Source organism: Hippoglossus hippoglossus, chromosome 8 (assembly GCF_009819705.1).
Source record: "Hippoglossus hippoglossus isolate fHipHip1 chromosome 8, fHipHip1.pri, whole genome shotgun sequence".
NCBI lineage: Eukaryota > Metazoa > Chordata > Actinopteri > Pleuronectiformes > Pleuronectidae > Hippoglossus > Hippoglossus hippoglossus.
Window position 1 is genome coordinate 4439927 of NC_047158.1, and position 121896 is coordinate 4561822.

The window sequence follows — 121896 nt, forward strand, 5'->3', positions numbered from 1 at the left end:
TGTGTCGGTGAGATGAGGAAAGTGTGGTGTTGGTACCAGGCAGGTGATGAATCGATGAGTCTTTTCATCCCTCAGCCGTGTCAGAAGCCTCGTCATCCATCAAGAACCAGTGCTGCAGTGTGTGTTACCTGCACGACTCACTCCTCCAAACACACATGTAACAAATGTCTATTTATTATCCAATAACATAAATTGCTATTTATTTTACCTCATAATCTATATCTTGATGTCCTTCATCGACCTCTGTTTGTTGACCTGTGCTTTTTGACATGTATCATATTGGATGTTGTTTGTGTGATTGTAAACGGGGTAAGCTGCAAATTCATTTTCCCTCCTTGGGATCAATAAAGTTGTCTGAATCTGAACACTAACACACAGCAGAACACATGAGGTGTCTCCACCTCACGTGTTTCAACTGTAAAATCTAAAAAGTTAAATTGTCTTAAATTCAATGTTACAATGTCACTGAGTAGAATTCATACCTCAGCCAGGGCCCGACAGTCCCCTTATGAAACCACATTTAAATTCACTAGAACCTGATTCATATTTGAATGTGCACCAAATTGCAATGTCTGTTGGTCGACAGAATTACTTTACTGGAAGGGGGCAGTTTTTTTTCTATCCTTTTTTCCCCGGGGGCTTAAACAAACTGAAGCCAGACTCAACAACAACAACACAACACACAATATGCCAATCCTGTAGCCTTCATCGAAAATGTAGCCTCATTGTGACTGTGGCAACTTTCATGCCGCATTTTTCAAAGAGATGTTTTAGGTCTCGCAAGACAGCAAACAGGGGAAACAGTAAAATGCATTACTTACACCACGTCCAGTTGGTCACCTCTGTTTCTCATAACAAGAGCAGGAGGAGCCCTGGGTGTAAACTCGTCCACATCAATTGCTGCTGAATCTGTAAATCGGGTCGGTCCGGACCAAGCTCCTTTATTTTTTCCATGTTGTAGTTTTTGTAAAGAAATCACCTGATTATCTTCGCCGGTCGGCTCACAGAAGTAACTCAGTGATGGCAGACATACCTGAGACAGCGTCGAGGGTCGACCAATCACATTAGATTAAAAAAAATGTAAATCAATACCTATTAGCTGTAAATAAAAGTTGGAGTGACCTGGAAAATCTGCAACAACCAATTAAAGAGCAGCCTCAGGTCACGTGGTCCGCAAAAGTATAAGGACCCACGTTCAAATCCATTTGGTCGGTGTCCCACACCAGGAAGTATATGTATTTCGGCCGAAATTACCCAATAACCAACTGATATGTATATGTGTGTGTGTGTGTGTGTGTGTAATTTGATTGGATTTAAGGGGACTGTTGGGCCTTGGCAAAGGTATGTGCTCTACTGCGAATTCTAGTGAGTCCAAAGGTGCTGCATCGCCAGTCTGTTTCTCAATGACCTTCTATCCAGCCTGCTTGCTTGTTTATTAACATCAGGGAAAGCCTGTTTAACGTGAGGACGAGTTCTCATGGTGGTGAAAGAAAGTGCTCATGAAGTAAACGTGGGCGAATGGGGATCAGGACGGTGTCTCACGGACATTAATGCATTTACTTGGAGCAAGTATCTTTTCACTTTTGGTGTTTATTTTCATCACAAATTTAGTCTTAATTTGAATTTCAAGTAGAATTAAAAAGGTCGTAAACAGTTTGAAATTTAATTTGTTCATAGCAGCAAACACCTGCATGCATCAGCGAACATAAGATCTAAAGTCTATCCCTTAAAACCAGCTTAAATATTTCTCATATTAAGCTGAAATGTGTGCTGAGTATCTGCTCTTCGGTTACATTTTTTTTTGCTGAACATGAATGAAAAGTCATAATTTTATTTTATTATTCATTTGCAATAAATAACCTTTAAAATGTCAAATCCACTCGTGTCAGGTTTAAAAAGTCATTGATTAAAAATGCATGACATTCTCACAAGGTTTAAAAAGATTTACAGGCACCAGGACTGAAGAATGTATTGATATTTGATGGTGAACAAGAAAAACGTTTGTCTCTGTGTGCCCATAAATCCTCAGCGAATCAGAATGAGGATGCAGTTAGCGCTGAAGTGTCGTTAATAATTACTGTAAACACGGGGAAGTCGTTGCTGTTCATCAACCTCGTCGCCCCTCCCACACACCTCTGTTGTTTCTCTGCAGACGCGACGGTGCCACACGTCTGAGAGTCCAGGTCTGTTTCTGCCATCAAGCGATTTGAATTTTATTAAAATTCTTGTCCACGTCTCAGTCCACTCACCGGGGTGAAAGCAGTGCTGCACCTGTAGGAAACCCCGGGTTCGATAATTGAATTATTTAGCCTTAAAACTGGCCCCAGAGTGCAACAGAGGCCGCTGCTGATCATCATTCAAAGTGTCTGGTTCTCCGCTCATTATCTATGAGCCTGAAGTCATGACACACTCAGAGCATGAAATCACTGAAATCTAATATTCTGCTCACAAAGCTGTGCAGACGATTGTGTCTTTATTCTAAACATGAACAGAGCTTTGAAAATAAATGACTTGACGTGAAATAATCCTTTGAGGAATGTTGAGTTTCAACTTTGCATCAACAACTTTTCTCAATTTATGACAATGTTTTCAGTGTAACTGTATTTTTATTTGATTTCAGAATTTTTTTCTTAAGTAGTTGTCTTAGGGCGGCCCGATGGAACAGTGGTTATCACTGTCGCCTCACAGCAAGACGCTTCTGGGTTTGAACCTGATCAGTGTGATCTTTTTACATTTATCATACAAAGAACTATTTACATCATTATAACTAACACTGTCAATTCACAGACAACAAAATTCTCCTCACAGATTTAAAACATTTATAGTTTTCTTTCATCAACTGTTTGTTTATGTATATATTTTTAGTTGTGAGTCTTATATTATTCTTGTTTGCAATGCAGCTATGTAAATTGAATTACTGTACTTAAGTTCATTTTGAAGGTTCATTTTCCTATGTTTGACAAAAATACAATACTTTTTTTCCATGAAAACACACGATATACTAAGAGAATTAATTTGTTAGCGATTTAACTGTCCAATATTGAACACATGTTTAAATGGATCTTAACAACAGCAATGAAATGCTTCTTAATGTGCTAGTGTTGTTGATCCAGTAAAGTTATGCAGTAGCTAAATGCACATGGTCTTAGTCTCCATACTGACATCTGGGTGTATTTAATTTAGTCCTTGTGCAAACGTCTTCTAATTCATATACAGTGTTAAAATGATTATGATTATGTTGTGTTTGGCACACAATGTCTCGTATTTGAATATCACTGTAATAATCCATTCTGAGTGACCATTTCTGGAAGCCAGTCACGATCACTGTTTCACTTAATTATTCCTGGCAGCAATTTCCATCTTTGTAGCTCCCTCTGTAAAATGAAGGTCAAAGGTGCTGCTGCATTTTTTGCGCGGCCGTCGTCTTTGCCGGAGCGTCCTTCAGGATGTGAGGCCTGGCTTTGGAGCCTGTCCGCAGAGAGTTAGAGTGTCAAAGTTTAGATTGATGTGGTCAGACAGTGGGGGCGAGAGGGTCACCTCCGCGCTCCTCACTGAAACACGCCTTCAGAATGCAAAACTGTGAAACTGACAGATGCTTAAACCCCATAGAGTGATGGCGCTAAAAAAAGCCCCATGAAGCAGGTTGGACGTGAGGCCACTGTGGTCCCTGGTTGTGTCCCAATGGCTGGTTTGGCAACGGTGTCATTTACACTGTTGTCCAATATGACGTACCACCTGTTTGTCTGCAAAAACTTAATTTCTCTCTTTGCTAAAACTGTGGTGCTGCAGTGTATATGCTCAGCTTTCACGAAGGTGTTATTCCGATGGCGACACCCAGTTGCTGGAGGCATGACGTTTTCCATCCTTGCGTTTATCCCATTGTTGTGAATATGATATCTCAGTTGAACTCAACATGACCTAAGATTTTGGTGGTCAAACGTCAAAGTCGCTATGAATGGTAAATGGTAAGTTTATATAGCTTTTGTAGTCTTGATGACCACTCACACATGACCACAGCCATTTATGAAGTGCACCTATGGGCAGCACTTTTTTTCTATGAGGAGCAATTTGGGGTTCAGTATCTTGCCCAGGGACACTTCGGCATGCAGATGGGGAAGACTGGGATCAAACCGCTGACTTTCTGGTGACAGGACGACTGCTCTACCCCCTCACCCACAGCTGACCTAATGACCACCAATGACCTCAAATGTCGAATTTTTTCGTTGTGAAAGCGAAATCTTATCACCTCAAAGAATCCTTTCAAATCAAACAGATTAACTGATTATAGTTTAGTGGTCAAAGGTCATGGTGACCTCTTATGAGTGTGGATAGAAAACCGTATGCAGACTGACACTGTGCTGGTTAGCGGAGGAGATATACAACCACAGGGCAGTACTTCTATTTTTTCCTCACTTGCCAATACTCCTTTCAATCATGTGACCTTTTCTGTTGCACCAAGGGGAAAGTAGGATTTGTACCTGTACAACTGGTAATTCTTTGCAGAACACTGTCCAACACTCAAACACTGCGAACTGCAATGAACCTGACAGCCTCCAGGGGCCACTACAGCAGACCTTTTGTCCTGCAAAGTGTATTTTCCTATTGTACACCTCCACAACACTTTACCTGATTTAAATTGTTCATTTATACTCTGATTCACACTATCCCTGCAGCCCCGACCCACTTACCCACCAGTCTCATCCTCCCTCATGCTGTCCCTCTCTGACGATTGTGTGTGTGTGTGTGTGTGTGTGTGTGTGTGTGTGTGTGTTTTATGCATGTTTTATGTGGATTTATGCATGAGTGGGGTGACATGCTTGACTGCGCAGCCTATCCCGGCGTCTTGCTGTTCTCGGAGCAGATTAAGATTTTCAGTACTGTATCCGTCACACATGTTTTGACTTTCCTGCATCCCCCCCCTCTGCAAATTCATAACCTCAGGTCATCAATTGACTCTCAATCTCAATCTTTGCACTGATAAGATCAGCAGTACGTAGTCGAGACTTCTTCTGCATGTGTGTCACTTACTTAAACATTAAATCAAAGGTCTGTCTGTTGCTGTGATGTCGGCCAGTGGTCAGATTTGCCTTTTACTCACAAAGTGTAGAGCATCTCTTGCAGCGATGCACAACAGATTGTCTGAATGGACAAGTTTGTAGTAATTGCAGTCACCTTTGATGCCGCGATGGATTTGCATGTCTCTGCTCCCAAATAAATTCTTGTTGCCTGTGATTTTTCTCACAGGATGGAGGTTCAATCTGTTGCTGCGTCTTTGAAATATTACAGGAGCTTCATCTGGGATTCAAGCTGCAGTTCAAATGAAATGATGACATACTGGAGCTCTCCCCCTTCCTCTTTGGTCTGGAGCCATCTGTCCTACCCGCCTCCGCCCTCCACTGCTGCTTCCTGCGTTGTCGGGAGCGATGCAGATGTGTAGCAATGCTGCTGTTTGTTGTTGTAAATAACAGCGCCACAGCTTTGGTTACAAGTGGATTCTGAGCTGGATTCTGGATTTGATGGGAAGTCAGTGAAAGTGATGAGGACTGGAGTAAGAGCCCTTACAGGACAGACGCTTGGCTGAAATATTTTTAATCAGTTGTGGTTCAGTGAAGTCGTACAGATTTATTTTATTTTGACCATTTTTATGACCAGTGAGAGTCACCCTTTGACCCTTTGTTCTTACTTTGACTTAGTAGGCACATTTTCTTTTCTTGGTCATGTCCACATGAGCGATATACATCACTCTTGAAGAGACATCTATCGTTATTGACATGTTGCTGCTCTGTGGAAGATGATTTAATGCTTCATGTCGAGAGGTCACTGACGCATATATCCCAGTATGCTGTTTTGTAGAAACTGAATACTTTCCTTTCCTTCTATGTAAATGTAAGGGAAGAAATAAGTCTATAATGGCTCACGCGTTATGTCCCATGTGTAGTTCACGTTACCCCACAGAGGACTATGTTCTGCAAATTGGATTTTTTTCTCAAATGCATGCTGAGAACAAACATTTACCCAGCGCCTCAACTTAGAGGCATCGTCTGATTTGAAGCTTCCTCACTTAAAAGAACCTTTTCCCAACACTCACATCAAAAAACTCTGAATATCACACAAAAAAAGGATTCATTGTTGTCTACAACTCTTGTGACGTTGACAATTTTGTCAAGCTGCAGGTTTGGTAATGTACCAGTGATCCTGAGGTTGGCGTGGGAAAAGTAATTTAAAGACACATCTCTACCGACTTCACCTTGGTTAAAATTTTTTTATAAAATTGTATAAAATAATAATAATAATTCAGTTTAGTTGCACTTATATTGCACTTACATATTGCACTTTGTAGTTTGGCCTTTTTGAAGCAAATTGTACTTACTTCATTCTTGTTGTTATGGGTTTGTTCCCTCATGGTTGATTGCACTTATTGAAAGTCGCTTTGGATAAAAGCGTCAGCTAAATGAAATGTTATGTAATGTAAAAAGAATGAAAGGTTCATCCTCTGGGAAAAATGAGCTGCTACTTTTGCCTGAGGGTGGTGAAGTATTGGAATGCTTAAGGATGTTCCCAAACGAAAACAGAATAAAACTGGCACACAGTAGAGCACATACCTCTACCAAGGCCAAACAGTCCCATTCAATTCTGCACCAAAATCCATCATGTTTTTTTTGGGACATAGTTTTATAACTATTGAAGATGCATTTAAACTGTTAATTCCGTACTGAATCTACATTATCTCATATACACATTTGTGATAGTTATAGGTTTCTAACCCTACTTGCTTCCGTACAGTGACTGAAAAAATCTTATCCTCCAATGCAACCAAATTCAAACCCCCTAAATCCAGATTTTTATTTTGGTCGGCACCAACTTTCACACACTCACATAGGTAACATCCTTGGTGTCGGTAACAAAACAAAAAATAAAAATGCCCATCAGTCTTAAAAAACAGCTAAATGAAACATCATACAAGCCTCCAATGTCTTGTTAGTTCGACAAAAGTGTTTAATTTGATATGATTTAAAACAAAATGGACAGCGAATATTTGCCATTTTTGTCGATAGGATGCATCTGTTTATCGATAAATTGCTCTTCTTGAAATTCCTTTGTTGAATGTGCATTGCTGCTGTTTTGAAATTTAACTTACAGAATAATGTAGAGGACTCTTTATCTCACAAGGCTGTAATACCCGTTTCCTCTCTTACCTCACCTTTTTTTTTTTTCTTACCTGGCTGTCTTGCCCTTGAACTAGGTCAGTCCTCTCAAAGCTTCTGTGTGTAGGGTACAAATTGATAGCAGGCTTTGAATGTCATATCTAATTAGTCTCTGGGTGCCTTGTATCTCCCCTCACCCTTTCCATCCCACCCCCATCTCTCAATGACTTTGGTCCATTAATGCCAACCTTGGCCTTCAATTTGTTCTTATCCAAATGACCGGTCAATAAGGCTGCTTAATCATGCCCTACATGTGCGACATGTGCCAAGAATTCACCCGACATGTGCCAAGAATCCACGGTCACTTCCTCCATGATCATGTAGTCACTTGAACATTACATCACACACTGCTCATGGTGGTGCACGTGTGATTTTGGAGAATATCTGTATTGTTTTGTCTATTGTGCTCTAAAGTAACAGCGGATACTGAACTTTCAAACAAATATGTCGTTTACATTGAATCAGGTTCAACTCTTGAATTTCTGTTATAAATCTTGACACATTGGATCATGGTTTCAGACAGAAGCTCACAAAAAGCAGGTGTGTCTGGCAGGCAACCATTGCATGTAGGCCACTAGCTAAAATAACTGTCGCTGGCAGATTTTATACGATGTAAGTAACTAACTGATAAAGCTATTAGCCATTAGCTCATTAATGTTTCAAACTAATCTGTTAGAACTGATTCTTGTAAAATGGGTCTTAGACTTGAGGGCTTCATAAATGATACTGTTTACTTTGGCAAATAAAAAAACTGTATCTTCGTATTTCAATAGGGTACGTCTGATTTAAAGGATGTGGATGGTGTCTCTCTACAGGAAACAACAACCTATAAGCTAGCTACCTGAACAAAGTCACGTCAAAGAGGATTGTCCAGTGATTGGATGCAATGGGTCATTTTCCTTTTTCTTTGCAAAGAATTCCCCAAATAATGCACTAAAGTTGTATTTTAGCTAGGAATAAAAACTCTGTATTTTTTAACGTACAAATGTGAAGACATAAGGATGAGTACCAACTTGTGAATTTGTCAAACAATACAAGAAACTTGGCTGGCGTAAGAGAGCTAACATCCCAAAATCTAATTAAGAGCAGCAACGTGACATTAGCTTGTGTCAGCTAGCATTCAGGGCCCTTTAAAAGATCAGTAAGCAAAGTTCAAAGACAGTTCCTAGTTTGTATATCAGGTTCTACTAATCCCACATAGCTCGCAGAAATTAAGAATGCAAACCAAACAAAAGCTCAAGTCTCAGGAGGTTAATTATTTGCTTTTCGGCCTTGAAAGTACAGCTCACTGTAGATAGTAATCAAGTTAGCTAGGCATGCTAATGATAGCAGCATGCATTAGCGCAGATGGTTAGACATGACTGTGTTGGTCTTGTGCTTTGGAAAGGCTGAAGTAACAATCCTCTAGTCACTATTAATATCTACTCTTAACACGGCCCCGGTAACACCTACTTCAACATGCTGTTCTTGAAGTCGCTAAGCTGTGGTCGAATAATTCGTCTTTGCTTGAGCAGTTTCATGAACAATCAGATGTAAGTCGTTTGTCTGATTGTGATTTACCTCAGTGTTCACACGAGGTAGTCACTCAGCTCTCCATCGCCGTTGCTCACTGTCTGCGGTCGCCACCTGTCAACCACTTTACAGCTCCACATGAAAGACTGCACAAGACTGTAGGTAAATCACATTTACAAGCTGATTCTCGGCTTTGTATTGATGCATAATGTAAAGCTGCAGCTGAAAAGGTCTGAATGGAGCTGCAGCCTTTAAAAATTGGACCAAATTGCTGAAGTGTAATGGATTAACCCTTTTTTTTAGGCCTTATCTGCAAAAAAAAAACTAAACGACAACAAATGGGTTGTTCCTGCATCACAGCCTCCTAAAAGCAGGTTCATTTCCTTCTTTGTATTGATCATCAATGGGTGAAATAGGAGTCTGAAAAGCTGAAGTGAACTCCATCACCTGGAGGAATATGCTACGGGCTATTGGAGGAAAGTGAAATATCGCTTTAATATCACATCCCAACAGCTCGTTGCACTGCCATGATCCACAAGTCTGTCCACTTGATAAACAGCGCTGCCCTTGCTGTCTCAATAATCTGAGCCAGTTCGTCTGAGAGCCCTCCAAGGACCAAAGGATATGTCTGCTTTTATGAACGGTATTTATGTAGACGTGACAAAATATTTGTCCTTCTGAAATGTTGCCCCCTGCCTTTGAAACTGTTTTACAGATTTACACACGTGCTTCTCTTCTTGCTGCAGCTGCCCCCTTCGTTCCTGTCATTAGTGACCAGCATGCCTCTTTGCCTCTCGAGGGAAGCTGGGAACAGGGTGGGTAAATCTCTGCTCCTGCGTCGTGCCCTGTGTGAGACTGGTCATTTCATGGTCGTGGGAACTGTGCTAATATAAGCTGCAGGTTGGTTGTCCCCTGGATTCAAACTGAGCTTTCTTAACTCCTCTTGCTCATGCTTACTCCTAATTGGTATTGGTGCCGTCTTTGCTAATAAATTCAAAGGGAGACTGTGGCACTGAGAGGTGGACTGGTTCACAGGAAAAGTGTGGGAATATTTTCCCACAAATCTCACTTTTCATTTGGAGCAAAACTAAAAAATCCTGACAGTGACGATCCGCTGCTTACATAGATTATCTTCGTCCATGGTAGATTTACAAGTACAGTGAGTAAAGAACAGAAAATAATGTTTTGTTACGCATCTAAACACAAGGATTTTAAGTATCAAACTTTTCATCCTCAGATTAACGGCTTAATCAGGAATATGTGAGCTGTCTAGTCAATTTTTTACACAGAAAAACAAAAAGAAAACAACCTCTAATGTGAAATAACTGAAACTTTCTTTACTGCAGGAAAGGACAAGTCATTCCTCATTGTAAAAATATGTTTTTCTGTTGCTTTCTACAGTACTGCATCATATCTGTTTTTTCTTATATGTCATATTATACATAATAATCTACTCTTACCCAAGTGTCAACCCACTGTGATGTCACCCATTGGTTCGAGAGCTGCTGTTGTGAAGCCTCGAGTTTTGTTCTGCTTAATCTTTGTTTTTTGAAACCAGAAGTAACCATATTGGGGGGTTGAAGCCTGACTGAGAGCTCTGGGACACTGAACACCCAGTGACACCTGTGACCTGCACCCATTGGATGGTACGAGCTGTCAATCACATGGTATCCGGGCCCCAATGTATACAGTCCTTATTTGACTCTAAATGGGACCATAATTTATAACATGAGCATCATGTTGTATCGAAGAAGACTTGAAAGTAGAGATTGAGACCATAAACTCCTCAGGGAAATGTTTACTGACATTACACCAAGTGAGAAGTAGAGTCGTTATCTCATAGACTTCTATAAAGACTGACTTCTTTTAAAGGGCCCATATTGTGTAATATACATTTTCTGGGCTTTTGCTATCGGTAAGTACCCTCAAAGTATGAAAACAGTCACTCTGCTGACTTTTAGACTCAGTCCATTCTAAGAAATATGTTATTGAAACGTCGCGTTTCGTACTTCTTCTCCGTATGATGTCATCTTGCAATCGCACTCTTCTCTCAGCCCCACCCAGCCGGTACCAGTCCAGCCTCTCTGGTATTTGAAGGATCATTGATGTCGACTTTATCGACACCTACCGGCCCGGCATGCTTGTCCAAGCCTTTGTAGTCGTTTGGATGGAGATATTTTGGAAAAAGAAGGTCGAGTAGATGAAGATAAAAAAAAAAAGGGGATAATATCCATTCGAAAGAGGATCTGCAGGACTGTAGACAAGGCCTGAGACATGAAAAACTTTGGCAACAGCTGCTTACCTGCTAACCACCTGTCATCTGTGTGTTTCGTGGTGGATAAAAATAGAATGGTAAACACCTCAGTAAGTTTAACTGGTACTGTATTGTTTTGTGGACTTATGACTTATGTCATTAATGGTTATTGATCTACTGATCCTGTCCTGTAGAACTGCTCACTACCAAAGTACACATGGTGACCTACACAGTTTTTTGTTTCTTCACAAAAAAACCCATTGCTTTTGACTCTGCCTTTAAAAAACAAAATACAATCATTTCACTGACACAATGACAGTCACTCACCATGAGCTGTAACTCCACCGACTTGTTCTTGTAACAGCCGGAGGAGGAAAGTCATTATAGCTGCATGTTACGGCTCATTGCTCCGCTAAGTGACCAAAGTAAAAAAAAATCAACAATTTTTCCATTTACTTTAACCTAAGGGGCATTCTGAGAAACTAGCAGAGCTGAACAGTTTGTATTAACCATGAAAGAGAATTACTTGAAAAGAACAACCTTAAGGTCCCTTTAAGCCGACCATCAGTCGATCACAACAGGAACTCCACCGTCCCCCTGCTGGTTGAACAGGAATACAAAGTATGTGTAGCACCTCTCATTTAGCAGGAGAGTAATGACTCTGGGATAACTAGCTAAGGTGCTAAGTAGGATTCATTTAGACCGTGATTGGTGTCGTCAGTTGGTTCAACCAGGCAGCTTTATGCTGAAATGATCAATGCTCATTCATGTTTGGACCCTGATGCGCTCCGTAATTATGGGATATTTTCCCAGCATGTTATGGATGAGCACATTACTGCTCATCTTGATGGTGTTCCTCATCCATTCTCTCTCAGGCCTTGGCGCATTCACACGTGGAAGAAACCCTGACCACGCTGCCTTGGCTCGGCCTCGGAGGACGAGCTGCCCCTGTCAGGTGGCGTGTCCTCCCAACGAGCCACTTGGCTGAAGTTGACAATGAATAAAGGGCCTTTCAGCTGTGATCCACCATCTATGTTAAGTACATGCTGTGAGAACTACCCCACTGTATAAAGCATTAGGTAGCACTGGTACATCTGAGGACACGGATAGAGGCGTTTCTCTGATCGGACGACCAGCAACATCTTTCACCAAACTGTTTGGCCCCTGAACCATCTGTCAAACCACCCACACTTCCCTTTGTGCCTCCAAACACCTACCCCCTTCCACTTTAAGTAAGGGCTGACACATGCTTTTTGATTATTTTCTTTATTTCAGGGGAGAGAAGAGGATTAACTTCATATTAATGGCTTCTTTACTTTGTTTCATTAGGTGCTTCTTGTTCATGCTTTTTCTTATCATTACCTTTTCTTTCTTTCTATAAACACTTAAAACAGACCCGTGTAATGTAAATAAGGAGACTATTGAAACCTAGCAAATGTTCAAAAAGACTCCATGACTTCTTTGTCCCAAGTTGTTTTTCTACTGTTCTTTAGCTAATCCCCTAACTGTGGGCTTGTGGACCTGTCGAATCAAACCCTCTGATCCTAGAATGAAGACATCACAACCTCGGGCTCCAGTCCTCATTGTCGCCACCACCAGTGTCCCGCTCCAGGGATATTTCCTGAATGTTGGAAAGACCAAAACCAGATACTTCCTGCACAGGTATAAGCACCAAAAACACAAGCAAAAAGTTAACCGGTATGTACTTTCTTTAAAAAAACTGCAGAGATTTCCCTCTTAGTGCAAGAAGAGGCCGGACAGTCAATTGTTCCAGTTTGTTATTGTCTGTGTTTGCATGTATTGGGACTCTTTGGTGGCCCCGGGGCCCTCTGCAGCAGCTTAGTTTGATCACTGCTGGCTTTGGTAACACATTGTCTTGCTGTGTCTTGAGCACAGCAGCAGGAAGCAGAGGGGGAAAAGAAGCGGCTGGGAACGGATGTGTCCTCATCCTGGACGGAGTGGGGAGCAGACAGACGGCAGCTCGGGCGCTGTCGGGCTCTGTCGGGCTCCGCTGGGAACCCTGGCACTAATTGTGTGGGGGGGAAGAAGATTGTTTTGGCTATAATGACGGATCTGTTTGTTAACCCTCTGACCTTGGATTGGGAGTTTGTCCACTCGCTGTGTGCCAGCCAGCCGACTGATGTTAAGCACTGTGCTGGAAGTAATTTGAGGCTTTGATTATGAAGGAAACAGCCTTGAATAAATGTAAACGTTGGCCATGTGATTCACTTCTTAATAATGAAGCCGAAGCAGTTATCATTGTTTGGGATGTTTTTTTCATCACTGCCTCCTAGATTGGATTTGAGATTGACGACAGTCTATGAGGCTCAAATCTCATTAGTCACAATGTCAAGCTTTGACTTCCACGAATCCTTCCTCCACGTATGTAAAACCGGCGGACGCAGAGGATAATTCTTCTTCCAGGTCTGTCGCCTTGCAGGGTAGAGTCGTGATGGAGATGTCTGTCACAGTTGCCAAGATTCAGTGTCAAGGCTGAACAAGAAAGACATAAATAAACCGTATGAGGTTGTGCGATGATGCGTGTTGTGTTTCCCGTCATGCTCGTGTCATGGCTTTAGAATTCTGGGTCAGCAGGTCCATCACGTAGCCCCTCAGTTTGAACTATTGGATGGATTTCTGTGACACGTGCAGCAGATATTCAAGGCCCCCTGTGGATGAGTCCCACTGACTCTGATGACTCTTTAACCTTTTCACCCACTGGCGCTCCAGCAGCAAGTTTTCACATTCACAGTGAAATATTATAATATGAACTTGATGGATTGGTACAAAGTCTAGTACAGAGATTCCCAGTCGCATCCCCTTAACTGTCAAACTGGAGTGGCACTATTCTAGTCTATTCTATTATATTCTGGGTTCTGAGAGGACGTATCCAACCTACTCTAGGGATTCTGTGAGCTTTTCTTTTTGTCTACGGTGGCCCTGAGGGTCCAAACACAATGTTTTACAAAACATTTCAGTAAATGTTGAAAATACAAAGAAAATGTGACTCAAATGTTTTATTTTATAACGTGTTGCTGTGTTTTGACCCTCAGGGCCACTGTACCTGTGCAACCATTAGGTGGAATCTTTAAGTTGAAGAGTGAAAATGTCTCGATGAACGATGTGGATTACACACATTATGATGATGGTGCCAACTTTCTCTAATATTTTGATACAAGATGAACAGACACGTCTCACACTGTCAGATGTGCGCCGAAATGAAAAGCAAGACGTTTAGCGACGCGCCACTCACGCATTCAGTGCAGCCTTGGCACTATATGGTATAATGCACATGATCATTATCCATATATATTTGTATTTCATTTACTGGCTGCCAGTTTAATGAAAATCATCCTGGAGAGCTAACTGGGACTCATTTACATTATTTTGTCCGTTGATTAATGTACTGTCCCTGTCAAATAAATTAGAAACAAACACAATATATAGTGTCATAGACCCATCGCAGGGATGTTGTTCGGTTTGCCTCAGTTGGTCGGTTCTTTAACCCTATAGCCACCAGAGCTGTCGGAATCTGCTGTAATGGAGAATTGACTTGCCCTCAGCAAATGACCAATCTCCAGATGCTTCAGAGTCACCTTCAGAGAGCCCATGACATCTCTTTCTATGTTCTTCAAAACTCCGATTTCATGCCTTAATTCAGGAAACAGATTAACTGAAATGAGCTTGAGTGAGAAAGACTGAATTGTGGAATTAATGCTAAAAAGTGTTTTCATACACGTTTGCGGCCTGCTGTCACATTAAAAGCTTGTGTAATTTGTAAAGCACGTCATGAATCACTTGTATTTTATTTTTGACATGAAGTATAGGTTTTCAAAAATATCCTGCCTACCACGTAACTACAAACCATAACAGCACAACATAATGGGAAAATAACATTACATCGATCCAGAGTGGAATGAACATGCATGGGGTTGAAAGATTTGAAGCAAAGGTGCTGATGCAAGAGGAGGAGGTGCAGGGGGGTGATAGAAGACAAGCAGAGCTCCCAGAGAAATCATCCTTGGATGAGTGAAGAAAAAAGGCCCATAAAAATGGGGCTCTCGCTTCTTTTTGGTAGGTTTTTCTTTACGCGTCGCGATAAACAGGACAGCTGAGAGGGCGCGAGGAGGGATGGCCATTTTATCAGCTGGAAATGAGTCTGTCTCTCCGTGCCCCAAGACACATATTAGTTTTATTCTTGTCACTTCTCTTATGCACTTCCCACAAGCCTCTCGCCATATTTGCCGGTGTGCTCGTTCAGTCTCTCTGCTCAGATTTACACACTCAGTTTCCCTCCCCGCTCCTTCTCGTCTCCTTGTTTATTTCATGTCTTACCTGCAGATGAAACAGTCGGAGAGATGTTGCTGACAGACTCACTTTTTCCCCCCCTCTTTTTCAATTTGCAATAAGAGAGGAATTTGTGGCTTCAAATATTCACCTTCTTTGCAGAAGTAGACAACTGCACTGTGAACTGTGAGACTGGCTTGGGAAAGAACAGAAAGGTCCTTGAAACGTATGGCAGAGTAGGGATAGATAGTTGACTCACCGAAATTGCAATCCAGGGACCTTTCCTCCTCGTTTTGACTTTGAATCAAAGCAAATGTAATGCCTGGCGAATCACCAGCAGGAGAAAGACCCACAAATGAAGTATTTTAATTTACATTAATAAGGATTTAAAAATTATGATAAAGATTATAATGCCTTAGTTTAATATCATTTAAATGTATTATGTTTTTTTTGTTTTTTTTGTGTTTTTGCATGATAATCCCGTATTTTCACATAATTTCATATCACAGCCCCCCCCCCTCGAATATACACGGGTGTGTGTATGCTAGCAGGGTTGCATGTAGACCGCTGCTAGCTAACTGAAGCTGTGGGCTTTTGATTCATACGTGAAATAATGCAGAGCATCTAAGCTTTTCAATTTCAGATGTCATTGATTCACCTGCATTAGCACAGATTTTATTTGTATATTATAGGTTTGTCACTTTAGTAACTGCAAACAATAGCATTGGTTTATTTAAGATCTCAACAATGTTATTACAATGACATCCCCGACCAAACTGTCTTGTCTGTTTCCATCTACGACTACTGATGACGTTGTGGGTTTTCACGACTACTGATGATGTAATGGCTTCTTGAAGGGCTCCTTGAAACTGTTTCAAGAGGCAAGATAACCCTCGAAAACAAGGGGTAGGGGTAGGGGTAGGGCCAAGGGGTGAAATAGGATTGGGCCAAAATCTGTGCCATAGTGATTGAGGGATAAAGCCATGGTACCGTGTTCCCACCAATACACACGCCTGATCAATCGCAAGTCAGTCTCAGCTGTCAATTACGAAATCTCAGCCCGTTTTTTATTTCATCGTCTCAGCTCGTTTTTTATTTCCTCAAATAACTAATTAAAACCAAGCTTGTCAGAAACATGGACATGTGAACATACATTGGCGTGATAAGAACAACCTAAAACAGTGGTAACCAACCTTTTTAAGCTCAAGATCCCCGACCTTGGCCTTGGTGAAAGGCAAGATCTACCTATTGAACCACTGAGAGAAAAAGATGGCCAGTTTGAACTTCCAACTTGAAGACTTTTATTTAGGCTAATTGTATTTGAATTACATGAAATGCTTTGATCCAACTTTCAAATTGATGCAACAAAGAAAACAATGTAGCTAGCATATCAAGCAGAATTGTCTTGCTTTAAGACACCAAAAAAAGCCATGTGGCCTATTTTGTACAAGGAAATTATTTTAACAAAGAAAAAAAATCAACACACTTGCAGTGAGTAGATCATATAAGTTGCCAGTGTTAACTGTAAATGTTTATCCTCTGAAGCCTCATGCAAGTTGCTACGTTAAAATTTGTATTTTAGAAAGTAGAACTGTAATATGCACAACACAATTACAACAAATAACGAAATTCGCATCACTTTTCACAATGCCACAATGCCATCAGAAGGCAAAACTGTTGCAGTAATGTTACTCACTCAAGTCAATGTGATGGCTGTGACTGAATATTGTCTGTGAGTGCTTTGTAGTTTGGCTCATAGTTACAGACAGCCATACTGAGGCAGTCTGTGAGGTGTCTGTCAGTAAGCAGGCTCCTGTACTTTGATTTGATTATTTTCATTCGTGAAAACCCCCTTTCACACAGGTAGGTGGATCCGAAGTAGGCACTCACTCTTAGTGCACATGCAGTGAGGAATGGAAACTTCTCTCTGCTGACAAGTCCCCAAAAGTCACTGTCCCTTGATCTGGCTTTCAGCTCCATGTCATTTTGCAAATCAACCATCTCCATGTCAACTCCACATGGAAAAGCAAATACTTGCTGGAATTTGTCTGCTACCTTTTCTATTTCATGGGCAGAAATGGATTTGAGACAAATGCAGCAATATCTTCCATGACATCTAACTCACCAAAACACCGATTGAACTCGGTTGCCACTTTGTCCAGGTGAGCACAGTACTGCTCAGGGTAAAACGCATCCTTGTCTTCGATGGCCTGTGACATTTTCTCCAGGTTGGGAAAGTGTGTCATCCTTCCATTCTTTACATGTGTGGTCCAAACTCCGAGCTTGGCCTTGAACGCGTTTACTGTGCTTATCATGTGGGGCAGGTGTCAGCCTTTTCCCTGGAGCGCTTTGTTGAGTGCGTTCAGTTTTGCTGTGAGGTCTCTCAGAAACCCCAGGTCCAATAGCCTTGCATAATCTGACAGTTCCCGGTGCTCCTCGTTCCTTCTCGACAGAAAAGTCTTTATCTCGGGCAGCAAGTCAACCACTTTTCCACGACTCAACCACCGGACGCATAGAGAAGGAGAAGGAGGTCTCCGTAAGCGGCATCGAGCTCATCCGATAACGCCTTGAACAAGCAGTGCTGAAGTGCTTTTGCTCGAATCGAGTTTATTAGTTTGACCACCAGTGTCATTACATGAGAAAAGTCCACGACCTTCCCAGCCAAGGCCTGCTGATGAATCACACAGTTATAATTTACAAAGTCTGGAAAATCAGGGTCATTACAGCACAGTGCTATAAAACCAGAGCTTGTTCTCTCCTTTAAGTGCAAAAGAGTGAGGAAGTCCTCCTTTGTTGTAGAAATCTGGAAAGCCATTCTGACAAATACAACAAGCTGAGCTGTGTCCATTACATCCAGAGATTCATCAGTTGTTGATCCATGTCCTCTGATAGTGACTCGACCCTCCTTGTAACTGTCGCAGGGCCAAGCGATATATGACGGAGTGCGGTTTTGATGACGTCTTTGTTTTTGAAGTCGTTGAAAACAGTCTCTTCGGTAATGGCCATTGCTTCCTTGAATAAATCGCCATCTGTAAAAGGCTTCTTGTGTTTAGCCAAAAGGTGACTAACACCAAATGATGCTTCAGTGGCAGCCTTAGTGTTTGCTGAGCATTCAACTCTGATTTTAGCTCTTCAACTTTCCTTGTACGGATTTCGCTCATCGCCGGGTAGCGGTCTTTAAATTTCTGGTGGTTGGTGTTCTGGTGCCGCTCCAGATTTCCTCTTTTAAACAGTGCTTGTGTTTGGTGGCACAACATGCATAGACACCAAGTATTTGTCTTTCACCAAGGTAAAAATAAATTCCTCTTCCCATTCTGAATGGTAATTGTATGTTTTCATCTTATTTCGTGGAGCCTCAGCCATGCTAGCTAACTTTTAGCTACCTATCACCAGTGGGTACCGTATATTGACGGTTACGACATTTGACGTACTGGCACTTCTCTCTTATCTCATTGGTCAAGGCAGCACCTGTTACTCTCAGCAGCTGGATCGAGAGACAGGGAGATAGAGGGAGGGAGAGAGGGAGAGAGAGAGAGAGAGCGATGGAGAGAGCGAGGGAGAGGGAGAGAGCAAGGGAGAGATAGAGGGAGAGGGAGAGAAGGAGAGGGAGAGAGCAAGGGAGAGATAGAAGGAGAGGGAGAGAGTGATGGAGAGAGGGAGAGAGAGCGAGAGAGAAGGAGAGGGAGAGGGAGAGGAAGGGAGAGGTGATGCTCTTATAAAACGGAACATTTACTTTTTTCTATTAATTTTGGGAGCTACAGGGAAGTGTCAAAGATCTCAGCCATGCCACCTATCACCGGTGAGTGCAGTATATTGACATTTGCGACAGTTAATGTACCGGCAACTTATCTCTTATCTCATTGGTCAAGGCAGCACCTGTTACTCTTTAAAAAAAAATCAGCTGGATCGAGAGATGGAGGGAGGGACAAAGAAGAAGAGGGAGAGAAAGAGGGAGGGAGAGGTAATGCTCTTGCATTACCTCTCATTTCGGGAGCTACTGGAAAGTCTCAAAGATCGACCGGTCCATCGCAATCGACGGGTTGGCGACCACTGACCTAAAATGAGAGAAACCATCGATAAGAACATTTTATTTGAGATGTACTTGAATTTTTTTTATTTGGTTCATGTCCAATCAGCTAACATGGAGGAGGCGGGCTTCATGACCTCAACTGCAGCCAGCCACCAGGGGGCAATTAAGATGACTTGGCTTACATTACATTATATTACATTACATTTCATTTAACTGACGCTTTTATCCAAAGCGACTTACAATAAGTGCATTCAACCATGAGGGTACAAACCGAGAACAACAAGAATCAAGAAAGTACAATTTGCTTTAAAAAAGCCAAAGTACAAGAACTACATGTAAGTGCCATATAAGTGAAAAAAAATTAAATAAATAAAACATATATATATATATATATTATTTTAATTTTTTTTACATACATAACAATAATACATAACAATAATCTCCATTCGTATCCATCTGTTTTCTCCGATGACATAAGACAATAGTCAACAAACTGCACCACTCTGACGTCCAGTCTCTTCACGTCAGTGCATACTTGCAAAATATAGTAATTTAATTTATTCCAATCAATAAAATAAATAACTATTAAAGTTCCATCCTATAGTGTCTGCACAGGACAATGATGAATCTCCACTGCAATGCATTGATAATTTAATTCAGGGACACATCAATATTTAGTCATCATCATAATTACATTCGGAGCATGTGGTGCTTGAAAAATGCAGTGGACCTATTCAGAAATGTACAAGTTCACAAAATGCATGTTCTCATTTGAATCAACACAAAGCCGAACAAAAGGCTAAAAGTGCTGACTCATCCAGATGTCAGAGTCAGTTTAGGAAAATTTGTCGAGATCTGTTTCATTGCCTCCATTCCCGTCTCATAAAGAACTTATCCTGATTAATCGAATTTATCCTGGAGGAAATTTAATTCCTCCTTTGATTTTCAAATCCCATGAGTGTGGACGTCCTCATGGTATCGTCTACTGCTCGAGTAATAACAACTTAATGAAAGATAGTGATTTTGTCTGATAATTGAAAATGAAATGGAAAGTTATTTGTCATGCGTTCAGTACTTCATGTTTTATTGTGACATTATGCTAACACTAGCTGTCTTTGCCGTTCCTATTTGCCTTTAACTTTATTACTCAACTGGGGCACGTTCAATCTGTGGGACCCATAGTAATGTTGGGCATATTAATGGACAATAGACCCCCCCCCCCCATATTATTTTGATTACGTTTGGTTATTTGGATATTGATATGCGAGAAATTTACATACGAGAATTATATTGGAGTTTGCAAGGTAAACACATGTAAAAGTGCTTCAACTAGCTAATGGCGAAATCAGTAGTGGAACCACGTGTTGTTTACTGGAAGTAATGTGTGTGTGCAGAATATTGTGTTTTTGGAGTTGTAGTGGAAGTAGAGATTGTGTTTGATGCAATTTTAAAAGCGATTGTGAATTTTGTTCTGTGCTACTCAGTAGACACAGACATCCTGCAGTGTGTAGCCTTATACCAGTGAAAACCTGCCAAAATAAAACCTGACACTGCTCATTAGGCTGAGGAGGGAGGCGTCGTCTTGATGTCCGATAGGCTGCTGATGTCGGGCTCCAGAGATGTAAGAAACTATAGGAGACTCAAGGTTCAATTCGTGTTTCCGCTGGAAGTGGCTGAGGTAATTATCTATCGGCAAAAGGAACCCATATTGAGGTTCTTCTCATTGCAAACTTCTGCTCCTTAGGGGTTTAATGATGCCTGAGGAAAAGTTGTGTACTATCAACAAATGTCATCTGCATGTTTTTTTGTAGGAGCATCAATGTTTAATGTATTAAGGATGCATTTATATGTATGTGCACAATTATGATGTATGTTATGTGTTGCGATGGCTTGGAGCTAAAACAAGTTTCCCTTTGGGACAACAAAGTATCCTTACCTTACCTGCACAAGCGTTCATTAAGGTCGACGCTGGTGTCAATGTGCTGTAAACAAAACACATGATCTCTGCTCTGGAGTTAATACGTTACATCCTGTCTCTACCTACTGCAGCAACCCTCGCTTCAACGTTATGGAGATTTATCTGTTGTTGTGAACACGTCTGAGCAGAGAACCTCCTGCTGCGTGGGTCATGTGTGAGAGACAAACTCCAGAGAATGTCCACAAGATGGGAACTTTCTCTGGAGTTTGTCTTTCACACGTCTGAAAACGAGTCTATACAGACACCTCACAGTAAGCAGGTTCTGAAAATTAATTTGCTGGCAAACCACGGCCTCTCTGCGTGGGCTTCCTCCCACCGCCTGAAGTCTACTTTCATCATAGGTGTGAATGTGAGTTATTGTAATTGCCTCCACAATGACTGTCAGAGTTTTAACTAGAAGATGGAAACACAACCATATAACAACAGTTCTGAGGTTGTTCCATTGGCTTCCAGTAAATTTTAGAAAAGATTTTAAATTTCAATGCTTCCTTTTAAGGCCAAACATGGTCTAGCAGCTCAGCATCACTCTGACTTACTTGTCAACCAGCTTGATCCCTCAGGTCAGATGGAACTGGTCGTCTGGTTAACTTTTATACAAGCTTAAGCTTTTTTGTCTCCAAGCCACAGGAATATGCTGCCTCAACACATTAGATCCGTTGCTATGATCTATTCAAACTACCATTTTATTTTAAATTCCTTATTATTTTATTTTTCCAACTTGTTTATATTTAATCACATCTTATTTCTACTTTTCAATTTGTGTTTTTTTATTTAATCTGTGTCTAATATTTAGCTACACTTTTCACATAGTTTTGTGGTTGAAACTTCCCTGGTATCCTGCTTTGTGCAGCACTTTAGGCTTCCACCTGGGATCAAAGCTGCTATACAATAAAGCTTTGCTGTCTTGAATGGCCATTTGTTATATGCTGCTCTGCGCTCCACTGGCAATCTGCCAAGGATGTACCCTGCCTCTCGCCCAATGTCAGCAGGGATTGGCTCCAGCTTACCTGGATAAACAATATAGATAAAAGATTGATTGATGCATGGATACTACAGCACTACTTCTGCACATAAATAAGAAATTAAATTATCTCTCCATCTTGGTACTAATCGATTTTGTGTCTTTTCTGAAATTCTACTGACAAATAAACAAACAAATTGACATAACCTCCTGAAAATAATCATAAAATACCACACACCTGTCATCAGCCAATCTGTGAGTCCACCGGGACAGTGAAATGAGCCTCTGGGGGCCACAACCAATATTTTGGGGCTTCGGGTGTAGACAGTTGATATCAGATAAATATGCATTTCGTTCAATGCGTTCCTCTTGTTTGCTCTCCACACAGACTTTACATGGGAGACCAAAGCCTGCTCCAACATTATTGGTTATATTAGAAACAGAAACCAGAAATCGTTCGGCATACAATATCTTGTCTTGTTCATATTCACATGCAGATTCAGATATTGGCCACTAGTTGACCTAGCTTGGTCCAGTCAGGCCTGACGCCCAAATTCCAACAATAAACAGCTCAACAGTTCTGACACCCTCTTTTCTTCCTCTATAGATATTATTGGTCAAAGTTGGAAAACAGCGGACCTGCATTCAGCTTTTAATTAAACCAGCAGCTGTGGTGAGTGTGTGATGGGGGGAAGCTCTGTCCTCCGGGTAATCAGTTTGCAGAGGCAGATGCTCTGCAGGGCACGAACGTCTGTGAACCGCTGTTCTCAAGCACATATCAAGGTAAACCCTTTCTTTTCCTTCTGTGGTTTATTTATTCAGCAACATGTCACCATTACTCACACAAAGGTGATCAGTTCTGATCCAAATTTTGGTGAATTAGAATTTAAAACTGAATGACTCAAAGGAAAAGGCACCAGAAAATATCATTTATGATTGCACACTGGATTTCTACAAAATTCACACATTGGTGCCATTGCTCTGTTATAATTTCCAGTTATTTGACTGCACCCTTTTCCTTAGGCCCTATCTCCATTTTTTTGCGGGTGAAGCTTCAGCCCTTGATATTAATTTCTCATGCAGCACCTCCAGCGTAGGACAGGTGGAGACAGATGGCGCCTTGTTGGCGGTCATTCAAAAAAAGTTTCCTGGATCTCGGACACTGATGAATCACAAATAAAGCATCTGCAAGTGAACAGAAGAATCAAAGCAGGAAAAGAAGCAGGAACAAGAAGTGCAGTCATTAGAGTACACAGCCAGATTGAACGTGTCCAAAGATTTATCCACACCTGTCTGCATAACTGTGTGACGCTCTGCTATTTGAAACACTGCCAGATGTCCATTTATGGACATTTATGGAGGAATTATTATAGACAGGGGAAAAAAAGCAAGTAATCGTTGATCAACACCTAAAAAAACATCAGAATTTATATTATTCTCCTAAGTATTTCTGAATCTGCCTTATGTGACATTTGTTTCATTACTTATATGCCCGAGAGGTTATAAGAAAGAACTTAATGTCGCAGTAGATCAGGAATCTTTTATCGATTTGATGATAAATTTGTATAGATTTTTATTTGGATTTGCAACAAACTCCACACACTCATAATCTTAAATTTTTCATCAAGATCCATGATTTATTCTCTAAGAAATCAATGAAATGTGGAAAAACGTCCTCTTTCACGATGATGAATAAAGTGAAAAAAACACATCCTGGATCCGTCCCCTGATCTGTGTCCGCATGAAAATGTAATGAGTTCATGGAAATCTGTTCAGTTTTCCTTGGTTAAGGTAATAAGTTTTATTTAACAAAAAGTAATTTTCATTTATCTAAGGTAACAAATTAAGTGAATTCAACAAATCGTTCGACAGGAATTGGAGCCCCATCAACAAAAGGAAATGCTAAATTAATAAAACAAAAATCAAAACTGAAACAGAACTCAGTGCAAACGAGGAAGGAGTTGACCTGACCTGAGCACTTCTTTTATAATCTATAGGGAGGCAGTGTCCAGCTCCACCCAACTACCAACCTGCAACACAAACACAGAGCACACACATAACACAACAGCACAATGCACACAAGCGCTGGCACAGGCCCTGGGGCCATCACAGTATCCTCAGGGGCTGCGATGTGAAGAAACTTTTGACCTTGTTGTAAGTGACTTTGAGAGTTTTCTACGTGCTTTGCAAAAAAAAAAGAAGAAAAATAATAAATAAAAACTGAGTTTGTGGAAAAGTGTCAGGAGGGCAAGTAAAGTGGGAACAAATTTGTGTAGAAGGAGAGACCTGTGGGACTGAGGGTACCGCAGAGGGCCAAGTGTCAGAACACACTCGACTGCTGTTGTCACGGAGTGCACGCGCAGGCACGCATACACACACACACACACACACACACACACACAAACACACACACACACACACACACACACACACACACACAAACACACACACACACACACACACACAGTGAAGTGGAGACATTTCTCGTTTCCTGATAAAAGACTCTTCTCTCTCATCCTGATGCTTCATGTTGTTCAGTATTTCAGCGTCCACCTCCTCGCTCTGCTGAGAGACGTCTGTTGTTTGACCTCTTATTGCTTTGCTCATTGAGCTGTCTGTTTGTCTTATCTGTGTGTTGAGTGGTCAGAGAGGTGCACAGGAACACTGACTGCAGAGTCTCTCTCTATCAGACCCACACCGGGCCTCAGCCTTTAGCAAACCTATTACTGAAGTTCCAGCTGTAGACACAATGTGAAGATCTGTCGACTGGTAGTATAAATGTCCAAAAACGCAAATTAGCAGCTAACACAAGTTACATACACAGTAAATGTTAATCTTCTGGTTTACCTGGATCTTTACCATCAGTATATTTGATGAATTGCAGGGTACTGACTGTCAAGAACTGACATGTGATCTTTTGTGAAGACCAGAATCTTTGGCCGTGTTAGGTAATGTACAAAGTTTTCTGTTTTTCTTTTTATATATATAAAAACAAGTTTTTATTACTACTCTCACACAAATACATAATAATAATAACCTTATTCATATATCACAATTTATACATAAAATAAAATACATAAAAGCAGTTTGAATATTTATAATGAGAAAGTTAAAACAGTAACATTTAGTATAAAATGCAGGTCTAGTAAAGAATGGGCACAGGAAATAGTCTCAATAGTATAAATGTCTCTAAGACATGCAGCTTATTGCTCTGCACATGTACGCACAACATATGAATTTAGTTATATTATGATTGTTGAGTGATGAGGGTGAATGTGATTTACCTGTTTGGTGGTAAAAAAAAACTTCATATAATTGCCAATATAGGGAGTAGAAAAATCTGTATTAAAAATGCCAATGATGTCTGTATCAAACTCTCCACAAAAATGGACATTTTCTTCATAAAATTTTCATATCAGCAATCATAAATGCAGATATCAATATTTAGAGAAAAGACATATATAGACCAATTCTTATTGGCCAAACACTAACACCCTGCACCATAGCCTGATTTGCATCTAATTGTACTTGTCGACGACAATGATTGTGATTGGTCGATTGGTCGACTTGGTAATAGTTTCTATGTCTCCTGGTCGTTCTCATCATCTCCTCTGACGTCTGCTCTCTTTTGTGCGTTGCAGTAATTTCAGTGTCAATTTCACACAGAGTGGCTTAGATACCTCACTGCCAACAAGTATCTTGGTGGTGTTATTACAGAGCTACTCACACAAACCGGCGCACAAATGTAAATGCTCACAACGGCGAAGACCATTTGTGGACTTAACAGCGCCACCACAGGTTAAGCACCAGCTACTACACTATCACAACCAGTGACGTAAACTATAGGCTGCTCTTATTGGAATTCATGGATATGTCAGTTCAGGTTATTCTCCGATGGTCGAACTCGCTCTGCTTTTTATATCCAGCACAAAATAGGCTGCAAATTGAGAGGCTTTATAACAGGTAGACCGTGGTGAAGGTCAAGGTAGCGCCGCTCCCGCAGATGTGGGGGGTTTGTACAGGATAATTCCTTTGCAGTAGGGAGGAGTGAGCACATACAATAAATGGTCTCTATTTTCTTGCTGATTTCCTCTGGGGATATTTCCACTTCGGAGAGGAGCGGCTGTAAACCTACAACCTTTTACCACCCCCCCCCCCGCCCCCCCCCTCCCCCCCCCCCCCCCTCCCCACACAAACTATTGCTGTCATTATGGTCTTTTTTTATGGTTTTGTTTTTGCTGTATTTGCTCTTTTGGTGTTTTATGTTTATCATCATTTTCTTTCCATATGCTACCTTTTGTCATTCTCACCTTAATTTAAAACACCGTTCATGCGATAAAATGAGTATAAATAAGCTCTTTTGTCTTTGTAGTCTCTTCCATGATTGAGATTAATGTTTGTCCTTGCAGGAGTGGATCTGTTTTTACACTGTAAGAAAGTGTGATAGGATGCCGGTGATATTTTAATCACTTATACATGCAGACCATTGAGAGACAAAACACAAACATGTCAAAAGCAACTACATAGGAGAAAGACCTCAAAACGGAAATCAGCCATGTTGTTTGGAGTAGTTATTTTCTCGCTCTTAGTTTTATGGTCCTTCTCTCCATCGTCTATTATCTGTTTCTTGGTTCATTAATGTCTTTTCATTGTCCTTTTGTGGCTACATCCACACGTCACTGTTGCTATGTTTACGCCTGTCATCCGCAATACTCTAAAGATATTGAGCACCTAAAAACGAGGTGGAATTTTCAGTTGATTTGAAGTGAACGAGCTTAAACCTGAAGTTACTGGAGTGACTGGAGGGCCATCCAGATGTTGAAGTAGTCAAGAAATAACTGAAGTTCCATCTTGAATGGTAAGATTAAGTTAAGTCCTCTTTCTGTTTCATCAGCACCCAAAACTGTCAGACCGACTAGGTACATTTTGCAGAGTGGAACCTCCTGCATGTATCAGATTTATGTGGTCATTTCTCCTTTGCTGTAGCCCTGGTACATTTGGCCTTGTGAGGAAAAATCAATAATAAAAATGATCAGAAGTCAACCATCTGTAATGTCTGTGATGCTGAAATCCATAGGAGAGTATGAGGATGAGTCGATTCCTTGTTGCAGACTGCAGGATCATTAACTGCGGAGCAGAAAACAATTCATGGATCAACCCGAACTGATGGATGTCGTTGTCTGGAGGGAGTGAGGGAGCTGAGGATATGCTTTATGACACTTGTACTGTAACTACATTTCCCGGCCTTGAGGACGGTTTGGAGGTTTTGTGTTGTTGTGTGCGATGTTCACACACAAGGGCTTGATTGATGTCCACTGTTGATTTTCTTCACACTTTATTTATTCAGGAAAGGTTTGCTGAGCGTGAAGGCTCTTTCTCAACAAATAACACAACTCAGACTCACATGGTTACACACAGTTACACCAGAGAACTGCCAAGTATCAGCCTAACTGTGGCTTGTAGAGGGGGTTAAAAAGCACCTCACGGTTACTTGGGCTGACCAGAGGTGCATTTAAATGGAGTAGAACTGAACTTGAGCCAAACAAGTGGACATCTGAGACAGATTCAAGGATATGTGAGCAATAGAGGACACAGTATGATTGCAGTATGACAGTTGCGTATTTATATGAAACAAGGTTCGGCACTTGGACTCACGAGAAAGGAGGCACTTAGATTGATCAAATGGTTTTGGTGTTTCCACACCTGAAAGTCTGGGTCATTGTCTGAACGAAGCTTCATGTATTTGTTACATTATTTACATTTGATCTGGTTCGTTTTGGTTTCACATTGTTAGTTAGGGAGACCACTTAATAATGTTGTATGACCAATGTATGTCCTGTCATCATCACTTATGTGGGGTCTATCTACCTATTAATTGGTGTGTGGCGTGCGTCTGATGTCGGCATGTTGTCAATTTGGCTATTCCATTCACTAACTTTTCTAAAATAAGTGCATAGGAAAGTCTTTCCATAGTCTCTCCATTTTAATGATAAATGGACTTCTTCATTGCCACTGTAATATCATTATGATATTACTACCAGCAGAATGAACCTCCTTGTCGTTCAAACATATCATCGGAGAGGTGAAGACTCCAAGCTTAAGCTTCTTTTTCTTCTATTGTTTAACACAAAACTTAATTTTCTGCATCTGGTCCAAAAGTCTGAAGGATCCAAATAAGTGTTTTCACACTGCAAACAAACCGAACCATGGTTCAGTTTGGTCCAGACCGAGACCCCCTCTTTTGGTCGAACTAAACTTTGGCACCTTTTATTTTGGTTCAGTCTCAAATGTAGTCAAGAAGTCCAGAAGGAGTGAAAGAGCCCTTAAACGTTTTTGACTTCTTGGGCATTTGGACCAAATATACAAAGATGGTTGACAAAGCAGCTCCCCATAAAGGAAACCAAATCATCAGGATTGCCCCCTGGTGGCTGGCTGCAGTATAAGTCATAAATCCCATCTCTCAATGTTAGCAGATGGGACAATGACCAAGCTAAAAGTACAAGTTAATATACATTTTCTCAAAGATTGTTTCTGTCATTTTACATAGCTCTGATCAAAATGATGTGTGGTCATTTATATTACTTATTTTATAAATTTGCTGAGATGTCGTGATTGACAGCTGAGACGGTCTTGCGATTGGTCTGGAGCGTGTATGGCCGGGACCTTACTACTGCGGCTCCCTATCACAATCTCAGCTGCACTCTCACTCCAAATGAAAGAAGCTGGCACCTGTATCTGGGATATTTTAGCTTCATTTTGTACAATGTGAGGAATTGAAGACGCATCATCCATCTTTATTCACAGTCTATGATTTGGTCATAGAAGAGGTGCACTTGAGGTGACCAGAGAGGATTTTGAAATGACAAATGTCATTTGAGCTTGGTAGAAGTTGCAGTCTTGGATTGACCAGAAGGGCTCTTCAGCTGACTCATGGGCTAACCAATGGGGCATTTAGACCAACGAGAAGAGCACTCTGACCAACCTGCAGGAGCTTTTGAATCAAGCAGGAGGATGCTTGCTCTTATTACAAGGGCCACTGGACTGACCAGGTAATTTAGCCTGTCCTGAGGGGCACTTGGGCATTTGGACGCAGTGGAGGACTGCTGGGGTGAAACAAAAAACTATTTAAACCACCTCAAAGGACATCAAGGCATTTGCAGTGACAAGAGGGGCACTCTGAAGGCGTGGTGGGTGCCTTCGGGCAAACACGACAATGGATTTTTCCTTTAAAATGTAGACAATATGTCGGTTGAAATTAAAGTCTTATAAAGTGCAAAAAAGTGAACACCTCTTGCCCCAGTAGCAGCAGCAGCAGCTCATAGTTGAGGACAATGGTCCTCAGTGGTCGTTAAAGAAAAACGGTCAAGTGCTTTTCAAGATTTATCATCCCAGACCATCTATCAGTGTTTAGATAATGGAATGATATATCTGCCATCCTCATCATATTTAAAGATAGAGGGAGAATATCATATCATTAAGTCCCTCCAGTACATTGATTGATAGATTCAGTAAAGTCAGTTTGTACAGCCATAAAAAAGAAGAAATTAAAAAAGGGGGGTACAGGGGTGTTTAAATGGAATAACATGTCGATGGAGTTTCCTCAGGGAACATTAAGCTTATATTGGCTTTACCTTGATTCATCAGCATGCAGATAAACACAGTCTCAACAGTCTTCTTATAAATGAACAAACTGAATAGGAAACAGAATTCTTTTTCATGTTAACCTTGGTTTCTGTCTCATTACCAGAAAGTGAATAGCTCTCGATAATGATCCGGCCTGGCCTCCTTTCCTGTCTCTCTCACAGACACTGGAAATGAAATGGAGGAGGAAGGGAGGACCCCATTAAAGCACTTCCATTGCCCTTGCACCAGCCATAACCAAAGACATGCAATGCCAGAGGATTAAGCTTATGATGAGGGGGGTCGTGCGACTTGATGTGGGATTTTGAAGGTCGATACCTGACGACATCAGAAGTGGATGACGCAGATCGGCGAAATGTCCGGTTCATAGCAAGAAGCCAATTCGTGCTGATGTGCTGTTAACCTGTTAACAAGTTATTCTAATAAATCATTTTACAGCATCAAAATTAAAAACAAAACTTTTTATTCTGTTTTTTAAGGAAATGTCCCCATTTTCATGATGAACATATAAATATTGTGTATTTTTCCTTTTGCTCTTTCAGTCGTCTTCTTGTTCTCGTCCACACGTGTCCTCACACCACCCCACCACAACCCTCACAATATTCTCAAAGTGACTCTTAATTTATGGAGTGTGAGGCATTTTATTTAATGTGTGGACGTCCTGAGAATTCGGTTATGAAACAGCTCTGTGGAGCTCAGGAGGAGGGAGGGACGATGTCAGTGTGTGTGTGTGTGTGTGTGTATCTTTGTGAGGACCATTTTGAATTAATTTACCAAGCGAGGACACTTTGAGAAAGTAAGGACATTTTGGCTGTTTGTGGGTTAAGACTTGCTTTTTAAGGTGTAATGACCCTGAGTCATACTTTTGCTTTAAGCTGTAGATGTCCCTTTACAACTCTCAGTGGGTGTATGAGTGATGAAAGACGTGAGGTCCTGCGATTGGTCCATTTGAAGGATTACTGCCTCTGGATTGGACCAACGGCTGATAGCAAACTCATTCTCACTCACTCATTCTTTCTTCTCTTCAACAAGCACGTTTTCTGTAAGTATTAAAAAGGCAGTGACACACTGGATTGTAAAGTAGTTGCTGCTTGTTGTTCTTATCAATTGAAGATTTTAAGCAGCTATTCCAGGCGATCAAGGCAGAGACTGTAACATCAAGTGTATTTTTGAATTTAAACCCAGGTCATCTACATCTGAGATTTCCTCCACAAGAACGCCAAGAATGGCCATGTCGGCTGCCATAGTTGCAGCACTTGTGTATCACAATAGTGTTCAACGCAGCACTGTTTATGTTTAAATAAACCTTTTGCCATGTTTGTCCGAGTTGAATGCAGCCCAGTTTTCCTTAAAGCAGGAGTATAACTGGGCATAACATAAGGTTCAGGTTGTATTGAACTAGCACAGGTTTTTCCTTTTTGTGATGTTCATTATTTAAACCAATTAAACCCAATGGTTTTAATAGAAGATCTAGAATGATGATTTCATCATTCTAGATATACAGGTTTGGCTTTTATACCTCTATTTACAGAGATGTGGGATTCCAACACTTAATTCCAAGATGTATTCCTTATGGGAACATTATTCATTTCCTATTATGACTAAATATTGTGAAGTAAGGGTTCATCAGCCAAAATAACATTCAACTGAGACATTTCTTTTACAAGTCGAAGCTCAGAGATAAACATTAGTTTTGAACAAGGGGCAACATCCCGGCATTTGTCTGGATCGTTGGGACTGGGAGGCTGCAGCAGCTGCTCGGGCGCGACCGCTCGCTCTCCCATGCGTGAGCTGGAATTTGTGTCAGCGCCACACAGCCAGCAGTGTGGAAGACTTCTGCAGTGTTCAGCACTACTGTAACACTGGCACAAACAGAGCCCCCCCACTCGTTACGCCGGGTTTACACCGGACGCGGAAGCGCCGCTGCGAGGCAGCGCAGCGCCGTTCTCCAGCATGCAGCCGCCTGGGTGTTCACGCGGGACGTGCATTTCTCCGCGCTGGTCAGCCCCATAGACTGTATATATAAGGTCAACCCGCGATTCTGCTTTCTCCGCTTGTTCTCCCCCCCCCCTCTCTTTCTCTCTCTGTCTGTCTGCTTGTGTGCTTGTAGTGGATGGGCAGAGGGGGACATTTAATTATGTGATTGGGAAAATTAAAACTCCAGGACAACAGAAGGGGAATACAAAGTATGGGATGCATATTTGATAATTTATATCATATAAAATATGTAATTTCTATCGTTTAAAAACATGGGGGGAGAGGGGGGAGGGGGAGCTGGCTCATTAGCATTTAAAGGAACAGGCACTCAAAACAGGTCACTCTGTGGAGGGCTGTTTTAGACAGGGTAAAAAGGGTGCTGTTTTAAATGATCCTTGTGGTATTTTGACCAAAGTATGTTACAGACATTTCATTAAGACCCCAAGGAACCATATCAACTTGTGGTAAAATGGGCATGCTATGTCCCCTTTAAGGGAGGAAAACATGAAGTGCTGTACAGATGAAGCTGGTGCAGGTCGTCCTCATGTTGACCAGCCTGAAGCTGCCGATCTCCACCATGTTGCGGCTGCCACAGTGGATGCTGAGGACATCAGGTGCTGCAGTGCTTCATCTAATGAAAAGAAGAAACTCACTATAAAAGGATGTTTTATGTTGTGTATGTTCCAGCAAATACTGGTTCTTACAGTTTATTCTGTGTTCAGCAGGTGGAAGCACCACAGATTTCAGACAGAACCGATGTACTGGGCTCTGGGTTTGTACCCTCATGGTTAAATGCACATATTGTAAGTCGCTTTGGATAAAGCATCAGCTAAAAGAAATGTAATGTACTGAAAGAAATAAAACATTGTACAAATAGATAAAATGTCTTTCTACCTCATCTGTAATATTCAAGGTGATAATCTCTCACAGAGCTGTTGATAACAGTCCACATCAAGTCTCTCCACTTATCTCAGTGTGAAAACATAATTATATAATAAATATGAGAACCAACAGTGGTGTGTGGAGATTATAATCTTACTGTCTAATTCACTGTAAATTCCATAACAGGCTAAATAAACAAGGTGGCAATAGTAATGGTGGTTATACCAGCCTGTATCAGAACATTTGTGAAACATAGTTACTACATATAGGAACTAGGAGGAGTCAGCACCGGCAAGATGGCGCCGGGTGAACACCTACTACTACTAGCCTCATTTTCACTCTTCAGAAACCAACGGGTGACGTCACGGACCCTACGTCCATCTATATATACAGTCTATGGTCTTCATCTGTGATTAAAGTATGACTTTGAAGTTGATCAAAGGAATCCTCCTTTGATAGGAATCCTCCTTTGATAGGAATCCTCCTTTGATCAACTTCAAAGTCATACTAGTGTTGTAGAATGAAACATCATAGCAAATTAGCTCACCTATTTAAGAGAAACATTTGTCAGTGGAACCAGACACGACGACCGTGAGCCAACGTCAGACACACGAGAAACTTCTCTCCAGTGACTTTCGACCATCACAAGACAAGAGAATACTCTACAAAAACTTTTGTACACAGCTACAGAAGAAAGTACTCTACAGAAACCTTCTTCATACACTGCAGCACCTGTTAATCGACATGGAGAGGATCAAAAGCTCAGGAGATGAGCAACACAAGTGCAGCATGAAGAAAAGGCTCCTCCGAGCCCTCCAGGACTTGCAGAGGGAGAACCAGGAGCTGGCGGCTGAAAACGCCCGTCTGAAGGAGCTGGAGGCTGAAAGCGCCCATCTGGAGGAGCTAGAGGCTGAAAACGCCTGGCTGAAGGAGCTGGAGGTACTAAACGGCCGACTGGAGGCTGAAAATGCCTTGCTGAAGGCTGAAAATGCCTTGCTGAAGGCTAAAAATGCCTTGCTGAAGGCTGAAAATGCCTTGCAGAAGGCTAAAAACGCCCGTCTGGAGGAGCTAGAGGCTGAAAACGCCTGGCTGAAGGAGCTGGAGGTACTAAACGGCCGACTGGAGGCTGAAAATGCCTTGCTGAAGGCTGAAAATGCCCGGGTGAAAGACCTGGAGGCTGAAAACCAACGGCTGGAGAAGCTGAGGGCTGAAAACGCTGCTCCCAAAAAGCAGATCACCATGGAAAATAGTTCCTGGGGAGAAGAGAGGAAGAAGATGGTCGAGAAGTTGGAGTCTTCTGCCTCACTTCTGTTGAAGTCCAAAGACGACCTGACCAGCTTGATTCAGCTCGTGGAGTCTGAAAAAGCCAAAAAGAAGGAGCTGGAGAAGGAGCTCAGAAACATGAACATGAGCTTCAAAGTAAAAGAGGAAGAGGTCGTCTCCCTCTTTAAAGTAAAAGAGGAAGAGGTCGTCTCCCCGAATGCAGACCTGAAGCTCCAGCAGGACAAGCTGCGGCACTACATCCTCAAAAATGAGGGCAGGTCCGAGGAAATAGAGGAGCTGCAAAAAAAAATTAGAGACATAGATGAAAGGAGGTCCACCGAGCACGAGGAGTCCCTAGAAAAGGAAATCAAGCTGGAGGACGCCAGAAAACGCCCGATCCAGCAGAAGATTGTGCTTCAGGTACGTTACACCAACTCATTCTGATTGAATAATATTGGATTGTTGATTTGTTTCCGATTCAGACTTTGAAAAAGAAAAGAGTGAAACTTATGTTGTCTCTGTGTTTTCAGGAACAGGCCTTGAAGACTGACAGCTACAAGGAGAGGGTGAAGAAGGAGAAAGAGGAGAAGAAAGAAAGGAAGAAGAGCGAGAAGGAGGAGAAGATGGAGAAGAAAGAAAGGAAGAAGGAGGAGAAGATGAAAAAGAAAGAAAGGAAGAAGGAGGAGAAGATGAAAAAGAAAGAAAGGAAGAAGAGAGAGAAGGAGGAGAATGAGGGGACGACGAGGAGGTTCCCCTGTTTTCTCTTCAACTTCTAACCCTCCTAATCTCCTCTCCCATCCTTTCTCTCCCTCTGCCCTGTCAATCATCCCCTCATCCCAGCTCCCCCCACTACCTTACACCTTAACCCCCTACCCTCCTTACCCTCTTCCCTCCCCTCCCCTCCTCACCCTCCATCTACCTGTATGTGTTAGAAAATAAAAAAGAACAATCTATCAATAACAGCGACCTTTCCTCTGTCTAGTGATTCCAGAAAGCTCTGTCAGTATGTGACTTGTATATCTCAAGAACTGTTCTTCTTATCAGCTACACACATGTTTATTCAAAGGCCGATTGAAGAGCAGTTTTTGTGACTGTTGTGATTTCTTTTTTAATAAACTTTGAATAAACAGACAACCAGCGCTGTGGCTGATGTTTGGTCCACAATCAAAATGATGAAAAACAAACATTTATATGTAAAAAAAACTAAATATCTATTTATATTTTATTCCTTTGTATTTTAGCTGGAAAACACACATTCTCCGCAGCACTATCCTTTTATTAGATTTAATTATATTATTTTGAAAGACACTGACAGACTATGTATCTACTTAACTAAGGTATGTTTACTTAGTTTTTCTGCTTATTATTCTGCATCAAAATATACAGAGGCTGTACATCACGTAATAACTCCGCTGCAGAGATCACATGGTTTTGTTGACACCCCATCGACACTGGTGTCGGCTATCCTCACAACAAACTCTCTTTATGTCTTCACCCTATGGTTTTGAACCTGGAAGAGCTATCCCTAAGAAATGCTGAAATAAATCAGTAACTTTGAAGGTAAGTGCTATTAAAATGTATTTATTTCCATATAAGAGGAAAGAAACCTTTTAGAAAAGGGATAAAACTGTGACAAACACCCGTGTCCTTTACATGTTGTGTGTTTTGTCATTGTACCATCAAGAGGAAAACCCCAGGTCTTTGTCGGACGCCACTGACAGGAACACATTAATCTGAATGCAGGCGCGTGTGCTGCCGAGCAGATAAGTGGAATAACATTAGAAGCATGACTATGGTTTAAGGAGGGGGGGGGAGAACAAGCAGAGGTCAGAAAATCAATTGTTTCCTAACGGCCACGAGTCGCTGCTTTTTCTGTTAATTGATCAGACTGCGGCTTAATTAATGGCGTGCCACTTTAACGGAGAATAGTCACAAGGTCACAAAGTCGTGTCCCCAACAGAAACACGAGGAGGATCAGGTGGATTTCATTAGGATTTAGATTCTGATCGTCCCACCATTTATAAGCTGTTTTCAGACATGTCGGGAAATTCGGTTCGGATATTTTCTAGAGCTTGTCTTTCATATATGAAGTAAACAGCAGTATAAAGTGCTGCAGGTCATACGCGCTCTCAACAAAAGGAAAATGGCCGAAACATTCAGGCGAGGGGTGGCACCTGGGTAGAGCATGCAGGAGGGATAAATTCCACTGCAGACCCTGCAACTTGTATGAGAATTTCAGTGTCCGCCCTTTTCGCCCAAAGCTCTCGAATCTTGTTGACGTCTGCGCTGTGTCTTTTATGTGTTTGTCTCCTATTTTTTCATCTTGAGATATTTGTATTTTTCCAGTTTCACATCTGTCACATATTTGAAAACTCATCAACCACTTGATCGGCATTAATTCTCTGGACATTTTCCTGCTTACTCTGACAATTTCTGAAAAAATTTCACCAAGGGGCTGGCAGGAGAAGTTTCAAACGTTCCAATAGCTCCTTTGGAAAGTTTCAGGAAAATATCCAGAATTCAGCTCATGTCTGAAAGCAGCTGTAGTGAGTTTTCTACAATCCAACAGGGAACACTTGACATGACAGAAATGCAAATACTGAGATGTCCTGAAGTGTGAAACATTTAAAAGAAGGCACTTTAAACCACGTCTCTCCTCCTCTGTCCTTGCTGCTGTCACATCAAAAAATCTGAATGGGTTGGGTTCATTCAGTTTGCATGATCAAGCTGATGGCAAATATATCATCAGCACCCACACTGTGTGGAGAAGTGTGTGTGGGTGAACAGCAGGTCACTGGTTTGAATGCCTGGGCCAGATGGCACACTGTGTTTTGATGCAAGTGAATGATTAAAGGGTAATGGTAACCGGCTTGGGATTTTAGAGGTAAGGTCGTATATTGCGTGGTGGAGTGTCATCAAAATTTCAAGGGTACAAACATCAGGCCGAAAAGGTCAGTGAAGTCTTTTTCGTCTTCCTGCCTGAACGACTATAATGGTCATTTGTCCCCATACTCTGATGTAACGCATTTTATATGGAAAGAGGAGTACTGGACCTTCGTAGTCATGGCTACAGCAATACACACATGTTTGTTGAACAGGTCATGGTTACAAGAAACAATGTTGATCAATTTCAAACACAACATTAACACCACAAGGTCCTGTGTTTTATCAACCCATCCATCCACCCCAATCATCGTCATCACTCGACTACTTCCTTTGCTCCAGTCATAATTACTATGGCCGCTAGAGGGCGCCTAACAATGACACTGTATCACACTTGGCTTCAGCAAGTGTGATACACTTAAGTCAGGAATTGAGAAGTAATTTAAAGGTGGAGACAGAGGATTCAGACCTTATAAGGTAAATCCAAACTACTATCAACATTAAAATGGAAAAATAATTTGCCTGATAAAATGTTTGATCTGTGCATTTTGCACCAGCTACAGGACAAGAAGGCACATTCTCCTGACACCTGCAGGTAGAGGGACCTGGGTTCAGTGCACTGAAGGTACGAATAAATATGTGATGAATGACAAATTATGAAAAAAGAGCAACTTCAAATGTTTTACTGTGACCTGGTTGGGTCAGCACAAATCCTCACAATGGCTTCAGTGATCGTCATCATAGATTCTCTAATCTCGACTCTTCTCTACCAGAAGATATTTCTTTGTTTGGGGTTTTTATGATGGTTGGGAAAAACTTTGTTGAAGACACCACACGGTGATGCACAGTATTGTTAGTCCACTTATTTCTTGGGTTTTTCCTTTAACGTGTCTCCTATATGTGTAACAAGTCAGTCTTGAAAACCAGATCGTTTAATGTTAATGTCTAATATGATTTACCAACTTCAGATAACTGTAACTGGATTCCAGTCTCAACAATCCATGGGACCAACATACAGCAGAATCTTCCAGTAAAAATTAAACACCTATTAATTTACACAAACTCTTTCAGTTTGCATCATCCCATTCCCCTGCTGTCCTGGCACGCACAGCCCCTCGCATGTGGCCCACCATCTTTTCCTGAGAGTGCAGTTCAGAAGAAGGCCCCTGCGGGAGCCTGACTTATCTGCAGGCCCTGGATAATGGATGATGAAAATCAGACTCCATCATGGCCACCAATCTGCTCCACTGAGAGCTCCTGGCCCCGCGCACTGGCAGGCCCAGCACAGCGCAGAGTTCGCTCGGAGCCAGCACACACTGATGGTTACTTACTAACCCTGGGCCCAGATGCCATGGCATCTGCCCACAAATACAACGTAATGCTGATGCCCTGTGGGGCCTGGTCGACTGGCTGGCTGCCCAAAGACTGGAACCAGCCTGTCTCCCAGGCTTATGGATCCTTCCTCAACAAACTTCAGGATCTGTTGACATTTGTGAATGACGTGAAAAGAGGTATTTGTTGACTGATAAGACGGAAGAACAAACATTGGAATTAATTCATACATCAAGATTTGATTTGTTTTCTGCTGTCATACATTTTTTACCTTAAATACGCTGACAATGTGTTGCATTTTTTTTTATCCTCGAACAAAACTCCAGCAACACTTTAAACGACATGAGTACTCTTAATGTTCCATAACCCTAAACCTTTTCATCAAAACTCATGAATTATTCTTTGAGAAATCAATGGAAATGTCAAAAAAACATCAAACAATGTTAAAGAAAGAGATAAAAAATTCCTGGATGCACCCCTTTTCACTGATCTGCGCCAGAATTAAATGATTTCTCTCTTGACCCAAGCCCCATCCTTCCAAGTTTTGTGGAAATCCGTTCAGTAGTTTTTGCATAAAAGTGAAAGGGGGTGAGAATTTCTAGTTCTGATTAGTTTGTTTTTAAAAATGAACGACGGCCTTTGTGAAAGTTTAATCTGTGATGATGCACATGTGTAGTTCGAGGCGTTTTGGACTTTGGAAAGTAGATGAAGCTCTCTTGGCTCTAATGCATGTTTGGGATGTGGCCAATTTCTACCACTCAAACTGATAAAGTTAATTAATCCTTATTTTCACATCAGGCAAAACATTTGGCCCATCCCACATGGAATTACATAACACTTTGTTTATCCTACTAAACAAAATGGGTTTGTGGTTCCAAGAGTAAAATAGACAATAGAAAACTGAATACAACTTTTGTTTATCATGTTAATTTTCAATACCACAACTATAAAAGTACAAACTTCCCATTGTTATATATATAATGTATGATGATTATCAAGATAAAAGCAGCTGTCATTTTTGTTTCCATTAGATTACGTGATGAAATGAAAATAGATATTGACAGCTTTGAAAAATGATCATATATAGATTTGGAATATTGATGTCCCTTTTATAATATGCAGCATCTCGGGGTCAACGCTGTTACTTTAATCCATAGCAGTGCTTTACAGGTTTATTTTATACTTCCATTAGACTAATCTAATGCCCCCCCCCCCCGATCTCTCATGTCAACAGCCCCCCCCCCCCCCCCCCCCCGATGGCTTCATACAGTTAATAACAGCCTGATGAAATGGATCCAGTTCATTCATCAAAACTACACTGACATGGCGGCGCTAATACCACACACATACATTTAACTCTTCAGTCCTGGAGGCCTGACACAAATAAATATGTTCATTTAAAGACAAAGACTTGAGCCTTTTTCAGACATAAACTCTGGGAAGTGACCTGACTTGTGGGTGTTTTGCAGAGTTTACCTTTCAAATATGAAGAGTGAGGCTGGAAATTTTCTGAAACAGATGCGCTCAGAACAACAGGGAAATGTCCGGAACTTTCAGGCGAGGAGGAGGTCTGGGTGGAGCATGAATCTGGCAGGAGGACATGATGTATAAATTCCGCTGTGGAAAGCACAGTCCACTGACGCTGGTGTTCTAGAATCTCGTTGTCGCTGTCTCCTACGTGATATTTGTATTCCTCCAATTTCACGTCCGCCGCGTGTTAGACGTGTTATCAACATGTTCACTCGCTCGCTGTGAATTTTTCACAGACATTTTCCTCCTGCATTCTCACATGGGCTCATTCTGACATTTCACCAGGGAGCTCGCAGGAAAAGTTGCTGAATATGTCCAGAGAAACTGAATTGGACAGTCGCATCCTTACATATAGCAACCCGCAAATTTTTTCAAGAAGCTAGCTTTTGTTTTGCATTGCACGTTTGACTGATCCGACTGGACTGTGGCTCTCGGTTGCATGATCTTACTTTGACAACTCACGGTAAAGGTGCTGATTGTGAGTCATCTTCAGAATGTGACTCATTTGACTTTGTATCTGCGATGTATAAGCTGTATCTGTTTCCATAATTTTGTCGACCCCCCCTGCAGCTGCGAGTCTCCCTCCCTCTGTCATGCCTGCAGTGGAAGAGGAGTTGAAGGATCCATCAAGCAAACAGCGGCTGGCCTCGGTCTCTGCAGAAACCTGCTCCGGTGGTCAGCACCGGTCTATTCACATCATGACTGAGCTAATGAGAAGGGCCCTGTGTGTTTGTGTGTGTGTGTGTGTGTGTGTGTGTGTGTGTGTGTGTGTGTGTGTGTGTGTGTGTGTGTGTGTGTGTGTGTGTGTGTGTGTGTGTGTGTGTGTGTTTGTGTGTGTATGTGTGTGGCTCTCGTCCAGCTCTTCTCCATCCAGGTGGTTTGATTAAACACATCACTAACACATTGTCTGTGGGTTAAGTGGGGGGGTCTAAGAGAAAAAGTGAGGGGTGGAACCACACAGAGTGGAGGTGAAGCATTGTCAGGGAGTTGGTTTTGTGTTTTCAGATACACTATGAACAGATCAGTATCCAGAGAAACATACACTCTGCACTTTTCTTTTCTCTCAATGATAAGAAGAAGAATCTGATGTTCTCCTGCAAGAAAAGCAATAACCTTTGGTAATGTCACTTGCTTTTGAGTCTGAGTTAGTGTCAACTGTCGGTGATGTTTGGGTGTAACCTTTGAGATGACATCCATAGATGTTTTCAGATATGACATATCCAGAAAATTGGGTCTGGACCTTTTTCTAGAGTTTGTCTTTCACATATGAAGAACGAAGCAGGAGAAGGTCCATGTCAAACACGTTCACTACAACAGGAACATTTCCGGATCAGAGCACGCAGGAGGCAGGACAGGTTTTGGTGGCAGCACATCAACAGCGGAATCGGCCTATATCACCAAAAGTGATAGATGTGAAGAAGATGTGTTGTGGACTTTTTTCTTTCGTTTTGTCGTATTTTCGGCTCATTTGTGAAGCACCATGAACAGCACTAACCTGTTTGAAAAACGCTTTACAAATAAAGTTTAAATGAACATCACTCTAAAGTGCCACGACCTTGGCATTATGACTGTATAGCCGATGTTGGCAGTCAGACAAGGAAACCTGGTTCATAAATTTCCTGGCACTTTCCCAGCCTGATAATCACACTAAATGACCACTTTGCTTTACTTTGTTATCAGTCACAGAACACTGTGTTCCTGTTAATACTATTCTCAAGTGATTGTTGTTTTGACCTAATGAATCCGATTTGAGTGACACCTGTCATGTTAATTCAATGTACTTGTCCTACTCATTGCTGATTTGAGGAATTTTATTAATTTATCGACAACCTTAACAGCAGCAGCATTGATCCTATGCAGACTGGAAATTAATATATTCCTATAAAAAATGTGAAAATTGAATCTAAGCTGACTGTGACAATTGCATCCAAATAGGGGATGTAAATTACCTGGATTAAAGAATGAAATATTTCAATAGGGAATATAAATATGTAATATACAGTATTTTATATGAATCAGCATATTTGTGTGGTGAATCGGTCGATAGGTCGTGGACCAAGCATCTGAAAAACAGCTTAGAGCTGTTGAACCTGAACATGAAGCGCAATAAACTGTGCAATGCATTTTAGTGAAATATATATATTTATTCATAGTATTCATTATATTATACTTGATTTATTTGTGTTTTGATATACAATTACAATGATACTTTGATCATTTTACTGGCTCTGCAAAGGAAAATGTAGTCCCCCTTCGTAATCCTGCATACAGAGACCTAGTTGGTTTTGTTATTTTTCCAGCAGGGACTTGGTTTGACAACTAAGCAGCACGCCAGCATGATGAAAGAGAGCCTGTCTCTCTTTCCAAGGACCACTAGGTGTTTCCTTTTACCTGTGATCTTTACAAGTCCAGCCCTTCAGGAGACAATGGGAACAGGGGTCCTACCCTCAGCAGGTACGTCCTCTAGGATAGGACCTGACTTTGTGACCTTTGAGGTTCAGGGAGGGGGTGGAGTCTGTTCGGGGGGGAAAAACTCTGACGGATTTCTCCGCTGATGAGAAGAAAGTAAATACTGTAGATCGACCACTTTAAGGGCAGCAGCATTGAAATGAAAAGCATGCTGTATATACCCCAATAACGAAATGCTAACTTTTTCAAATTGAAATCTCATGAGACGTTACTATCCTACCATATGATCCTTGATCATTTTTGATCAAAATAAGCTTTAAGTTGTGTCTATAGTTCTAAAGGTGCAGAGATACCTGGAAAAAAGCATTTTCGATCTATGCTTCATGACATCACTTATACGACATCGTATTATGGGGAATAATTTTCTGATCAATATCAGCTCTATTATTTGTGGATGTATCTTGGAAAATGTGTATTTTGCACCTTCATTTTGTTGACATTGACCCTTGACCTTTAACTGTTCAGCTCCAAATCTAATCATCTGGAGATAAACTCCCAAGTAATATTCACACCAAGTTAATTGGAGATCTGTCCATGCATTGTTGAGTTATTTTGTACATACACACACTCAGGGGCAAAAACGATATCCAGGGTGATGAGTTTAGAAGGCTTCTTCTCAAAAATGTAAAGTGAATTCCTGAGGCCTGTGGTCGACTTGACTCTGGCTACACTTACACATTAGCAACCCAGATGTGCCTCTGACTATATTTAATTTTAATATTTGTCTGTGTGTGCTGAGGGAGTCAAGGGTCAAATCATATTCATAAATTATTCCCAGAGTCTATCTGGAAAATCCTGCCTAGTATTTATGTGGTACAACTGGGAAAATGAAATGTCTTGCATGGCTCATCTCTGTGTGCTCACCCTCTATGAATGCATAGAGGAGTGTGAGAGAATGAATTTGTCACGTTACAAAGCACACAGATCGCAGAATTACTCATTAATTACTGTGTGAAATTATTGAGTATTGCTGCGGCCGGCGAGCGCAGTGAAAGACTTCATATATTCATCTGCAGACATTTACTTTAGGGCTCCACAAATTGGTTTATTCAGCCGAGAGTAAGTTCTCACACTTATTAAGTGCTTGTGGCATTAATCTCTCTTTGTCCAATTAGGAGTCACGTTTCTATACGGTACTGAGCTCCAGTGAAGATCAGTATCAGTTAGAGGCTCCAGCTGGCGAGTGCACCCTGCTGTGATGGAGCTACGCAAAGCTTTTAACCCAGAAACACCTTCAAATGACATCAAAAGTCAGCTTGTCCTCACAAAAGAATTGATAGAGGCGAACACAGAATGTATATTACACAGATATATACATTAACTGTATTGTCTAATTGAGCATCCAATTAGCCATGACAGTGTCCATGTTGTTAAAGTTACTGAAGGTCCTGTAGAGAAGCAAATGTGCGTTGGCAACGACAATATCTCTCATGCTGCTGTTTTAGATATTTGTGCGGTATTTGCTCTAATTTTATTTGTGATTTCACGTCTCCACGCATCTCCGCTTCCTCCCATTGTACAAAAAAGCTCACATCAAACGCTGGCTTTTTCCACATTCGCAGCATCAAGATATGGAGCCGGGGTATCAATGTCCTGCTGATAAATTTGCTCGACCAATCACGAGTCATTCTCAGCTGTCAATCGTGACATCTTAGCCCATTTTAAAATAATTAAATAACCAAGCTTTTCAGAAAAATGAACACTTGAACATACACCAGTGGAACTGAATCCATCTTTGAGAACAATTTATTTAACACGTACTGATTTTTCATGGTTTGGTCCATGTCCCATCTGTTAACATGAGTTAGAAACTCAAGGTAATATTGTAAGATGGCTTTAATATTACTTTTCTTGCATGCAGCCTGTGGACATAATTGTTTTCTACAATATTACATCACTCATAACCACCATACACTTCCTGTCCTTGCAGCCTGGACCTGTGATAGTTCTTTACAAAAACAACAGTGTCAGCTCTCTTCCTGAAGACTTCACCTTACTTCAGCAGGGGTAAGTGTCGGCTGCAGTCGACTTAAATGAGAAATGTCCGAATTTCAGTTGATTTTCTGTCAGTGTAAAACAGTAAAGTTAGATATAATTATCAGCATATAGTCTATACTGTATACAGTCATTGTTTAATGTGGAACTGGGACACGATCTTGGCTCTGTTCACGCAGTGTTTATGTGCTTGTAAACTTGGCTGCTGACACTGCTGCTTGTTTTTGCAGAACCTGTTAGAGACGCTACAGTGTGGTAATTGTCCCTTTGGATAATAAATGTGACAACACCAGTGTTCCTGATTACACAAGGTATTTTACAAGAACAGGCGTGTGTCGGCTCAGTATCTGTACAGCTCTTAACTTTAGATTTAGCTGAGGGCAGACTTAATCTTGTGGTTGTGTGCACTGCTTCCCCTTGATTACCTAGACAGTGGTGGTCCAGCATAGTCCTGACCAAAGACTGTAAATAAAGATAGATTGTTCAGAAATGAAGCCAGAATGACCCGCATACGAACGCTGCCATCTTGCACCAATGGTGTCTTCACTCTTCACCCTTCACAAAACTGGACTGTAAAGATGGACGACGTGAAGGCTCCTGAAAAAAGTAAGCACCTTGATCGTCCCCCTGGTGACTGATCATGTCAGAATCATGTCAGATGTCATGGAGGTGACTCCTCCATGTTAGCAGATGGGTGACGGACCAAACTAAAAAGTAAAATAACAGTTCAATAAAAGTTTCTCAAAGATGGTGGCTGGCATTTTGGGTTGTTCTTATCACATTAATTTGATGTGTATCGGCGGTACCTCAAAACTGCAGCTCCATCCCCTGATCAATACTGTGCAAATGACGTAATCAACGTAAGATGCGCTTGTATCTGAGATATTTTGGCTTCATTTCTGAATAGCGGGAGGAAGTGGAGATGTGTCGTCCATATTTATATAGTCTATGTTTGGCAATAAATTGTGTGTACAACAGAGCATGAGAAAAGCAGAGTCAGATTCATTTATCACTGCACAAAGTGAGAGCATGTTTTACGTACAGATTGAGAGGACTGATGATTCCAAAAGGTCCTTGTGATGACCTTGTTCTTTATTATTAAAGGGTAGCGTAACAATGGAAATACACGTGATACTCTTTTACAATGGTTTTCCCTTTTTTTAAATCCCACTCAAATTACATTAATGACCAATGAAGCCCCAGAAGCAACTTTGCACCTAAGGTCAAGGAGCTAGAAAATTCACAGAAAATAAGTGAGTAGTTTGATGACTAAATTATTTGAATAATTTATCTCTGTTGAAATGGTGGGTACTGAAAAAAGAAAAAGTCTCAAGTTGTACTCAGACTGAGAGGCTACAGTATAATGTCTCCCAGAATTCTTCACACAGCAACACAGTTTAAAAATCCTTTAAATAACAATCAATAGATTAAATTCTTATTTATTAAATACTTTCCAACATTGCCTTTTCTTTTTTAACTATTATAAGTTTGGCTAACAAAGTCCCAGGATTAATTTGCTTGTCAGTGTCTTCTCCTTTACATTTCGCTGCCTAGGATATTATTGCACTCATAATTGGGAGTCATCACTCTCAAATACACTGTTGGTGTAGAGTTAGATTTTTGCTTTAACCAGAGGCTGAGGGGAGAAGCCCCAGGCATACCCCTCCTCACAGGGGCTCAGTATGAGAGCTGAGTGGAAGTCCAGTGGGGATGGTGGCTCAGACCTCCGACTCCAGGCTGGATACCCTGCCCCAGGGCTTTGGCACATAGGGACTGTTAACTCTCCGCGCCACCAGCACCTGCCTCCGCTCTCTGCTCCCAATACCTGGGTCCTCTCTCTTTCCTGTGCCATCATAGGCCCCAAACATATTGTTGTGGTAAACCACCTGTCTGTCACTCATACGAGGCAGCATTGCTGCATTTTCAGGGCAGTGGCTTGTACAAGGAAACATGTGGCACATGTCCTTGGAACCATCATACAACTGGGATGGTCCCTGGGCCAGTGGCCCCACATACACTGGTAAGTCTGTGTATGAGTTCAGGTAGGTTGAGTAGTGTCTGTGCACCACTGTGGAGGAGGAGCGGCGCAGGGCAGCGGCATTCTGCAAGATGGCTTCCCTGTACGAGGGCAGCCGAGTGGAGTCAGCGTACTTGAGCTTTTGCTTGTAGGGATAGGACCCCATGTGGGCAGGGTCCAAGTACGCAGGCTCAGCAGCCAAGGGGTAGCAGGACAGGTTGTGCCCGAGACTGCTGTATAGCTTGTGGGGTTTTGGGTTGGCCACAACCACCCGTGGAAACAGGTCAGGCATGTCTACGCGGGTGGAGGGAGATGTGGATGTTGAGGGCTTTGTTTCATCCACCTGATGGATCCTGTCGTTGCCCCATGTGGCTCTGAGAAATGAGGCGCGGCGGTTGAGTTTGTCCTTCCCCAGGAGTGGGACATCATCCATTTCGGGCTCCAGATAAGACTTCATACAGGAGTTGCAGCTGGTGCTGCTGCCAGGATAGTGTCTTGCAGTGCAGGAAATGGCAGCAGCATCAGGGGCATGGTTGTTCAGGAGGTGATTGGCCCTTAATTCAGCAAGGCAGGGACGAGGTTCATCATAGTCACCTCTCACTCTGGGGTCTGCAGCATCAAACACGTAGCTATGGGACCTCCTCCTGCGGCTCACACAGTCAGGAGGGTAGCTAAACTTCCTCCTCAGTGGCCCTTTGTGCTCCACGTAGATATCGGGGACCTGAAACTCCCTGTAAGGAACAAAAGGGGACGTTGGGTAGCGGGGCTGGTTCTCCACATACAGCCTGCTGCTGTGGTAGGGGTTAGCTGTACCGGAGGGAGCAGGGTCCCTCATTGCGATGTGAGGACTGCTGAGGCTGGAGATGGGCAGAGTCCTCTCTAAGACGTGCTGACTGCTGCGCGCAGGTAGTGTGTAGCGGAGTGGGGTGGGCCGAGTCACCACGCGGGGCTTTTCGAGTAGGGCTGGGTGGAGCTGTCCCCATAATGAATTGGGAACGTGGGTGTGAGGGCCCTCTGGGGGTATGGTGAGTGGTTGTCAGTGATGCTGGAGATGTAGGGTAGACGGCTGCAGGTCATGTCGGTGGCTGTCACTCTGGGTGGAAGGCCAGCCCGCACATTGTCGGCCCCCCGCCTGCTCCAGTTCTCTATTGTTTTGGTAGCGTTGTCTAGAGAGTTCTCCACTCTGGCAGAGGACACCATGTCCTTCGCTGTCTGTAGCATCTTTAGCATATTGGCTTGTGAATAGTTGGTGGTGATGTCGGGACTCTGCATGCTTCCATTGTGGTCAGTGTGCTCTACTCCACTGAAGCAGCTGTAGATGCCCTGCAGACAGACGGAACAGTGACTTTTAAAACCTTGGAGTGAATGATACCAGAGTCAACCCAAACAATCTGCGAAACTCCCAAATGCTTTCAGTCTTGTTTTGCTTGTTTTGATTTATCTTGGTCTGTTTCTTTAAAATGTCTATTGAAACAGCAGAACAGAAAACCGTTATTGCAGATATAGATTTATTGTTGTTTGTGGTAATTGTATGTTTGATTTGGAAAAGGTTGTTTGCACACATCTTGATCTTAGAAAAATGATCATGTAAGTTTCTCCTTTTTTATCCCACCGCCTTTATTTTACTTTCAAATACTGTATTGGTTCGGAATACTTAATCTGACTTCTGACTACTGTTGACATACAGATGAAGGTGTTTTAATGGGGCAATTTAAATTAAATTTCTAAGGCATCACGACCATCACAATATTTCAGCAACTATCCATGAATTCCTTTTATTGCTTTCAACTCCTTTTATTTTATTATATTCTTTTATACCGCTGTCCCTCAGTGGTAACAATTATATACTGATATTTCTGAAGCTGCGTTTTGAAGGATACCTGAAAGAGACAGTGAGCTTTATACCTGCATTTGCTCATGCAGCAAGGCCGTCACCTATGTTACTTTTACATTATCCGACACAAAGTGCTTTGTTGCTCGTGTGGCATTTAGATTACTTTAATTTGAAAATATCTATAGAGCATGCAGGATTGAGTTGGTGCTATAAATGGAGCTCTAATCCACACATGTTGTATTGTCCATGTTGCTGCAGTTACCATTTAGTTATCATGCAGGAATCATTTAGATTTTGCATAATATTTGCTAATATGAAAGCATTCAATTAACAGAATAAACATTGCAGAAAAGATGTGCATTTATGTTTATATTTTAGAAAATAACGTTTTGTTCGTATTTTCTCAGTTATTAAAATGTTGTTATGTATACAGTTTGTATGTATACAGTTTGTATGTTATGTTTATGGTTAAACTGTAAAATACCTAGTCTCAATTAAATGATTGTCAGAAGAGTTCGATACGACAGCTTAGGAATCATTGCCAAATTTTCTTTATATGCATATTGGCCAATATATCGGTATAGGAATTCTTTCCTTCCTGAAATAAGTACCGACTCCCCAAAACCAATACTAATCTTTGCAGTCTGCAGTTTTTCTCATGTGAATGTTACTTACTCTGCTGATAGCCAGGAGGAAGTCGAGCCGTTCGGATTGGCGGACTGAATGACGTAGTTTCCAGTACAGCAGGTGTTCCCACGCAAAAACCAGCAGACTCAGGCCCATGGCCACCAGGAGCATGTAGAAGACCCCCGCCATGTTGTCAATGTCCAGCTTACTGCTCATCACCTCTTTCTTCTCATTGCGGCAGATGCCTGTGAGCCAGACGGTCTGGAGCTTCTGTGTGTCACCTGAGAGCGAGGAGCACAGAAATACAGGCTTAAGTCTTATTTGCATAACAGTTTTATTCTTGGACTTTTAAGTGAATAATGAAACACTTTCCAACCCGAGATAATGGAATTTTCTCAAATATTCAGCACCCATAAAACAACTATGCAAAAGTTTAGTCTGTTTGTGATTTAGCCAAATGGATCCTGACAGATCTGTGTGATGCTAAAAATAAATATAAATTGAATTTTCAATTTTTTTGAAACGTTGTCTGAAAATGTTTGATGGGCAGTACAGGCAGACCCCCAACAACCAATGAGATGTAAGGTGAGTTGGATGCATAGATCCCGCCCTTTCAGGCAGCCCATTACACAAATAGAAATTAAAAATTTCTGATTTTATATTTCTCATTTCTATCCAACATTAAAAAAATGGAAAATTGGAAAAAAACTGTTCCACAACCCTAATTTTACATTGTTCAAACAAACGAAACATAGAACATTTGAAAATCGAATTCAGTGTTGAACTGATTAGCATTACACAGACCCTGACAACCTTTTTATCTTATTCTAAGTCAACAGCAGTTTCTTACCAGTAACACGCTTTTTAAGATAGTTTAAGATTATTATAAATTAAATACCTCACAAGCTAAAAAAGTAAAGGTAAGCAGAAATTTGGAAAAAAATGTTGTTATTGCTGTTTTCAATTATGTTGTAAATCTTCAAAAATTTGCCATATTCCCTTTTAAGGCTCCCACCTCAGGTTATCAGGGCACTAATGCCACCAGAACCCAAGAGATCATTTTTACTTTGCCAATAACAAACATGGCAGTTGGGCACAGGATAGAATTTATAATCTGCTAATTTATCCAATTACTTCATATCTCAGGTAACACTATAGGCGCCATAATTAAGATAAAAGATTCGATTTCACAGCACTTAGTGTTCGCACTTGAGTCTGACATATCTGTATAATCCCTCTTCCAATTTATTGCATATTGCTGCAGCAGATGATCAGGCTTCTGCTAGAGGCTTCAAAACAACCTGCCGGAGGAGCTCAGGTTAACAGAATAATGGCCACATCTTAAACCACCTCTGGAAACTATAAGTTTTATGGACACACATTTATGATACGTTTGTCATTTATATAAATTTGACTATAATAACATTTTGTACCTTGTATTCACATCCATTTCCACCTTATGTTCTCTTTCCTAATGGCAGTAAAATGTCTCCTCATATTCGTTTATACTATTAAGGTTTATGTAGAAGGAGCTAAAGCTATTATTCTCGAGTTATTGGTAATAATCTTTGAAATTCAACATGCGCACTTTGTGTAGACACATATAAGAAATTACCATCAGCCAAGAACTGGAGCAGAGCCAGGTCGATGGGTCGTTTCCAGCGGGAATCCTTCTGCAGGGCGATGCCGTAACCAGTAGTAGCAAACACTTTGCCACTGCCAATGGTCACCAGCTTGCAGCCCTCATCTTTGCCAGCCATGTAATTCAGCACCGCAGCGTCATAGATAAAGGCATCCAGTTTCCTAGAACAGTCAAGAAACAAACCTTCACTCAACCTTCACTGGCCTTGATTTAACCATTTGGCTCTGCTTCGCTTTTTCAGTTCTGCTGTATGTACAGTATATAATATATGTTACATCGCTTGGCAGACACCTACCCTGTTTTGAGACTGTTAAGGGCATCCTCTACTCCCTTCTGGTTGTATTTGACCATGTGGGAGTGCATCTCGGGGTAGTTACTCCTTATGTTACGCTCTGTGCTGCCATTTGGGACCGTACCAAAGCGGAATGGAGGGTACTGCTCCTGGGGCTTTTGAAACTGTCAAGAGAGGAAGAGTAAGGATTGATGAAGACAAAATTATCTGTGATATTGATTCTTTGCACACTGGAGAATAGAAATTGTATTTTATTTCCTTCTAAAATGAATGAACGATATAGTTTTTATCCTTTTAGAGACCTTGGCATGAGCATATGATCAAATTCAGTTTCTCCTATTACCCTGATTGTTTGTTCTGTCATTTAGATGTGTCATCCTCTTGGCCCAGTAGAAAAGCGCTGAGCTTCTAATACAATGACATTCACCTCATTGGTGTGTTTTGTGATTTCTGCCTCAGCTCTCAAGTGCTTTCATGCTAGTTATCGTGCCGCCCTCTTGCTCTGTTAATTTACACATCTAATAAGACGATTCAAAGACCTGACAATCAGTAATGAACTCTGTGTCCAAAGGGATCCGAGTTCCCTTCATCCTTGTTCTTGTCTGCAATACTAAATGAACTCCTCATTTTATAATTGTGCTTTTGGCAGCACTATATGAATTTAATTAGCTGTGGGGACAGGAAATGGGAAAGGGAGGAAGTACCGACACAATTGCACTTTTTCATTAACCTTAGGCAGGCACTTTGTTATCAAACTGTGAGCAATCTATCAAGGTCAAGTGTATATGTATAGACCTAAAATCACAAGTTTGTCCTTTCACAATCTGAGGAAACAGGCGACTTCCTCCTCCATGACGTAAAATCGTGGGTTCTTCTAAAGAACAGACAGAAGTAGCAGCCAAGGACTACAAAGGAAAAACACTACAAAGAACTGGGGAACAGAATGACAAAAATACAGAATACAATCAGGGTTTTCCTCATAGTCATTATAGTCATTATAAGACTATGGCACAGTGCCTAGACCGAACGAAAGGAAAAATCAATGCTGAGAATTCTCCACTGCTCTGCAGAGAGAGGATACCGTACTCTGAAATTATGACTAATGACTAGATTTAGACAATTAACATGATTTGTGTTGGTGAAAGAATAGAGTGGGGTCATGGTTGAAAGAAATGCTTATTATTGGATGCATATCTGTGGTGTCAAGACACTTTGAGTGTGTGCTACCACCTCACATCTGAAAGATTGTGCAGTGCTAAAGACATCCTGCAATTTTAACCTTGGTGTCTTACAAGGAACGGCGACTATTTGCAAGACAACAAGAGGTCCCTCGCAAGGAAGATGTCAACATCGGTTGTTTGAGCGAATGGCCTATGCTGTTGTTTTCCTGGTGAGGACAGTGAGGTAGATTGAGCTACCTGGTTTAATTTTGACAGCGTGTCACTAAAACATTTCCTCCACACAGCTTACTGATAGACAGAGATGGAGTGTGTTGCTGACAAATGTTGGGCGATGTCAGAGTCCAAATGATGTGTTACCCCGTCACAAGGACTTTCTTGATAAGTGTCTGTTCTGTGGGTATGAGGCAATCATCTGCCTTAACACAGCGCAGCGTCCTAAGAGTCGTTTCCATCACTCTCTCCTCTGATACAAGGTCACTTTCTATGGCTTCATCTTGTTCCTCATTTACATTTGCTTAACCTGAGGGGTTCAGCACAGTTGGACAAACTGCAATCCAACCCTCCATTCCCAGCAGGCTGCCACGCAGGATTCTCCTCAATAATCTATGGACTTACTGTTGAAACAGCTCTGTTTCTTTTTCCTCATACCGGGTTAATGTACAATGAGACGAGAAGTGTAAATGGCTGCCAGAATCAAAATGAGCTTGGTCTTTTCCTCAAATGCCTCCCTAATCCTTTTAGTCGCCTGCAGAGCAAAGAGTCTACAAATCATTTCTTGTGCTGACGGTTTAACTTGGATTTACTTGTCAATATTCGTATAAAACATGTCCTCAGGCCAGAAAAATATGCAAAAGATACCAGAAATTATAATCACTGTCTGCCCCAGAAAATCCTCTTGTGTGTTACATTCATAGTCTTTTCACAGACATCCCTATCTTAAGAGTCTGGGGATGTAATTTAATTTCAACACTGAACTCTTTTGTATTTGTTCCTAAAAGCAGGGTCCAACAGAACCGATAGCTCCACGGCCCAATCGTTTGATGGAACAGATGGCTTGGTCCAGTAAAAGTCTACAAATGTTAACTGACCAGTTGTGGACTAGGTATCCAAATTCATAACTAATGTGGTATGTTGAAGGTCAATTAATGGTCAGATTTACTGATAATCTGCTTTTTATAGTGTTGAGACCCAAAACATGACTTTAATGGAGTGTTCATCTCATATAGCGGCACTATTAATACTAATTTACTAAACTAATAATGACATTCCTACAATGTATTTTATATGTAATCTTTGATTATGTACATATTTAGCTAATGCATTATAGTGTAAGGGAATAAGCAAAATAGCAAAAAGTGTTGCAGTATAATGGCGCTATAATTATTCAATTTTTTGGGGGGCTGCCGGGGCCGGACAATTATGATCTAATTGGAGAAAGAGAAAAGTCATAGCTGACACATTACCATTTCTGGATCTTTGCCATCCATAGCCCATCTAGAAAAGACACCTCCATGTTTTTCCTGAACTGTACATCACAAGCTACGCACACACACACGCAACAGAATGTTGACGGCCGTGACAAAACTCTGTACCTTTTTGTCACTCAGTCCAGAGACAGTGTCGATGTATTGCTCTTGGATCATGAAGGCTGCCAGGTTGGCTGTGTAGGAAGCCAGGAAGATTACGGCAAAGAAAGCCCAGACCAGGACCATGATCTTACTGGTGGTGCCCTTTGGATTCTCAATTGGCACCGAGTTGTTGAAGACGATTCCCCACAGCAGCCACACTGACTTCCCAATCGTGAAGGTGGGACCTCCGGGTTCTGAGGAGCATGAAGTTCAATTTTGACAGTTAGTGTATGGTAGACAATAATAGAGGAAAAATCCCCATTGTCCAGTTTTTTATTGTCTTCCATGACCGGTTGACTTTTCCAAAGTAGTTTTTTCAACTGCCCCTCAATTAATTCAGTCAAGTAAAACTCTTTGAATGTGTTTTGGGATGCTTACTCTCACATGGGGAAAAACGTGCCTTGATTAACCATCCAGGTTTTTGTGGTACCATTATTTGTCTAATTCCTTTCAGACATGCACTTAAGTCTGAACATTTTCCTGAAATTTTCCAGAGGGATGTATGTGACAACCCTAATGTCTGAGTGAGTTGCTTCGGACATTTGCCATAAGTTTTCCTGCCAGCCCCCGAGTAAAATATCTAGCGATTGTCCAAGTTAGCCCATGTGAGAATACAGCTGGACAAAGACACGCAAAAGGAAAACATGTGATTGGTCTAACAAGTACATCACATATGGTTAACTCATCTTTTCTTGTCGATTTTCCTTTAAACCTGATATATTTAAATTTATGTATAAGACATAAAACATACTATTCTTGTCACCCTGTCTTGCCTTTTGTTTGTATTCTGTACATGTTTTAGTTTAGATATATGACGAAGGTTTGACTGAGCTCAGGCATCTCTGTCACTGCTGTGTCCGTGAGTCGAGCTGCTGTAATTTTGACAAACGATCAATGTGTGCCAGGGCCAGTCGGCACAAGTCGATATGTGGTACAAAATTAGATCCAGATGCAGGTGACCTGGGGTAGATTTTCAGTGCAAATCAGAAAATGTCAGCTTTGCCAACACAGTAAACAGCTCTTGCGTCCTCAGCTTGAAATCAAATGTCAGCAGATTGTCTTATGAAATAACGAATAACACATAATTACAGTGTAGCAGCTGCTGAACGAAATCTCAGTGATAAGTCTAAACCAAATCAGTTGATTTAATGTCCTTGTAATGCAATGAGAACAATGAGTTCAAAGATCGGAGCCATGAGTGTAGCACCCCTCTGGCTTCATCTCATCCATTAAAATATATTTTATAGACCACACTGCTCCAAGATAAACCCGCAGTATCTCAATTTTCCAGGCATTGATCTGATATGTGGCTACTGTAAATAGGTTTAGATTTTCCCATGTTCTGTAAAGCCCCTCCAGTCAAGTGTTTATTGCACCTCTTTGTGTGAAGTCGGGGATGCCAATCTTAAAATGAATAAATTACGTCTAAGTAAAACTTTGATTTGCTACTCTTGTACGGTGGCCCTGAGAGCTCAATGCACTGCAACTTAAGAAAACACATTGAGAATACTCGCATCACTATTTGCAGGCTCATAATAAGAAAGAGGCTAGCGCTAGGTTAATGGCACATGTATCTGCAAAAATATCTGAATCATACTATCACAATGTAAAAGTAAGCAAAAACACTTCATCCCATTTTCCACCAACACTGAGGGACAACCAAATTCAACTTATAACTTTACGAGTCACAAACCATGGCAACGGCAAGCGTGTCCTGTAAACAAATCCACCATACTTGTGTCAGCATTATTGCAAAATTGAAGGGACGAATTGTGATGCATATTCACTGCACTATTCATTCACTATCATGCCAGTGGGATCAAATCACATGTTGTGTCTTGTGTGTTCGGGTCCAATAAGTTGATATGAAAAAATAATTCTTTAAAAAAAATGAATGCCAAACATGGGAAAGGTGAAGGATTAAAATGAAAACCCAAGCTGTGATACTTGGGAGTCCACTTCACCTTCCATTTCATCTTCTGTTTTATATTTATATATATAATATTTATAGTTATTGGTATTCCTTAACTTCCCATGCAAAGCTTCTGTTTGCTTTGCAAAGACAGTTGTCGTTCTGATTTTTGTTTGAGTAATTTTTTGCCTTCTAATTAATCAAAATATGATTAACCAATCCCTTCTTATCACATAAAAGGATTTCTGTACAGCCTCTTCTTCTTCTGTGGTGTTGTGCTTGTAAAGGGAGGATACGCGGATGGACGGAGGAGCGAGGCGAGACTCACCTTTGGCACTGACCAGGCTGCGGTTGTACCCAACTGGACTGCAGTATTCAAACACAAACACTGTGATGGCCACAACGGTGAGACACATGACGAACATCATCACCCAAACCGCCGGACTGTATGGTTCTGCAGGGACGGAGGAGACAGGGGAAAGTTGGGTGAGAAGATCAAGACGCTCAAGATTCAAACGTCAACTCAACTTCAAGAAAAAACGTGCAAACTAGAACAAAGACAAGTTTTACGACAAATATCATGAACTTGTGTCACTGCATCAGCTTTAACAGGAGCCTAATTCCATCCAACAAATCTAAAATATAAGAATTATGTTGATTAAAAAAAGCAAATGGTACAAAAAGACAATAACAAAATAATTATTGCAAAAACATTTTTCATTCATGTCAAGTGCACACGAGTTGCTCACCTAAAAAGGCAGATGGTGAGACCGTCCCATTACTTCTGGCGACCATCACGCTGATTCCTGTCTCCACAAACGGCACTGAGAAGTCGATGATCTCAGAGCGCTCCTCGTTAATGGTCAGCGAGCCGATGGCCATGTCCGCCCGCTTGTAGAACACCTGTGGGGGGAGAAGAGCCAGTAGAGATAGTTTTGGGGTTGAGTGGAACGTGTGACTGTCTGTAGGACATTATACTGGACATCTGCTGCGGACCTGTGAGATAAATCTCATCCATCAGTTAAGTCAACACACTCGGCCTCTGTCCCTGAGGGCGATTTACCGTCAGGACAGACTCACAAAAACCGCCAGACAGACGATTGCTTGTAAAGCATTATCCGCCATCTAATCCATCTTTAATCCATTACACAGCATTGTAGTCTACACCATAATATACTAATATACTGCAGCATAATGGCTGTTGCATAAGGCAGGCTAAAGGTCACTGGTGGTCTAACTGAACAGGAGGTGATGCTATTTTTCGCTGCTGTTTGAGCAGTGATCCACCAGCACAGATCCAACCGCTCTCTGACTCCCTTTCCTTGAATTTTCAGTCCCACCACATCATTGTTTAACATGCTGATGGAGGAGCTGGTAGATTTACAGTCCAGACACTCACAAGCTATAAACTCCCCTATAGAGGCTGATGCCTCATTGAGCCCGATAGCCTTCTGCTGTTTTTGAAAGAAAGTCAGAGAAAAAGGAGATAATGTTGTATTCTCCAACTCCTGAAGAGGAGCAATCTGACAGTGGAGATTATTCACTGGGATGCCTACTCCTCCTTTTTGTACTGTTCGTCCTGCACCCACCACAGTGACCTTACCTTCATGAACTCGTTAATCTTGACTCTACATTGCTTTTCTCTTTTACCTCCACCAGGGAGGTTATGTTTTCACCCCTGTCCATTTGTTTGTTTGTTAGCAGGATTACGCAAAAACTGCTGATCAGATATCCATGACACTATTTCAAACATTGTGTGGTAAAGCATTTTTTTGGCGTTTTCATTAATTTCCAAGGGATTAATTCATGGATTTTGATGAAAATAATCAGGGATATTTAGGGACTGATATTTGAGTATGTGTGATTTGATGCAGCTTGAATTTAAGGGGACTGTTGGGCCTTGCAAGATAAGACTAGTGTTTGAGGTTTTTCTTTTATTTATTATCAAAGTAAAGGTTCCAACTTTTATTTTAATTAATGTTTCTTAAATTTAACACTACAGTTGGTCAAACAATCGGTTGTATTTTAATTACATAAACATATTAAAAAATATATATATCAAAAGATAAAAAGATTTTCATATATACTGTACATTTCAAGGGTTAGGGGCATTAGTGCTTTCTGTCGGGAAGAGGAGCTCGCTTTACCACAGACTTTGGGCTTTTTTAACTTTTATATTTCACAAAAACAACCTACATCTGCACTAGGTGAAAAAAAAACAAAGAAAAACATTGTATGTCTCCCTTAAACTGGCTTGTTCAGCTCAATGAAAATGTCATCATAATTTGACAATTTGTCCTTTTTCCCTCAAGGGAATTAAAGAGGGATTAGAGTTACAATGTCAACAGCTAAAAAAATATGTTTTTGGTGTAAATCTTTCATCAGTGATCTTCTCAATACACTGGCTAAGGGTATAGGTTGAAAGCTGTGGATGTTTATCAGGCAGGGAGGGTCTGTGGTGTCTGTGATTCTGTATGATCAGAAACATCTGATCCAGCATTTTCGGTTTCATGAGTCTCATCCAGATTGTGACCATTCTTCATAAAAAATCATCTCCTGCATCAGACATCGTTATGAAAGTGCAACACTGTATTTCTAACCTATTTTTAACAGGAGCAATGCAATATTAAACACCCTTCAAAAACTCAGATTTCAGAAATTATTAAAAAAATAGTTTTCTACTCTAATGTACTTTATGGAATATTTCCCTTGGTTTGCTAATAAGGAAACTTTCTGTGCAAATTCAGTTCAGCATATTCAGCTTTTCACATGCAAGGCCACTGAAATAGCTGTAATAGAGCTAATTTTAAACTTTCAAATAACCTTCAGACTTTATCACTTGTTACATCACTACAACTACTCTCCTCATTTTCCTTCCCTGATATAGCGGATGTGTGTTTGTCTTGAGAGTGAGTATTTTCACTTTGGGCTGATGAGAACCAGCAGACGGACACTTGACCTAATTCATGCTCTTGTCACCGCTGTGTTCCTCCTGAATGAAGTGGGACTGCTGCCATGTAACCCCCCCCCCCCCCCCAGCCTTACCTCTCCGATCATCCCGTTCCAAATGCCTCGGACCAGTTTGCCGTGCTTGCCGTTGGTGACCAGGTAGAGGTCATAGGAGAACTTTATGGTGCGGGACAGCTTCTTCAGGATGTCTATGCAGAAGCCCTTACAGCACAGTTTTTTGTACGGCTCGGTGTGACCCACAATACTGAAAGACAGAGAGAATAAAACTGAGGATGTGATGTGATGCCATTTCTGCTTTGTCTCTTTAAGAACTGGCCTTTCCTAACACCAGGTTTCTGTTGCTCTAGGCTGCTCAGTTGTCATTGTTATAAATGATGCTATTAAACCCTCATTATATGTTATCAATTTGAGGTAAAATCTATTATATCCAATAAATGATTTGTATTATACAGAAAGGTTTATGCTTGAAATAAGAAAACAGCTCTATGTGGCGCGTATTTAGATGTTTAGGGCTGATATCTGCAGAAAGGAGGAAGAATAACCTTAAACAGACGCCACAAGTTCATAGCAGAACTGTAATAATCGAAAACACATGATATTATCTAATCCAATACAGCAGCACAGCAGTGAGCACTAGCTTAGATGAGCTATAAGTCCGCTTCATTGTGTCTTATTTTCTCAGCCTTGTACATGATTCTATTTTTATACATAATCAATCTATTATAACAATACACTCATTAAGAGATACTGCTAACTAAAATGTGTTTTGAGTTGTAAATTAAATTATTTGACTGTTCTTTGAGGAAAAACATTAGTGCAGAGTTTTGTATTACATATATAATGTGTTACCAAATTCTTAAAAACAAAATCTAGGGTGGTTTGAACATGGCTCATAGTGTTTCAAACCGTCTTAGACCTTGCACGACCAATGCTTATGTAAAGACAGTTGTTTGGGACGTCTCTATGTCATGACAACTATATATATTAGAAAAAGTTAACACTCTGATCAAAGGTGGCACCAGCGACCACCAGCAACCGCTCATGAGTGGGAATTTTGCAAGGGAACTTAAATCTGGATCTGGCAGATTTAAAAGTGGTTTCATAAGGGGACTGTTAGGCCTTTGTGGAGGTATATGCTCTACAAGGTGACATTCTGGTTGCAACTTATTTTTATAAGAATGTTTGGCTGAGAGTTAATGAAAGAATGGTACCTAAACCCTAAAGCATGTAGAGGAGAGGACCAGTCATCTCCACCATATCGAGGCTGGGACTCAGGGTAAGTGTGAGTGTGTGTGTGTGCGTGTGTTTTCTTTTTTGGGGGGGGGGGTGGTTGTTGCAGTTGGGAGAGTAGGAGCTACTCCACAGGCTTGTGCACTATGTCACGGCCCCGACAGATGGACGGACAGCTGGGTGGCACAAAACAAATCTAACATAAATTAATCACAAACAAACAGTGTCACAGGAGTGGAACTCATGCTGGATTTTTATTTGGACAGGATGATGCCTGATTTTCAAACATTACCTGAAGTAATTGAGCAGTTTAAAAACATCAACATGACACGCAAGTTAAACCCAATGATTAAATAGCATTTTCCATTCTGAATCTGTGAAGCTCATTTGATTCTGTTAATTTAACGCAGGAAGACATCTTCACATGTCCTGTGTCCGACCGAGCCCCCAAATTCACGAGCTCAGGGAGGAGATGCCGGGGATGCATGGAGCCAAACGGAGAGCAAGCGGGAGAAAGAATAAACCCTCTTCCTCCTCCTTTCATTGTGTAAAATGTTATGTCACTGCCGAATAGCATGGACGAGCTTGGTGTGTTGACTATGTCACAGTCTGTAATCAGGAGAGCAGTATGGGTTCTTTACTGAGACATGGCTGCACATGCGCGGCACACAGAGTGATGAGAAGAAACGGGCGGGGGGTTTTGATGCTTGTGAACAGCAGATGGTGTAATCCTGGACATGTTACTGTGAAACAGTGTCTGCCTCTCTATAATCGTACCCAAGGAGATTCACACGTGCTGTTTACATTCCGTCATCAGATGCTGCGGACGTAACATGACCTCATCAACTAGTACATCACGACATGGACTGTGCAATACTGTGATAAATCATCAGCATAATTATATTAAGTAAAACATAATTGCTATATCAACCGCAGCCTTCATGCAAGATTCGTGGTAAAAAGGGCGCAGCACAACTGATCAATTAAAGCGTCAAAAGTAAGCGTCTAGACTTAAAGAGACGAGTGGAATGTAGGAACCAGGGGACACAGAGTTGGACACACGGGACAGGAAACCCAGTTCACTCAGTTTTATTATACCATGGAGCACACTACAGAGTCATGCACCAAACTTTTTTTGGTTTGAGCATGTCCAAGTCTGAGAGAAAACTAACCAATCCCAACCTGAGTGGTAGGCTATTCAGTTCTCTTTCCAAACCCAACTGAGTTTGTGTTCCTCTGTCCCTGACATGCATGGCTATTACGTGTTTAAACTCATTGCAGACATGTGCAGGGTAAAAAATCAGGTAGATATCCCAACCAACGCCTCAGAATCATTGAATATGAGGAGGCAACCCGCACCCGGGCCAAAACCAGCGTGGGGACAACTCGGGGAGTTGAGCACGTCGCAAAACACAAAGGCATTGTTTACTGCTGCCACGTCATGTACGACAAGAGCTGGAAAGATATCATGAGACAGGACAGGCTTATCCTTCCAAAACTTAAAAATAAAGTAATACTGTGATATAATACCATCATCATCCAAAAAGTGAAAAATACTGTCATATTAATTTTAGGTCATATTGCCCACCTCTATTTCATGGTCATGTCAGCAGACCTTAACCTCACTTTCTGCCAGAGCTTTCTATCAATCCATCAAATACCTTACCATGTGGAAGTTGCATACACGTGTACTGTCCCCCCATTCCCCAGATGAAAAAAATCACAGCTCCAAGGAAACAAGAACAGAGCCAATGAGTCTCCAGCCACACAGACATCCTCCCTGTCCCCAAAGCTGCTTCCCTCTCACACCTGGCCAGTGATTCATTTCAGCAGCTTACCAACCTTCATCATCGACTGTAGCTAAGGCCTAACCAATCACCTTCTTTGCTTTCATCCATCAAGTCAAGCAACATGTAACCCCCCCCCCCCTCACTCATCTGGCTGGCTGTTTCCAGCAGTGAGGTGAAGAGTTAGCTGGTGAGACTGGACCAGAACATTGCAGCAGGTCTTGTGTCAAAGAAGTCATTTCCATCTGCCCTCAACAGCCTCAGACCAGATGGCCTCAGTCCCAAATCCTGAATAACCTGATGTTAGCCCCTCTCAGACGTCTGGTGAGCAGCTCTCTTTAGCTGCTGCAGTTTACTTATCGCCCTCAGGATGGAGCAAGTGTCAAACCACAGTGATGTCACCCATTGGTTTGTGAGCCTCTATTCTGCAGCCTTGTGTTTGGCATTTTGTCCAGTGCCATCTTGTTTTTTTTTTTCAAACCAGAGGTAACCATATTTGGAGGAGCAGGGGGTGGAGCCAGGGGGTGGGGCCAGGGGGCGGAGCCTGGTTTAGAGCGCAAGGACACTGCATCACACCCACACCTGCAACCTGCAGATCACCTTAAATACCCCAATTTACCAAGTGAACCTCATGCTGTATTGAAGAAGACCTGAAACTAGAGGTTGAAACCATAAACTGATGACTGACGTTATAAATCAAGTGAGAAGTAGAAGCATTTTTTTAATAGACTTCTATAGAAACTGACTTCTTTTAAGACATTGGCTTCACTTTTGTATTTGGAGTCAACTTCCATTGTTATATATAATCTATGGGTTAGAGACAACACCATCATTTACCAGTTTCACCGAACCCTTTCTCACCTGTACAAAGCAAACCGCTCTGAGGATCCCATTCTTTGACTTTCTTTAGTGCCTTTAACAAAACCATCCCTCCACTATCTGCTGGTCAAACAACGGAGCCCTTTCAGTAGGAGACATGGCTTCTTATCACTCAATGAGGGGAGCTACTCATGAGGCTGCTTGGCCAGGGTGCAATATCCCAGGGATCAACCTGTGACCCAATCAGGAAAATATATGTGTTGCTGTGTCAACCGCCATCACAATTATGCTCCTGTGTGTCAGATGAGCGGGTACCTCTGTAAAGAAATATAAAAGGTTTGTGTGGCTTTGGACACATTAACCCCACATTAACTTAACAGTTTGTTGCAGTGTATTATATCACCAACATTGTATATTGATCACACATTATAGCTGTAGGTCTGTCCCTAGTCTCTATTTTTCTTTTTCTATTTTAATTAAAAACAGTGTAGCATTTAATTGCATTGTTTATCTACCCACAACATCATATTTGTGATTAATACTATGTGGCTGCTGCAATACTGTTGATATCATATCCGCCAAGGAGGTAATCTGCCTTTATTTGTCTTTTAGTGAGCAGGATTATGCAAAAACTACAGGACAGGTTACCCTGAAACTTGGTGGAAGGGTGTGGTATCTGTCAGCAAAGAACCCATACAATTTTGGTGAAGATCAGGGGCCGGATCTGGGATATATATTTTTCTTACTTTACCATTTCTCAGAGAATAACTCATGGATCTTGATGAAAAAAACAGGCATGTTTAGGGGACTGTGTAGATGATACATAAATTAACACTTAATATATTAAGTGACTATTGTGTGGGGAGGATCTCTTTCTAAATATGTCAGAGTGGCTCCCTGACGTCAACTTGAAGGGAACATTTTTGTGAAATATGATGATATCCTCCGCCTGTTTTCAAACAGAGGTTGTGGTGCACCATTAAACCTTTATTCTCTGTCGCGGAAACCAAAATGGTCACACCTCCATAGCGCATGACGTGGGCAGTGCAAGGTGATGTGGTAGGGAACTGTTGAGCCATGGAAGTGATGCAGGGAGCACTAATGACATGTCACCCATAACCCTCCCCCGGACCTTCAGTCTAATGGATTCTGCTCCCAAACATCAGGACCAGGAGGCAATGAGTCAAGCAGGCAGGGCGGCAAGCGGGCAGACCTGAGCTACGTCGAACAGAAACAAATGAGAACGAGGCTGCCACAGCAGACGACGAGTAAACACAGTGGTCCCAACATCCCCGGTCACACCATCTGCCACTGTTAAAGGCTAAGCCCTCAGTGGGCTGCCAACTGCATTAAAACGGGTCTTTGGAAATTTGTGTGTTGGGTAATATATTCAAAATGTGGACATTGTTCGAATTATGTTTTTCGAGCTATTTTATGAATGGTGGCAGGCACCAGAATGTACCGGACAGTTATTTCAGTGAGTGTTATTTTTGCTCCGCTATCAGAGGCCATCTGTGTATATGTAGATATCTGTATCTCATCTTAAGAAAACTCCCTCGAAATATTTGCCTCTTAAACAAGTTGTAAAGCTTCACAAAGTGATTTTCCTTGAAAAAATCTATCTGCATCATCAGCTTGAATCAATATACAGCCTGAGAAGTAGACGTCTCGCTCCATTTACCAAATGCTGCAGATCTGAATTTGAACAGAGATCTGATATGCAAACTGTTTACTAAACTGGAAGTTCTCAACTTCATACTCCACAAGGGGGTCGCAAAATAAATTCGAGGGCTTGCAGGATAATTAAAGAAGAGCAGAAAATACATTTGTGCTGCTCACAATTACCCCGGAGTTTGTTTACTCTATCTTCAGACTAAATTTTAATTAAATAATTCAACCTCATTGACCTGAATAAGTTTGAAAAGTACAGATTAAGTCTGGTGCCACAGTTTTTTCTTATTAAAGTTCAGATATGTTTGCTTACGAATCCTTCAATGAGTAAAATTGCAGCTTACCCGAGGCTCCAGGGAACTCTCATTGAACACAAATATGACATCATCTTCCCAGGTCAATACCTCTGAGAGACGACCGGCTGCCTGCAGCTCAAAGACTGTGAGGAGCCGAGCTTGAGATTTTTCTGATCCCACTGGAGAACATGTCTGACTCAAAGGGAAGAGCTTGTGTTAACTGCTTCAGGCCACTTTCGTCAAATGTGAGGCAGACACTGGAGCCTGTTTGTCAGCTCTCTCTGAGGACAAATGAGGGAAGAGCACAGATGGCGTGCCGGGCAAGCTGGACGTATGGCCAAGGCGTTGAAGGATTGAAATGGAAAAACCTGCATGAACGCTGACTCCATCGAGGAAGCAGTGATGAGGAACTGAGGTGTGGGCATGTTGAGGGAAAGCCAGAGGCTGGAGGAGATTCAGAAGAGGAAAGGTGACTCTGCATGGAGCATTTGGGAGCACCATTCTTAGCTTGACTGTAACTATACTGCCTAGGGGTGAATTTGTCGGGCAACACAAAAAAATGACAAATTTGTTCTAAAAATATACACATATTTAGCCAGTATACGTCAAGATATCAGTATCCTCCTCCAGTACCTAAAATATTTAATTTCAAATATTAGGTTGATATTAATCAACAGGAATTTCAATAAGGCTATTAATTGTAATTTTTACTAATCCAGTATAAAGTAACATCATTCATTAGTTCTAATTTCTCAAATGTGAGGGTTTTCTGCTTTGCTTTGTTTATTTCATAGCAAATGGTGTACTGCATTTAAAGATATCAGGTTTGGATCTGCTGGTTTTGAATAGGTATTTTCTTGATGTGAAACCAAAACTAACCAGACCGAATGTAATCAATTGAACAAAGACATGAATCTTGGTTTAGACTTTCAACTGTGGAAATGTCCTTAATCTCACTATACACGAAGACTTATCTTAATTTGACTGTTGGAATTACGTCGTCGTTTATTGTAACCTTCACTGGTCAGATTCTCCTTCAGCTGACCAAAGTGTCAACTGCTTCATTGAACCTTCCATCGACTTATTCTGCTCTTGCCTTGAAAGTTTTTTTTGCAGCTCTGTGAAAATGTTCCATTGTTCGACAAGGGGAATTATGCTCTTCATACACTGGCAGGATGATTTGGTCAGCATGAGCGATAAAGCACTGCAGCGCTCCATAACACTGAAGCAACGCCATCTTCATCTTCCGCTCCCTTCAATCTCGTTAACACCATTGTCAGTAATGGATAATGGCCGGTGTCTCTCCCCCCCACTAATGAACACCCGTATCAGTATGCAGGTGCTCGGGATTGATGACATGGCCTAATCGCCCCATCTAATTGATACCCTACCAAGCAGCACATATATTTTCCTGATTGGGTCACAGGTTGATTCCTGGGATATTGCACCCTGGCCAAGCAGCCTAATGAGTAGCTCACCTCATTGAGTGATAAGAAGCCATGCCTGGGCTAATGGCACGGGAAGAGCCTCTTAATCTCCTACCTAATGGCACTCTCAAGTTGGATAGAAAATCAATTAGGCTGAGCATGTTAACATGTGAGAGTGCATGTGGGACTGTACAGTGACATGAAGAGGGTTTCTTTGAGTTCAGATGATCCATGCACAGTTTGGCAATGGCAGATAATGTGTAATCACAGACAGACTATTCATCAACCACTTAAATTATTTATGACAATATCGCACCTATGAGTGAGATACTATAGTCTGCTGTGTAACAGTTTTATCATTTAAATATGATCATAATTATTGGCTCTACATAGTTTTTATTCTGGAAGTAAAGATGTCGATTCATCAGTCAGAAAGAAGCAGATTTGACTCACTGCTTGATACCAGACTATAAATAAAGATGGATTGACAAGACTACTCCCAAAAGTGAAGCCACAGTGTCTTGATCACCCCTTCTTGTGGCTGGCTGCAGTATAGGTCATGAACCAAACCTCCTCGATGGGACATGTAATCATGGAATTACACTGAATTATTTTAAAGTCTACAACTTTCTGATAAGTTTAGTTAGGGCCCGAGCACAGACATTGCTTTTCGTTTGATTATTCAGGCAAATGAATCACATTTTTGACAACTTGAAGATACTCGAAAATTCACCAAACTTCGTTGGCGCATCAGGCCTGGTGAAAATGTACGTATTCTGGAGTAATTGGAAATGGTTTTGGCAAAATGGCTCAACAGCGCCCCTAAAATGCAGCAATTCCGTCTGGTTTAACCGATCTTCACGAAATCCGGCACACACGTGTAGCATGCCCGGACAGAAAAAAAAATCCCGCCACCAATTTCATTAAAGCATCAGGAAGTCGGCCATTTGGGATTTAGTGGCCATTTTGGCCATTTTACACGTTGTGTATTTTAAAGAACTCCTCCTAGAGCTTTCATCAGATCAACTTCAAATTCAGTGAGTGTCATCTTGACTCCTTGTTAGATAAAACTAACTCAAATTGTGATTTTTCGTCACACAGTGTGACCGTGGCATGGTGTCAAATTTGGATGATTTGCCATCAAAACAGGAGGTTGTTGTATCTCGGACATACATGGTCCAATTGACTCCAAACTGGACATGTAAGACTCCCAGCCTGATGACATATACACAGAAATCACACACAGCACCCCCTGGTGGCAACAGGAGATGTTTTGCACATCTTACACTTTGATGTACTCCTCCTCGTCCATTGACCACAACCATGTCAAACTTTGTCAGAAGGGCCTCAAGACATTGATAATGAAGTTTCATGGAATCTGGGAGTTTTCTTCAAACACCATGTTAGTGGCGTGGAGTCAAGTTTCAACGAGTCTCAAACAGAACACTTCGGTGAATTAATGTTTTCAGTCATAAAATGTTATCATAAGACACATAGGGAAAGTATTAACTCATACCCTAAATATCAATGATTGATTTGATTAAAACCAAAATAAAATGTAAAAAGTCTGTGATTAATCATAGATCATCATTCATCAACGTGTTATTGTATGATTACAATACTGTGCATGTTGCTTCTGTAACTTTTTATCAGATGTGCTCCTTAGAATCATGAGTAGTCAAATAGAGTTTGATAGATAATTTTATTGTACATTAAACTTCTTTAATTCATAATCCAACAACAAATGAAATACAGATGTGGATCAAGTTAAACATGATCTTCACTGTAGGCAGATTAATCTCTACTGCTTAATGTTTAGTGAGTATTATTTACAGTAGAAATGTTAGAATTGAGATAGCACAATAGTAAAGTAGTATTTCATATAAATCTTATGATGCAGTCGCCTGTTTACTGTGAGAGTAAAGTCCAAAGCCTGGAGGAACACAAGCTGCTCATACATTTAAAATGTTTAACAGTGTGTAGTTAGACTGTAATGATGGTGATGGAGAAAAATATGCAAACAGTCCAGGAGCCATTAGTCATCACAGCTCATGTAGCAGCTCACATCTGTTCTGACGTCTCTTCAGCTTCCAGCCACAGTGGTATGTGTTAAAAATATTTTACACAACACTATTTAACATTAGCTCACACACTAACTTCAGCTACAACTCTGAAATATGTGGACATGTGCACCACTGCCTTTTCACATTATCAAACATGGACTTTACCTCAGACTATGGAAGCTAAGGCCCAATCCCATTTCACCCCTTAGCCCTTCTCCAGCCAACAGGCTGTCCCAATACCTGTTGGGATGGCGGGGTAGGACCGAGGGCTAGGGCTTTATACCCCTCCAAACAGAGTTTTTTCAGACCCTCACTTCAAATGGAGGGGTACCCAGAATGCCTTGCGAATCACAGTCAAGTTGAGAGAGAGACCCACAAATGTAGTATTTTATCCATTAATAAGGATTTAAAACTTACGATAATGATTGTAATATCTTAGTTTAATATCATTTCAATGTATTATGGTCACTTGTTTCACAACAACCTTGAAACAAAAGATCGTGACACGCTAGCGTTAGCATACTAGTGTTGGCATTTTCTTTTTTTTTGCATAATAGTCCCGTATTTTCCCATTATTTCATGTCCCCCGGCTTCTTGAAGGGCTGTCCCAATTCATAGGGGAAGATTTAAACCACTACCCCCTTGTGATTCTGTTTCAAGGGGCAAGATAACCCTCGAAAACAAGGGGTAGGGGTAGGGCCAAGGGGTGAAATGGGATTAGGCCTAACTGTGTTAGCAGCTAGTTCTCAGCACAGTCGGGAGCTGTGGTCAGTAGCTGGTGTAGGTGGGGGTGTTTACACTCGAGTTGAGAGGTCAGACCCAGCTCCTCCCTTTTAAAACCTTCAAAACAGCAATTCACAAACCAATGGGTGACGTCATGCTTGGTTGCCACAGATGTGGTGATGCACGTTAACAACATTAATGCTGCGCATGAGTAAGGAAGGTGGTATTGCACAGGCACGTATTTTCCGCGGAGAGGAAGAACATTTCTGAGCACATTTTAGTGAATGAACCCCAATGTCTTCCTTCTACTGAAGGGTTAATTACCATTTAAAGCAGTGGTCTCCAACCTTTTCGAGCCCAAGATCACTTTTTAAATCCAAACTGAGATTCACCCCCCTGTTATCTCCCAAGGAACCCATTTAGGAGGGTCATATTTAGTTTTTTTTGCATTTTCTGTTAAAGGCTGAATGTACGAGCATAAATATACACAGAGGAAGGCAGTTATGCAACTTTATCTATTCAATGAACAATATTCACATTAATATCCATTCATATTTACAGCATCTGTTCAGTGCACAATATTTAGCTTCAGTTCAACACTGCAGCACAATGTTTTTTTTACATGGCCTTTGACTTGAATATGGCCATAAATGTGACTATTTCCTTGTGTGAAAATAAATACAAATACTATACAGTTTGAAGCCGTGCATATTCTGCTCCTGCAAATATTTCACAATAAAATCTCCTAGTTAAACAAAAGAATGGATTCCATCAACAGAAACGCTGGGGTGCTTTTATTTTGAAACGCCTACAGAAAATTCGCAACCACTTATGTTTGTAACATAATTTCAACAGATAAACATTAAAAGATCTTTTCTTCTGTTTATTCTTCTGTAAAACACAATGTTTATCTGTCTATGAAACAAATGTATTTACAACACTTCCCGAACCCGTTTCAAAGTAAAAGCACTCCAGCGTTTCACTTTCTGAATCCATTCATCTGTTCTAAGGTTCTAACGGGGCTTTGATTATTATCGACAGACCGAAAGATGTGCGTCTTCTTTCCTTAGTATACTAGTATTTACTTTAGTACATAAACCGACTTGTTTTGAAGGCAATGCAGTAGATAAACCAGCAGCTCCGCCGCCAGCAGCGGACACGCTGCCGTGTAAACAACCGACACACAGCTGATCTGCGGCGAAACCGCAGCCAGTGAGTCCAGGGAGTTCGGGGATCGACAGTGAAGACTGCAAGATCGACCGGTAGATCGCTATCGACGGGTTGGCGACCACTGTGCTAGACCAAACAAGAAGTCGGCCATTTTGAATTAAGAGGCCAATTTTGACCAATTACACATGTTATATTTGAACGAACTCCTACTAAAGCTTTCATCATTACATGTCATTCGGCAGATGCTTTTATCCAAAGCGACTTACAAAGTGTCAAAGTTTGATGATTCGCCAAAACAGAGGGATATGTTATAACTCCTCTGTGCATTATCCAATCAGCCTCAAACCTCTTTCACACGATCGCAGTCCCGGCTTGATCAGATCCATATGTCAATAAGGAATCATCATCACAGAGCCACCTGCTGGCGACAGGAAGTGACATGTTTTATACTTTGATGCTCTGCTCCTGGCTGGTTTGCAATATACAGCTCAAATGAGCTTAGACAAGTCATACGACCATGGTCAGAACTGTGACATTTCCTCAAACCGTGTAAACATTGATGTGCGGCAAAGGTTGATCTTTCAAGGAGACAATATTATCATAATTCCACTGTGCATTGTCCAATCAGCACCAAAATTCTGTCACATGATCAGATCCCTAGCCTGAACTGTGAAAAGGACGTTTTGTTTAACCCCACTGTGCATTGTCCTATCAGCACCTAAATTGTCACCTATGATCAGAGTCCCAGCCTAAACAGCTCCACATTTCAATATTAACTTAGTGCCACCTACTTTTCAGCGTGAAAATTAAGTTGTTGTAACTCCACTGTGCATTGTCCAATCGGCCCCAAATTTGTCATGCTTCATCAGAGCCATTCACTGTATGAATGTGAGTGGGTGAATGTGTACTGTAAAGCGCTGTAAAATACCGACCATTTACCATTTAGCTCAGTGCCAGCTGACATTGCTTTCAGCAGCCTGTCAGGAGAGACACTTTTAAGGTTCTGTAACCAAGATGCCAACTTTGCTTCCTCTAACTGTGCAGCAGTCCGATGTTTTCAAATCCCAGACGTTCAAACATGAGGTTTTAGGTAAAACATGAGCCATTAAAAGAGCATGGCCTGGGGCCACTGCTGTGCTGTGAGGGTTGGAAATGCAGCTCGATGGTAAATGGAGAGATTTTCCTTCCGGCTCTGCTCCCTCTTCTCCACAATGGTAAGAAACAACCGCTGCATTACAGATTTTTTTTTTTACCTGATGTGTGTTTATAGAAAAGTAGTTCATGAAAGTAAAGATAATAAAAAATATAAGAAAGTAGAAGGTGTCCACCAAGAAACCATGAGTGCCCGACCAATTAATATCATCATATTATATCATATTATTGGCCTTTTGAATGAACAGTGTAGAGAGACAGGAAATGATCCACAACAGAGGACCTGCTGCTTAGGGCATGTATGACCATGTGAGCAAGCTGTAACCATTCAACTAGTTGGTCGCCCACTAGTTTAAACCTTTTAGTTTATTTTTGTCTGCCAAATGTTGAAATCCGATTTGATAAAGGAAAGAAAAGTATTCAGTTCAGATGTCATGCCGTCGACCAATACTAAATTTAGGTGAACTGATCCTTTAAGTGTGTGTGTATATCTTTGTTGTTATGTTGGCGTCAGTGTTGTTGAGGGGCAGCATCACTTACGTCTCCGTTTTGTTGGACTGCCGTCGGCAGGGCACAGTGTTGCTCACACATGTACCAGTCGAAGGGTCCACTGCCTCCACAATGACGAAGGGCCGTTCCTCCAGCGTGGCCACCGTCAGGTGCCTGTAATCCGACACTGGCTCCAGGTAGGAGCCAAACCGCGGCCACACGGGGTATCGCATCTGCAGGATGCCCATCTCGTAGGCCCCCACCTGAAGGAGTCAAAATAGAGGGGGTGGGGGGATCGACGTGAGCCAGTTGAAAAATCTTAGCCAAACTCCAGATGGTTGTGCTGACGAGGTACATAAATAGAACGCAGGAAAACACAGATTCTTCTGACAGGGCTACATAAATATACAACAGAAGAAACTTAAAACCTGCCACAGATATAAATGAATAAAGGTGAGAAACCATGGAAAAATAAACCTTCTCTTCTCATATATCTTATGAAACCACTGAGCATAACCATATCTATTGCCGCCTCCAGTCTTATCATCAACCCTCACACTGATATCGCACATCTTAGATTTGTCTGTCTGGACGTGGAGCAGCGAGTTTTAGTTCATAGACAGTTATAGGAAATAGATTTTTGGTTCACCGGGGAGGTAGAGAGTGCAATTATACATCTAATGCAATTCCACCCTCTGCTATATTGCCAGTCGACTAATTTTAATTGGATGTTGTGGGGAAATGAGCGTTCAAGCAAGCTGAATACATAATCAAGATCTGGATTTAACATTTCAAGCTGACTGATTTGAAGGAGCCATGACCTGTTTAGTGCCACGTTCAGCAAATTTGCCCGTCTAACTCTAAACTGTGTAAATCAGGCTGTGAAATGAAGGAATGAAGGTCGCAGAGGACCAATCGGATCCCATTTAAAACAGAACAATGACACATTCCACTGATTATTTACTTAATGCTGAATCAGATTAAATGCTGCTTTCACGAGAGCCGGTATGGATTTTGGGGACTGATGCTAATAACAATACATTGTGGAACATGTTAATTCAAAACCATGAGCATTCAAATCTCCATTCTTTTGGTTTCAGCATTTTCACAAGTTTTTGAAACCTGGCTGTAGGGATTTGCTCCCATCTAGCCACAACAAACATTAGTGAGGCAACTGATGTTCTGTCTAGTTCACACCTGACGTTCAGCCCAAAGGTGTTGGACAGGGGTTGAGGTTGGGACCTCTGAAGGTCACAACAAAGTGGGAAAAGCTGTTTCATTATTAACTTGGGAAGGAAAGAGTAACTTCCAAACTGTTGCCACGTGGATGGAAAAAATATAATTGTGTATAATATAATAATAAAATTTGCCTTAAAGAGGCAAAACCATGAAAATAGCCTCTTGAAGTACATTGAATGGGGACAGGGATTTCCACTTATTACTGTCCTGTGGCTGTGTGCCTCCTCCAACCAGTACTGTTTCAGTCTACACACATATTTTGTTTTCCAGAATCATTAGGGCAATGTGACCTTTGACCTCTGACCACTGAAATCTAATGAGTTCATCTTTGAATCCATGTGACAACTTAAGATAAAAGTCGAAAGGCAGACTTGACATGTCAGGCAAAAACATGCTGCTAAAGTGACTTTGACCTTTGACCACCCAAATCTAATTAGTTAATCTGCAAGTCTAAAGCCATTTTCAGACTTGAAAACACAGTTGTAACCAGACATTTTTCAAAATTAGTCACATTTGAGGAGTGCAGGAGGAAATTCTCTAGTCTGACACATTCACAACAGCAGGAAAATCTGAATCATCATCAATGTGCCCACTCTCTCGCAGTGACATTTGCCTGGCCAGGAAAAGTTCCAGAACATGTTGATAGTAACTGACTTGGACATTCACGTTCTTATATACAGCCTTGCATTCTAATATCAGGAGATTAGTGACCTTGACCTTTGACCTTCAACCACCTTAATAAAATCAGTTCATCCGTGAGTCAAAGTGAACGTTTGCACCAAATATGAAGAAATTCCCTTAAGGCATTCTTTAGACATAGTGTTCACAAGAATGGGTTAGTCGGCCAACCAGAAAACAATAATGCCTCCAGCCACTGGCTGTCACGGGCGTGGAGGCATAATAATAAAACCTGTAGCAAATAGGATTTTTTTGTATTTGAATGCCAAAATGATTTGTGAATCAATAAACTATAAATTCAGTCCTGCTGTAAGTTATTCCATGTAACCTGTGATACAATAAATCGGTGTAAATATCATCCGTAGAAATATAGCTTTTTCCCAAAATCAATAACCTTGTATCAGTTAAGATATAAAATGATCTATAGGCTCAACAGGAAGTGGTTTTCTTAGCCACATGGGGATGGATGTGTCATGGTAACAGGGCGAGAGAAAGAGATGAGAAGGGAAGTTTTTACATCTTGATCATATTTTCTTTAGATGGATCAATTCCACTTATAATTTACTCTTGACAGTGGAGCAACATTTGAATGCAATTGAATTTCAAAGTCTGTTTATTTGACGCTCGCCTGTGATGCTCCAAATTTTATTAACATTCTGGAGAGCTTAAAAAAACACAGTGTGGACAAAATGTTTCATTTTCCACATAATCTCTGCTGTTCATGCAGGAAGAGGGACAATCCTGTCTGATCACATCCGTCAGTACAGCTTGTCACCATGCAATGAAGTAACTGAAAGTGCAGGTGTGTGTGTGCGTGTGTGTGTGTGTGTGTGTGTGTGTGGGGGGGGGGGAATGATAGGGGAGCAGCAGCAAATATCCTGATTCTCACTGTTCCTGTCAGTTATTCCTCTCTCCTGTCAGTCATATTGATCCGTTCTGCTGTTTACCCTGTGGGCATTTTGCCAAGTCAATCACAATCTCAAATTTCGGGAAAATAAACTGAGATTAAAAAATACATCATATCCCTGTGGCTGCTCAGACAGTGAAGATCATCATCATTCATTCGTCTTTGAAAACACACAACAAACCCCTTTTAGTTTTTCTGTGTACATAGACTGAAATAAAGATGGAAGACACATCTCCACTTTCTTCCATTATCCAGAAATGAAGCCAAAATGCTGAGTGCTTACGAACGCTGCCATCTTGTGACAATGATGTAATTTGGAGCCAATCTGTGCAGCAAAGTTCAGGGGATGGAGCTGCGGTAGCCAAGTCTAGCAGATACTCAGACTTGACCAATCAGTAGCTAGGGCTTTAACTCTTTTCAAAAAATAAAGTTCGAACTAGTCTGACATGAACACAATTCAGTCGAATGTATCCAAATTCCCCCTGCCACACCTCGGTGGAAAGTAAACCGGTAAACTCGCAGTTTTGTTGTCAAAAGAACACAAAGCACTTCAACAGGCTGCTTCTCAGATGCTTTAGTGTCATGATTATCCTCTCAGGATGACTTTGCTTACTAGCTTCCTCAATTTTCGTAGCAAAACAACATAACAGACTTACTGAAAGATCAAAAAAGGAAACGTAATAGGTCACGCTGATAGTAAGAACCCTCTGCTGGATCACAAGTTCACTACTGAAGATGGTCAGATGTGCTTTCTGTCTCGAACGGGATGTAACAGTTCAAATGAATATTCTAATTATGAATAAGAAGTTACTGCTCATGTCTATGCTGTCAATCATGACATCTCATCCTTTTTTATATCCTCAAATAACTAATTAAAACCAATCTGGTCTGTAACACACTCTTGAACAAACATCAATATCATAAGAACTAACAAAAATGTCGAAAGCACATTTGAGAAATATTCTGTGCTAGGTTTTTTTTGTTTTGTCCATGTCCCACCTGCCAACATGGAGGAGGCAGGATTTATGACCTATACTGCAGCCAGTCACCAGGGGGCGACAAGAGTTTTAGGGAAGCGGTCATGTCATTCATATTCATATAAAACCTATAGTTTTATTGAGCATTTTTAGAACGTGGTGTTATTGATTTCTGATTGACAGGAGGAGGAAAGCCTTATTGTAGAGCTAATTCAAACATTGCTCTCGGATGTTAGTTAGTCCTTATTTTAATCAGCACTATTTTAAGGTAAAAGAAATGGTACTGAGAGAATACCTTATTTAGGTGATTTTTTTTTCCAGGTTAAAAAGTCTTTTTTCAGCCGAGGTGACTTTAATTTCAGGGTTCGTGCTCGTTGCAGATATGCAGTGGCTTTTCATTGTCGTATATCACCCTGCCTGATAACAGCCATGACAGGAACATTTCCTTTCCTCCTCCGGGGCTGCTCGTCTCTGTTGCCACTCTCTTCTGTCATGGTCTCCCTCCATTGTCCCAAGCTACCTTGACTTTTAGAACCGGGAGGAAGTCGGACAAGCGGCAGAACATTGACTTTTGGGAAGGAGCAAATTACAGTACAGCAGCTTTGTGTGATATGAGGAATGTAATTTAAGGTGAATAAATACAGAGTGTAATGTGAGGTATCAGTATATACAGGCTGGTAATACATTGGTGATGTATGAACGTGACGGACTAGCTGCCCTGTGATGTGTACAATAAGAAGAGGCATTCAAAAAGTGGAATTGATTTCCAGCTCTCAAAGAGAAGCCAGAGGCGACAGAAACTCAAACACACTTCACACTTCATAGCTGAATTTTTTTGTGGAGTGAGCTCGTTATTGTGCTCTGAGGAAGTGAAAAAAACATTATTTCCTCTCACAATAGGTTTATATAAAGGTCAATATGGTGGAAAATGATATAAGGGGGGAATTGGAGGAAAATAATTACATTCAACTTTAAATGTAAATTAAGTTTTCTCTGTTTATTTGAGTGTTTGAATATAAGCATAACACATAAAAGGCAAATTTATACCTAACGTAAGACACACGGAAACAGACGGAGCCTTCTGTCCGTGCTCTGCGTTAATTTCAGCCATATTTTAGAACAACTTCTGAAGGCTAACAGATATGGATGAAACAGATGAAACGGAGCAGTACCACCAAAAATCGTAAGGGGGCAGTGAAGCCAATAGTCCAAGCAAGACGATCAAAGGACACGAGGAAGACATTTTAACAATGGCAAAACATTTTGAGGAGAGACTTTGCGTTAAGAACCTACGTACCATCATGCTTGATGCTGTCAGGAACTCTCAACTCTGCCCTCTAGTGGATGTGTTGCTCAACAACCATGCTAACATAAAGGACGCATGGGCGTATGTGGGCAGCGCCAGTTACATAATTTACAACGGAAGGATCTCTTTTCGAACATAAAGGAAGCCAAACTGATTAGTCTAAATAAGTAAATCTGATGGACACAGAGGACAGTGACACATCCAATGCATGTTAATGCGATTTAAGTCTTTTTAGAGTCACTTCATTAAATCGGAGGAGTCAGGCCAAATTCTCTTTTATAGCACAGTGAAGAGGATATTTTTAGAACCCTCTGAATATGTCTGTTTTTTTAAGTTGGACAACAAGACAGTTCCAAAAGTTATAGTTATAGTATTTTTAAAGCTCAAAAATATATCAGAGTACACATTGAATAACTGTGTCTGTCATGTTAGGTTAATTCAACGTCGCTGCAGTTCAGGGCAGTTCTTATCACACTGATGTATGTACAAGTTTTAGAGTTTCTGATCAGTTTGATTTGAATTAGTCATTTGGTATAAGAATGTGTTGAACCGTCATGATTGACAGCTAAGACTGACCTCATGAATGGTTGAGTGGGTGTATTGGCGGGATTTGATAACACAGCTCCATCCTCAGATCACTGCTACACACACTCTGGCTCCAAATGATGTCAAAAGTGCAAGATGATCGCATCTTTATTTACAGTCTATGATATTTAAAACCTTTGTCTTGGTGTGTGTGCTAAAAGGAAATTCGGAATGATCACAGCTCTCTGCAAAGTGAAGCTAAAACGGTAACAGCTGTTGAGACAGCTGAGTGAGTGGCATGAGCATGCTCCGACTGTCTGGTGTAAACAAGAAACGGACTCATTAAACACAATTTAACTTCATTCCCAAAACTAGATTTTAATATCAATCACAACTGTGGGGACACTATGTTCAATATGCTTAACAGCTGTCATTCTAAATTCTCAGTTCTTCTATTTATTCAATCTAAACTATTTATATCAATCACATTACAATTTAATGTCCCGTTGTATTTCTTTTCTGCACAGCTGTAATCAAATGCTAATGTCTGATTCAAAATAAATTAATGTTTCACTGGCCAGCCTATATTACTAATTACAGTTACATAACATTGACTGGATATAAATACAGCAAAGTAATTTCTGTTTAAATGAATAAGTGTTTAATTGGACCAGGCTCTGTTATTGATTCACAAACAAAATGGCTGCTGCCTGCTTTCACGTTAAAATTGTTTGTTTGCCTCTTTTACCATCACAGCTCCCCATTAACTCATAGCCTTGATAACAAATTGGAAATTAATAGGAAGCACCCAAAACATCAGCGTAACATAATTAGCTTGGAAATGGCTGCCGGCTGTTTACTTTGAGCGTGATGTTTAACTAAACACCTTCCTCTCAGCCAGTAAAGGAAGTGAACTCCCTCCAGTCTGGTGTCCACATCACATCCGCCCCCTGTGGTAACATTAATGTTTCAATCTCCAAACAAGTCAATGAGGCGGCACGCTGCAGCAAAGTACCCTGACTAAAGTGAGTGTGGGTTTTCTCTTAACCTCTTTTAAGGAGACAGAGGGCAGGAGTACGTGAGAGAGGTGTGTCTGTGATTAAGAGACGACGCTTCATTAAGCGGTTCATTGTAGCAGTGGTGTTCTTACTCGTAGGACTGCCCCCTGAAAGACAACGATTCAAATCATCGGTCAGGGATTTTTTTTCCGCTTGCCAGTGTTCGGGACATTTGGTCCCCGGGCGTGTCACTTCTCGCTTTAATGCTGCTCTCAAAACATCCCACTTGTCAGCAGTTGGCTCGTTGTTAACGTCAGTGACGGGTACAGGCAGCTACTGACCCGGACCCATGAGACTGAAGCTGCGGTCGGAGACACACTGAACTCCGGACGTTCTCCTAGAATTATCTGGAGGGATTGTATTTGAGTCAGTTGCTCCGCACATTTTACAGAACTTTACTTGCCAGCCACCTGTGAAAATGTAGGGGAAATGTCCATGTGAGCCCATGTGAGACAGCCACAATGGAGGCTAAACTTAAAAAACAATTAATAATACAAATATCTCTGGATGATAAAGCTGAGTCAAACATGTAGAAGACGCCAACAAAGATGTCAACTTGCAAAGACAATTACCTGGACTATCTCCCGCTGTGTTCATCATATGTGAAAGACAATGTCTGGAGAATATCCAGACTCAACATTTTCTGGGTTGCACGTTTGAAAACAGCTTGTGTGAGACAGAGGCAGCTGCTTCGTCAGGGTCTGAGAAAAAATCATCTTCTGCCTGCTGCTTAGAAGTCATGAATTTACGGCGTGCAGCATTATTATACGTCCTAGTTAGTATGCATTAGCTCTGAGGGCTAACTCGGCTTGGTAACCATATCACATGAACGCCACTGTCTTCTTGAACCCTCTCCAACCAAACCTCGTTCAAAAATCAGGCAGTTGGTCAAATATTCTTATTGAAAAGCCAAATCTGATTTGACTATTATACTTTTATTTTCTACATATTAATTTGCACAATCAGGATCAACACTGAACAGTGCAGGAAAGCCGATGAGACCTCTACCTAGATAATGTTTAAATGCTCACAAAATACTGAAATATAAAAGGAAAATGCAGAAAATTATTTATTCTTAGTCGGTGCAGCCCTACTGACTAGTCTTTACAAAGAGGACATGATGTATGAGATCACTTAGAGAAAGACGGCGGTGAGACACAGGGTGACACTTACCTTATCCCACTGTCGCTCTCTGTCCAGAGTGATGATGATCATGGCTGGATTCACCAGGTAACCGTTATTGTTGAAGGAGAAGTCATTGTGCTCCCAGGTTACATTCAACATGTGCCTGCAGGGAAACAAAGAGAAAGACAAACATCATCTTTCTCTTTCAATACGCTCTCAATACTTTAAGCTGGATATAATGTATTCATTAAAGTTTTAGCAATTTTCCAAATCCACAGCCCAATATTCATCCTGATCTAATTAAAGTGACTTTCATAGCAGGTCGTGATTTGTCCAAAATAGTCATGTTTCACAAATCATTTGAAGACTAATTTAAGGTGTAATAGCGTGCCCTACATTTAAATCGAGCGAGAGTGGAGGCCGACATTTCCTTCATGCGCTGGAAGCTGCTGACCAATCACAACACAGTGAGCCAGCTGGCCAATCAGAGCAGACTGGGCTTTATCGGGAGGGGGGGCTTAAAGAGAGAGGAGCCAAAGCCAAGTGTTTCAGTTAGAGGCTGAAAAGAGGAGCTGCAGCAATGGACACTATGAGGAAAGTGATGTGTTTTCTGAACATTAGAGCATGAAAACCTTTTCAATACACAAATTCAAATTATGAACCTGAAAATGAGAAGAATGTCTCCTTTAATTGTGAAGTGAAGAGTGTGTGCATTAACAATGAGAGCATCGTACTGCAGCGAGATACGAATTGTGGACGATTGTTTCATGGTTTTCAGACTCTACTTTAAAATCGTTACACCCTTTCAATTCATTTAAATTTTTTACACTGTCATTTCATTACAATTTCCCAAATATGTTACTGCTATTCATTAAGAAAAGTGTCACAAAAGACAAAGAAAAGCAGCAAATCCTGACAGCTGGAACTTTTCAAATCAGAGCGGACAGTAAAGTGTCATTCAGACTTCTTGAAAAGTTACTTGAAGAACAAAATGTTCCAATACTTTTCAATTGTATGAGATATGAAATATGAAATATTATTTTTTTTCTAATCGGGTCACAAATATAGGAAACCAATTTACTGAGTTAAACATCTTTCATTAATCATTATAAAGTTTTTGTTATTCAATTTGCATTCATAATTAGCGCTATTGATTAATTGCTAAAAATAATAATTCTTTCTTTAGAAGTTATAATTTAGTAAAGACACATGAAAAGATAGAAAACCATAGATTTGATTTACTGTTTCTATCATTTGTTGTCTTACTATAAATGTACTTTATTATATAAAGATAGAATATCTCTATCTTTGTTTGGATTGCAACAATTAATTTAAATTGATTTCAATTAATAGATCATTGGTCTAATAAATGTTAAAGAAATTCAAATTCTTGACATTGTGGAGTGTTTCTTTTTTTTCCAATCAAAGCACAAAGAGACAATTTATCAATTATCCAAACAGCTGCAGGTTATTTCCGTCATCCAACTAAGTGAATAATCAACTAGTCATTTCAACCCTGCACCGCTTGTCATGGCACAGTAGCTGCTGTTCCATGTAGGAAAGTGTCATCTGCCTCCTCTGATTCCATCTTAGACCCACAGGTCTGCTCTCTCACCTCAGCCACCACTCCAGCAGAGGTGTGGAAAACCTGCTGGGAGAAGAATAGCCCTCAGCCTGATCTGTGTGAAAAACCTATTTAATCTGGTAATCTGTGATAATCCCATTAACAGGTGAGCTGACTCATGATCAAAAGCATGGGGGGGGTCCTCCAATCAAGTGAGGACAAACCTGAGAACCGACAGGGGGGTGTAAATGTTTGATCTGGCTGACGACTGAATATAAAGCAAATAGAAAGTGCTTTGTTCCGTGGTGCCGACCTTCACGTTAACGTGACGAGAGCCGCTGCTGCTCAAATCATGCCTGCTGGGTTTAGAGAGTCTTAGAGGAGCTGTGTACAGTATCAAAGCGTGAGATAATGTTCACCACTTCTACCTTTTCATGAGCAGTTTGGGTTTACAAAAGGAAAAGTTGTGTCCCCTACGGCACTGCGGACTCTGAAAGAAAAATTACTTCTGACATCAGAGCGAGAGGGTGATGTTTCATAATGCAGGAGGAGTGTCGGATGATGCTTGTGTCCCGTTCGCAGCCCCTTGGTGACCATCTATTACGAAACACACTTTCTCTCGCTCTCTCTCTCTCTCCCTGAATGACCTTGGCTTACAGTATATGAGCCAAAAACTGACGCTGGCTGGAGTAGTTTTTTTTCTGACTCCTCCCTTTGCTGATTAAATTTTTTTTCTAATTATAAAAAACAAGATTTGCTGCATGTCCTGTGGTGCAGATGGCGTCAGGTTGCTCCTCAAAACACGGTTTAAATGAAAAGAAGCTCTGCCCCCAGTATCCAAGAGATACAGGGGGATGCTAGGTGAGAGATAGAGATGGCAGCCTGGCAGAGGAGAGTGACAGCCGCCATTAAATGTGCTCTACAACAACCAAACAGATGGGAAGTCATGAATAAATAAACAACTGTTGACCTCTTTTTGTCAGAGATGATATGATATCATGACATATCAGAGAATGAAGGGAGAGATTATCTCTCAATGTGACCCCTGACAATAAAACACAATTGTTCTTCAGTCATAAACTGAAATTCTAAGGACAGAGAAAGAGACTCCTCTGCAGAAGCAACCGAATTGGTCCTCTGTCCAAACCCTAGGTGTTTCCAGACAATTGACAAATAGTGACTGTCCTCGCAAAGGCAGAAGTCGAGGTGAGGAGGTTTGAGAGCATGTTAAGGTGTAAAACGTGTCAGGGTTTGACTGAGGAAACTGGAGTTCACCTAAATTGCTTTCAAATATTTCAGGATGAAAAAGAGGAGCCATATGCAATATTAACTTGGAAAGATTTTGGTGATAAAGGCCACAGTGTCAATGTGCTGTGGACAAAACCGCAGTAGATTTCACACAACATGCCCTGCCTCCTGGATGCTTTACCCTGGCTCCGGACATTTTCCTGTTGTTGTCTCATCTGCACAATCCTCTGCTGCATTCTTCCTCTGTGAAAGACAAACTGTCAGGGCCCTATTTCCAGACATTTCCCTGAGCTCATGTCTAAAAACAGATCTACAGTCATCATTAATTTCTTTTGTCCCCGATTATGACCCATAACCAAGTGGTTTTAATCATCTAAACCTCACCAGAAATGACGCTTCAGAAAACTATTGCGTGGATATTTTTGCTAGAGGGCAGTGACTTAAAAGCTTATTTTCTCATTTGGACATGGTTACACATGAGAGAATAAAGTCTTGAAGGTTGTTTTTTTTGCAGTGTTGCAGGAACAGTTGATCGCATTGAGTTTTTTTTTTATTATCCTCGGGAGATCATTTTAAATGTTAAGTATTATGTCTTATTTATGATCATACACAACTAACAAGTCACTGTAAAGTACAAACGAGACAGTATCAAGTCACAAGGGTTCATCTCTCATGTCTACCATTAGTATCATTAACAGCCAGCCACTGAAAAGTTATATCCCTATATCCGTAACTCACTCTCATTTATGAGCACTGTCTTCAAGTGGCCCTGGTGGCCATTTTACTAAATGTGACTGCAGTGTTTTGCCAAGAGAGCAATTTATTCCTTTCACATGCTTGGATGCATTGTGCTGTTCCTTCTGCTTATAAATGTATGAATCTGCCATCAACCGTGGGAAATTACTTTTAAAGACGGAGATTTACAAAATGTGAATACTTAAGAGATTCCCACAGAAACTATGTTCTTCACAGTATATTCTTAAATAATGGAGTGTGGCAGAGGAACAAATAAATAAAGGCTCAGTCTCAAAATAGGCAAGGGAGGAAACACAATTACTTCTGGTTTGATTGTTGACGATATAAATTCAGCAGATTGTATATTCACGAGACGAGATCAGCAAGTTACTGTTGCACTAATTTCAGCTATCGTTAGTTCTCGATACTTGTGATAGCTGCAGTTACTGCGGCAGTAACTAGTAGGGCGACAACAACGAACAAAACATGGTGTAAATGTTGCAGTTTTTAATTGAATTTGAATGTCAGGATTTACGAACACATTTGGATGACACCACAGGAGCAGTATGGAGGCATTTTATGTTTTTTTTCTGTTGTTTTTTTACGTTTGAAGCAGTGGTCGAAGTGGATTTGGCTATTTCTTCTCTTTCCAAGTTCAACAGTTTAATCAAAACAAGTTAATCTTACTTAAGTGAATAATTGTGTTTAGTTTTTTAATTGAAATTAGGAAACTGATTTATGAGATTATTGAACGATAAAAGTTGCAAACCTTGATAATCTAGAAATGTCCAGAATAGCATCGTAACCATTGCTTTCAATGTTACCCAAGAGGTTTTTAAAGGAAAGCTCTTTAGTTAAGAGATTGATGTTGTTTAACTTTAATGGAAGCAACAAGCTAATCTAAAGATCTGTTTTGGGTATTTAGTAACTGTGCACATAGCTGGAAGCCAAAATGCATCCTTCCAACTTATCTGTACCACTGTCTCAGAGAATGCTGGGATGTACCATCCATCAAACCCAACACGCTACAATACCAGTGCTACGTGGATCAGTTACTGCTCTGCTGCACATGTGCACAGCTGAGCTCTAATTCACCACAGGAACACAAGTCCAGTTTATTCATGCGAACATTGTTTAAACCTCTTTTAGGCAAAGCAACTACTTCACTCATATTACATGAGTTGAATCAACTTCCATCCATCCCTCCATTATCTGTACCGCTTATCGTTTGAGGGGTTGCGCGGGGAGCTGGAGCCAGTCCCAGCTGATGACATTGGGCGTGAGGCAGGTTATACCCTGGACAGGTCGCCAGCGTATGGGCAACATAAAACATACGAACAACCAATTACACTGAAAGTCACACCAACAGTCTCTAATCAACCTAACTGCATGTCTTTGGACTGTGGGAGAAACCTCACACAGGCACAGGGAGAACATGCACCCCCACACAGACACACCCCAGCCAAACAAGGATTCAAACTTTAGGACCCTTTTGCTGTGAGGCAACAGTGCCAACCACTGCACCACTGTGCCACCCTTGAATCACCTTAATATTGAGAAATAAGTAAAGACTACTCATATAATGTAAGAGAGCAGAGATGTTGTATTTTACAGTCAGAAATGAAGCCCCCCTCTGGTTCCCCACATGTTAGCGTACCTGAACAGCGTGTCGTTAGCAGGCAATGGCTTGACAGGGTTGTGGCAGTCACTGTGGCCCTCGGGAATGAAGCCCCTCTGCTTCCGAAAGCTCTGCACGCCTTTCACCACGATGGCCACCCCGTCTCGTACCCTCTTCCTAAGGCTCATTCTCCAGCGGTCTGTGATGATGCTGATAAGCCCCACGGGGAAGCTCTCCGGTGGGGCGATGTCTGGGTTTCCCACGGCCAGGCTGGGGATAATCCAGATGTAGCCTGGCCCGTCCAGTCCAGCCCCGGCTGCCATGGAAAACAGGTACTGGGCCTCTTCGTGTGAGCAGTAGACCAACAACACCTGGGCATCGATCTGCTGCAGCAGCCTGAGTGCTCGGATGTCATTCATGCCGTCGGCGGACATGTCGAAGGTCAGCACGTCCTGCAGTTCCCATATGAAGTAGCTGGTGTCCCTGAAGGTCTTGACGTAATCCACGTAGGCTTCGTAGCCTGGGTAGAGGCTGGTTATGACCACAAAGCTGTCCCAGTTGTATTCCTCCATCACCTTGAACATACCGTTGACCTGCTGCTCGATGGAGGAGCCCAGCTGCAGGAAGTTAGAGCCTTCGCCCTGGAGGGATAGGAAATCATGGCATCAGTATGAAGACCTTTACCCTCAGTTAACCTACTGCATGAAATTTGCTCCTGATATATAGGGAAAATTTGCTTGTCTTTATCCAATTTGTATAATGTGCAATGAGATCCCTGGAGGACCCTCTGTATGATTTACACACCCACAAATCACACACAAAATAGTGAGATTCCCAGCCACTAGGGACCGTAGTGCAGCTTTTACAGGAGCTGTATGTGGTTGTGCTTTATTTTGCTCGTTCAGGGTACCGCAGACACATTCATCACTTAAACACACGTGTCTTACTTTTGCCGCGCAAACATGGTGTCATCCACACGTGCAAATTCAGAGGGATGGCACAACCACTGGGGCCAGTGCCTGCTCTGGATTTCATCTGTCCCTGCCACAGATGCATTGACCTTGAGACAGGAATGAATGTGACTCCTCTGTTTACATGAAATAGTTTAATGGTTCTAGTGCAACATGACACCTTCAGAACCCAACAAGTGGGACTACACAGTCAGAGCTCCGCACAACACATTGATAGACTGTTGTTCTCTACGTGAAAACCAGTTCATCGTTCAGGCACAGAGCCCAACAAAATTAACCATGACCTGTGGCTATAGAGGGCGCTATTGCTCAGTAAAAGTTACATAGTGTTGCTTTAAAGCACAAAACAACACAATTGTTATTTCAACTAAATTACAGGTGATGCTTTGAGAGTTTCTGGTGGAGAGAGTGACATTAATCAACGGTTCCTTCTTCAACATTGAGTACGTTAATTTAGCCAAAGTCCCTGTCTCTCTCAGGTCAAGTTAGCTAATCATAAAGGTGCTTATGGAAAATGTTACATCAACTCACTAACAACTTCATTATCCCTTCATATTGATAAATGGCCTCTTATTTCTTACTTTTTAATAGGCTATTATCAAATGTCTGCAGGTCATCTGTAGACATATTTGTTATAGGTCATAAATGATTTTTTTTAAAGGTCAAATTAAATCTACTTTTGTAAATGTTAATAAGCATTTACAACCTGGCATTCTAAATGCTTAGTATTGGCTTAAAACAAATCATTAATGGGCTTGAACTTGCAGTTAATAAAGAGTACCATGATTTCTAACCGAATCCTAGCAACTGACTGCTGTTCTTCAAAAAACATAGTTCTGGACATAATTCGACAATTTAGGAACAGAAAGGACCATATTTTGTACAAACATTAAATCATATTTGAGATTTAAAATTATGATTAAATGAAAAAAAGTAAAAAACCTGTGACTCACATAAATCACCAATAAACAACACCAATACACAATACCTTATTTGACGTAGGTACTGAAATACAAGCAAATATTAACAATCCTGCTAATATTATACATGGGACAGCAGTAATCTTAACCACACACTGTATATAAAGATGGTCGACTTGATTGTTCCAGAAAAGTGATGCCAAAGCATCTCGATCGCCCCCTGGTGGCTGGCTGCAGTAAAGGTCATGTTAGCAGATTGGACATAGACCAAACTGAAACGTCAAAGTGCATTTTGAATTGATTTTTTTCAATGATGGTCTCTGTCTTTTTAAATTGGTCTTATCACACTGATGTGTGTTCATGTTTCTGATAAGTATGGTTTTAATTAGTTATTGTTACTGACTTGTGATCGATCGAGGGCATATATCGGCAGGACCTCGATACTGCAGCACCACATCACAATCACGAGATGTGTCGTGCATTTTAATTTACAGTCTATGATCTCAACCATGTTGTTGTCTCGTCACTTTAATTATTTCAAGGTACAGTATCGTGATTAATGTAACAGCCATGTATTGATGCTACTCTGCAAGGATTATTGATTCCTTAGCAGACTCACATATTTGAACATCATCATTAAACTGAGAATCTTTTGTAATAATAATAATAATGGCTTGCATTTATATAGCGCCTTTCACGGGACCCAAGGAAGCTTTACATATGTCTGTGAGGACAAAATAGAAGAGAAAATAAACAATACAAAACAGGATAGAAATACACAGCAGGGTGGAGAATTAACTGAGGCCACTCATTAGCATAAGTGAGGGTATGAAGTAGTTCAAATTCTTTGCCGTGTAAACTGGGTTGATTATTTATTTAGAGGATTATCATGTGACATGTTTGTATAAATGACATTCACCTGAAAAATAAAGAAAACGTCTGCCTCAGAAGTGGACATATACAGTTATATTTATGAATATGGGGGTGATCATGTTTTGAACCGCTTATGCCCCCCCCCCCCCCCCCCCCCCCCCCAACCTTCTGACCCTAACCCACTCTAGGGAGAGGACTGCGCTCTCAGAGCTCAGAAAACATCCTGAGACTAGAAACAGGCACAATTTCTATTCAGCCTTGCTTTCTCCTCATTGTCCTTGAGTTAAGTCATCTTGTGATGTATGAGCATCTTACGATATCTGACGTCACAGTTAAATCCACTGACTTTGTGCCTCTGACTGTCTGTGCTTGAAGATATTTCCTTCTTTTGTATTTTGTAAGACTTCTTATGTCCCCAAACAGCGAAGTGGCTCTTACATTACTTACTTTTGACATACATTAAAAGCCTCAAACTCACATATTTAGGTTTGAAATGGCTGGTTTCATATGTTACTCATCAATATTCATAGAAATGACGTCAACATCTTTACTTAGAATTGGTTCCTGCTCGTTGTAAGGGAGCTGCAGTGGACTAAGATGGATTAGACTGCACTGGAGGCCGGCTTGCTGCATACATCCATACTGGCTGCAGGGATCTTATGCAGGTTAGTCACGGTGGAGTTTGAGAAGATCGTATAAATCTGCTCATTTTCTCCATTCCCCCTCACCGTCCCACAGCAAATCTGTCAGTGTTATTGCCTTATTCCTGTACAATCTGCTGCTGCCTGTTCCGGCATCTGCAGTTTGTTCCCTGACATTTGCTAAGGTGTCAGAATGTTTATGTGCAAGTCAGCGTTAGTTTCATTTAAGAAAACTATGATGAATAATGTGTGTCAGTGACCTTTTTCCCCTGTGACTAAGACGGAGCCAATGTCATTAGACACTGTGACTATGTCAACATTCAGTTTCGCTGACGGCTAAGGACAAGGTTAAAAAAAAGAAAACTTTGCCAATAACATTGTTAGGATTATTGACTATTTTTCTTTCAATGCAGCTGTTCTGTTTCCTTTGCTGCTCGCGCCATATCATGACTAGACCTGCCAGCATGCAGCACAGTGAGAAAACTGACTTGATTCAACCTGTGGTGTTTATCAAATAACTGATAAATATGTGAATAAGTTTGATTAAAATGATGACGATGATGATGACCAAAGATCTTTCTAAAATGAGACTAAAATGCCCAAACCTTTAGTCAATAAGGATTTTTTCACACCTGAAAGTGTGGACCATGGTGTGAGCCAATGCTCTGTGTTACATTGTCCACATTTGATCAAGTTAATTTTGGATTCAAATTGTAATTTAGGGATTGAACTAAAGAATTTTGTATGACATACGTACGTCCTGTCATCATCACCCACATGGACTGCGTCTACTTATACTTGACATTGATAGTTTTTTTTTTCACTAAGTGCATAGTGTTGCTACTGCAATACAATGATGGTATAAGTACCAGCAAAATGAGCGTCCCACTGTTCGAACAGTATATTATCAGAGGTAAAGCACTCCTGTAACCCACTTCCACTTATTTTTATTTTTTATATTGTTTAATGCTGTATCAACTTCCAGCAATTGATTTGAAAGTCTGTGATCCAAAGTGATCCAAAAAGTAGTTTTCACACTGCAAATATACCAAACAATTTTTCATTTTTAGGGTTAGGGTTAGAGTCAGGCTTAGGATTAACCCTAACCTAAAGTCAGTGTGGAAGCACCATAAAAAACAGGATAATATTGCCTGTATATGATAAAAACTAGAGGACATTTGACACAGGTCAGCATCCAGAATTACCACCAGTGCAAGTCTGTGTGTTTCTGTACGCCATGCTTACAAGCCCAAGGCTCTATCAGAAAAAGCCTTCTGCTAACTACCATCTCAAAAGCTCAATTAGCAGAGAGCAGACTGATAGCGAAGTCCAAATGATCCTGGGGCATTACCACAGGCTCAGCAGCAGCTCAAAGCCCAAAGTCACGACTGCCCTGACCGTGTGCACAGAAGTGAGCAAGGGGTGTGGGGAAAAGAATAAAATCATTGTGGTCAGTTTATGCAGAAGGAAACATGTATTCTCCCCCTGAAGTGATCACATTTTCATTTGGCAGATGCAGATAGAAGTGTTTACACCTCCACAAAACGTTGTGGTCTCATCTTGCCGGCATCCCACTTCTTCCCTGATTTATCCAAAAATATTGTCTATTGTCTTCTTCACATGATAAGTTGTTGGTTGAGGGTGTTGTTTCTGTTCAGGTGCAAAGTTGGCCTATAGAAACCATGACAGACATTATTTAGAGAATTTCTAAGTCTGAGGTAACTACATTTGCTGTAGTCACCTCCACTATGAAGTTCTATGTTTTCACCACCGTACGTTTGTCTGTTTGTCATTAGGGTTACGCAAAATGTTCTAAATGCATTTTCAATTAAACTTGTACAAGGATGGGACATGAAACAAGAGAGAAATCATTAAATGTGGGGTTGGATCATAGAATCTAATTTATTTACTGATTTCCCAAAGAATGATTTGTGGACTATTATAGAGGACTGATATCAATGAGTGTGAGTAATTTGATGCAGCTCAATTGAATTCAAGGGGACTGTTGGGCCTTGGCGTATGTATGAGCTCTACCGAGTGACGTTGTAGTTTCATCATCTTGCTTTAATCCGAAAGACACCTCCTTGGTTTTAACGATTAAATATGTGTGGTGTGATGTAACACCACCGACTGTTAAGCGGAGGTCAGCCTGCTCTTTGTCATTAAGGACTTCTCACCACCACCTTCGCATGTGGTTTTAACCACTGAATGTGACACTGCATGTCCCTGTGCACCAGGCTAACTGGCACAATTTACAGTCAAAAGTCAAAAACATTCCAAAAAAGCTTTATGTCTACCTGACACGAATACGTTTTATACACATTACGCAGCAAAGAGCAGTGAATATTTGTGAGCCACTACGAGTAACCAATCAAAACAGCCGACTGGCTGAGTGTTTTTCCTTTGTCATACGTTGTTTGCGCCGGATGTTTTAGCAGAGACTTAGCATAGCTACGGGTGAAGAAGATATGATGCAATAGAAGGTGACTAAAACGAAATGTTCCATTGAATCACATTTGGGATTTCTTTGGGTTTAATCATTGTTGGAAACATTTGGATAATTTAAGTACATAAGTCAACAAAAATATATAACATAGGTCTAGTCGTTTTAGACATTTTAATGAAGACTTGTTATATATTAAATCTTTAACTTGACAGAAAAACTAAACTAAAAATGCAGTTGGGAAAACATTCATGAATAAATTAACCAAATTGTTTTTTTTCACTTCGAAAATTGATTGTATTCCAAAATAAAAATGCAGAAATACCTAAAATCCAAAATCTCACGATTCACATAGTAGAACCACAGATATTAAAGACAGAATAGATTGAATTTTCTGTAATCTCACAGTACATACGATCATACTGCTCAATGCTATGGATAATGTCTTAGATTATAAACATTGTGTTTGTGTATGGGTGTCAACCACAACTTGCTGTCAATAAGCTGCATTTCCACAGTGTTGTTCACAGAGGCTCACAGTAATAGTCCACAGTAGCAAAGCAGATTAGAGCCATTGAGCAGAAAGCTTAGCTTCTCAAGGCTGAGATTAGATTCACAAGGGTAAAATATGCAGAAGAACTCATATCTGTTTACAAATACAGATGCAGCAGTGCTCCATTGGTCTTCCCATTCAACTTTCACTTTTTAACCCTTTAACATCTCGGCAAATGTGTGGCTTTCAAATCTGTAATGGTTCGGTTGTGTGAATGCCTTGAGATTAGCTGTGAGATGCAGTGAAACTGGTCTCAGTTTGAGTTAGATGAGCCTATAAAGCGGTGATTATCTCTAAACCACAGCTGTTTCTATGAGAGCTGTGGTTGTCAGTGAAAACCAACTGTTTTTTTTTTTGTTTAGAATTAAAGGACTGATACAAAAACAAGAGACTTAAAGGAGAGTTTTGTCAGTGTTTCTTTCGTCTAGTGCGTTTCATAGGCTTTATGGGAATGTAAAACTCCTGCAAAGTGAGAAAGTCCAAAGTCTGTGGACACCGAAGTTCCTGAAACGCCTTGATACTAGACCGTCTGTACTTCCGCATTCATTGTAATGTCAAGTAAAATCACAATAACCCACAATTTCTATAATGCACACCTAGCAGCTAGCCTGGCACGCCCCCCAAACAAAGCCAGGTAAAGCGAGAGCGGAGGCCGACATTTCCTACACACTCTGAAAGCTGTTGACCAATCACAACAGATCAGGCCAGCTGGCCAACCAGCGCAGACTTGGCTTTATCAGGAGGGGGGAATTAAAAAAACAGGAGCTGAAGCCAAGTGTTTCAGACAGGGGCTGAAAAGAGGCGCTGCAACAATGGACACTATGAGGAAAGTATATGTGTTCTGAACATTAGAGCATGTAAACCTTTTCAATTCATAACCAAAATTAAAACTAGAATGGCACCCAGTATAGCACATACCAATGCCCAACAATCCCCTTAGATTCCGTCAAATGTGCCTAATCTTTTTCCTCCAGGTCAATTCATTATTTTGTTGGAAAATGGTTAAAATGTTGAAAAACACCTCTCATCTCAAAACTAAATTCCAGAAACCGCCCCCTGATCCAGATGAGCACCAACGTTATACAAATTTAGTGGAAATTGATTCTGTTGTTTGAATGTAATCTTGCTTAAAACACCAACAAACGGACAGGGCTGAAAACATGTCCTTGGATGAGATAATTATGAACCTGAGTATGAACAGAATATGTCTCCTTTAACTTGCTGTAAAACACTCATTTGATGGCTGAAGGTTATTTAAATGACTTGGGTTGGTGATGTCCGTTGATAGACATGCACTGTGTCCGAAAATGTAACGGAAACAAGGGATTAAAGTCAGCTGGCTCGAAAGAACTGAGGCCACAATGAAACAATGCATTGAAGGAACAGAAAGAGGTCTATGTTTCCTTTGCTCACATGACTGAACTACATTCACCACCCTTCCCTCATTACTGTCCCTTCATGAAGAGTGACTCCTGGCCCCTGCTCTTTGCTGCGACATATGTCTTCCTCCGCCACACAGCAGGAAGTGCCCCGGCGCTGCCTGCCTGTCCTGCTGACGTCACGTAGATCCTGCACGGTGACCAGGAACAGACACACACAACTCCCTGGTCATCTGCCATTTCTCTCTGAGCTGGAGAAAACCCAGGCTACAACCCTGTGTGAATGGTGAGGAACACGATTCAACCAATATGCAATATCTATGTTCTTTCTGCATGATCAGCATTAAGCATTATCATTACAGGAAGAGAAACGACAGCGCTTTAGATGTAAAAATTCTATGATATTATATTTTGACACATATCAGGCAAATAACATGAGATATTTTCATTTCATGCTCATACTAAAGCATAAACTGTTTTTACAGTTATGTTTAGATATAAAGAAAGAGATCAGGTTCTTGATATAATTTAGAAAAACGACTGCAGTGAGTTGTTGTGTTCTCTGTGTTGACATCGGATCAAACTTATATTTTCCTAATTTCACCTAAAGTAATATTTTTGCGCAAACCAAACCACACATGGGACCTCGCTGCCTCGGTCTAGACAGGTCACACTGTACCTGTGCCAGCGGTTTTAAGAAGCAGCCGGCGGTGGAGGCAGAGACAAGTGAGTTCAGGACATCGCGAAGACAGGCGGAGACAGGCAGAGGGAAAAAAAAAGGAACTGCTCTACTTTTGAGAAAACCCTCGGGCCCATGTTCCTGCAAAGACAATCAGGTTTTGCTTGGATCTGACTTGCATTTTGTTCACCTGCAGCACGGTGGCGTGGAGGACGTGATCTGTCAGGCGACACTGGCTTCAAAGGATGCTGGGAATGTTAGGTCGGGATATTGAACTAAATGCACAAGAGCAAAATTAGAATTCATTCTACATCTTCCAGGAATTATTTTACTAACACACCCCCTTGAGTATGTAATTACTTCCGAAGGACATCACTGGGTGTTGTTTATTCAGAGATTCATCTCAGCTTTTCCAACTGTACGATCACTGTCAAAAGCTGCAACATGAAGGGTATCTAATAATTCCAGTCTGTCTGTCTGTCTGTCTGTCTGTATGTGTGTGGCTTGCATATCTTATCAGCTTCACACTCGGCATGTGTATTGTTAAGAGCCCAAGGAAGTGCAGTATTGAGGTTCGTGACAGAATACGTTCTATATGAATAAACTTTGAATAAACAGGCCAACAGTGACTTGCCGAATTCTTCTTTAAGAAGCTGCAGGTAGCAATACCACAAGCCCAAAAAATGGACCTATTCCAAACAGGCATATTGGATTTCTACACCTAGATGATAGAGGTGACGGATCAGAAAATCATGAAACTAAATGCAGCCATATTTAAACTTTTAATGTGCAGTTTAAGCCTTTTTTTTGGCCAGTTTGTGACAGCCATGATCACTGCTATTGATCTATTCCCTGGTTGCACACTAAGCAGGCCAGCAGGAAGTGATTGATCTGTGCTGGCATTAGTGTCGATCTGAAGATGACATGGCTGCATAAATAAGCAGCAATTTTAGTGGGATGAACTTTGCTTAAAATGTCCAGTTTTCGTTTTAACGTTATTTCCTTCTTTTTCTGAATGTCTTGTTTCCTTATTTCTTGTTTGGATAGAGAATGAAAGAATGATGGTACGTGTGTGCTGATCTTGTCAATCAACAAGCAGAAATGTCCTGAGGAAAAGAATCAGTTTATCACCAAATTTTGTCCTGTCACTTTCAGAAAGATCAAACTCTCGGCTTTCAGAGATACAAATGAAAAATGAATGCGCACCGGCGCCTTGTTGACTACCTTTGACAGCGTCCCATAAATCAATTGACGGAGTTGATTATTGAGGAGAAGAGGAAGAAGACTCAAAGCGGCTTGGACTAAAATCATCTCTGTGCCTGTGGTACATAACTTGAATGCACTGATTGTTATATATGAATATTAATGTTGGGGCAGTTGTGGCTGAGGAGTTATAGTGGTTGTAGAGGTTGGGCGGGTGTTTCTTCATGCTGCTTTGAAACATTGACTGTAAGTATAGCTATTGGATCAAATATTCTTCTATGCAGTACCTGCTGTGTCTAATGTCTGCATTCTAGGTCCAGTAAAGTCTTCAATCTCAAAAATGTTTTTACATTTTTTCAGTACAATCGTGATATGAAATCTTTATGGCGTTGTATCTCTCTAGTGGGTAACAAATAATTACAGTTGGACTCTGCGACCATCCACATGAATAATTCATGAACTCAGTGTTCTGTAAGTCACTTTTAATGTATTCACTAAATGGTATACATTACTGCTCTCAACTTCTTTCACTGGCTAATTGCTGCTGAAAGTCATTCAAATGACCAGCTGTCAGCCTTTGTCATTGCGCTTATTTCCAATCATATGTGTTTATTCTTTGATTTATTATGATTGAGTTGCTGTTATTGTCATCAAGTTATATAGTTGGAGTGTAAATGAGCAGCAGGAGGTGTTGGTGGACATTTATTTTATATACCTTGAGAAGGCTGATTGCAAGATTATCCAACATGTTTTCTGAAATGGTCACTGCTGACGGGAGCTGACTACAAACCCAAACGGATTTAGGAAAAAAGAGTCTTACTCGTCGTCACTATTTCCTCCAAAAATATATAATGATTCAAAAGTCAAAATGGGAATTAAATAGTATCCTCTAAAAGATAAGGGTTAGGGTTAGGGTTACTTGCGGTGTTCATCAGGGGTCTGTTGGTGGACCATTATTTTTTTGCACATGGTTATTAAATACAGTCTGAATTAGATAAACATTCAGGGTGGAATACATTTAACAATGGTTTAAACCATATTTTACGCAGCACAGAATGACTATACTAGCAATGCTGCTAGCCACCATTGGTACTGTTCATTTAAAAAGACACATTTACCAACAGAAGCATCTCACACAGAGGCTTAGTAACTAAGAGGAACAACAAACCATGGCTAAAATCCTACAGATTAGTCAGCACAACAGCTAGCTGGATTGTGTTGTTTTTGTTGGATTTCCTGTAAACAGAGTACATTATGTTAGCATTAGCAGTTAGCTGTATGTTCGCACAAGAAGCCACCTTGTTTTTACACAATGACGCAATACAGAAAAGAAGATACAAATTTAAAATGAGCCAATCATAACTTGGTGAAAGAAATAAGTTCACCGTAATTTGAGTCAGTTGTGCTTCTGTGGTTTGGTGCCATGTTCACTGGGCTTTATACTGCTTTACACTAGTTTGACATTTAGTAGCAATGGATATTGTATACATGACCCTTCAGATAAATTGTGGGGCATGCTTCATCCAAATCTTTATGTTTATTAGTGTTTATATATATTTATATTTGAAAGTATTCCGCAGGTTTCCACTAATTCTGGAGATATTACAACCTGCCTCTGTAGCTCCATGTATGCACATGTCTCCTAAAGCTGAAAACTTAAAGCAGTTACAAACCAGAATGATGGTGAGAAATGATGAACAGCCATTGGCTTGCACCTGTTAATGTATAAATTGACAAGTGATTTAGAACCTAACCATGGCCTGTTGGTTGGATCTCAGTAGCTGATAATCTGAACTCATCCTGTGATTTCTTATATTCATGACTTTATTCGGCTTTCGGTTTTGCTGCAGTAGAAGTTGTTGATCGTGAATAAGAGAGTTAAAACGGCTCAACTGGCTTCCCAGAGTGCATTTCTCGGAAACACAAAGTTTTCAATTGTTCTGTGATGCTTGAATGTTTGATCTACTTTCTTGGACTATTTCATGCAAGGATTTAAACTGTGAAACCATATGCTTAGGTTGGTGAGTTTCCAATTGGTGAGCTCCCACAATTTATGGGTGGAGCTAAAGCCTTAACCTGTTTAATGCCCACTCCCCATCACTGACCCCGCACCGACACTGACCTTGTATGGCAGGACGACAGCAGAGCCTCCGCTAATGCCCACAATGGGCACAGCTGTCTGAGTGGAGATGAAGTCCAAGATCTGTGCCACAGCCTCAGAGCCAACATTGTCCTCAAACACCACGCCATGCACACGGTTGGTGGAGAGGGTGTCACAGATGCGGGTGAGCAGCGCCCGAGGGTTGGTGTTATTGACCAGCACAGTGATGGGGTTCACCTCCAGAGGCAGGTCCAAGAAATTTTCCCGGCTTAGCCGCCCCTTAATCTCCGTCTGGTAGGCCGAGCCGCTGAACACCACCGCCACGTTCACGGAGGGTGTTGGAATCCCAAACGGCCGGCCTGAACAGCAGGGGATAGTGCAGAACAGCAGCAGCAGCAGCGGTGGTGGCCACCACGGGGAGTCGCTCAAGCAGCCTAGACGAAAGCCCATCTCAGTCACCTACTGCCTGGAAGAGGGGTCAGAGTGGAGGGAGGGGTCGGGAGAAGGGATTGACATGTTACATACACAGGACAAATCACTGTCTTTTTCAGAAATGTTGTGATAATACTCAGTAATCCCAGCTGGCCAGTCAACCAAGTGCCTTTTGTTTAGAGCTGGCTTATTTTGATTAATGACCTTTTAGCTTCATCTCAGTGTGCTGGTATGCCTGCCATAACTAAGACAGTGTAAGAGCCCATTAACGGAGCCCAGAGAAGTATTTTTAGAGTGTGTCCGCGTGCAACGTGAGGCTATGGCCAGGCTGTTGCGTCTTAGGAAGGCAGCTGCCACCCTGCTGCTGTGGTATTCTGTGGTCCAATCCAACAGATGGTGTCCAGTGTTTAATGCAACAAATGGAGAAGAAGAGGATTTATAATTATTCTCTCGTGACATTACTTTTGAAGCTGTTGCTTAATTTTTCAGCAGTGCAAAGCATTCAAACTTAATCTGCATGCATGGTTTTGTCTGCGCTGATTAATTCACATCCATTGTCTCATTATTTTGGTTTGTATCTATTCTCGTTTTGAAACTGACAGTTTAATTATTCTGACAGAAAATGTCTATATTTACACAGGAATTGAAATCTCCATGTTGGCCTTTGAACGAATCCAAGCTTTTTGTGCAACATTGCGTCAGTCTTTCACCGGGTTGCAACCGCGAACTCTCAAACTATTTTAATTTCTCCAAAGAAGCTGATTGCTTTGCTTTATTCCTGAAGGTAACGGAGGAGAAATACCATGGCAGAGCTCTGCGATGTCAAACCCTGTAGCATTTAATATTCACATGGTAGCCAGACAGTGGTTTATGTTGTGCTGTCAGACAGACTTAGGCTCTTTGTCAAATCTGTCACAGTCGTGTTTGCGCCCCTTAGGGAGTGCTGCACACTGGTCCCCTGTCACAGAGATCTGATCCACCATGTGATGGAATCCCAGTGGGGTGAATATATTGTAATCCCTTAGTAATCCCTGCATGGCGTCATGGCCTACGGCTTTATTGTAGTGTATAAACTTATCAAGAGATTTGCCTGTTGTACAAGGTTCGTCGTAACTGTGTGACGGCGCAGGACTCTCTGTATTTTACTTCCTGTGTGGGACTGAGCGCGAGCTTCTCTTAGAAATCATAAGCAGAACAGGCCGGCAGAAAGACAACAGGCTGTAGAGGAGCAGAAACACTTAGAATACATCCCTAGAATATTTATAATTTAATTGTTTTCCATGTCACACGCTGAAATACAAATAAAAGACATCACAGATGCATGGAAAGCTGTACACGCTATGTCCTACATGTGATTCTCCAGGTAGGTGCTGCCTCATAAATCATTTTATAAATTGATTGCTCACCACCGTGAGAGGGCATGTGCTACGTTCTTTTCAATGACATCAGCCATGTTTCAGCTGCGACAGCAGTGGAATGGTTTAGGGTTAATATCTTTGACGGGGAGTAGCGTACGTGGTCAAAATGCTTAAAAGCTCTGACCTTGTGTTATGTGTTAAATAAAGGCGGGGAATCCACTGAGGAAGATACATGGAGGACGAATCAGAGGGTGGTGGATATTGAATTAAACCAAACAGGGAATGAGTCATCAATAACTTTGTGACAAGGCTTTGGATCGTCAGCATGCCGCCTAATAAATAAAGGCAGGAAGACAACAGAGACCTACTTGTGCTAAAAGTAGCTTTTAGTTTGTACCTTGATATAATGTTTAGATTCTGGAAAAAGAAAAACGCCTGTGTCTGTAAACTACACTGGTTCATAAAAGACAGAAGCTTTTCATCCTCCAAAAACATTCCTGTGTCTACAAGAGCTAGTGGAGTCAGTTTGATTTTGGGGATCATTTTTAGATTTCAGAAAAGGGGAACCTATTATTAGGTAAATGAATGATCATAACACACAGTCTATTTGACTCTGAAACCTGGTTGTAGCAGGTATGTGCTACATGCTGAGCCGTGATCGAGAGACAGGTTGCTGTTTGTGTCATGATGCTTCAGCATATATCATATCAAACCTTGAGGCCCAGTGAATGGAATCAATACTCATTATATGTATACCTGCTGGTACAACACATTTACCATGAACTCCTTACAAATGTCCATTTTTATGTCTTAACATTTAATTGAATATCAAAACACTTCCTAAACATCCAGTGGCTCAACTAACATGTCGTCAATTTATCAGAAGGTTTTAATCTGCATATACATAGTATTGATTCAGTTCTTTGTTCATTACAGATTCGAGATTTTTAGAAATATACTGTAAATAATTTGGTTATCTGCAAGAAACAAAAAGTCAATCTGAACTTTGTCTTCTGCCTTTTTGTGTCATTTTGTACGTAAGTGGGACAGTGCGGTATGATAATATATATAGTTCTATCGCTTTACATTATTGTGTTGTTTATTTTGTTGTGTTACTAAATAGGAGGTAGTTTGAGTTCTCCAACAACCAGAAGGTCGGAGCTTTGATCCCACATATTCCTTGTGCTGAAAATACTGAACCTCAATTTGCCCCTTGTGGCTGTGTTTGCTATGTTTGAGTTATGTATAATAGAGAAAGTGCTGCACAAAGATGCACTGTATACATGTTTGTGTGAATGACAAACATGTCATGGACATTGAATGGACATACAATCACACTTGACAGCAGTATTTTTTCACGAGTTGGATTTCTTCCACGTGGCTGCAGGGACTGTGCACGAAGGAAACACAAACAAACCTGGAGTAGAGTGAATTTGACACAGAACTGGTAATTTTCAACTGGAGAAGAACTCTTACCAATCGGGAGCTTGTGTCTAAAATACCTCTTTTACACCAAAAACGCGTATATGCAGGATTTGTAAACATTTGTAAAAAAAAAGCTGACTCTTTTCCTATTGCAAGTAGAGGAGTTCGCTTTTCTGTCGCCCCCTTTGTAACAACAGGCACAGAACAAGATTGATCTCTTTCACCAACTACCCAAGAATCTTGTCAAACAGCGAGGAGAGAGTTGACCAACAAGAACATCAAAACAAACCCCACACTCAGACGCTACAAGAACCGCAAAGATGGAAGAAGACAACTGTTACAATTTACTTTTGCAAAGGCATGGACACAGTTTACACAGTGGAGAAAGGGTATGAGTCAGGAGGGAAGATTTATTACTATACGGGTCTGAAGTGACCTGTGTCGGGATGTGAGATTTTGGTCACATCACATTTTCCTGTTTAGAAAACGTAATCAATAGACATGTTCATTAAAATAACTAAAATGACCTTTCAGTTTTATTTGTTGGTTATCTCTTTGGATGCCCTCATTGTATTTAATGACGTATCTTAACATAAAACTAAAGAAAATCTGCAGCACGTCCTGATTAAGTGCTCCCTTTACCCACAGGTATGTTTAACTTGATGCGGCGCTGTGTAGCGCTGATTTAACGTGATGCATGCTGGTCTTAACACAATGCATGCTGGTTAGAATTTTTGTCCGACTTCATCCAACGCTGCAAAACGTCACCAGGTCAAGTGACCTTATAACATTGCAGGAGTGAGCCGGCTGCAGTCAGACCGAGCAATTGTTCTCCTCCAGCTGCATCTCCTTGGGGTCGCCTCTGTGATATCATTTCTCTGCTCTGATTGGCTGAAGGCTTCAGTGACACACATGACCTGTCTTATGTTTTATTCTAAGAATTCAGATGTGTTTTCTGATCCGTGAATCCATAAATGTAAGGTGTTAAAAGCCAAATCCCCTTTTTGTACCTGAAAAATTTCAAAAACAGAAAACAATATCCACCTCTTACCTCGGAATTAAAACTATATATATTAGCCTATAGGTTGTTATATATACATATATGATTGTGTGTAGATATAATAATCACTTCATATATAACTACTAGCTTTGCAGATGTGTTGGTTTGTCTTTGTCTCTGTTATGGTATTTCATGTGTGCCTTTGTGTTGCTAATGTGGTAATTATAAAAAAGAAAAAAGTCATCACTATTTATCTCCCAATACAATATGATGAATTTTCATCTCCTTATGACTTGGTCACTTTACAGTACAGTTTTAATTTCAGCTGAAAGAAAGTTCTCAGTTAACTTAGTTGTTCATTGTATTCTTTGTTAAAAAAAAATGTGATTTCCGAGACATCCGTTTCATCTGCAATGAAAAAAGAAAACACAGCTCGACCGGTCGTTGTTCTCGTCTCACTGACACTACGAGAAGTAAAAAGTGTCCGACTTGACATCTGTGTCTTTTTCACTCCCCCCCTGCAGCTGCCAGCACATCACGTCGGCAGATCAAGTCAGTTACATGCAGTCAGACCAAGTCCAAAACAAACGCACCTACTGACTTTGGGCCTTTTAACTTTGCAGAACTTTTAAACATATTATACTTTTGTGGGAACCAGCTTTTTTTCCCCCTAATCTAAATCACAAGTATTGAGTGTTGTAAGTTATTTGCACTTATATTGCACCTTTGTCCCTGAGAAACAACATTTTGTCTGGCTCTATATTTGGAATAAAGTTAAACTAAAAGATTGTGTGGAGATGACAGGAAGTCTACACCGTGTGGGACATCAGTCTTTGTTTTGTGACTGTTTGAAGCAGAGCAGAAGCAGTTCATTATTTGATTAGTTGATGGACAAAAAAAGAATTGCACATCTACTTTAATTGTCGATTAACAGTTTCAGTCATTTTTCAAACAAACTGGGACAGAAACTTGTTTTCTGTCATGATGCATTAAATCTTATAATCTAAGATTTTTTAGGAAAACACTATGGACTGTGATGTGTATTTTTAATGCTACCTTTTGACATTTTATGGGCTAAATAGTTAATGATGAAAATAATAATAAGATTATTCAATAATTGTAATAATAATAAGTACACAGATACTGAACAGTCCTATCTCCATATGTCTATTTATTTGTGTTATTAAAAGAGAAGACAGGAAAGTGATGTGTTTTGAGAAATTGCTTCAAAATACCTCAGACCAAACACTTTCCTATTAACTGTTCTGTTGTAGTGAAATGAATCCAATGAGAGATTAGAGTTTCTAAGACTTCCATTACCAGAGCAGCAGCACTGACAGTGTTTATATTCCTTTATCTTCACCACTGTTTGACTAACATTTAAGATGTGCTTATCCCCCTCTAGTGGGTGACACACGGTGGAAGCAGCTTCTTTACAGAATAAGCAGTGTGCAGCATTCAAAATCACTGCTGTGGTTGGTTTTATTTTTTAAATTTTTTGTTATCACAGTATCACGTTATTTATTTTTCTGGTGGTTCATTCTGTGGAAGCTCCCTGACGCTGACACCTGGACAGTTTGGTTAACTGAACGGGTAATAATGCAAATATCCACATCTGCATGTTCAGCCTGTACATATGGTTCCTGCTCCAAATTGAATACTGTCGATAAGGTGAATAGAATTTCCCTTCCTGCTCAGTATGTATGGCCTTTGCAGAATCAGTGATGAGAATATGAACACATTTTAATACACACTTGGTACAGATCATATACGCACTGTAATCTCATGCATTGTTTTTTATTTCAATTCATATTTGTTTCATTCTGCATGTTTGCAGCTTTCCAAACACATTCTAACCTCACACATTCTTTGTATTTATATTACCTTTTCCCATATTTCTAATTCAATCCCATTCTCCTGCTGTGTCCTGATAACAATTGCTTCTACAACCAGTCCAATTTTCCAAACAATGTATATTCAAGTCTCATCTCATACATGCCTCCTGTAAACTCAAGGTCTCCACCTCTTCTTTTTCTGATAGTGACTGTATGAGTTATGAAGCCACATAAAAATAAAAAAAGCCATCTATGGATGAGTTGCAGCCGTGGTGTCGGCTTCTCTAACTGATTTCTGATCTGGCTGATTAATGTGAGGCCGCAGCGATAAATACATCTGGCTGAGAAGTGAGGTCTCATCGGCGCAGTGTTTAATGACGGCCTTTATATTCCGGACACGACGCCTCTGCTGCAGCTGTTTAACAACGTGCACCTGTCCCGTCCTCTGCTCCATGATCAATACGCACAGCCACGGAGCTGCAGCCAGCTGCATCTGTGGCTCACATGCTGATAAACTCATCCTCCTCTGTGTCATTATCAGTAAACCTTCTGACCAATCAAACGCTCCACGGCATCTCAGTTTCGGATGTCACAGCCTCAGAACACCCAATCAGCCGTTTATGGATCTATGACCTTTCTTGACCTCTACAGTGCAGGAATTTACTGATATGACTTCCTCTGATCCCGATGCGCTTCTCCCCACCCACAATGCTCTGTAATTACAAGACAATAAAGTGAGATCATATTCAACTATATAAATGAGTGGAGCAGCTAATTAACAGAAAACTCCAGTGAGGACATCGTTCGGTGTCAGTTTTTTTTTCCTTTTCTGATAATGGTGCTAAACGGTACTAAAAACATAAATGGGCTTTGTACAAAGAAGCAGCATAAACACAACACAACACAAACAACATCCTGAAATATCTATTGAATAACTAGACCTTGGAAGCACAACCGGCACATTGACCTCTTTACAAGAGTCAGGATTCTTTTACCACCACATAAACACAACCGTCATGTCCAGTGGTGCTTCCACCTGTATGAATATGATTAACTAAGCTCTGATTAAAAAAACACAGGCTGATCTCTTTAAATCCACAGCCATTAAACTAATCTGTAGATTAATCAGAGTCATGAGTACGGTGAGAGCAAAAAGAGGTGACGAGCAAAAAAAAAAACAAATGTGTGTCCAAAAATAGCCACAGCTTGACATAGTTGGCATGTGCGGTTATAGGTTCAGTGTCGTATTCAAAGTATTTTGTGGTTTCCCTGCGAGCTTTAGTTCACATAGAGCTGGGCAATATTGATAGAGACAAAATATAAGTATCTTAATATTAAATATATGATGATTCAGCAACATAATGCATGCCTGCACTCAAACCATTCTTGTTTATATTTATTAAAGGTTTGAAATGGGAGCATTTTAAATGTTGAGTTACATTCAACTAAACAGTATTTATTCAAATCAAACAATCGTACACAAGCTTTTAGCAGCTGCGTGATGTAGACCTACTGCAGATGCTGTGTAGAGCTCAAGCTCAATAATCAACAAAAATGGCGCTTAAAATACCAAAAAGTCCTTTAAACAAAAAATAGAAAAAAACATTTGCAAACAACATAAATTCAAGTGCACTTTTGTGTATGATGTTTTGCACAACAGCTCATTTCTAAAAAGGGATAAAATAAAAAGTACACTGTGTCAAACGTTTGTCCAAACATAACAAATCTTCCCCTATTTGCATGCCTTAGTGCCCGTGGGCAAGAATTGAACCCTGAATTGCCCCTCATAGAAAAAATACTGCACATAGATGCACTCTATGAATGTGTGAACGGGTGAATGGCAATAACCTGTACTGTAAAATGCTGTGAGTGGTCATCAAGACTAGAAAAACTCGATATAAAAGCAGACCAAGACCAAGAAGCTGTGTCGAGATTCCAAAGCGATTTAGGGGCAAGGCACAAGGCTCTTATTTTGAAACATGAGACAGCACAGACTTGTGTTAAGTTCACTAGTGCGGTCACATTCATCATCACGAGCATGATTATCATACAAATACAATAGAGATCGTACATCTGGCAACACTGGTATGTTGGATCACAGCGTTGAAACGTTCATTTATCAAGCGGAGATGTGGACATGCAGTTTCAGGCTTCGCTCAGTATTGGGCTGTATTTGCAATGGTGAAATGAAGCCAATGAAAAGTTCGGTCAGCCCATTTGCCTTCTAAGTCACATGCAAAGTTCCTGTCTATCTCTAGGCTCCACCCATTCTTTCTTTTCATCCAATCACACTTGTCTTAGCCAATCACCTGTAAGCTGTCAAAGTTTTCAATTTCAGTTTAGTATCAGAAAACCGAGTGACCTCCACCCTGGAGACAGGGCCATCTCCCTTCAACTGTCCAATCTGAAGCCTTCATGAGATGTCCCAATTGGTCCTCCATTGGTCATCATCATCACCAGTGTCTCTGCCTCGGGAAAAGTCTCATTCATTTGTGGCCCTTCTCTTTTCTCAAAAGGTTTTGCTGCATGTTTTGCAGATGAACTCTGTTTCTTCAGCCTCTTGCTTGCGATACAGAAATCACGCCTCCATCTTCTGTTACTGTTTTACGAAGTCAAAGCGTATGAACTCACTTTGGAGTTTCACTTTGCTCACCCTCTTTTCCCTCTAGATAATAATACAACACATAGAAAAATTATGTACTACGCCAAATCTAGACCTCTGTAAAACGTTTATAACATTTCTTATAGGCCACTACAGAGCCTGAATAAAGCAACAGACATCCTGTTAGCTCTGTGACAAACACATCAAGACAAAAGCTTTATATTCATGACGCTGCGTCTGGCACTGCTCCATATGGACTGGCACTGAGTGATGGAAATGGAGTTAATAAACAGGGCTAGACGACTTCTTAATCACGATAGTTCAACGAACATTAGACTGTATCATTCGACGAGGCCCAGAGGGAAAAAATGGCCAAAACAGCCTTGGTCTTAAGTACCAATACCAAGTTTCATCAAGATTCATGAATTATCCTCTGTGAAATCAGTGGAATTGTAAAAAAAAGAAAATTAAAAGTTTTACATTGTTAAAAAAAGTGATTAAAATATTCTTGGACCCTTTGTGAGGATCCAATTTCAAAATTTAATGAGTTCTCTCTTGGCCCATGTCTAATCCTTCTAGCAAGTTTTGTGGAAATCCGTTCAGTGGTTTTTGTGCAATCTTATTTCCAAAAAAGATTAAAAAAAATATAACAAACAAACAAATTGACAGGGGTAAAAACATAACCTCCTTGGCTTTGGTAGAAGTCAAAGTGAGTGTTGTGGGGTCCATTGAAGGAGCCATTTGAAATGCTAATACTAAGTGAGCCTTATTAACATTCACCTCAAGGTACAACTGGGCTACCGCTGCCAAGGAGGTTATGTTTTCATGTGTGTTTGTTAGTGAACAGGATTACACAAAACAGATTTTCATTACATGTCATTACAGCGGGGCATGAGTCAAGGAAGAACTCATTAAATCTTGGAGCGGATCCAGATCAGGGGGCAGATCTAGTATTTTTTACACTTTCTTTAACATTGGTAAATAGGACGTGTTTCAACAATTTCCTTGAAATTTCAGAGACTTGATAAAAAATAAATAAAAATTCAGACATCTTTATGGGACTAATATTTATGAGTGTGCGCAATTTGGTGCAGATCCAAATAAAAATCTGGGGACTGCTGAGCTTTGGCAGAGTTATATGCTCTGCCGAGTGACATTCTAGTTATTTGTTTGTTTGACCTTTAGCAGGATTACACAAAAACTACTGGATGGATTAACATGAAACTTACCATGAAGGATGAGGAATGGTATTAATTTTTTGTGCAGATCCAGATCACGGGGGCCGGATTTCGTTCTCTTCCCCATTGTGAAGTTCTCAAAATTTAAGGCAGAGATGAAAAAAGTCAGGCATGTTTTGTGCGCTGCCTTCTATGAACAGGGGAAATTTGATGCGGCTTCGGAAAAAGGATCAGAATCGAATAAATATTTGTATTATTTATTCGAATAATAGGCTTAACCCTAACCCTAACAAATGTCTTTCAACTATATCATAGAATGGATAATTTGGAGTTTAATTTAAAGTGTTTCCATTTCTGTGACGATTGTATATGTATCGGAACTGAAGTGTCCTGTTAGTTACCACCTGTCAATGTTTGAGTCTGAGATGATCTGAAATGGCAACAGGACAAAACCCTGTGATTAAGGAAATACTGGATACAAATCAGACAGGGGGACATCACTGTATTTAATGTATGATCACAATATGGCTCCTCAGTCCATTAAACAGCTACATGCTTTATGATTTTAAGTACCTCTACAAGTGACCGTCAGTAAAACGTGTCTTAAACCTTTTATCTGTAAATAGCAGTCACATTCAGCTGCATGTTGGCATCTTTAAAAACCAGTGGTTTAACAGTTTAAAACCACTGAGACATTTAAACACTGAATCCAAAGCTGAATTTAGCAAATCTCCCTGCAGGGACCGCTACAGAGTGCACAAACAACTCTCGCAGTCACGCCATTAAGTTTGCAAATATCCAATCAAACATTAATGCTCTCTGTGTTTGCTCACAATCCCACAACCTCACAATTTGTGTTAATTCCAGTCACGATCTAGAAATAACTCTAGTTTTCATCCTGTGGTTTGAAGATGTGACGTCTATATTTATAAACAGTGATTGGTGGTACAACAATAACAAATTATTTCACTGATACAATTTGATTGAAAAATAAACAATTTAAAGTAATACAAAAATAAATGCACACATTTTCTCTATGGGTTGTTCTTTAAAACAAAAGTATTCATATTTGGTAAACATAAAGGCTAATACCAATATGCAACTGATAAATCCATTGTGCTGTAATTTATAATACAGTAACGCATTTACGCTGAATTCTATTGCTAAATCTCACTGCAGAATATAATGATGTTTGTATTTTTTCAGGTGGAAACAAAGCGTGTGTCAGACATCCGTGTCATTTTCCTTCCATTGCTGTTTTCTCTGAAGGTCACATCTCAGGACTTGTAACCCCTGCTGTGACTGACTCGTGAGTGCGCCCTGTTTCCCCACCTCTAAACATGTCTGTTGATTTACTGCTCCATTCTTTATGATGTACTTTTCTGCATCATGGCCTTGTGATAAATGGCACCCTCACGCTGTCATATGAAAAAGTATAAAACCAAGTCAGTGTCCTGCAGCTGTTCCCCTCTCCGGTGCACCCAAAGGGAAACCATATCGGAGGCGTCATGGTTCAAACACCTGTGATTTATCTGCCGCTGCTGACCCCTGGAGACAGAGGCACGTCAAACATATTCACTCAGTGATATTAGTTTCTGTCACACGCCTCCTTGCATTCACTTACCAATGGCACTCAAGACATATTAAAGACATGTATGCTTCTATATTAACTAGACATGACCAGTGATCGATATGCCACGGGATAAAAAAATGTCTGCGCGAAATCCCTATAAATCTGACAGGATCTTTACTGTTGTGTGTGAATACGAGCGGAGGCTCCTGAAATGTCTTGTAAATGTTCAGACGAAGCAGGAATCAATCGCGGAGTGTTGTGGCTCTGGCTCGAGTATCCGTGCATTAAAGGATTTAAATATTCAGGAGGGAAGTGGAGCTGAACAGAGCAGTTGGATTTTCTGACTCTATAGTATCAGATGGGCCGCGATCAGCAAGTTTTAAATGCCACAGCAGATGGAAAGCTGTGTAGTTGTGTTTTATTACAGTTCTGGCTTTGAAGTCTCACAGATTGCTGAAGCTCCCTCCCCAGCATATATGGTCTAACCTTGCTCACGTCTCACAGCTTGAGTCTTCACATGGGAACATGAGATGAAGCGTGGGTAGTTTGATAACGGCAGTGAATGGATCAATTCAGTTCAAACAAGATCATCCTTTACTCCAAAATACCAAAACATTTGATTTTCTTCTCTCTCCAAGGACACAGAGCCATGTGCTGGCTGGCCATTGCACAGATGTTTGATATACATCTCTCCTCTTTGCTTTATCTCATTAATTCCGAGTGTGACACTCAATCAGACGGCGTTTGCTTTGTCAGCGCACCATGCAGCGAGATTGAACAGATTGTATGTGCAAGTGTTTGGAGGGTAATAATCTTTTGGAGGCTGCAGATTACAATGCTGCTGTGAATGTAATCCATTTTGCAATAACACATGGATGGATGTTTACCTGGGGCTCAGGGCCGTTGACACGGTTCATTGATATTTATATTCCTACTTCGACCCTGACGCCTGACCTGTAAAATTGGGTGTGGCAGGTTACACGGAGGGCGGTGGAATCGCCCTTCGTCAGCCTTTGGCGGCCCCTGCGTTCAGCCTCATGTGTGTCTGTATTTGGAGCAGGGATCAGTGTAAGACCGTGGTTAAGCTGAAACCGTGGCTTCCCGTGCAGAACCAGACCCCCACCCACCCTCTCTCCACCCCTGCCGCCGGTCCAGCTGTCACCAGCCTGCTCTCACAGTTGACTCGGTGGCTGCCTACACATACTGCTGACCTCTGACATACACACACACATGTACACATGCTCTAATCCACATATGAGTATACCACTTTGGTTTTAATCTATGTGCGTATGTGTGCTGTCTTGTGGTTCTTAACTGCACTGAGGATATTTCCGCTCAGGGATGTGTAAAATAAACAAAACTACAATAAGTTTAAAGGACCAGTTCTCCCAAGTCATATACACAATTAAAAAGCTCATTTTCTCTCCTGTTCTCAGTGGCGTCTGCATGATGCAGATATGTGCTGACGTTTTCAAATACCATTAAACATTTGAAACAGATTCCATTAGAAAATTGTGGTTTGAAAAACATAATGGCGCAGGAACAGTGTCTTGTGAATCAAGATAATCCAGAGAACCCGTCAACAGTTTGTGTTGCTGCCCACAAATATGTCATATTTGTTTGTTTGCACTTTTAAAATACGTCAAAGCTGTTTTTACCATCCTGAATCCACATTATCTCAGCTACACATTCATCACATTAGTAGGTTTCTAGATCTATTTTTACTGTAGACTGGCTGAAAAAAATCTGGGAGATTCTGATTTTTTTATTTGGATACGCCTGCTAAATGCCTGATTGAAAAAAAAAATAATAATAATAATCAAGCTCAATGCTTTATTCCCTGAAAAATTAATGAAAATGTTGAAATCTGAACAAATTATTCCTGGCTCGTTCCTTTAATATGCATTCACGCTAAAACTGGTTTCTTTCCAGGCCCCGTCCCTCCTCCATCTTGGGTGGAAATTTTGTTTTTGCAAAATCCTGCTCACACATAACTCTGCCAAGGCCCAACACTCCCATTATGAAACCACATTTACATTCACTGTATGTGTCTGTTTGTATTTAGATCTGCACCAAATTGTACTTACTCATGATATCGGCCCCCTAAATGAATTTGAGGAATCCACAAAAAATGTGTTACACGCCCTGTCTTTCAATTTCAAATAAAGTAAAAGAATCCTGGATCCGCCCCAAAAAACAAAATTTCGTGGTAATCGATCCAGTAGTTTTAGCGTAATCCTGCTAACAAACAAACAAACAAACAAATAAACAAACGCAGAAAAAAAAGGGGTACTATCCCACCATTGTGTGCTGTTATGCTTATGAAGGCAACAACTTTTCAGTAGTCTCCGCACCATAAGCTATATCCAGTATTTTCTGACCACAAGGGGGCAGAAAAAAACATAAAATGACTTTGACTTCTCACAAATGGGTAAGGTTATTATGGCAGCTGCCGACCTTCCCATTCAGCAACATTATCACCCAATTCGAGTTGCATTCGTGTCCACCAGCTGAGAGCTCATGAGAGAAATATCAGGCTCTTTAGCTGCTAAATGCTCTGCTATGTTCACCAGCCAGTGTCTAACTGTCGGCTGCTCGCTGCTACAGAGAGGGAGCTGCAGCCAAAACGCTCTGCGGAGCAGCTATGGTAATAATTCTGTGTGAGTGACCCATTTCACATCCCAGGGTCATTTAATTTGATGTTTACTTGAGGAGTATTGATTAATTCAGCTTGGAGCAGGAACACATATCTTGATGAGGGTCATTTATATAAAGAAGACACACAAAAAAAGAGAAGGAGAAAGTATTAAGTTCATGGAGGTTTGTTTTGTAAAACACAAAACCGATTTGATTGGCTGGTTGACTGACCAGGCTCATGGTTTGCCAGCCCAGTTCTTCTAAGGGCAGCTACAACATGTAAAACTGCTCAATAGAAAGCAATCAGAGCATGACATAAACAACTGGCTTTTATAGTTTTCTCTGCAGATGAAAGATTGATTTTTTCTCTGTAATAAATAATTGTCTCCAGGAAAGGGAAAACGATTCTTCATCCTCTGAGATGCATGTTTATGCCACTTGTAAGAACCTGATGCTGAAAGTTTGAGTGCTTCCCTAGATCTGTTGAGCAGTTTGGTTGTGTTTGTTTGGTGACAACAGAGCAACAAGAGCAATGGAAAAGGGAGCAAGGAGACGGAATGAGAATAAAACCACGTCACGATCACAGGCTCACTGCCACCTGAGCCACCATGACGCCGTGTGTCACTTTCTGTTACACTGTAGTGCACAGTATCCGGCCTGATTCCTTAAAATTCATCTCGCAAAGTCGAACTGCTCCTTCTGTTTGGACCCTGACAGGAGTCTCGGCGCCCCCTCCACTTTGCAGGCTTCGGCTCTAAGGTTATCATTGTCATCATCCTTCATGGAGACGCTCCCCGCTGTGTCACCGCTCAGGGCTAATTGTGAAAAATTAAGCGTCACACATGTGGCTGTGAATAGAACCCAATTAGGCTAATCAATTTCCTGTATTACAAATTGCATATGCAACCCACCGGCGCCGCACATGCACAAAAGCACTCGGGTTGGTATCTGCATCCACAAGAGGCAGAAGAATGACAAGGAATGAGAGAAGATGCCTTCCCCCCCTCCCCCACCCCCCACCCCCCCAGCCTACGGTGTGTCTGTTTTCCCTCTCAACAGGGACAGGACGTTAGATGAGGCGCAAGCGGCGCTGCGCCATGAATATAAATGGCCCTGGAGTCTCTGCTGTGCCCGTGAGCCCAGCCATAAACTCCGGGAGAGAGAGGCACCGCAGCCCGCCACACTCCCTCTGCCCCGACTTTAGGATCTCATCAGTTAGCCTGCGTAGTATGAGAGCACCCCTCAGGGACCTCTGCTCCTGCTCTATCCCAACATGGATCCGTGCTTGACCCTCTAAACGTGGCCTGTCAGGTCTCTATAAATTTGGCGGGAAAGGGATCATGTGGTGATGCAGCATTGCCTGATTCAGATTGGAATTTACTACTCCTCCTCTCTCATGACCTTGGATAGATTGCTCCGATATCCTGAAGCCTCCGTCCCTCCTCTGCAGTAAATGTTTTACTGCCTCGGATGCCTGTGACTGGCTGTCAGTCAACACACAATACATTTGAAATTGTTGTCTGTAATACATGCATTGCCCTGTATTTTTAAAATCGTTTTGGCCAGTTCTCCTATCTCTAGTTTCCCTCCATCTCCATCCATCTGTGTTTCCTGCGTCCTGTCATCTCTCATCCTCCTAGAGACAGTGAAGATGGCGTGAGGTCTGACGTCTTTAACATTTGATTAAGCAGATCGGCGCTAAGTGTTCGCGGAAGAGCTGGACAGCTGACAAAGCAGCCGCTAACCCTGGGATACAAACCCAGAGGTCGTTTCAGTTTGCCTGCAGGCTGCAAACGCAAACGCACATGCACACACACACACACACACACACACTAGGACACTGCAGACTCACATGCTACTACAGAGCAGGTTTCCTTAGACAGTCTAACTATTTTAAGCATAAAAATATAATATTAAAAGTCAAATACATCACTTCCTGTGACAGACAGAAGCATAACAAACAGTAACAATCATGTTATTGTTCAAATATAGTTATAAAAGTATAAAAGTATAACATATACGTATACAAGCATAAGCCTAGTAATATAGAGGAATATCGAGAAACATTAAGTGTATGATGTGGGAGGGGAAAGGACGGAGATGAAATGCAATTAACCGACCCTAAGTGCATCTTACTCCTCAACAATGATACATCAGATTGATGCAGTTTTTTTAACAGAAAAAGGAAATTGAAGATGCGATCACTGTGTTCGTGTTACGTGTCGACTAAGTCACTAAACTAAAACCACGACTAAGAGAGTGCAAACACTGCATCAGTTAGTTATCATACCTGTGAGTTTGTGTGTTTGTGTGTGTGTGTGTGTGTGTGTGTCTGGGCGGTTGTTGACTAGTCCTTGATAATCAGATTTTCCTCAGCTTCACCAGATTGACAGTTGTTAATGTGTCAAATGTTTGTATATATTTAGTTTCTACTTGAATTATTCCAATTTTATTGTGAAACAACAACAGGAAGTAACCTAATGAGTGTTGGCAGCACATACTTGTCACTCTGAATTCTGTCCTGAAATTAGATGAGATGCATTTTTCAGCACTTCTTGTTAAGGAGTAATTTAAATATTTTGTCGATGGAACAAATGTCTGACACAGAATGATTAAAGATCAACAGATCAGCGGGTTCTGAATATTCTGTAGATTCACTGTTTGGTTTGACTTGTGAGCAAAAAGAAGAGAAGTGGTTGTAAGTAGGGCAGGAGTGATGGAGTGATGAAGACGAGCGGTGCCTCCCACTGCATGAGCCTGTTGTCTGGATGTGATGTCACAGCTGATCTGAGCAGTCCAGTGTCTGTTATAAGGTTTGAAAGTATCCAATAAGAAGAGTAGTAATCCTATACGACAAACTGTTACTGATACACGTATTAAACAGGTCAGATGGAAACGCAGCTTAACACTTTCGATGGATTAGTCGTGATGAGGGGACTAAACGTTGGAAAACCTTGTGACTGGAAAATACATGAAATGGGAAAGTAAATCATCACACGACATGCCACCTCTTTTTAGCAAGTAGCATTATTAGCCTAAATAAACAGTAAAAGCTAGTATTTCCATGATGCACTGTTTTTGGTTGTCGAGTCATGATATGTTTGCAAAGTTTGCACTTGACTACTTGGTCGTCACTTTAAAATGAATTGCAGCCACACTGAAGACTATTCTGTAACTGTGTAAATTAGTTTGAAGCCACCTCAGAGTAAAAGTTCAATAAACATTAAATAAGAAACACGAGCAGTTAAGAGTTTGTGTTTCAGTGTAACAACACTTTTGAACGTGAGGACATTTTGTCCTGTCCTCACCTCTTCTTTGTATTTGATCAGTTAGGGTCCTCACATGTATAAACCTACAATACTGTATGTCAGGGGTCTTCAACGTTTTTCAGGCAAAGGACCCCCAAACTGATGGAGAGATGGAGCAGGGACCCCCTACTATATATATTGTATAAAATTGTGTTTTATATTAAACTGGGCCTAGTGCCATGTATAAACATAGCTACCCTGTTATTGTGCATTCAATACTAAGCTATTCAAATAATACACAGGTTCATATGTTCATGTTTTTATTATTGTGTGTCGCTGAATGTGTGCATTGCTGACTGAAAGATAACGTCTTCTGCCATTTATCCGTTCGCTACAATATGTTGGATTCATGTTAATGTGTATTTAAAGACATTTAATTTTGTGGGGAAAAAATTGGTTGAAAAAATTTTTTTAAATAAAAAAATAAATAAAAAAATGTCAAATCAACCAAAAATTTCGCGACCCCCCTTCAGTACCTCCGCGGACCCCCTGTTGAAGACCTCTGCTGTATGTACTTTTCTTCCTGAAGTTGGTTCAAAACCATCCTTTTGAGGACCTTTTGACCTTTTGACCTTTGGACATTTTGACATTTTAACATTGAAAAGACATTTTGACATTGTTAGAATGTTTTGATGTTGTGAAAACATTGTGATGTCTTAAGGTTTTGAAGGTGCTAATACATTTTAATGTTGTTAGGACTCTTTGATGTTGCGAGGACATTTAGACAAGGCCATTTTTACATTGTGAGGACATTTGGAAATTGTTAGAACGTTTTGACGATGTCAGGACATTTTAACATTGTAAAGACATTTTGACATTGTTAGAACGTTTTGACGATGTCAGGACATTTTAACATTGTAAAGACATTTTGACATTGTTAGAACGCTTTGATGTTGTGAACAAATTGTGATGTTTTAAGTAAATTGTGAAGATGTGAAGAAATGTTTATGCTGAGAAGAGACTTTGCCATTTTGAGGACATTTTTACATATATTTTACATTTTGAGGTTGTGAGGACATTTTGAAGCTTTGAGGATGATTTGACATTGTTAAAATATTTTGACATTGTGTAGAACATTGTATGTTGTGAAGATATTTTTTGATGTCATGAGGACATTCTGACATTGTGAGGACATTTTGCTGTTATGAGGCCATTTTAACATTGTAAAGACATTTTGATATTGTGAGGACATTTTAAAGTTGTGTGTACATTAAGAAGACATTTCGACTTCGTGGAGAAAGTTTGACATTGTGGGGACATTTTGATGTGAGGAGCATACTTTGGCAATGTGAGGATGTTCTGAAGTTGTTAGGACACTTTGGTCAGTCATTAGAACTTCAAAGGGCTGTTGGAAGAAATTGTTAGAAATAGTTCTAGGTTAGAATAAGGATTAGGATTAGGGTAAAACATTTATTTGTGATGGTTAGGGTAAAGGTAAGGGGCTAGGGAATGCATTATATCAATGAGGGACCTCAGAACTACAGAAAGACAAGATTGTGTGTGTGTGTGTGTGTGTGTGTGTGTGTGTGTGTGTGTGTGTGTGTGTGTGTGTGTGATGGCAGTGGGGAGGGGATGGGATTAGTTGAACATCTGGTTAAAACAAAACAAATCTGCTTAATCACTGAACGTATCAGCTGTGTTATTGATCAAGCTCCTCCCTCCCCCCGAGTAACAGATTCCTTCATCATGTTGGTGTGACAATCGGTTTGTGTGTGTGTGTGTGTTTGTGTGCGTGTGTGAGAGAGAGAGAGAGATTGCATCGGTTCTCCCCGTCACATGCTGCCTTGTCACACGCATGCACGTGCACACACTTATGGGCGTTCACATTGCACTCACATCCACGCTGCTACATCCAATTACTGAAACTAGGATATGGTTGACATAACATAATGAAGAGCCATTTTTCACCTGCCTAACTGGGACCACACTGTCTGATCCTGCACTCCTATTCACTCTGGAGTGAAGCCACTGGAGGAAAGGCATGTTTAACCTGCACATGGTTAAACCTCTACCTGTGGTGGAGGAAGATTACAACCAAAAAAAGGGAAGGGGGAGGGGTCCTGAATAAATTGTCCAGGGTCCTGAGATGATTGATGGGGGAAGAAAGTGGAAAAGACAACAAACACAAACTGATGTTTTTGTCTTCCAGATTTTGGCCCAGATTGTTCTTGTGATTTGCCTGGAGCCTCTAAAATATGATTAACTATATGTATTCAACTTTTGAATAACAATTGTGAATTGACAAGGGGCAGCAAGTAGATTGGTTTTATTTGAATATTTTTTAGGGGCATTTTTTAGGTCTATAGACAACTGAGAATGTTTATTTTTGTTTTGCTTTTTATTTGGGTGAACTGACTCTTTAATATGCATCAGGGGAATTTAAATAAATCCAGCAATGATTACAGACTTTATAAAGAGTTTTGGTTGTAAAACAAATCAGACATCATTGATCTGGGTCTTGAAATGTACCCGTAGATCATTCTGTATATTTATGCACAATAAATGTTTTCTATAATTAGAGTTATAATAATAATAATTATTACAATTTTTATAGCACCTTTCAAAGAGACCCAAGGGCACTTTGAGTTAATCAAATATTGGACGATGACCACAGGGGTAGGAAAGTGATGTTGGGACGTCCCGGTGGATTCCTCGTCTCACTGCATCACTGTCACTTCTCTTTCGAGCCAATCAAACGTACAGACCTTCCTCTGGTGTGTGACCTCTCTGTCATTAAAGCAGTTTCCACACTCAAACACAAACTGTAAATGAACAAGCGATAAGCAACTGCCCATACACAATATTATATTTTGTAGCTCCTGATTTTCATTAAGAAATCGTGTGGCACCGTTGCCCTTGTTTCCTGTGTGCCTCATGTGTGATTGATTTTCAGGGTTAATTCCAAAGGTCCTTCATCTTTTGGGAAGCCATCGATATGAGCAATTTACGACGTGGGCACTTTCTTTCACTTACAACATCTTTTTTATCTCACACTGAATCGTGCTTCCAATTTACCAATTCAGGTCTCATTCTCATGCCTCAAAAAAGGAAACAGAAAGGAAGAAACAACCTGTTCTCTATTCATGGAGCTAAAGTGCCAGAACGGATCCTTCAGTAATTACAGCAAGCTCTCATTCTCTCACATCCTCAAAAGTCACTCTTCAGTGGCAGTTCAATTTCCCCCTGCAGCCACAACAACAGCAGCAGCAGCAGCAGCAGCAGCTCAGCAGCAGCATCCCAGGTCTGATGGGCAGCAGGTATCAAAGCCCCTCTCTAACTGTTTACAATGTCGCATCGATCTGCTCAGCTTAACACCCCCCCACCCTCGAGTTAGCTCGGCGAGTTAAAGCAACAGTTACAGACACCGCGCTCACCTACGACAGCCACAAAAGCCAAACACCGCGTGCTGCCTGATGCCGCTGCTCGAGCATCCTGTCGAGTCCTGCTTCTGATCCGATCCTCTGCGCTCTGATAATTCCTCTGCTGACAGGGGTGGTGGAGGAGGAGGAGGAGGGCGAAGGGGGGGATGCTACTCAAAAATACAACAACACCTCCAAACCAAGTAGTCTCCAAAGAAGCAGAAACATTTCACCCTCGATCCCACTCATCCCTCAAAGTGAAAAAGAACATTTCAGAGCTGTGAGCAGACAGGTGAATGATGTGATGAATGAGATGATGACACATGGAAGTGCAGCACTAAGTGGTAGACGAGGGGGATTCGTTACCTGTGATGGCAATCCACATCCAGCCCGGGCTCAGCACCACTCATCCCGTGTCTACAGCTTCAGCTGTCCTGTTCCTCTTTTTCTTTTTTCTCCCCCCCTTCTCTCCTTTCTCTCCCCCTTGGCCCTCTTCTTCTCTTCCCTCTCCCTTCTTCGTGCTCTCCCTCCTCCTTTCCTCTTCCTCTCCCCGCACTTGTTTGAGTCTATTTCAGTAGCAGCAACAGAGGAGCCCGCTGCGACGGTGGCATGCTTTCCAGCACTTTGGCAGAAGGTCACATTATCACTCGCTGGTAAAAAGGCTGAGGAGGGGGAGGTGGAGAAGAGGAGCAGGAAGAGGAGGAGGAGGAGAATTGACGGAGTGATGGAGGGGGATCGAATCGAGCAGGTGCCGGAGGAGAAGAATTAGGTAAAGGAGCAAGGAAACAAAATAACAAATCGTCCGCAGTTGCTCTTGTTCTCTTGGCTGAATGTTCCAGGTTAGAGTTAAAAGTTTAGACATCTACCTGAGTAGAGGCTTTTCAGGTAAGATGTCCCAGAATGCTTTGAGTGGAAATCTGTGAGCGTGCATATTTGTCTGTCAAGCAAGTGCCTTTTTAAGGATGTTCAGAAGCTGCCCACCTCTGGGGAAGATGATAATTCCTGTCTTGGCCGGAGAATGAGATTTCGGGAAAGCTCCAAAAGCCGCCAGAAACTTACACCACGCTCTAAATATCAGCACAAAACAAATCCTCAACGTCCAACTCCTCAGTCTTGTCCCCTCTCACTGCCCAGTTCATGAAGACGCAGACGTGCTCCATCTTTTCCCCGAGACACCTGTCCACACTGTGACTCCCCATCTATCACAGATCCTGCAGGGTGACCCTTAAGTCTTCATTTCCCAGCCTCCATTCTTCCTCCTCCTCCTCTGGTGTGAGCAGCACTCTCGCGGCTGCTCCATCAAACTAAGACTCGGAAGAACTGATCCAGCTGCCCGGGACGAGGCTTTCAGGGGCCTGCGACAGATGGTCAGAGCAAGGGGACAGATGTGAGTCGGCCGCTGGAGTTTGAAAATACCTTCCCAAAAAAAAAGGGGATCCGCCCCCTCCCCCCTCCCTGGAAACACACCTTGTTTGCGTCTTTCAGTCTTTAGTGAACTGCTCTAGTCCCACTTGTCTCTTCTCTGTCTTCTCCTACCTGTGCCCCTCCATCCCTCATCAGCAGAGCTTTCACTCTGTCTGCGCTGGCCGGCTGTAATCCTGACTCCTACACTCTGTGTCACAGGAAGGGCTTGTGAGCTCTAATCATTATGTAGTAAGGATTTATCCTCTCATTCTCCCTCCCCTCCTCTCCGCCGTCCTCCCTCCGCCCCTCCCCGTTTATTTCCCCTCCCTCCGCCGTTGGAGCGCCGGCCGCCCTACAACTCTCAACGTATACAGCCTCTTTTGTAGCCATCACCGTGTAACACATCACTGCTCCTCACGCCTCCCTGAGACCCATTTGTTTGTCAGCTCATCCTTGTTTCTCCTGTTACGCTCCGTCTCTTGTCTGTCCTGCTGCAGCTCGCATCAACAGGTTTGCCCTTGAAATGTTCTCTGGGACAAACAGGGTCAGTGCTCACCATTTTAGCTCCGTCTCTTCTGTAACGCATCTGTGTATATTAGGTTTGTCCATGAGGGTCTACGTGTATGCAGGTTCAGTGTCAATGCACTACATGTGTGTTTGTTTACTCGGAACTTGACAGATCTTGTATGAGATATTTCAGTATCACCGCTCATGTTGTGCCATAATTAAAGCAACACTATGTAACTTGTACTGAGCAACAGCACCCTCTGCAGCCACAGGTGGTGAAGTAGTTTTCATGTAGAGGAAAAAAAAGAAAGGTGTATAACTGTGTTGACTGTAGCTCTGACTGCATAGTCCCTCTGAAGCACAACTTAACAGTGGCTATTACCCATAATCCCCGGCTTCCTGAACCAGTGGAGCTGCCAATCTAAACCAAAAATCGACACCAAAATCTGTTTAGAATTCCTCGTATTTTAAGTTTCCAGATGAACACTGGTATTTACTGACCTCTAAGTCTTTTTGACTGATCCACAGTTCAGCATTACTCTTGAACTTGCTGGACCTGATTATAATGATTGAAGCTGCGACTATCAGTCAGGTCCACACTTCTCAAAGGAGATCGTACCCATTCACCAAAGTTACATCGAGCAACAACATTCGGGGGTGAGAAGTGGGCATGAAAGAGGAAACTTCTCCGTATTCCAAGTCAGTGAAGCATCAATATCGTTTTAATCAAGCTGCTGTTTCATGATCAAAAAGTTGCATAATGTTGCTTTAACATGAAATTCCAGCATAGTCGTGCCATAGTTAGTCCACCAGAGGGCGATGGAAAGTTTGTCCCGCTCAGTGCAGACCAAAAGTATGTCGAATGTGTCATTCCAAACCGACATGCTTCAATCTGCCTCTGGTATTTGTGAGAGTTGCAGTAAGTAATCTTGAGTGATGCAGTCTGGCCCTGCATTTTCAGTTCACCCCAGGGCTGCTGGATGAGGCTTTGGTCAGGGCTCTGTCCAGACCAACAGGCCAGATCAAAAAAATGTCTTTATGGACCTGGCATTGTTAACAGATTTATTGTTAGTTGGAAACAGGAAAGAGTTTTCCACTAACCATTTAAAAAAAGAAATCTCGACAGGTGTAGCGTTAACACGTCTTGCTCAGTAAAGGAAGTAACAAAAAAGCATGTTGATATTAAACAGTTTGTCCACCAGAGAGCAGTTCAGTAGAGACCAGAGAGCGTGTCAAGATGAAAGTGAAGCCCAAGTGTCTTGATCCCCCCCCCTAGTGGCTGGCTGCAGTATAGGTCATAAACCCAGCCTCCTCCATGTTAGCAGATGGAACCTGGACCAAAGTAAAGATCTAAGCATGCTACACGTCAAATAAATGTATTCTCAAAGATGGTTTCTGTCATTTTATGTAGTTCTTGTCACACTGATGTTTGTTGAAGTGTTCATGTTTCTAAGTTTTGGTTTTAATTAGTTATTTGATGATCATAATGATCATAATGATCATAATGATCAAATAAAAATTCACGGTTGGTTGAGTGCATGTATCAACGGGAGCTCGATGCCATGGCTCCACGTCATGGGCACAAGATGGAGAATTCATGAAACAGTGAAAATGATACATCCCACAAGAATGTACAGTTTCTATAGAGCAGTAATCATTTGGAAAACAAATATTGGTACAAAAATTGTAACCTTAATTTATCTATACTGGCCTCGCAAATCTAGTACCTTTTAGGCTTAAATGAACCGTACCTGTATAATTTCACACATTTGTTTGTATTTAGAGGAAACAAGAAACCAACTTTGATTTATCAATTCACATCAGGAAGCAGAGTGGATTCCTCGTAATGAGTCCTTTCTCTTTGTTTCCTCTCGAGCCTGCTCTTTAAAATCGACCGATTCTCTTCGTCTCATCTCATTTCTGGTGAATAATTATTCAATTGGTTCCGTCAATAAGCTGCTTGGCTTAATAACTGCAGGAGCAGAGCCAAAAACCTGAAACTGCTGGACTTCCAGCTGTAGTTTGTTGTTAGCGAGGACATTGTTTCATTTAAGAAAACTGAACATTTTTTTCCCCCTGTTGGTTCAGGAAATTCAGAATATAAACATTATCCTCCAGCCTCTCGTACAAGATTGAAAGAAATTTAATTAATTAATTACATATCCAACTATTATTATAATATCTGAAAAGGTTAAAGATTAATTTGTATAACCTGAGTTCATGATTCGCCCACTTTATGGCCTGTTGCTGTATCAGTAAACTGGGCAGTTGTTCTTGTCTTTGTCAGTCAGGGAGAACGGAGTGGAATAGTTGAGGTTTAATGTGCAATGGAGACATAGTTTAATTAAATTTGTTTTATTATATTCATATTTATGACCTAGACTTTAAGCATCAGTGTAACTAAAACTCTTTTCAGACGTCTGGACATTTTCCTGGAATTGTCTGGAGGGGCTGCAAGTGAAATGTCTGGAAAATGTGTGAGTGAGTCCATGTGAGCAAACAGCAGGAAAAGGTTGAGTGAGCAAGTCGATGGGTCGATGACGTTTCTAACATGCAACAGATACGAAAAAAATGAAAAAAATCTAAATATAGAATATGAATGTCTCCAAGAGGAGCCATATATGTAAGATATTGCACCTACATAAGATATCAACTTAGAAAGTCGGTAATATTCGGGACTTGGAAGAGTCAGAGATTGCTGTGAATGCGTCTGACCCGGACAATCTCCCGCTGTGTTCTTCAAATGTGAAAAATAAATTTGGTAAAATGTTTGGACCCAATTTTCTATGTCTGAAAATGACCTTAGTGAAGGAGAGATATCGAACAAAGCTCCTACGTGCTGAAAATGATAATTGCTGTTTACAATTATCACACGGCCTTCTCATTGAAAATTATTACATTGAGAATTATTATTATCCATTACACTGGAGCTAAAAGACAACTGCTTTGACCTTGGCTGATATTTGCTGGACGCCATCCAACACATGTTCGCCCTACTACTCATTTTAACGTCTATCCTCTCAGCTCAGAGCCTCAATGCTGTCGTCTCCAGAATGTGTAGGGTTAAAGAAAATGCTGAAAGGTCAAGCTAGAATCCAGCACATTACACAGGAGAGACCAGTGCAGGATTTCTGCTGGTGACTGTCTTGTTTCCTCAAGTCTCCAACTTACTCCCCCCCAAACGATGGTTCCAGAATTCCTGTACCTGTGTTGCAGCGCCCATTTACCCCACTTCCAGGTAACATTTGCAATATTTCATTGCCAAGCTGAAAACCATGTCCCTCACAAGGACAATTGCAAACTCCTCCCGAGCAAAAAAGGCCATTAATCATAATGTTTTTTCCCCTTGTGAAAGAATCTGTGGAAAAAATAAAATGAATCCTTTCTCTTTGGCAGGACAACTTCT

General features: G+C 41.1%; 1 protein-coding gene across 1 annotated transcript; it reads right to left on the reverse strand.

The window, feature by feature from the left end:
- Positions 1-43934: 43934 nt before the first annotated feature.
- grin2ca (glutamate receptor, ionotropic, N-methyl D-aspartate 2Ca) lies at positions 43935-118194 on the reverse strand. Its single transcript, XM_034592387.1, is given in 14 exon segments — positions 43935-47173; positions 47176-47539; positions 48726-48958; positions 50293-50480; positions 50615-50775; positions 53385-53614; positions 55661-55786; positions 56082-56235; positions 58378-58546; positions 71181-71392; positions 78993-79107; positions 84149-84750; positions 95894-96338; positions 116946-118194. Coding segments are annotated over 13 exon segments (4239 nt in total). The 5' UTR covers positions 96323-96338; positions 116946-118194; the 3' UTR covers positions 43935-45917.
- Positions 118195-121896: the final 3702 nt, after the last annotated feature.